At 34.7% G+C, this 111,569-nt stretch overlaps 10 protein-coding genes across 13 annotated transcripts; 5 read left to right on the top strand and 5 right to left on the bottom strand.

Annotated features, from left to right (window-relative positions):
- Positions 1-8,209: 8,209 nt before the first annotated feature.
- LOC120326821 (syntaxin-18-like) lies at positions 8,210-10,204 on the top strand. The gene has a single exon (XM_039393168.2). The coding sequence runs from the start codon at positions 8,454-8,456 to the stop codon at positions 9,402-9,404; it is 951 nt and encodes a 316-aa protein (XP_039249102.2). The 5' UTR covers positions 8,210-8,453; the 3' UTR covers positions 9,405-10,204.
- A 4,634-nt stretch (positions 10,205-14,838) lies between these two features.
- LOC120326853 (b(0,+)-type amino acid transporter 1-like) lies at positions 14,839-23,260 on the bottom strand. Its single transcript, XM_039393208.2, has 11 exons — positions 23,105-23,260; positions 22,560-22,603; positions 22,027-22,169; positions 21,232-21,457; positions 20,540-20,716; positions 18,653-18,786; positions 18,031-18,165; positions 17,226-17,426; positions 16,689-16,838; positions 16,184-16,352; positions 14,839-15,808 (listed from the first exon to the last, which is right to left on the bottom strand). Exons 1-11 carry the CDS (start codon positions 23,179-23,181, stop codon positions 15,756-15,758), a joined length of 1,509 nt encoding a protein of 502 aa, XP_039249142.2. The 5' UTR covers positions 23,182-23,260; the 3' UTR covers positions 14,839-15,755.
- Positions 23,261-31,009: 7,749 nt separating this feature from the next.
- LOC120327135 (intraflagellar transport protein 57 homolog) lies at positions 31,010-38,115 on the top strand. The gene is made up of 11 exons (XM_039393537.2): positions 31,010-31,338; positions 33,188-33,296; positions 33,596-33,758; positions 33,859-33,977; positions 34,055-34,223; positions 34,410-34,497; positions 34,876-34,970; positions 35,399-35,530; positions 37,174-37,303; positions 37,753-37,850; positions 37,939-38,115. The coding sequence occupies exons 1-11, from the start codon at positions 31,290-31,292 to the stop codon at positions 38,026-38,028; spliced, it is 1,242 nt and encodes a 413-aa protein (XP_039249471.2). The 5' UTR covers positions 31,010-31,289; the 3' UTR covers positions 38,029-38,115.
- LOC120327136 (neuferricin-like) lies at positions 38,043-40,093 on the bottom strand. Its single transcript, XM_039393539.2, has 4 exons — positions 39,626-40,093; positions 39,130-39,270; positions 38,718-38,904; positions 38,043-38,612 (listed from the first exon to the last, which is right to left on the bottom strand). Exons 1-4 carry the CDS (start codon positions 39,987-39,989, stop codon positions 38,408-38,410), a joined length of 897 nt encoding a protein of 298 aa, XP_039249473.1. The 5' UTR covers positions 39,990-40,093; the 3' UTR covers positions 38,043-38,407.
- A 1,191-nt stretch (positions 40,094-41,284) lies between these two features.
- On the top strand, positions 41,285-51,811 carry LOC120327134 (V-type proton ATPase catalytic subunit A-like). Its single transcript, XM_039393536.2, has 14 exons — positions 41,285-41,488; positions 41,703-41,831; positions 42,181-42,255; positions 43,430-43,569; positions 44,236-44,373; positions 44,759-44,910; positions 45,328-45,490; positions 45,925-46,033; positions 46,269-46,338; positions 46,810-46,977; positions 47,295-47,444; positions 48,097-48,214; positions 48,659-48,753; positions 50,023-51,811. The coding sequence occupies exons 1-14, from the start codon at positions 41,407-41,409 to the stop codon at positions 50,285-50,287; spliced, it is 1,854 nt and encodes a 617-aa protein (XP_039249470.1). The 5' UTR covers positions 41,285-41,406; the 3' UTR covers positions 50,288-51,811.
- Positions 51,812-52,962: 1,151 nt separating this feature from the next.
- LOC120327137 (uncharacterized) lies at positions 52,963-54,587 on the bottom strand. Its single transcript, XM_039393540.2, has 4 exons — positions 54,289-54,587; positions 53,793-53,936; positions 53,441-53,594; positions 52,963-53,217 (listed from the first exon to the last, which is right to left on the bottom strand). The coding sequence occupies exons 1-4, from the start codon at positions 54,552-54,554 to the stop codon at positions 53,074-53,076; spliced, it is 708 nt and encodes a 235-aa protein (XP_039249474.1). The 5' UTR covers positions 54,555-54,587; the 3' UTR covers positions 52,963-53,073.
- An 8,899-nt stretch (positions 54,588-63,486) lies between these two features.
- LOC120326478 (uncharacterized) lies at positions 63,487-65,162 on the bottom strand. The gene is made up of 4 exons (XM_039392781.1): positions 64,833-65,162; positions 64,280-64,423; positions 63,915-64,068; positions 63,487-63,686 (listed from the first exon to the last, which is right to left on the bottom strand). Exons 1-4 carry the CDS (start codon positions 65,102-65,104, stop codon positions 63,591-63,593), a joined length of 666 nt encoding a protein of 221 aa, XP_039248715.1. The 5' UTR covers positions 65,105-65,162; the 3' UTR covers positions 63,487-63,590.
- A 17,238-nt stretch (positions 65,163-82,400) lies between these two features.
- LOC120326960 (gap junction delta-2 protein-like) lies at positions 82,401-95,029 on the top strand. Its single transcript, XM_039393321.2, has 6 exons — positions 82,401-82,638; positions 83,136-83,315; positions 91,122-91,219; positions 91,506-91,680; positions 92,028-92,210; positions 92,802-95,029. The coding sequence occupies exons 1-6, from the start codon at positions 82,468-82,470 to the stop codon at positions 93,240-93,242; spliced, it is 1,248 nt and encodes a 415-aa protein (XP_039249255.2). The 5' UTR covers positions 82,401-82,467; the 3' UTR covers positions 93,243-95,029.
- A 1,217-nt stretch (positions 95,030-96,246) lies between these two features.
- On the top strand, positions 96,247-104,772 carry LOC120326936 (tumor necrosis factor receptor superfamily member 11A-like). 4 transcript variants are annotated; one of them, XM_078112035.1, is made up of 9 exons: positions 96,247-96,472; positions 100,431-100,659; positions 101,027-101,199; positions 101,706-101,861; positions 102,200-102,256; positions 102,924-103,070; positions 103,831-104,013; positions 104,135-104,230; positions 104,539-104,766. In XM_078112035.1, exons 2-9 carry the CDS (start codon positions 100,493-100,495, stop codon positions 104,592-104,594), a joined length of 1,035 nt encoding a protein of 344 aa, XP_077968161.1. In that variant the 5' UTR covers positions 96,247-96,472; positions 100,431-100,492; the 3' UTR covers positions 104,595-104,766. The 4 variants fall into 4 exon arrangements, with proteins under 4 accessions (XP_077968161.1, XP_039249226.2, XP_077968160.1 ...); XM_039393292.2 differs by having other exon boundaries at positions 100,483-100,659; positions 102,152-102,256; positions 104,539-104,765; XM_078112034.1 differs by having other exon boundaries at positions 102,152-102,256; positions 104,539-104,764.
- Positions 104,773-105,424: 652 nt separating this feature from the next.
- Positions 105,425-108,009, bottom strand: LOC120326937 (transgelin-3-like). Its single transcript, XM_039393293.2, has 4 exons — positions 107,798-108,009; positions 107,238-107,348; positions 106,684-106,773; positions 105,425-105,944 (listed from the first exon to the last, which is right to left on the bottom strand). The coding sequence occupies exons 1-4, from the start codon at positions 107,939-107,941 to the stop codon at positions 105,831-105,833; spliced, it is 459 nt and encodes a 152-aa protein (XP_039249227.2). The 5' UTR covers positions 107,942-108,009; the 3' UTR covers positions 105,425-105,830.
- Positions 108,010-111,569: the final 3,560 nt, after the last annotated feature.

The following is a 111,569-nucleotide window of genomic DNA, read 5'->3' on the forward strand; positions in this document are numbered from 1 at the left end:
ATTAGATATTGCAGTTGATTTAATAAGTATCATTTATTTATTTTATTTTTTTTCGGACATTTGTTAGTGTCGTAGTCCTGTTTCTAGAAATAATATTACCTTTGTTTAAATACATAACCACATAAACTAAAAAAAGACTAGTTGTAATATTTCTGTTCACTATGTTATGTACATATTGTACATTAATTTAATTTTCTTGACTTTTCCGGTAAGTTTCTAAGTGAGAAATAACTGATTTATTTGTGTTTTAGTGCTCACGATGTTAATTTGTGACTTCATTGCTTAAAAATAAATACGTTTGATAGCTTCTATAAAATGGATGTAGCTTTTTACGCTGTTCTTGTTGTAAACTGCTTGTGGTTATAACATAAAATTTATTCGCTAATGTGAATCATCGTTGTTGGTGTCGCTGCTTGAAGACCTTTCGAGGTCACTCGCGACTCCTGCTACACAATTAAAGTATTTTTTTGTTGTTGGTTACATGTATGCCATATTTTTCGTAATCTACCTAATAAATTATGATTGAATGAGGAAGTCTGATTTTGGTCAGGCAAAACATTACAGGAATACATTTGTGTTAGTGTGCTGTAGGGCTCTCGAATTGCATAGTTCTTATGTATGTGTTGTAAACTTATGAGTATTGAATTTCCGGGAACCTCTTGTATTCAATTTCGCATCAGGATTGTAGAACAAGCTGTAATGCGTTCAGTATGTTCATTTTCACACAAAACTGAGGAATTTATTTAGTTACCAGATGTGCGCTACGAAACTCCATTTCTGGGCGTTTTCAAGGCTTCGTCTCACGGCCCATATCCGTGGTAAGGATCTACAAGTGTTTAATAACTTACTTATACTTTTTAACAACGTCTCAGCATAACTTAACTAATAATAACTAAACAGGACTATGGAAAGGCTGCCCAACTCAACGCAAGATCGAGCAGTATAACTAAGATTCATTCTCTGGCTAACAGCTGATTCGATTCAATTGTTACGTCTTGCAGAAGTCATTGTTCATTGCCGGAAATGTAGAGAATATAGGACAGATCGTAGCACATATTTCTTGTAGTAAAAGCGTCTTTTCCGTAAAACGTAAAACTTTTGGAAGTGGGAACAAGGCAATATTTGTTACCAAATTTTTAAGGAAAATTTTAAAATCATTTTCAGGTAGTTACCTGATGTGCGCTACGAAACTCACTTTCTAGGCGTTTTTCAGGGCCTCGGCTCGCGGCCTACAGGTTCAAAATTGGACAGATTTTTGGTTTTTATAGGCAATTTTTCATTAGGGTTCACCTAAATGTCTGTCAAACTATTCATAGCAAAGACGTAATTTTTGCATTAAATTGGTGCAGGAATGAATTATTCAGATTCCCAACGAGTGTTTTTTTAGTGACATTTGACCCCCAAATGCAAAAATTAGACTTAGATAGATAATTTTGACATTTACAGAAAGCTTCTGGCGTAAATATGACAAATATGTGTTTAGTTTAAAATTTCGTAGAAAATTCTCATAATTATAAGGGTTTAAAATTTCGAAAAATTTTTCGCTTTTCGTTATTAACTTTCGAACTACCCAACGAAACTTGAAAACTTTAGCTTCAGTGAATTTTTGAGATGATTCCGCCAATACCTAACCTGACCGCTAAAATATAGCACAACAAAAATCGCTCTATCACATTTGGCAAAACAATCCGGGCCTCGTGAATTAGCTTCACGGTGAGTCAATTTTTCAAACCATAGAAAAGCGATTTTTTAACTCCTCAATGTACAACAAATTTTACTGTTTTATTGAAAATAGTTAATGTTTCTGACTTCAACAGTATATCGAACAGCGGTTATGTGAACCACCCTACGGCAGCGACGGGCTTATTCAGTACAAAGTGACCTTGATTCAGTTGATGTATTGTTAGTTCTATGGACCTTTCCCCGACCTTTAACCCCCCGAAAATTCTTCCTATACTTTACCATTGCAAAATTTTCGGGGCTATTTTAGGAGTGCTTTTGCGAGTTGGCGCTTGTAAAATGGAGTATGTGTTTCAAACCATCATTATGATTCATCGCATAAAACAATCTGTTCTAAACTAATTTTTATTACTGCAATTTAATTAAAACTCCTAGGAAGACAGAGTGATCTTTAAATTATCTGATTTATATTTAAGTTTCCAAAACACAACTGAAAAATAACGAATAGAGTTCAAAAACGCGAAAACGAGGTATTTTACAACCACGCTTGAAAATCTGTCTGAGTGAGAAAAGTGTCTGAGCGAATGCGAAAAGGTGGCATTGTTACGTCACTTTTTGCATTTTGCTGATTGGCCAATGTCACAAAGTGAACAAGGAAGTCGATGCTCAGGGAAAGGTCCATTGGATAGGATTTACATATTTCTCCCGGGGGAGAGGAAAGCCGATAAGACGGCTTATCCATATGGCGAACCAAAGCCTCTCGTCCGGTTACCATTCCAAGTCGGGTATGGGATTAGTTATATCGTTTGTTTTTTTCGGAAGCATGGACTTGGTGGTGGAGGAAGCCGTAACCGACCAGCGGTTACGTGAACCACCCAACGACGGCGAGGAGTTCAGCAATCCTCTCGCACATAACCATCCATCCCTGCATGGGATTCGAACCTGCGAACCCACGCAGAGTAATTAGAGGTGCGGTGGCCCGTTGAGCCACACCGCCGCGCCATTGTGCGGTGTTTGTGGTGTTTGTTTTGGATAACATTGCTATGAAGCATTTTGTGTGCTTTGATCAGTGCTTACTGACTTGCTAATCAATAAGCTTTTTTGTGTTAAACTGGAATAATTAGACTAGTTCTAAAATTTTAAGCAAATTCAATCTCTACTACTAAGTCATATCCGATATTGTAGCTCAGTCTGGCTCCATGGTAATAAAAGATTTGTCTCGAAATTGCAAAGCATTTGTAATAATTTTTTAAGAATTGTCTTTAGGAAAGGTAAACGTGAAAGCGTAAATCATTTCTATAAATCGCTAAATATACTCAAGGTTGAAGACATAATGAAATTTGAAGTATTATCAATTGTTTATGATTTTCATGACAATTCATTGTCAAACTGCTTTGACGACATACTAACCAAAACCACCTCCAATCGAAGAAGTAATTCCAATTTATTTATACCGCTTATGAGTAAATCTGTGAGCCAGCATGCCCTATGCTATAATGGACCTAAGCTATGGAACTCTCTCCCCTTGAATTTGAAGTCATTAAAATCCAAAAAATCATTTCTGAAACAAGTTAAGTCGTACTTGGTATCCAAATATTAAAAGTTATTTTTCCATAACCACACTGATATATATACTCTTTCGTATGTAATTAGCTACAACGTTTTGATAGCTCGGACACAAAAAATATTTAACCTTCATGAATGACCATGATAGAAAGTTGGGACACTCTTCACTTGCACATACTTATTTTCATGAAAATATTAAACAGCTACAATATTGCTATTGCCCCTGCAGCTGCTGATTGTTGTTGAGCCGGCAGTTAATCTCTCTCCACCTGTTCTACATCTAATGTTGGTGTGTCGGGTTCTGTAGCATGCACAGCAAATTATTTTATTTGTTTATTTTTCAAATGGCTGTTTACACTCTGACATCTGCATGCGCATGTTCCCTTTTTGCTTAACGTTGGATTTTTGACATTACACATGCATGGTCTTTGTTTCTATATGGGTGGTGTGATACCTTATGAGGGTTGTAGACCGTATAGTTTAGCTCCTGTACCTATTATTGTAATTAGGTGACCAGTGGAGATATATTGGATTCTCCCCTTCATTTTAATTTGTTGTGGTATTCTATGATTTGTTTTGTGTGTATACAAAATTTTATCCTAGGTTGAGGTTCTGCTGTGAAGTTAATGTGAAGGCCAACATACGAATGGTTCAGTGTGGTTTGAGAGTTTCTGCATGGTTTGCGAGGAATTCACCCTGTGTCCCAACCATATTTCAACTCTGGTCTTTGAACTAGCGTTTTATAGATAGATAACTAATAATAAATATCTACTCGAAAGGTTGAGGTTCTGCTGTGAAGTTAATGTGAAGGCCAACATACGAATGGTCAGTGTGGTTTGAGAGTTTCTGCATGGTTTGCGAGGAATTCACCCTGTGTCCCAACCATATTTCAACTCTGGTCTTTGAACTAGCGTTTTATAGATAGATAACTAATAATCAATATCTACTCGAAATAATAATTAATTCTAAACAAAAGTGTAGGGTAGTGCTGTTTCCAAATATGTAACCCTTGAATATCCTACTCGCAGATTTATTTTCTGTTTTTCAGGTCGTTCTGTGATGATCAATACAATGGCTAGTTTATTGAATATAAATAGTGTCTACAACAACAAAATTTGCAAGCTGATGTCTCATCCACGACAAACTTGAATTGACATCTATTACGCCACAATAATTAAATGAAGAAATGATCCTGTGAAATAACAATACTAATTCCTTTATTCCTAATTCCTTTATCCTTGCAGAAGTCAATATCTAAGAATGAAAAAAAAAAAACCTTATAACCTTAGCAACCAACATATTCCTATACCCTGTCTTTCTACCTTAATTAATTATAATTACTCATACTTATAAAGTTACTGATAGATTTGAATACTTATTGCAATCTGGACTATAATTTGGCAATAATAGGCTCTAGTTTGGGCAATGAAGTGATCTAGCCCAGGGGTTCTCAAACTTTTGGTGTTGCGGAGCCCTTGGAAAGGTTGACTATTATTCACGGAGCCCCAAAATAAATGTTAAAGTTGTTACTTTCAGATTAATATTCCTGAGCAAGTTAAAAGTACTTTACTTAATTTAAATGCTGAACCTTAGGGTTAATACAAGTCATACATAAATCTAAATTTCAAACATAAATTATATATACACTAAAGCTGTAAATTTGACACTTGACAAACATGTTAATAAATAAGGGGTCGAAACTTTTCCCTTTTGACATTTTTGGAAGACTTAAAAGGCCGCTAATAACGTGCGCAATTGCATTTTGTTACAATCGCCGATTTTTTTCGTCAGCATGGCGTGTCTTTGAATCTTTTAACATCTTTACGCCGGTGTTTATTCTCCCTAAATCAAAAATTTCCCTCGGCATATATATACATGTATAGTTACACAATGACGACGTTATTCGCTTTTTTGTTCTCGTGGGGAATTATGAGTTCAATGTGAAAAACATGTTACCATATTATAGTCATCGTTACGAAATGCTAAAAATAATAATTAATAAAGAGATAAATCCGCAACTCAAATTTCTTGATTGAAAAGCGGCATTCTAAAATAATAAGACTAAAACTTAAAATGGAAGATCACAGGTTTGGTTTCAGCAGACTCACCTCAGATTGAAAACGTATTTATAGACATTGTAAATCACAAAAATTGGTGTTATGTTAGGTTTTCATCGTAGTAACTGCGAAATCGAAACAGAGTCAATGGTGCGCGCGATGTACCTTTTCCCCCATTATGAAACTACCGACGGAGCCGCACGCAATCAATTGTGCGCGCTCCGCGATGTACCTTTTTTTTCATTCTGAAACTACCGACGGAGCCGAATGCAATAAAATAAATTTCAATTGTTCGTTAAATGCTCGCATCGGTCATGGATTAAATATTTTACGCAATAGAAATCTCGTTATCCGTTTTTTTTAATCGCGAAGAATGTTGCGCGGAAATTTCCGATTCCAATTTTGAACCACCACCCTCTTAATAATCCTGGCTGCGCTCCTGCTTATAAATAATGTCATTTTTTAATTCCGCCTCTTTGCCATATTTCGAGGCTATTTTGTTGTCAGATTTTATCAAAGCTGTTATTGCTTCTTATTAGAACAGTTACAAAACTAGTCAGTATTTTGAAAAGTAATCCGATAGCTCGCGGAGCCCCTGGGTTTCTCTCGCGGAGCCCTGGGGCTCCGTACGGAGCACTTTGAGAACCTATGGTCTAGCCCAGTGGTTCCCAAACTTTTCTGACCATCGCCCCCCTAAAGTAGTTTATACAACTTCATCGCCCCCCAGCACTACAAAAAAAATGTAAAGTCAGAAACGAATATATTACAGACCAAATAAGAAGACAAATCATAGTTTATAGTGTTATTTAATGAGATGAATGAGCTCGGTGTTCTTCAGCAAATTTTTTATCATATCTGAAATTACCCAGTTTACTGATGGAAAGGCGATTTCGTTGTTTTGATGACAATAGTAGCACGGCTCAAAAACCCTTTTTCACCATATAATAGGTCGGAAATGAAAGAATCCAGGGTTCTACCTCCTCAAATACCACCGTGTACTCTTGCCTTATAGCATTTCACCCCCCGTAAATTCACCCCATTTCACATTAAATTAATGAAAGCAAAGTTAATTTTCCCAAAGTTATAATAATGATTTTCGTACATCTCATTCATTCCTACAGCCTGATGACCTGCACCAAAACACTTCGGTAAAATTCATCCCCGATTCCTTATCCTACCACGGCCTACAGCCCTATCACCAGTCCATAGAATTAATCAGCTATTTGTTTTTGGATTCATGGACTCGGATGTGAAAAAAAACTGTGACCGACTATCGACTACGGCCCAGGGGTCGGCAAATTTTATGTCGCTCGCGAACTCAACTCAGTCGTCTTATCAAAAAATTATTACAATGACATTTAATGTGACACTGTCATGTTGCTGCATCACGCTTGATAGCTTTACGACGCCAAGATTGGAACATTTTCCAAATGGGCATCACTAATCCCAGTTCTTCGCTTGTTCTTTGTAATGTCTCCATTTTCGAAAAAAATTGTTCGCACAAATATGTACTCCCAAACACTCTTAAAATAAGCACCGAGAATTTTAAAATGGTAAAGTATATAGGAAGAATTTTCCGCGGGCAAAGGTCGGGGATAGGTCTATTCAGTGAATCGTCCCGGTACAGATTTTTTTACTCCGGCCGTATTTTGCCGACCACTGGGATACGCCAACTACCGTACCTTACTGCGGAGACGAGTCCAGCAATCCTTTCGAGCGTGATAATCGACCACGTGATTCAAGCCTGCGAATGCACACAGAGTACAGAATTAAGTGCACGATGCGAAGAGCAAAAACGGATTTCGCGAAATCGCCCCCCTATCGCCCCCTTCGACTTTTTCGTCCCCCTCTGTATCGTTTTCGCCCACCGGGGGGCGATATCGCCCACTTTGGGAATCACTGGTCTAGCCCACCTCTTCATGTACCCAATTCTGGCAACTTTGGTTGGGCATTTTGGCATTTGACTCCATCTATAATCAGCTTGACAATATATTTTTTTATAAAAGTTTATCTTTACTGTTCACTCCCATTTATAAAATTGATCAATTTGGCAGTGGCAATCATGATAAATTTATTAATATGGTGTGGCAAGTAATTTTTATTTATTTATTTTTTATTAACTACCAGTATGTAATTTTTCATGTTCCCTTTACTTAATAACTTCTATATGGTTGTGTGTGAGCGTGTGTGAAATGTTTCAAATATTTTAGGTGAGTGAACACGTACCACATCTTCTTGGCAAAACCTTCCATCTTATATACATTCTGTACGTTTTAAACCTTATCTAAGGTTTTGTTCGCTCTCCTGATTTCATAATCAGTTTTTATTTATTTATTTTTACCATTCATTTTATTGTTTTGCTGATTATGGAGTCGAAATAAACTCATACTTATAAATTTTGGGGGAATGTACCGGTAATGCGTTGCCTAGATATAGAAAAAATATTTGTATGGTACATCAGAGCAAGTTAAGCTTAGCATCCTAAATATTAGAAAATTTTAGGGGTACCGGTACATGAGCGATCTATAAATTGTCTAACAGGAAGTTTTGCAAAACCTGCTTGAAATGGTACAGACTTTTTGAGACCACAAACTGACAAGACTGTTTGAGTTCTGGTTTTGTTCACTTTAGGAGTTGTTAATAAATACACAATGATATTTGGGAATTTATAGATTATTTTCAAACGCCACCTCGTAATCGGAAAGATATTAGGGGTGAAAAGTCTGTAAACCCATCAAAGCATAAATGTTGAATTGAAGAAAAATCAGATCTTTGAATCATTCATTCTAGCCTCAAATAGCTGTAGTCTATTCTACTACTACTATAGTGTTCAAGAAGTCACCTAGTGGCTTCAGCATTTTTCAATCTGAATGGTCCAATGAAGTTCATATCTTCAAGACGATCTGTTCTAGTTTGTCAATCTGATTATTTTTAAGTCATTTATTTGTGAAAAAGCATGTCAAAATAGGACTTTTTGTCACATTTTTGACGTTGTTTGTTTTGGCATAGTTTTCAGGATCGATCACATCTGGACTAGATAGGAAATATCAGCATATGTTTTATAGAAACCTCTGACATTTATTTAACTAATATGTATATCTTTAACCAAATTTTATAGAGTTTTAGTTGGACAATTAAACTTGGATCATAATGCATATAAACTTCATGGATCGTACGAATGATTTTAAGAAAGCAATTCGTGATATTAGAAAAGAAAATAGTATTCTAGATAATACCGTACTGAAGAAACCATCTCTGGATTTACATGCTTATAAAAGGAGAAAATCTGATTTTAATAAGAAGGCCAATGACATTGTCCAGTCTATATCAAAATTGCGGGATTTTTTACTGCAACACCGCATTGCGTATATAAATTCTCATCAAGCAGTAGGCCTTGCGTCACAGCCAATGAGTGATCATGAAAGAGACAAAATTGATGAGGAAGCTCAGAATATTATTAAGAAATGTAATGATGCCATTACAGTGATGCAGCAAAACGTCGAACAAGACAATATATCTGATCAACAATGCACCCATAGGCAACTTGTACTTGCTTCAATACAAAATCACCTAAAGTCTGTATGTAAAATCTACAGTGAACAAAGAGCAATCAGAGTTAAATTAGTGGTTGACAAAAAACGCATTTCACGTTTGCATAATCCGGAAACACATAAGAAAGCTTTGACACAGGATCCAGATCATTCAAACAATACAGAACGTCCAGCTATAAAATTTGAAAGCAAATTCAATTATGAAGAGAGTGATGAAGATGATTTTTCTGAGACTGAAGCTGCAGCATTGGAACAAGAAAATGTTCTGTTATTCAATGACATGAATAGCATGGTTGATGAAGTGCGTGCAATCGAGGGAAAGGTTGTTGAAATTACTCGGTTACAGGAAATTTTTAGTGAACAAGTTTTGCAACAGGAAGGAGACATTGAAATAATATCAGAAAAAGTTATTGAAAGTACTGAAAATATCAAAGGTGGTAATGAGGAACTGCGGGAGGCGATAAAAAACAATGCTGGGTTCAGAGTTTGGATATTGATATTTTTATTGATGTGCTCATTCTCTCTTTTATTTCTTGAGTGGTATAGCTGATAAGGTGCGATAAATATAACTATTACTGTTCTATATTGAAAGGGGTGGTGATAAAAGTATCATTTGGCACTAAAAGGGAATCAAATACTGGAAGAAGCTGAATACAAATGTTGGTATAGGTGTAATTTTTTTAAAGCTAAATCTGATATTGAATGAAAGCGGGGCTGTGAAATCGGAAGAAATATAAACCTGACTCTGAATGCCAATACATTCAACTCCGACTCCCAACTCTGGGCTAATGAAAATTCTGCTTTGTCTCTAGGTTGAGGTGAATTTTGATGTCAGCTGGGAATCCCAAGAAAATCAAACTTTGTTGTTTGCAAGCATTCTTAAGTTATCTAGCTGCTGTGAATGCTTAGTCAACCTGAAGCTTTTTGAGTTTTGTTAGAAATTTTAACTTTGATTGTCACCATTTAATTCTGAATTTTGATTCTGTGGGTGTGCAGTTTGAAAAATGGGTATCTCAGTCGGACTCCAACAATATTGATGGACATTTAATTCCATGTTCCAGTTGTAACAATTTCATTATAAAATCATTTTATGATCTGCAATTTACACTTGTCTTTATTCTCAGTATCTGATTTCAAGGCCACTATGTTTTTCTTAAAATTTGCTGCAATATTTACAGCTTTTGTCTATGGCTTTAATATATATAGATTATAACTTTGCTAGGTAGTGTGAATGCAACTGCATTATTATTAACCACAAGAGAATTGAAAGTATATGGTGTTATTTATCCACATTGTAAAAGTTTTTTAGAGAACACTTGCGAATAAAACTGCCCATAAGAAGATAATGAATCAGCATCTGATAGTGCCTGATTTAGGTTATATTTTTAAGGTGAAGCACTTTCAAGCAATCATTAAAATGTGTTATATGTATAAGTATAAAATCAAATTTAGTGATTTTATGATTTAGCTTAGCAAAGCTGAATATACCTTAAATTGCTGCAATGCCTGGAGGTATAATGAAATTTTAAGGTTTGTAAATTTGAACCAACCACACAAATTGTGAATCAGCATGCTATGGATTATCGCACTCAATTGTGGGTATTGCTGCTGTCTAGTAAATTTATGAACTAGTTTCAGTTTCTTTACGCAAGTTGCCCGAGAGAACCAGAATACATAAAATATAGTAAGAGGCTCAAGAGTTTTACTACAAACATGCGGAAATGTGTACGAAGTTGAGTACCTCCGACATCTTTCAGATTGCGCTCATTATGATTATGAGGTGCTATCCCTGTCCATACACTAATAACACACAACAATTTTTTCCACAATTGGTTCTTTGTGCCGTAAGTGGTCTGATTTTTGAAAAGCCGACAATGAACAATGAAATCTTTTTTTACTTTTGAATTTATAAAACGAGCACACCTACGACGCGCGTCGTTCAGGATCTGTTTTTTTTTTTGCACATGGTTTAGGCTCTTCTTCAAAATGGCCATGCGTAGGTTGGCAAACTCGAATCCCATGCAGGGATGGATGGTTATGTGCGAGAGGATTGCTGGACTCCTCGCCGCCGTTGGGTGGGTCACGTAACCGCTGGTTGGTTACGGCTTCCTTCCTCCATAACGAAACCAGTGTTCTTTTTTTTTTTTTTTTTTAATGTTTCCACAATGTGGATTAATCAATAATTAAAGAATAAATAAAATAATATAGGAATGTTCTATTTTTATCTGAATTTGAATGATCAATTTCTCCGTTTATTTTTGTAATGATGACCAATCAAATCTGCGTTGATTATTGAGTTACCAATAATGTGACGATTGCAATTTATCCAACCCCTCAAAAAGATATCCAAGCATCGTTGTAAAGATTACTTCGATTTCATTGTTTTGCATGTTACTTTCTTGCTGCCAACCCACGAAGGGTAATCAAAGGTGAAGTGGCAAGCGTATTCCCAAAGCTTATTTAGCATAATGTGCCACGTCTCCGAGACCATTCTTATGAACTACCAGGCGGACAACTGTTGTAAAAGATAACTTTGATATATATATATATATATATATATATGCAAAAATATCGCACGGCTGAACCTGTTTCATTTCATTACAGGTCGTCTTCCCACCTCGGCATACATCAGTGAAACTTGTTTAAAAAAAAACTCTGCGTTACCTTTTTCCATTATCCACATGCAGGTCAAGAGTAAGACCATACTTTTGTAGTCGATTGTGAAGAGCCTAATTCAGAGCGAAACATTGGATGAACACGGCCACGGATATTTGCACCAGCAGACGGTTGCACTCATGGTCATGTTCAACTACAAATATTTGTGTTTCAGGAAAAAGTTATTTCCGCATTTCAATAATTTTCCACTTGGGTCAGTTTAGACCAGACTTACGCATGCGCTCTTGAAATTGGAGGTGAAGATTTTGAGTAAGAGTAATATTCGAGTATTATATAATGGTTGATATAGATAGAACAGCGGAATGCCGTTTTTGACCGGTTGAGATGGTATTTTTCATGAACATAGTAATCGGATGACATCGCAAAGCCAAACGAGTCCGACGCCTAATCTATTTTATAATATTTATTTGAAAATGCGATAGTGGAGGCTTATTGCTGCTGGGGTGAGGAAGGTAAACACCGTAGCGACACATGAATATATATTTGGACAGCGTAGTATATCGCTGTTTACTTAAAAGATAATGTTATAAAAGGATCCTATTAGGAAATTGCACTAATTAAAGAAAATCTTTCTGAGGCGTTTAGAAAACTAGATGATATACCGGTATTATAGAACTAAAATCTATATGGTTGATACTTGATAGCTATCATAACATTTTGCTTTCGCGGGTGCGCGTGACTTCGAATAAATATGAGCCAAGGAGCGCTAGAAATAAGATGCGCTATAAAAAGGTTGTAAGAATGGAGGAACAGACATAGAAATTAGTCTCGTAACGACACATAATTATAAATAGGCGCCATTTATCTAAAATATGAAAGAGAATGGTGTGAACCAGGGGCGGGCCAGATTGGATCACCCAACGGGCCGCAGTAAACAAAGCTTCAATGTAACCTGCCCACCTCCGGGTGATGGACATCGGAATGTTATAAGTTATAGCTGAATGTTGAATGCAAACCTGTAGGTAATTAAATTAGATTTCCACACATCAATTTCGCTCAAGCGAAACAGGTGGAAAGCATGGTAGATACTGTTATGATGGAACAATGCAAAACAAGCGCATATGTCGTGAAACTATTATTCGCTGTCGCAGGACGATTTGCATGTTCGGTTAGTCAGTTGAATCTGACGAGATGCATGTGTTTTTGTCGCTAGTTTCAATACGATATACTGGCCAGCGAATATATACTAACCAAACCCCGCGGTAGAGGGAATGTAAGATTTTTTAGAACGTATGCGTTATTACGTGAGAAGAAAATTATGGTAACAAAGGCTGATGTGGGATAGGATTATAACATATAATAGCAATAAAAATGTGGCTACCGTAATCCAGATTATTCTTAGTATTTGTAAGCGATCGTGATTTTCAATTTATATATATTTAATAAAGAAATAAAGTTTTGTCAGAAACACAAATATTCGTTTGTTGAAAATGACTGTGGGAAAAAATGTACGGAGATGTTTATAACCACGAATGCAAATGTCCACAGTTGCGAATGTGCGACGGGTGCAAATGTGCAATCTATATACAAATGCTGAAATTTGTGTATGCAAATGTGCTGTCACCTACACAAGTGGGACCTCATTACCTAAGTTGCTTGCGGACCGCACGATGCAGTTTTGGGAGACCGTACATAAATATCCCAGCAAGGGTAGAGATGAAGAATCGACATTGCTGACTTTAGAAAATTAAAGACACCCAAAAGGTAGGGGGTGTATTGCTTTGACCTCTGCCTGCTTGAAGTTATAAATACTGACTTTTCAGACTAACTACGTCATATCCCATTTGACTCTCGACAATTTTTTCCTACAGACTACAGCAATCGAAACATACTCATGAATCAGACCTTGCCGCGTTCTAAATTCGTGGACCACAGTTGCTTGCCACTTTCCTGGAAACCTCGTCGGCGAAAGCTAGAATGACACTGCAGGTTGCTGTTGAAGGATATAGGTATGCCGTCTCCTAAAAACTTTTGTACGACAGATTTACTTTCAAATTCGATTTCTTCGGCCGCCAAAGTGGTATTCGGGCTAAACTCCAATTTCCCTTCATCTAACATGAAAATGGCATCACTGTTTAAAGGCACAGAACTTCCAGTGTCTGGCCGTTTAAATATACTCATATCTCAAATAATCATTTGATTCCGAAGCTTGCCGATAACCAACCCTTTTCGATTATAGGAGGTACTATCATATTATATGTGACGCATCCCAAGGGAACGTGGTGTTTGGGGAGAGAAGCCAATTTTTATTATGGCAATTCCGGTCGAAATACATACTATTTGGTTAAAGTAATCCCACTCCGAAAAGCAGTGGCAGGAACTAAAATGAACAAATTGGATGTAAATTTTACGCTGCAATGGTATTTGTAAAAGTATAATCTGATCTAATCGTTTTTGCTATTGACACGAAATCTAAATACTAGAGGAAGAAACATTTTTGTATATCACCATTGGTTTATGAGACTGTAATTAATTTTGCGCACCATATTTTCATAAAAATATATGTAAATAATAAATAGCATTTATTTAACTAATGAACATAGAAACTATGGTTAGCCAATGACTTGTTAAAAAATCATAGTGTGACTCAGCACCGCATTTGTCTACGCCAGCTGGTGCCTAAAAATTACAACGGTGAAAGAGTTTAGCACCATCAAATAAGCGCATGCATTTTTTTCATTTCACAATACACAAGCGAGATTTTTAATTAGGCATTGTTAACTATGCAAGTGCAATTATAGTACAAGAATAAATATTGCAAGATGGCATTTTTTCCGAACAGTGCCTTTATCCAGTATCCGCAGATATATAAAAAGTATATCATGGTTTGGAAGGTTAGGATATTTTGGTTTGACATATAAGGCACTTTGTGAAATGCAGGACTTCTGGTTTGAATCATAGATTTTCAATCTGCGACGTCAATGAAGTTTTATGTTATCCGTTCATGCAGCACATTATGTTTAACATGGATTTCGCTTCATATGTCATAAGCTACAAATCAATTTGCACCAACGCCTGGCGAGTTAGTGACCAGGGAGAGGATGAAAATATTTGTGAATGAATAAAAAAAGTAAATATCTGATTGTGAAGGCATAGTTAAATTACAGTTACTGAAAACTACAAGCCAAACCTGAATCAATGGTTCACTTATTAAGCTTTGTAATAATAATTTCAAACCCCAATCACCAGGCGTATACGGACACTGGCAAATACAAAGACTAAATATAAGAAAAAATCTGAAAGTTCAATAAATGGATTGAAAATATTCAAAAATTTCTAGCAAATACGTTACGACGAGGTTCAATGAAAATAAGACATATCACCAGGCGTATACGGAAACTGGAAAATACAAAGACTAAATACAAGGAAGAATCTGAACCGTCAATGAATGGATTGAAATTGTTTAAAATTTTCTAGCAAATACAACGAAGCTTAATAAAAATAAAACAAGATACTTCTGTACAAAACATGAATAATAAAAATAAATAAAAATGGACAGTACACAAACCCTCTAATTTTCATTCCATGAAATTTATCTAAAAAGTGCCCAAGCTAATATTTGGAGCTTTACTTAAATTTAGGATAAAATTGTCCATTCCATTTCCGCCCAAACAAAAAAGTAATTAATACAATAAAAATGAGACGCGTGCTATTAAATAACTATTTTGCTATTATATGGTCTCCTATTAATTACTGCCACAAATTTGTAAGTTTGAAACTTCTAATAGTAGAGGCTAGTATGTTACACAAAGTAAGTTTTTGTCCTCGATGCATTCAGATTGGTCTGTGCATGGACTAGTGGTAATCCATAACAAAGTCAAATTTCAAATTCGTTGAAATAAAAGTTGTAAATTATAACATTGAAATAAAGCTGTCAATTCATTTATATTACATTAGCTTAAAGGAGTTCAGTTGGATGACCCACGTTTTTTCGACATAAGAAAACATTAGCTATTGGAAAATTTCTAGTGATTTACGGAATATTTTTATACTCACTTTACAAATAATGCGGTACTTTATTAAAAAAAAAGTATTTAAATGGGTTCATTATCATTATTGTGTTCAATGACCCGACATTAGAAAAATATCATGTAATGAATCTTAGATGGTCTGCTACCCAGAGTCGACTGCCCAGTGTCGATAAAATTACGATTGAGTTTCAGTCAATCATTAATCTGGCATTTTATATCGGAATGACCGAGATAAAACACAGTGACACGGAGAACTAATCTTCTGTTGAAACTTGAAGTAATTTTTGCAATAGAATGTTGATTTTTCCTGTAATAAAAATACTAAATTTGAGATATTTAAATTTTTAATGGCTAAGCAAATTATAAAAGGAAGAATTAGTAAGTACGATTAATCACCAAACTCATTTGTTACTTTTGCGCAAGTCGTGAAATAAAACTAATGGCACACGTGGGAAGTCCTAGCAAGATCAGCATAGTATTTTTACTTTCAATCGATTTTTATCGAAATTTTCTACTTTAATTTACAAGAAAATTCAAATATATATGTTTAAGACAAAGCTATAATTATTTCCCCTTTGAGTACTTCAATAAAATTTAAAATATATGCTGTGTGATTTTCTAACTTTTAAAGGAGCTTTCAATTTTCTTTAATTCGGTACATTTACTAATAATATGAACTTACTAATTGTTTGACTTTTCTTCTTGAAATGTACGAATGGAATATAAAATACCAGTCCGAACAAAACATACAGAACAGCAAATAAATAATGTATCTTCGGTTCATCAATAATTGGAGCAAAGACAAGACATACAGCAGCTATGCAAACTATTATGGGAATTATAATCGGAACCTAAAAATGAAAATTTGTTGTTAAATTTCAATATACATATTGAAATGTAACTTGGGACAAGATGATATTTTCATACTGATTCAGGAACCATGGCTATTTTTCGGCCGAAGTCGAAAAAGCCAGCCAAGGATAAAGTACTCTTAAATGTATGGCGCAGGAAGCTGTTATCCTAATGGGTAATCTAGCACTCGGACCAGCATGATACGAAAATGAATGAGTTTTGGGTTCAATGGCGCAATCACCGAGCTCATAAAGTTTTGTGAATAGAATAACGATCTAAATATCGAAAATGTTGGATAACGATTTTACGTATTGTATGTCAGATTAATGAATTACTTTTACTGGTCTTTTGCGATTCGGTTGTGTGATTCGGAAGTATATCAAAGCAGCACAAGTTCCCCCGTGAAACATCCACATGCAAAAACTGAAGTAGTCTACAAGTGTATCAAAGTCGTTTGGTATTATCATGATGATCGCAAGTAGTCCCTGAAAAAAACATATTAATAAATCGTGCGAACGGATGAGTTATCTTAATCGTCATTTGTTTTATTAGAATAATCCAATTCGACCGATCATCCAGTATTAAAAATTGCATGTAGCAGAATCTGTTATTAATGCTTGGGCTCAACTATTTTTATAGAATAATTATTTATAGAATAACTATTATAGAATAATCTACTTCGACCGATCATCCAGTATTAAAAATTGCATGTAGCAGAATCTGTTATTAATGCTTAGGCTCAACTATTTTTGATATTTGCTTTGAGTTAAAGATGTTGAAGTCGAACTCGAATTCCCGCCTTTAATCTATGGAAGGGAAAATTCGAGAGAGTCCACTCTTTAGTATGTTATGTGTTAATATAGTAAACTTACATTGAGTAAAACTGCAGGTGCTGGAGTCAGACGTTTAATGTGAATCATTGATAAAACTTGATTGAAATGGCCTTCCCTTGATGCAGTGTAAGATATTCGTCCGGCTGCGAAACAAGAACCTAAACACGTACCAAAAACAGACCAAGTAACCGCCAATGGAATGATCCAAGACATCACACCCAAAACTTTGACGCCGAATACCTATAAACATTAAAGTATATTGCATTATGTAATATTTTATTCTCACATATAATTTATAAGGCCCTCAATTGTAAGGTATCGGCGCATATGATCTAAATTTTATCAGTCACATACCGGTAGATTATATACACCAACACATTGCAATGTTGAACGAAACACTAACGCATCATTAAGCATGCAATTAATTATACTTGCACGCTATTTTTTTTTAAGAAATCTCAATAATCTTTAAAAACTACAAGGTACATTTAAATGTATTTATGAGTAATTCAAATATATTTCGTGAAGATATTTGCCGCAATTAGCGCCTTTAAAGAAAGTTGTTAATTACATAACAAAAACAATGCCCCCGCAGGGCACGGCGTTTAGGTAGTGTGGTGGTACAGCTAGTTCCAATATCGAAAACGTCTTACTATGTCACACATTCTTCGATCCGAATGATATGAATATGCATCAAACCATTAGATCATATGTAGTCGCACATTGGGTGAATTCTAATATATTTAGTTATATTTAATATGAATCTTCAACTTCCCGTAATATTTTGCATTCAATTAAGTTCAAATAATTAATTGCACAAAGGACACATAATAATAGTATTTACCGTGCCCACAGCAGGCGAATTGAGCAGTTGAATTCTGGACATCGCAGTCATGTAAGCAACATTTGTCATCAGATATAATCCCGTAACTAAAATCATAGCCGTCACAATGGCCCTTGGTAAGTTTACATAAGGATTCTGAAGTATATGAATAAGTAGAAATATAACAATATGTGACGCAATTACGAATACATAAAGAATTTCAGATCCGGCAACGTCAAGAAGCGAAAATCATTGGCAGGGTTAGAGAATTTCCTTAATTATGAAGTGTGGGTGTGTTGTTGGTCATGAATAAACGTTACTTCAAATACGAAGAGTTGGGCGAAATGTATAAGTCCATGTAGAAATCTTAGCGTGATTGAAATACAAATATCTGCATAACGCTATAATTAAATAACGCAAAGACTCCATACGTGTATGATTGTTCACATATAGGAATGATCCGTTCTAAATATTCTGTCATGATCTACCTATAGTTGATGCAACTCAGTGTAATATAACTAAAACCAAATCCATCTTCTCTGTCTTTGGGGACTCACGTTAAAAACTGGTATGCTTAACATAGGTCCAACCTGCCAACGGAGCGGAATCTGCCAACGGAATATTACGTTATCATTAGTCTTACCTTCAATTCTTCAATGATGTAATTTAATTGGTTCCATCCATCATATGCCCAGAGACCTTGATAAAATGCGAGGGCGATTTCCCGAACTCCAGGCGTTTCCCCTTCAAATGAATTCTCCAAGTGTTTTGTGTGACCTGAAAATGAAATACAGTGGTATTCTAGGTCTAGGTCATCTCACAATTAAGTATTCTTTGACAAATGGTTGAGCTATCGCCTGCTTGGGAATTCACTTTTTTATAAATAAGATTCAAATCAGAGATGGCCAATACCGAATAGTTCACTATGTCGAATACTTTGGAAATTATTATTTTTGAACATGAAATTTCGAATACATTCGAAAATGAAATTAAATAAAAGAAGCTTATCTATAGTATATGAAGGAATTTGCATACAATGAACAATGGAATAACTGGCTATATTACCAGGCATTTCATGTTCGCAGATTACTGCGATATATATTTTAGAATATGGTATAACGCCTATACTTTTTTCTATGTTGACGCAACCATGAGTTACATTAACAGATTTAAATTAATACGGCAAGGCATTTTAAATAGTGGTATCGGTCATGGATTTGAATATTTTTCGCAACACAAAATCGTCCTAGTGAAAAGTCCATACTTTAAATGCCAACTATTCACCAAATTATTTGCCAAAAAAGCGGGATAAAGTTAAATTATTTTTCCGACTTGGGACAATTTTTTCGTGAGTCCGAAAATACGAATCAAAAATTAATTATTTTCGGGCACTTTACCACTCTTTTTAAGTCCGCAGTTCACAGTTGGATTTTGGAGTAATAATACTTATTATTTTGTAAATACGAATCAAAAATTAATTATATTCGAGCACTTTACCACATATTTTAAGTCCGCAGATCACCGTTGTCTTTTGGAGTAATAACACTTTTATTATTTTATAAATACGAATAAAAAATTATTTATATTCGAACGCTTTACCAAACATTTTAGGTCCCGAGATTGCCGTTGTATTTTGGAGTAATATTATTTTTTAAATATGCAAATACGAATCAGAAATTAATTATATTCGGGTACTTTACCACACATTTTAATTTCACAAATTCCCGTCGATTTTAGAGTATCAATACTTTTATTGTTTTGTAAATACGAAAAGAGGAATTGTAAATTAATAACAATCGGGCAGCTTACCACACATTTTATGTCCACAAATCCCCGTGATATTTTAGAGTGATAAAACTTTTATTCTTTTGTAAATATGAAACTAGAAATCAAAAATTAATAATATCGGGCAGTTTACCACACATTTTATGTCCACAGATTGTCGACGTTACGTCGATAAGTTACGTTGAAACAAATTAAATTAATAGGGCATAATAAGTTTATATGCTGGTATCGGTCATGTATATGAATATTTTGCGCAACAGAAAATCATCCCAGTAAAAAGTCGAAACTTTTAACTATCATCATCAAAATTATTTGCCAAAATGCGGGAAAAGTACGAATTAGTTTTCCTAATAAATCGACTTGTTTTTCCGACTTGCAAAGGTGTCGCAACGATATGCTACGCACGCTTGCACAGAATATAAACAATCAAAGTGCCGATTCTATTTTATCATCATTACAATACGTGACGAAGCGCAAAAAATCGTTTGAAGCTTCCCGCGAAAACGAAACGCCGTGTTTACGGCGAAAAGTGGCTATTGTGGTAACCTAAGTTCTGTTTGTTACTTCACAAACAAATCCATTCACAAATACCAGACTTTAATTAACTTAAACGTTAGCAGCACCAAAACAGTACACAGTGAAATTATAAAGCACCAACGAAACATCACTCGTATAAAACCAAGCCAAGTATGACTCAGCAAATAAATCGTTTTGGACAACCCTGATTCAAATATAAGTAACCTACCGTTTGCTAGCATCACGATTCCACCAATGATGATTATCAACAAGCTGATGATTTTCCCAACACTGAATACGGTTAAAAATCTAGTAGATAACTTTACACTGTAGCAGTTGATAAAGACAACTACTCCAACGACGACAGCAGCAACAAGTTTCATTGCCATCTCTGGTGTTTCGCAATCTAAAGATAATAAGAATATTTATAACATGCATTCAGGGAAAAACTTTTTCGCATGTGTACAACATTGGAGATTATACGTATAAATTTCATTCATAAAATCCATGTTTTCTTTATATGTAAAATAAGGGCATTTTAATTGCTGTCTGGCGATGACAATAAAACACTGTAAGTAATCTGTTCATTTTGTATCATGTTACACAATGTCTTTGTCCTTCACGTGTTGACAAGCTTTTCAGTGGAATTTGGAGATGTGATTAAATAACACTCTACGGTGCTTGCTGTCCACGGTGTCAGGCCATGCTCACTAGAAGTAAATAAATACAGAATGTCGAAAGACATAATCTTTGAGCATTTTTATGCGCATCCGATAATAAAAGGTTCGTTTGGCATCCGCTCAGGACTCTCATGAATTTATGTTGCCTGATATGCCGAATACGATTTTAACTATATTTTTCGTTACTTAACTGTGCCATACTGGGTTTGACATCATTTATAAATAATCTAACATGAATTACCTGGGAACATCGGTGAAAGTGCGTATTTAGAAAAGGTTAATCCCAAAATTGCAAGAGCTGAAGGTTTTAATATTGTTGTTGAAGTCCAAGCGAAAAGATACGCAGGAATTGGTCCAAAAGCTTCTAACAAAATGGGATACTCTCCGCCGGATTTTGGAATCATCGTTCCAACTTCAGCATAAGAAAGAGCACCAAATGTTGCTAAAACTCCACATGCCAGCCAAGTCTTAAATAGAATTAATTAATAATAAAGAGTTGATAAATTATATTGGCTGAATGTATGTAAACGAAGACCGCAACTATTTTGTATAGTATTTTTCGTTGGTATGTGAACATAAATAATAGCTTCCGGTGCCGAAACAAGAGCTTAAACCATTGAAAATTGCGTAAAAGTGTAATGTATAGCTCCAATTGACTACTATTGAGCGCCAAAATGGAGTATCATTGACATATTATGGTGAAATCAATCCATCCGAGCGCTTCAAATGGGTTCATACATATTCCAACCTTTTTATGTGAAATGTAATCATTTCAGCATAGAATTTTAACTAATGCATATTCTTCAATGTATTCGAAGTTAATTGTCATTTGAATAACGTCCTACTTATTTTACACTTTATTACGTGATTGAACTCTGCAACATGCAATATTGATTTGAGTTATATAACTGGCTAGGCACAGTGCCCACATTGAAAAGCATAGCTATTCCTCAAGTGGAAGCCAAAATAGGAGATTAGAATAGATTCGAATAGATAGATTTTTCATATAGGTTATGGTACATTCAGAGCGACTTACCAAAAGACCGCTACCAACTGATCCCATGAATCGAAAAACACCTTTTGGCGAGACGAATATTCCAGATCCGATCATTGATGAAACAATGAGACTCACACCACCGATGAATCCAACTTCTCTCTTTAATCTCAACGTTTCGAGTTCTGCAAAAACAAAATTCATGCTACTTTTTATATGTTACCTTTTTCAGCAACGGCTCATTTTGAATCATGGTTAAACGTAGATTTATGCCTAATTGTTCAAGATAATTCATTTTAATTTGCAAAATGGGTAACCGCTTTAGTATTTGTAATAATTATTTATGTCTCTGTCTGACAATTCAGCATTTTATAGATTGAAAGTAGCCCATCGATTTCAATTTTTTTTTTGTTGCCAAATTCTCAAAGGATGAGAAAATGAATCTGAAAAACCTGATTTTTGTTCATTTCAGGCTTCCATCATATTTTATCAATCGATTGTTTATTAATTATTCTTCCATATATTATGCTTACGAATCAAAGTGCTATTAATCTGTAATAAAAATTTCAAAAAACCTTCGGGTTCTGATGACTTCTCTTTTTCATTGTCCTTTTTAATTCTGGAAAGTAAAACATGATAAGTATTATACAATTTATTATACTGAAAATAATTATGCTATGTTTTATTTCACTATAAAATGTCAATGATTATGAAATCTATCTACCAAGTAGTGACGGGGAAATTATTTTAGTTTCTCTATTACAAAAAACATATATATATATATATGTATATATATAGTAAATTGGACTTCAGCGGATATTAATGGGATTACAGCATGAAGATCTGGCAATGTAGTTATAACAGCATCAGCTGGGTGGTTCATGGCTTTCTGCCAACATAAGTACAAAGTTGAACTAGAAAATCCTGACATATTTCATATCGCGTCCCATGCATATAGAAACACATTAATTATGATTGAGATTTTGGTGAGAATTTCGAACCAGTTAATATAGTTTATTAATGCACCGAGCAAGACAACTGATTTTTGATGAGCTGATCGTAGTATGTCACGCTGGAACACCATTTAATTTATATATCATATCAAAAGCTATATATCTACCTCAATCGATGTAAAAGACTCTTCTTACTTTCTGTAGTAGCATTTATAGAATCTGAAGATTCGTCACTTGCTTCCATAGTGTATATCAAGGTTATTTGTTCTGGTACTACAATTACTGTACGTTTCACTGCAAACAAAACCGTACGAATTGGGTTCATATAGGTTGGGGGTGAGATTCTTATGGTTCTTTAAGATAGTACGATGGAAAAAAAAATATAAACCCCAACCTTCTGACCTTACTGATATGACATCGTTTCCGGCTTACTGAGTGCTACATAACATACTTTTTTGAAAACCTTTCACAAAATTTTATCATTCGTGACATGGATTATTCAGATAACAGTCCATTTCGGGTACCGTAACAGCGAAACTTGAAAACAAAAACTGTCTAGCAGAGCGTTGCAACGTATATGCTAGTTTTATTCTTCGCTCTTTACTTCTGCAATAGTAACAGAACTACAACGATCATGATTTGAGCGTGTTTGTAACGACAAATACACAGGAAATTGGTAATTTGAAAGATGTGGAAGTGTCGGTTGTCAGTTAGTTTTATATTTGTATCGATTTTACATTCTCCCAAAACCGGATTAAAGCAAACTCATCAGGTCTTCCTGCTTTTCATAGTCCATACATGTATCCTTTCATTCAAATTTAAATCTTAAAACGCATGGGTATTCACTAAACAACCTTTTTTGTTTGGCCCTAAATTATTAAGAAAACTCTTGGTTCGAGTCAACACTGCATTCACTCTATACTCTTGCTATATATCTGAGCTAACAAAGGTTTAAAAGCCATGTCAAAATCATATAGAATTGCATTGGTCACCTTTTCGATGTATGATAACGTATACTTAACGCTTGAAGGTACCTCATAATTATAGATAGTTTCTCGCTAACTATGGGTTTTACGCGAAAAGAAAATTTAATGCAAACCGTACTGAAACAGATTTTGATAGTATTTGTGTATGAGTTGCGGATGCATTATATTTTACTTCTTATATAATCACTGGTATTGCTCATATATATACAACCATAGAAGTGAGATATCAATTTATGGCTTATATTCTGTCGACCTGCTCTTTTTATATATTTGTGTTATTCTGAAAATCATATATTCACTGACACTACAATTTTATGTTATAGTAATTCACTATGCGTACGACACGCGCGAGACATTGAACCGGCGTCGTTTTAGGTAAAGCGTAATAAGACGTTTCTATTCGATGACACGCCTCCCATTGACCTACACATTTTCTGTTTGTTGATTGCGTCAGATCATTTTCCTTAACGCGGCGTCTTTCGTTCATAATTCTAAAGTGAAACGGGATTTTTTTCGGCTGGCATGAAAGACTTATCGACCTGGCCACAAGATTCGGCGGTATCTGAAATGGAATAAATCTGGCTCTGTTTATTGTTGTTGTTTTTATGTACTTTAATTTATACTAAAAGATCACGACGGCGCGCACAATTGTTACCCTCTTCTTACGATATTGAAACAGGTTACAAATAAACCTAGCCGCACAAACATGAAAAACGTGACATAAAGATAAAGTTCTAATACTACTAACGTCACACACTTGCCGATCAAATACTGCACAAATCACTCATTGAAATAACTAGATTTATATATACTATAAAAGCCATCACGACTAAGATGTTATGTTTCCACAAAATACTATCAGAACTTGAAACGAGATATAGTGTACACGACGTTGCTTCGCTGCCTTGGGCAATTTATAACAAAGAAGACATTATACAACTACTACAGATTAAACGAAGCAAGGGTGGGCTTACTATAAATCAAAAATAACATCTCAAAGACGTTTGTCCGCGCTTTGTACTCGTCAACCCGTGTGAGTACAACGTCGAGTTGATGTAACGCTTCCTGCGCAAGAATGGCAGCGTTGTTTAATATTTATATGATGTTTATATTACCGACACAGAGCCAAAGCATTGAAGTAGTAGGCCAAAAAAGCGGTGTTTTAAATGCAGCCCGGCGTGGATTGTCTTTTAAATAGAGTAATCAATTTATAATACTCATATTATACGAACCTTTTCAAGAATAATATGATACAGATAAATGAATACGATTGCGAAACCTCAGCGCTCTCATGGTAGCGTATATATGAATAACACAATTAAATATGATAAGGAAGATATTTTATATTAAAATTTACAAAGATGAATTTAATTAAAATATCGTATCTTAAGTAGCAGAATTACAATGTACAAGGACGAGCTAAGAAATATATGAAATTTAGGGCGAATATTATATTTATTTAGGATCTGAACTGCAGTACATTATCAAATTAAATCGACTTACTATAGATGAGACACTGTTTATTCACCACATCCACAATAGCTAGTTATCTACATTTCTGATCATGGATCAAAACGTTGGATTAAACGTCAGATTCCTGTTACGCAAATCCTCCAAACTCGTTGCTGTTTAAATGGCCATATGTCGCTTGGTGTAATGTGAAGGCACATCACGTCTACACAATATTCAACTCGGCTTCCTTCGTTGACGCACTGACTTATGTTAATGCTCCTTTATTGAATCATTTTTTTCTTGCATACACTACTAACATTCAAGATTAAGAGATACTTGCTCTCCATTATTTTGTATTTTAAAATGCAATCAACAGGCTTATATAAAAACATTCTTCATAATATAAAGTTTTCCTATGTCTTCTCTATTCATTTCATCACGTTCCTCGTTCAACCAATGGAAAAAGGAATTCTTATCAATAAAGGCAGTATTTCGAAGCGCGTACTCGTTCCATAGCCCTGCAGTACATACTCCGACTGGGGAAACTATCCGAAAATTGATAACCGAGCGTGATATGTTCAATGCTCAACTTGAGTTCACCCACTAGGAGTAACGCGTTTTATTCTGGAAATATATCGATGACCGCAAATCGTAGTAACGCTGACTCAGCTATATTTTCGTTGAAAGTATAAAGCACAGGAGAAATATGCCAGCAATTATCATTTACTCAAGCTATTGTGATACCGAAGGCGGGACAAAAACGGGCAATACACTATTTTATATCTGTCTGCGACATTCTAATATCAGAATCCCAATGTCGCGTAAATCCGAACTATCATTTCTTTAGCACTAATACTAGGAATAAGCGAATTTGTGAAATATTTCATGAAATATACCTACGAAAAGATGCTCGGTCAAGTAATGTAACAGTCGGGTGATCATCCTCCCAGGTGTGGCTTATGTATCTATGGATAAATATATACGAGCACTATGAAAAAAAAAAATTATTGGGATTTCCTAGTAATTGCCTATATAAATAGTCAGTCAGTTGACGTTTTTCATATATTTGACCCCAAAAAACCTTTCTCGCCATAGCAAAATTTAAGATGATTTTTTCGCTCGTTCGCACATGCTCGCGACTAATATTTGACTACTGCAACTAAACTAAAACTACTCAAAAGACAAAATGACAAGCGAAGTATTTGATTTGATTTATACCCAAATTTTATAAACACTACTAAAAACTGACAACTAACGCAAAACAATGAAAACGGACCAGTGTTCACAACCATGTGGGAAAATCTGTCGGAGTAAAAAAAAAACATCATTAGATTTAGCGTTATTTTTGATGAATAAAATCTTGTCTCGCAGAACTGATATTAGAGTAAAAAATTCATCCGAAAACACATGCTTGATAATCGATATAGCAGTTGTGGCCGACCGTCGTAGATCATTAAAAAAAATATCAATATTGGACAAAGATTTAGCAGTTTTACACGAGCTATAAATTTATTTAAAAGATATAGATTTCCGAATATATTGGAAATATTTACAAAAGATGGCTCTTGTGGGAATTGCAGGAATACTTAGAAGGGTTCTTGAAACCTGTGGACGCGGTCCCAATTGTAAGAAAATGCACATCAGTTGAAAAATTGTGAATAACTTGAAAATAATAAGTGTTACGGTATTCACATTTATTCATTTTCATTATAATCCATTCATGCAACTTCTGTTTAATGTAAAAAATAAAATATGATTGGAGCGAATATATTGACCTTTTAGAATGCTAATACAAGTATAATGTTAAAAGGAGAATTAGAAAATTTCCTTTAGCATGAAGAAATGGGGAGAAATCGAGACAGCAATTTTGTTTTACCAATCCCGTGTATCTCCGGAAATTTGGTCCCGGTGTTGAATTCGCCGACACGCTTGACTTGGTGCTGACAGATTATTATTGCTTCGAAAATCATCGTGCGACTTCCTCCGTTTTTCTGTATTCTGACGGCGCTGTCTCACGTCAAGGTTAAGTGAGTGACTTATAAACATTCAAGTTAGTTGTGCACATGAAATATTACACGATATACTTGACTATAGAACTGATAGAATGCAGATTACAAAACAAAATAGAGGAACAATCAATTGAGTGGGAAGGCCCTAGGACCGGTTCAGCACTCGAAAGCACATTGGCAGTAAGATTTTAAATTCACTTTAAAGCTCCCATGAGTAGATGTAGTCTAGTAGAGAGCCGCTTCGTGCTACGATTGTTCAGCATAAAAAAAGAGTAAGTTGTAAATGTTCTTATAGGTACCCAGTAATGATTTGTCAAGGAATGTAAATTTTGATAAGAGATATGTGTATTTTCGGATCATAAAAAAGTTGCAGTGTGAGGATTTATGCTGTGTGATCAAAGCAGTGAACAAGAATATAAATTGACTGACTGATGGGTGATTGAAATTGTGACGTCTGTATGAAAAACATAAATTAAACACACATATTTTAACTTCAATTAATTAGTGTTTTATGATGGAGTTCTACTGATCTTGATAATTTTTTCCCAGACTCATTCTGTCATTGTATACGAAGTCACCAGCTGCATATTACAAGCTAAGAGGTGTTTTACGTTTGTCATGATAACCCATTTTGCTTGATTTCAGGCTGGTACTAATAACTTTTTTCACATAAATTGGATATCTATTATTGCTATTATCTAAACATGGCTTCAACATATATATATATATATATTTATAATTTTAGATGTGCCAAAAAGTTTTGAATTATTTTGTCGAGTGTTTTTGAATTATTGATTTGTGATCAATAGCAATAACTTTTTTGCTACTGCAAAATCCACCACATTCATTGAATGCATTAATATTTCTCCTGGAACCGTTACATTTTATTAATTCCAATTTGTTTTGTGGGGTATTCACATTTTTGTTTCAAATAATATTTTGTCAAAGTGGCTGTTATACTTATATATAAACACATACATGCTTAGATGGTAGACAAGGTTCGATCGTTGTGGGCAATTTATTCCAAAATATCGTAACTAAAATATAAGTTTTTGCAGACGTCTCGAAACTCACTTTTGAAGAATGATTTGCTGTAATCAGATGGGGTTTTGGCATGGAAACACATCTAGACGGAATTTATGAAGATATGTCTAAAAAAACATTTGAAACAGCCATGTAAACTAATAGACCAACATTTTTAACTCAATAGCTCGATAAAAATGTCTGTTAAATATTAAGCACAGGTATAGCACAAAGAATTGTTTTGGGTATTAATTCATTTGTATTATTCTATCTCCTATTGAGCAATTAAATACTTGTATCATGATTATTATTTCTGAAATTACCAACAGTATTCATGTCATTAATAACAGATGAACTGGGGAAATTTTTCTTTGTAGGTTTTTTCCTGCATCTGTTGCTAGGATTTCGGAGATGTCTGAATTTGAAGCAACGCCAAGTTTTGCAAATAGCAAAATATGCATTAGATCAGCTTAAATTTCATTAATTATTTTACACACTGAAAGTCTACAACAGGTGATTATCTCAAGGATTTTTTAACAAAATAAATGCTATACAGCTACATGCAACACATTCTGTAGTCATATTTAAAAAACAACAACATTTCATTGCTTCTCCAGCGTATGAAGGGCTCCAAATACTGGTACCTTCAACATGTGATATACCACATTGGACCAAACATCTGTCAGACCCCCTTTTAAGTGTAAGATAAAAGTCTTCTAAATCAGTGGTTCTCAACCGCCGGTCCGCGGCAACCTTGCTGCCGGTTCGCCAAATATTTTTTAACATTAATATATTATAAGCAAATTGCAAAAATATTTCCTAAAACAAAGATCTTCAAAATAAGGACAAATTCTAAAAATAAGGACGTTGTGGCAGCCCTGATTATAGGTCAAGTGGAGAAAAAACTACTGTGAAAGCTACAATACTTGAGATGGAGTGAGACCAAAATGCTGTGCTACCAAGCGTTTTTTTTATATAAAGTGCAAAGTATTCATTTTCGTCACTACTTTACCTACATCTGACTGACATTTTTTGCAATGCATCGCATTTTTGATGCCTTGCTTTCTTTCGACAAGGAAGTTGTCACATCATCCTGGTCATTTGCAAGACAGACTTTGTCTTCATTTTCACAATTATTTATTCATTTTTATCAAATTTCTTCGTCCTTCAGCAAATATTTCGATCAGTCATCAATGAACAGGGTAGTTTTTTTATGCAGGAGCGTCGTCGTCGTTAAGCATCTTGTCTGAACAAAACCAACCGTGACGCCCGCCACTTGGAGGTGCAACATCGCCTTTGTTTGTTTATTATAGGGCGAGCGGAGTTGGACATCTAGTAGTAGTATATATTTACGGTTTTACATAAGGACTTGAATTCACTGATGACTATGGTGAAATCTACATGGCGAATACAACAGTGGAACACTATGGATTGTTTGGAAATATTAGGTGAAACATTGGATAACTGAAATTGCCGTTGATGCATATTCTTGTTGGACACGTCAGTGTACATAACGATCGTTTCAATATTATGTTGTTGTTCTTGTTTTTCTTTCGTCGTGATAAAATCGCTTTTTTCTTCGAATACTGGACCTATTGCTTTGAAATTTTCAGTGATTAAAGATTGATTTTTTTCGCCAGAAGGCTATTACTTTTACTTATTTCAAAAATTTCTGTGGACTTCAAGAGATTCGTTTTTTATGCGTCAGAATAAAGAAATAGCGACACCTTTTGACGGGTCCATATATTTGAGCATAGCTCTCTTGTTTTTGTATGTAATTATGTGTGATGTTTATTTATCATTATTGTCTTTATTTTTTTTAATAAACGATTGAATCCTTAATCAGAAAAATAAAAAAATGAATGAATAACCAATCCGAATCTTGGGTCTCCTGATCTGATGAACCATAGTACAACAACTAAACTGTGATAATAGCGCGCAAAGAAAATGTGAGGGGCATGGAGGACGCTTGATTATATTTCAGTTATGTGACCACGTCCAAATTGATTGAACCATGATTTATTATAATATTGATGGTAAAATGTACTGTGACAATAACTGTAGAAAGAAGTTTTAGTTTTGGCAGGTTGTATGCATGGTTAGGCCTACCATACGTCCCGCTTTAGGCGGGACGGTCTCGCTTTTCAGCGTTTTGTCCCGCCGTCCCGACAGGTCAGCCAAAAGTCCCGCTTTTGCGTCCAGCATGTTACACGAACATGTTCTTGTTACCGTTGTTGCTGTGTAGCGAGGCGCTAGCCTACTTACTGAAGGTGAATGCGTTTGTTTCCCGCTGATTCCCATTGGTAGCAGACGTATCGCATGTAAAACCAATACTAATTACTTAGTCCAAATTCGAATTATTTGGACAGCGAATATGCGCATGAAATTTCGATAACAATATGTTCAATAAAGCCAGCCGGGACAGCTTTGAAAGTAGGAATGTTTAGGCCTATGTAGTAAAATCGAAAAATGTAAAGTTACAAAATCACAGCTAGGGGGTCATTGTTTTTTGAGGCGTCCCGATTTGAAGTCACAAAAATATGGTAACCCTATGCATGATAAGGCGCTCAAATCTTTTCTCGGTTACGCCGAAATGTCCATTTAATATATAAAATTGACTGTCAATACTTTTACTGTCAATTAGTTAAATATTTTGAATTGAAATGGTGATTTTGAACTTGAATGAATTCTGAGGTTGAAGGTCAGAAAAACATTCACGGGCCATCTAACCGCTACATTTAGCATCAAAACTAACTAAGTGCCAAGTTTTTTCTGTCCAATACGGCTGCCAGAACGAAGTGGGCTTCTCGTACATTTCCTCGTCTTCGGTGATCAAATACCTCTCATATTCAAGGGCTGTTTGGGTACACTGTGGCAGTATAATGACGGATGACGTTAGAAGAGGCGGAGAAGATGAAGACCGTGGCCCAGGTACGGTACGGTACCGGTATGATTTGTGTGTTGTTTTCACTTGTCAGCTTGTCGTAGGTATGTTAAAAAAAATTTGAAGTCAATCGGATTTACCGTATTTCTCGGCGAATGAGTCTACCCGGTCAATAAGACGAGGACCGTTTTTAAGACTAAAAAAATGGGTTTTTACATATACCGGTACCGGTAACCTGCCAATAAGTCGGGGTTGTAAAATCGCATCAACATCGGAATCTCAAATTACCATGCAATGCCCTTTGAGCGGTCACCGCGTTTGCGCATTGGTTAAAATAGCCTACCGGTATAACGACGTTTTCTTGTAGCGTAATATTCAATCCATAATAACTACGGGAATTTAAACTCTTTAAATTTTCATCTAATTGTGTTCAACTCACGATTTTTTCCACCATAAAAGAACATTCCCTAATACATAATAAGGCGACACCAAACAAATTAAAATTATTATACTCGCCTAATAAGACGACCCCCCCCCCAAATCTGGCCGAAAATTTGGGTCTAGAAAAGCAACTTATTTGCCGAAAAATTCGGTAAATAATAACTGCGTCAGTGGATGGATCTAAGTCAAAATAAGAAAACAATACCAAGTTTGCGAAAAACGGTCAAGAATTAACGGAGATATCGGCATTTTAGTACCGCCCGATAGGCCAATTTTTCTCCATAAGGTTAGCATTACGCTGGCTCAAAAACTGTGACCGCAAGAATGTGAGACCGATAAATAACAATTTCTATCTTCGCTATTTTGGAAGGTAATCAAATGAAATTTGGAACGAAAAGATAACGTGAAAATATAAACCAAATAAAACAACTTTACAAATTCTTTTCAATGAAATAACAGTCTTTTTTAATTAATTATGTACAAGAAAATGTCTTAATTTCTCGAAGTCAATAAACTGATTTAAAGCTTCCATATCTGACTGTATTCACTGAACAATTTAAAATCTACCTGCACGTAAGATATTTACTGTGTTTACGAAAACTCAGAACGAGAAAATTCAGCGCCCGAGATGATGTCGACAATTCGGTCGATAACTATCTGCGAGTTGACAGACTCACGCTAAGATAGTATTAAACGTGTCTTGAAATATTTCGTAGCGTTTTCGAAAAACGCTTGCAAATTCTGTTTTTTTTAGAGAATTTTATTTATTGTGGAAAACATTCTATATTAATCTCTAATCTCTCGATATGCGTCACATCTATGAAATATCAAGGCTCTTTCATAATTTAATTCTGGCAACGGTCAATGAGGCCATCGGCGGATTGTCGCAAATTCAAAGTCGGAGGTGGGTATGTTAAATGAACAGTGGTTCGTTCCGGCTAATAATTAACGATGTTCGGATCGAGCAAACTTCACAAAAATTGGCAAGTTTCAAGTTAAGAAAGAGACACGCGTGTCATTATAGATTTTATAGGTGTCATTAGACGGGATCATTAATTTGTAGCACGTTTAAGTTGGAAGGTATTTTTAAAAGATTCGCATGATAGGAAATATTTGCGCTAATGGAAAAATTCAAAAACAAGGTCATAGTCGTGTTTTTTATCTAATTTATGTCAAAATTTCATGGAAACACTAACTATCGCTGGCAATCCGTAGCCGTTTTTATATGCGGTACTCAAGTATGGCGGTAACGGTACCTAGCAGAAGTGATGCGTACATTTTTTATTGCGAAAATGTGCGTTTTGTAACATTCCTACTTGTCGGTCTGTAGATGTGGGTAGTACGGTAACTTTACTTTATTAGTCATGTTGGGTATAAATTTTTGGTTAAGGGTCCATGTACAAAATCCTGAATTTGAATAATCTCGATTTTATCTAATTACATTCCAATTAACAGGTGCTTCATATCAAGTATTTGAAGTGATGTCAGATTTGCTGGATAAGCTGAAATTGTTAAATTTTGAGGAAAATTTCATGAGGCCAAACAACATGAAACCTCTAACAAGGTATTATCAGCTATGAAATGGGTGGGGACTTTCAGAAAATCTTTGGTCAATACTCAAAGGGTTTTTTGACGGTGAAAATAAAAGATTGTGATAATTGTAATCTCGTATTGCAATTTATAAAGTGGGTCAAAAATTTCAGTTTGTAATTTCGCTTCACACATACTTTTGTATAATATTTACAATGATGCTAACAGCAGTCACAAAAATGATTGTACATTTGCTGTTCGAACCATATTTCAGTTTTTGAATACAAGCCATCTGTCTCTTTTTATTTATGACATCTTTTGGTTTGCTCACAGACATTATTTTGCGGTCCCTACAAATCCTGGTGAACAGTTTCATGCATTCACTTCAATTTCTGCCTGGCTTCTTAACATCATTGGTCGTCCATTTGACATGCCACAAGAATTTGATGATCCCAATGCTACTATATCAAGTATATTGGAAGAAGTAAAACGAATGGTATGTATAACAATTTTTTAAATCATAATTAAACATTTTCAATCGTGGAGAGACTAAATATTGTATTTGTGATTTTTTATTCTTTCTTGAAAATTTTCAGGGAGTCGCGATTGATTTTCCACCATCCAAGTTGAAGCAAGGATGTGGAGAATATGTTTGTTATATCCTTGATCGTTTGACTGAAGAAGCATTGAGGTCAAGTAATTTCCAGTGGGGAAGGTAAATATTGTCATCTAGATAATTTCCATTTATTCAGGTGTATCCTATCATAGGTAAACCATTCTCATTTTATACAGCCCATCTTACCCAGAGGAAGCTCAGGAAGAAGAAGTTATACAAGAAGAGGATGCTGCTGAATTGAAATTGGATAAACTAGAAGATGAAATGGCTACAATGGGTGGTGATGATGCATCAGATGAAGAAGAAGACACGCACTTTATGGACTTAAAAGTTGCCAACAAGAATGTATGACATTGAATTTGTATATGAATGGAATTCTGAATTTATAAGCAGATAATCCGATCATCAATTACTTCTTCATCAATGAATTCTTAAATCATGATAATATATGTATTTTGCTGCATATTTAATTTTATGGTATATTTTGCAGAGTCATTTTAAGTTTTTTTTGAATCATGATAATCATTTTAGGATAACAAACAAGTGGATATCTTACAATCTACCACAAATGCAGATGAGTGGAAACTGGAAGTGGAAAGGGTTACACCTTCTTTAAAAGGTGTTGTCAGAATTTTATAAACCTATGATTTGCCACCAAGAAGATATTGGTACTGAATGTCTGATTAGAGTTGGCAAACTGCAACATTTATATTGGAACCCAACATGCATTTTTTCAACTTAGTATATAACTCAATAAGCTGTTGGGTCAAACACATATTTTGAGACAATGATGATTTTTTCAATAAGATTTTCTATATTATTGCTTGAGTAAAAATGAGACTATGTCAACTAATTTTGAATGTATCCAAATATTCGATTCATTAACAACTTTTTTTCACTATGAAGACTGATGCCAATATCCTTTAAAGTTAAATAATATAGTCAGAAAGTTTCAACAATTATTGTGTAATTTACATTTGTGTTTCTGCACACCCAGTAACAATCAGAACAGACAACAAGGATTGGAGAACTCACGTTGATCAAATGCATCATCATAAAGTTGGGATTGAATCATCTTTAATAGAGACAAAGGTGCAGTATATTATATAAAGTGATGGAAGATTTCTTCTAATTTGGGGATGTTAAGAATCATTTGAATTAATTCCCATTATTAAATATTCAAAACAACATCAAAAGTTGAGCATGTCCAATTTTAGAGTAGAACGAACCAGTTATTGAATTTGCGTAAAAAAGATCATGTACTTGGTTTATATAAAAAAGCATCTTCTCTATGCTTATTGCAGTTGAAGAAATGTGGTAATCACATGGATTCATTGACTAAGTAATCGCAATTTCAAATACTCTGTGTATGTTACATCACTGCATTATTTCTTTAAAATGGTATATTTGCTACAGGGCTGAAATAATTCTTAGTTTGTTCTTTGTAAATCATGTTGTGTTTGTGTCCGTGATATTAATATTAAATTCGTTTGTGACTATAAACTTTATAATTTTTGCAGTCTCATCTTGACAAGCTTCACGATGAAATTGGAAGAACACTCGAAAAAATTTCAAGCCGTGAAAAATATATTAACAATCAACTGGAACATCTAGTCCAACAATACAGGACCGCACAGGATCAACTTGCTCAGGTTAATATTCTATCTCAGGGCTACTCAACTATTAAAATTACGACGGTCCGGCCATTCCAAAATATATATTTTAACTATGCAAACACAATCTGAAATGCATAGTTTGACAAAATACAAGAGCAATGATTCGGTGCCGACATGACAAAGCTTCAGTTGTGTAACTCAGCGCCGACTTTGCTGAAAATATTTTAAATATTCGCTCCCATAGCACCCGTAATAATATGTATATTTAAAAGTCTCCCAGTGACTTGAATTATTTTTGAGACTAAAAATTAGGGATATATTAGTTGTGGAGAAGAACGATATTTCCAAATAATATTATGAAATACCACAACGTCTATAGGAATTTTAGCAAAACGATTCACTAGGCGACTTTGTGTTCAATAGCAAAGTTATTTGTTAATCGTTAGGCTGAGAAATTACATTTCTTTGTTGTTGCCAGGCAATAATTCCAATCTTGGTTCTATCAAGTGAGAGTATACTATTTTGCAAAATCGGGTTATTTTTCTATTTTAAAATTTCAAAAATACAACTAAAAACTGACAAATAGCATGTGAAGACACAAAAACAATGTATATTCGGTGGAAAATCAGCTCTCACACTCGTACTATATCCGGAGTCGCGTCTGCGGTTTGATGTTTAAATCCACCATTAGGAGAGTTACAATGTCCCAGCAAACGGACAACAGCCGTGTAGAGCGACGCACGCTATGGGGTGAAATTGGTTTTGGTGGGTTGAAACTAAAATTTCACCAATCCAGTTTTTTCTTTTTTTAGTTTATCCTTTCCAACACGACAAACCATCGTCTGACATTCTTTAGCGTCAGTCCACTGTAAAATATTCATAACATTGGCGAGTGGATGTGCCTTCATAATCTCGCCGTGGAACAGTCTGAGAATATTCAGGTTCAGTGGGGCATGCCCTACTGGGCACAATTCGACAGTGTTTAATACAATAAATGCTTAGAGGCCTATACATGCGTTATATATTTTTTCTAATATTATCATTCGACCCATGGTACAATATGTAATATATTCGAGAATCAAAAAATTGCCAGATTTGGAGTCGAAAAAGAAAATAATTTAATTTGTATACGGATTTTTTTTTAACAATATCTGAAATATTTTGGTTGAACATTGATTCTGTTCTTTAGATGAGAATGCTGATTAATTGTTTATTTTTAAATGCATACTTCGTTGAATTTTGACAAAATGCCCCATTGTGCCCCACGAGTGGAGTACAGTGGGACACTGGACAAATGTTTCTCAAAGCAATCTGGTGGTAAGATGTGTGTCGCAAGAAGATTTGAATAAAAATTACATTTATAAGCCCCCCCCCCCCCCGAAATGTGAAATGATTGTGCAAAATAATTGAAATGAAAAAACTATTGCACAGGGGTTCCTAGAGCCACTGGAATCTTTCATTGGGGTTCTTTACACCAAAAAGGTTAAAAATTACCAGACATAGCTAATATTGCATATGAGCATAATATCCTGTCACTTCATCTAATCTTGTCCTTTGAATGTTTTTTCATATTTTCCACATAACAAGTTTAAACCACAGTCGTCATCAGGAAATTGTGGGCAATGGGTCACACTGATTTGAAAAATAATGCAGTAAGCTGATCTCATTTTTTTAAACAGACGAAAGAGAAATACAGACAAGGGAGTGGAGGAGTGACTCAACATTCCAGAACATTAGCGGAAGTTACAGAGGAGTTGGAAAAAGTTAAACATGAGATGGAAGATAGAGGAAGCAGCATGACCGATGGAGGTATGACATTTGAAATCAATTTTCTATCTTGACATGGAAGCTCGAAATGAGTCCACAATACCGAACTTTAGGCCAGGGCTACTCAACCATTTTTCACCAAAGATCTGTGTACAAAACCCAAAATTATTGGGTTATGGTCTTTTCAGAAAATATATTTCACAATACGCCTAAATTTATTTCAGTGCTTACAGTATTTAGGTTATTAATAAAAAAGCGATCCACCAAGACGTTTATTAATTCGCCAAAGTTCTTTTCGAATAGAGTGATCCAAATATTTAAAACTAATAAAACAACCTCTGAAACTATAAATCAAAATAAGAGGAAACATTCACGAGCCTAATGTAACAAAATAAATTAAATGCGGTTCAAGATCAGGCCCGGTCAGTCAGTTGAAGGCTGTACCGAGTATAGTAGCCTAACATAAGTTTGAAACACTGTATTGCATTTAGCTCCACTTGTCCGTATCAAGCAATCACTCAATAGATTGAAAACGGAATCTACACAAATGGATATAAGAATCGGAGTAATTGAACATATTTTAATGCAGGTATGTCTCCATTCATATGTGTACAAACAACCTGGTTATCTATTTTTAGACCACCTAAACCAAAAACAACTCATAATTGTAATTCCAGGCTCGGATGAGAGACAAAACTATAATGCACAGCAACATGAATCAACCAGATGGTTCTGCAGAGTATAATTCATTCGGAAAAATGTATTAAATGCTGCTACAACATTGTATATTATTATTTATTTCATTGCATGATTTATTTTTCTAGAAATAAGTAATAAAAGTGTATATAACAGTACTGTGTAAAAGTGCAATAATCGAAACAAGCTTCAATATGAGACAGGACAAGTTAATTACTCTTGGGTGTCAGGTAAAAAAAGTCCTGTAGTGAGACATATTGCAATAGAAAATCCTAGGGCCAAGGCACTTCTGTAATATTCAGTCTCGTTAACTATAAATAACATGTTGTTGCTGAGTGTAGTGAAAGCCTGTAACAAACAAATATTGTAGTACCGTATAACATATTGCAACAGAATTAGAAAACATACTATGCTACTTGCAACTATGAAAAAAAACAATTGATACATTATTCAAATTTTGCATGAAAATGATTTTGGATCACAGCCTTTGATTTCTTGTAGGTATGGATAATCTAAGTTTCCTCTATTGTCATCAACTTCTGTGTGTCCCAATGAAGGTGGCCCGCTATCACGAATACATACACAGTACGCATTCTTTACTCCAACCGGTTTGAGCATCCTTGGTACCCCAACCCAGTCCCTTTCTATCCCCCCACTGAAAAACAAAATATTTTAGTAGTATGAAATTGTTGAGCTTTTACAGTTTTCAAGTCACATTTTTAAACATTAGTTTTGTAATCTATTTTGAAACTTTTATTACCTTTTCGTTGAACACCATACTCTAGAACCCGTCTCTTGCGTCCATTCTGAGTTACACCTTGGAAACAACTTTTCATGCTCCTCTTCTTTTGCCTTTAATTTCCTGGCTTCCATCATTTTATTCTGCGCTTCTCTCAATGCTGCAGTAGGTTGTCCATTCGCATCATAAAAATTCCCAATTAGCTTTCCTAAATTGCATAAAATAGAAAAAATGGTCACATATTGGTTATACAAAGAAAAATGAAAGCAAGAGAATGTAAGTAAATACTGGTAATCTTGGGATATGATACTTGGCATTGTTAGCCCTATGAGCATTTTATTAGATTTAAATCAAAGCTTATAGAGCGGTTACCATTAGCTAAAAGTAGCATGTCATTATTCCAATATATTTAAAATAGGATTATGCAACTTACCAACATACGTGTAATCTTCTTCATAAAATGTAACCCAATTTTCATATTCCCCGAAATGTTCAGCGCCTACCCCAGTAAGGTCATCAGTGAGCCCCTTATCAGTGAAATCACCTGTACTATATGCTTTAGTTCCATCTCGACCTAAAAGCAAAAGAAGCAACATGTAGCAATAACTTGTTAATACAAATTGAATATCTACAACTGAGGTTGGATATACTGCTTGTCTAATATTCAAATTATCATCGCTTATATCATCAAAACAAAATTATGTTTTAGTCGACCTAATAACTGATCATGTGCAAGTTAGTTGCTGGACTCAGTGCCACTTCTGCACTTGGGATTGACGGTCAATTTCTACCTTCAAGTTTGACAATGAAATGATGTGATCAAAAGTTTTATTGTCTTTGCTTAGAATCCGTATGTTATTTTGAACAGTATACCAGTATGTACCTTAGAAATTGAAACGAATCATTAATTACTAAATTGAGGATCATACCAGCAAAGAAGTCATATCCTCCGCCAGGTTCATAGAACTTAGCCCCTTTTGAAACATCATAAACTTTTCCTAATATAGCGAGATACAATCCCTTGCTATCCTTTCCACCGCGGTAGTGGTTCCATAGCTCTTCTTTTGTAAACAGCCGATCATTGGTCTTTTCCGAAATTGACGACTTTTCAGAAGCCGGCGCACTTTTTTTGGCAGCAGGTTTATTTTGTTTTTGTTGGAAAGAATCCATGAATCTTGAGCCCGATTCGAAAACATAGGCCTTGGCGGCTTCAATTTCTGTTCCATAATCTCGAACAAAATACCCGATCGCAACACCTAAAACAAGCACGAAAATTCCAGACTTGAAACCCATTCTGCAAAGAGGTAGCCTAGACGTTACCGCAGTTGACTACTGAGACACCACATCACAAATTCAAGCTTCGTTGGCACGTCATGAACTTTGCATGCTCGAATAAACTTCGCTTATTCAAGCTAACATTTCTCTATAATTGATTTGTTGAGATCATGTAATACTTGCGAGAACAGGATTAACGCCAATAATATTGTGGTTTAGGCCTAGGGTACCGGTACCGTATGTGGTTTACATTTACGAGGGTGAAAAGGCAGCCGACCGATGTGCAAAATCATGTTTTTATGCAAGGGTCGATTTCAGTCACCCTATATCAGTTTATGGGAGAGGTGCTTGACGATGTAATAACAAAAACGTTCCCTAAGTTCCAGATGGATAGGGTGTAGAGCAGCTCGTCACGGCGGCTAACTCCCCGGTTAAAAATCTAAATACACTTATCGTGCAACAAAGTTACCGTACCGGTACCGGTACAGAAGCTGACGGTCGTACTTTTTGGTATCCACCTATTTAGTTTTATAAATCAATGGAACCATCGTTTAACGACTTGATATATGTGGGATCGTAACAAATTTTTCATTCTTGAAAAACCAATTGGTTGCACCACATTCATCTTTCGAAGGAAACATCTCTGGTTTATCAGCGGGAGGTCAAAACTCGTGACAGGCATGTGAGAAGCTAATGATGCGTGATCGATAAATCATTCTTATTTAATTTGTTCTTGTGGCGTTAGGGTTGCGAAGATCTGAAGATCAGTGCCGGACAGCCGGTGATTTGATTTTAAAAGCAATTCTAAGCAAAATGCACGAGTAAAACAGCTGGCTACGCACGTTATATAGAAAATAAAGATTGGGACTGCACTTGATGCTTGAGATGGTGCTGAAGTGAGAAATACCTACAATCCAAGTTTCGCACTGCCTTCGTTTATTTTTCAAAAATTATTCGTTAGTAATGTTTACGTGGACTACCGTAGGCTATATTACAATATTAGTGTACCGGTATGTTGGCTGGTTGACCTAGAGCTGTAGAGTAATGAATGTGGTTTGATTAAAATCTCTACCAAATACTGAAATAGATGAGAATTGGGGTTTTGAGGTTTAATATATTGAAATTGTAGTTATCTTTATTGTTCATTACTGCATTATGTTAACGCGAGCTTATTCCATGTGTGTTTAGGTGAGTGAACACGTACGGTTCTCTTCTTCTTGGCAAAATCTTCCATCTTATATTCTGAACTTTTTAAATCTTATGTAAGGTCTGAAGGTGTTGTTTGCTCTCCTGATTTCATAATCAGTTTTTATTCGTTTGCTTTTAATAGTCTTATTCTAATATCGATTGTTCGTAGGTTCTGACCATATAGTGTATTTAGCGGTGGACACTTTTTGTGCAAAGATTCAACTCTATTAATCTTTATTCGGAAATCATGGATTTTAACAAACTCCCCAAAATAAAAGATGTTGAAAAAGAAGGAATGCTCGGAAAAGTATTTGGGGTATCTGGTCCAGGTAAACCCCTCTAATACATTTTACTGTCTAGAATCAGTACATCTTCATCTCAACGCTTTAGAAAATAGTTTTGGGAAATCTGAACTGGAAATATTTAATACAACTTTAGTTTTGGCGAACTAGATGAGTTTCAATAATAAGTCTTACTCTCATTATGGCATATATATTTTCAATCTGTAACTACATTACTAATATTCTATACTTTATCTTACAGTTGTGATAGCTCAGCACATGTCTGGCTCTGCTATGTATGAACTTGTCAGAGTTGGTCGATCTGAGCTTGTTGGTGAAATTATCAGACTTGATGGCGACAGAGCAACAATTCAAGTATATGAAGATACGTGTAAGTGAAATATTTCAAATTGCATGAACAGGAATAACTTTTTATTTGGGTATTACAAATTTCATTTCATTGGTCGGTACTCCCATTGTATGTGTACCAGGTTAGGGTTAGGCCATAATTTTATTCAGATTTTCCTTATTTTAGTTCTATCACGAGTTCTGGGACTGTCTGCGTTAGCCATGTGAATATCCCCCTGCCCATAGGTTCCAGTCCCTTCACACAACTTGATGTAAAATGGGCAAACAAAATCCAAATTGGTACACATACTTATGTAGCGCCCATAAGTGAACAATTCTCCTGCACATTATCATCAAAAAAATTTATTGAAATATATACATTCATTTTTCAGCTGGGGTAACTGTTGGAGATCCTGTATTACGAACTGGGAAGCCACTGTCTGTTGAACTTGGTCCTGGAATATTAGGTTTGTTCATGAGTATGAGTGACTAGTCAGTTTTTTGTCTCTTTTGAGGTTTGAATGAGTCTATATTTTTGTATTTGTAAATTTGTGGTGCATCAACTTAGCAAAACGACAGAACATAGTACTATAATATAAAGCAGGGATGGCGAACCACTGACCCGCTGGTCACAAAGTGACTGACCCGCCAAGGCACGAATAAAAAAAAAGCTAACATATCAGGGATAAAAATTGATAAAACCGGCCTTAAATTAATCTAACAATAACTATTATAATGTACCATCAATTGGGCAAGGCCGCGATCGCTCATATTCAAATTGGTAATTTTCAGGTCGGTATGGTAATTTTAAAAACCACTAATCTTGACTGCATGTCTGCACCGATGTGAACCGTTATTCAGCTCTGACATAGTTTATGACATAACAATGCCATTGATCTGTTCATTTCTCGCAACGTCTTGCCTCTTTTGGAAGTGCAGCATCTGCAGACTGTTTCAGGGGTTATTTGAGAATTAGATGCTACTTTGAATTTTATTAGTTTTTCGCCTACAATGCCGTTGAAAAAACGAAATCTTTCAGATCTCAAATAAAAATCTAGATATTTAAATTAACAATCGGGCAGTGTAAAAGTGCCTTAATGTGGTTGAAAGCTGATTGAAAAATATAACACTATCAGAGTGTAATTACCTACAAATTCTTTGGAACCGCGAAATAGTTTGCCGCATCATCCTAAACGTTTTTGGTAATTCATATGCGTGTTTTCGTACTCGTAACATAGGTTTAATAGTTGTGACCCACTCCCTTCTGTTCCGCGATAAAAATATAATTTTTGACCCATTCATTGAAAACGGTTCGCCATCCCTGATATAAAGAATTACAGAAATAAAAAGATGATTTTTGATCTCAAAGGAAGGGCAAGTGTTCAAAGAGCTTATAGAAATGTCACACCTTTTTGATTACCTATATTATTCTTATTAACCAAGAATTTTCAAAAAGGCATTAGAAATTAGAGATGTATCGGTATTTGACATAGATATTGGCGTTATTTCACTAGTTTCAGATTGGAATTGGTGAGAAAAGTTGAATTGGTACATCACTATTAGAAATGGGGATGAAACATGAATGCTTGATATTTCTATTGAGGGATGTTCTGTGATTCTTCTTTTTTTATTGTTGTTCAGGAAATATTTATGATGGAATTCAACGACCTTTGCGAGATATTAAGGATTTAACAGATTCAATTTATATCCCAAGAGGTGTCAATGCAACTGCACTTGATCGTAAAGCAAGATGGGAATTTGTTCCTTTGAAAAATATCCAGGTAGATCAGATTTCGTTTTATTGAAATGAGCGTGGAAAATATGAAAAGAAATCTTTGCTTTTAATAGACTATTCACTCTGATATGCTCTTAGGCAGATCTATACAATTTCCGGTGCTCCCATAGTGTGTGAACCAAGATAGCGAACACCGGATTGTAGTATGTGTACCAGGTTAGGGTTGGGCCATAATTTTATTCCAATTTTCCTTATTTTAGTTCTATTACGGCTTTACGGGTTTGGGACTAAACAAGTGACTTCCGTAGTGTTTGTACCTGAAATTATGGCTAAACCCTAACCTGGTATGCATACTACGTTCTGGTGTCTGCCATCTTGGTTCACATACTACGGGAGTACCCAATTTTAATTTAAATACTTTAGTCAGTATATATTACAAAAGAAAATTATATCAATATGAATGTAAGTCACTACTATTATCATACTATTTGTATTATCTGAGAAGGAACTTCGATTTTCAAATATTACTGGGAAAGTAACTTATATGAAGGATGATGTATGATATATTTCGTCATGATTTGTAAAAGCAAAGGCTTGTGTGTTTGAGCTTGAAATTTTTATGCTTTAAATTTATTGACTGTGCGGAGGATCAATACAACACATTTTCAAAGTATTGACAACTTGATTGTTGATTCATTTCCTCATTTTGCAGGTCGGCAGTCATATAACAGGAGGTGATGTTTATGCAACTGTAGTAGAAAATTCACTCTTACAACAAAGATTGATGTTGCCTCCAAAATGTCATGGCAAAGTCACTTACATTGCAGAACCAGGGGAATATGATGTCACAGTATGTGGTTTTCAGTTGCATTTATTGATCTGTCGAATTGCATTAATGTGCTTTTAGTAAACCTGAAGATGAATTAAGTTTGTGCGGCTAATGAAATTTATCCTTGAATTAGAGGTATTTTTGTCATGGTCATGCTTAGATATCTCACTATATGTAAATGTCATAACAATTTATTAAATATATTATAGTCTATAGTTTTAATGGTAGTAATTAAATAAAAATACAATAAAATGTTTGAACTTGGAAAAAAATCAAATCAATACTTGTCACTATCTGTATGGTAACGTAATATTGATGTATAATATTACAAACCATCACAAATACTCACTGAAAAGCGAAGCTCCATAGTATTCATTGGTGCCACTCACACTTTTCGTATTGACAGGATGTCGTTCTTGAAGTTGATTTTGATGGGAAAACATCTCAATACCAAATGATGCAGGTATGGCCTGTACGTCAACCTCGACCAGTGTCTGAAAAACTTCCTGCTAATTATCCATTACTTACTGGACAGAGAGTTTTGGATGCTTTATTTCCGTAAGTCTAAATTAACTGGCAAGCAGCAAACGATGTGGCACAGACTACAGAACATTAATTACATATGTCTAAATACAGGCACACTTCATCAGGATGGTAAATAGAGATGTGAGGTTAACAAATATAAATATAAAAATAGACTGAAACTATATATATTCGATCTTGTTTTAGATAGATTTCATAAATGCATTCCAATTGGTGGCTTTTTCGAATATTGTTAGATTCTTATTAGTTGTACTTGTTTACTATAGATAAGCCATATCGAAATAGTTTATTATTCTAGAATTTTTGTTGTATTCAATTTTAATTACCAAGTATGCAAGAATTTAGGTTGACTGAAGCTTTAGTAAAAGCAACCAACCAACAAATCTAATGTTTTATTCTAATATTTGTTTTTCTTGTTTCTTTTCAATACAGGTGTGTTCAAGGAGGCACTACTGCAATTCCAGGTGCCTTTGGCTGCGGAAAAACTGTAATTTCACAATCTTTATCCAAATTTTCAAACAGTGATGTTATTATTTATGTTGGTTGCGGTGAGAGAGGAAACGAAATGTCTGAAGTATTGAGAGATTTCCCTGAAGTAATTTCTTCTTGTATTCATTTGTGGAAAGGAAAGACAATCAGATAAATTAATTATATGACCAAACATGGATTATACTATTCTAGCTATTCAGCTATCTTCCCAGACTCATGGACTTTGATTTTGTAAGAAGTCATACCTGACCATCTGTTACAGCGGTAATATTCAAACATATCTTCATCCTCGAAGGATTCGAACCTGCAAATCCAAGTAAAGAAAATAACAGTTTGATGACAAGTTTTATTCCTCGCATAGCATGATGGGCCACTGCTAATCATCGAAACTGTTTGACAGACAAATCTGAGAACATTTGTATTTTTTAATATAATTTAATATAGTGTTTCTGAAGTCTATTTCTATAAAAGAGTATTAATTCCATTCCTGCAAATTATCTTTCATTTCTGCTTATTTTTATATTATTTTTTATTTTTCAGCTCACGGTTGAAGTTGATGGAAAAACTGAGTCTATCATGAAACGAACTACACTTGTTGCTAACACATCAAACATGCCTGTTGCCGCTAGAGAATCATCTATATATACTGGTCAGTATTTAATTTAAGGTACTCCTGTGGTATGTGCACCAAGATGGTAGAGTCATTCGACTAGTCCTCAAACTCGTAATAGAACTAAAATTAGGAAAATTGGAATAAAATTATGGCCTAACCCTAACCGGGTACACATATCACGATCCGGGTCCGCCATCTTGGTCCACATACTACAGGAGTGCCTAATTTAGTGCTGGAAACAGTCAAGTTTGAGACAATTTTTTTATCACAGGTATCACACTGTCTGAATATTTCAGAGATATGGGATATAATGTTGCTATGATGGCCGACTCCACATCTAGGTATGTTTTTTATTTTGTGATATTGTACATTTCTCTTTATTTTCATCCTCCATAATTATGAATATATGAGGAAAAAAATCACCAGTTATTGCGATTGATAGTAGATCTAACTTATTGACTAAAAGTCTATTCTAAATGCATCCTTCGGTTCTTAGCTCATGACTCGTGAGACCTATTCAGCCAAGAAAAGCATTAATATTCCTTGTTGTCGAAAGTGGTCTCGCATCAACTGCTGGATTGACCACGGATCGAACCTGCAATGCCAACATGGCTTGTTCAAATTGATAATGATAACTACTATATTTACCTATTAATCAGCTAACAATTGAATAGGATATTAGCTGTGGAAAATTTGTAGAGAAAAGAGTAATACTGTGATTGGGTAATTTTCATTATTTAAAAAACCATATATCAAAAGGTATTCACTTGTAACAACATTGATTAATTTTCATTTTATTTGGTGCATAAAAGGTGGGCCGAAGCTCTCAGAGAAATATCTGGTAGACTGGCAGAAATGCCTGCAGATTCTGGCTATCCTGCTTATCTCGGTGCTAGACTTGCTTCCTTTTATGAAAGAGCTGGTCGAGTTAAATGCATTGGAAATCCTGGTCGAGAAGGAAGTGTATCTATTGTGGGAGCGTAAGTACCTCATACTAGTTTTCAAAGTTGATCAAAATAGCAGCTCATTTATTACAAATGACATGATTCAAATGGTCTAGATGGCGAATAGCAGACAGCAGTTTGGTGTATGTTTAAAACATCTTATTGGCTTTTTTTCTATATATATATGAGATATGATCATATCTATAAGCTGCATTTCAATCTACTTTAGGAAGCATCTTTAGTTGCTAGTTTCGTTGCTTTAGTTTTCAATATTCGAAAAAAAGGCAAAATGTCTTTACAGCAGCTGTTTTTATGATTTACTGTATATGAGTTTTCAATTTCCTTTTTTGCAGTGTTTCTCCTCCTGGTGGCGATTTCTCAGATCCCGTAACATCCGCCACACTTGGTATTGTTCAAGTATTTTGGGGTCTTGATAAAAAGCTGGCACAAAGAAAACATTTTCCGTCAGTGAATTGGCTGATTAGTTACTCCAAATATATCAGGTAATCTCATGAATGTTAATTCGATTGTTGTTTTATTTGTTCATTTTGCCTAGTTTTATGCTTTTTGAAGGACCTACAGTTTATATCCACTTAGTTAGAAACATGCCTATGCCTGCACCACTAGTCACACTTCGTGGTTTTGCAGGTTTAAATCCTACAGGGGATAATTATGTACAAGTTGATTGCTGGATACCTGCTGCCTCACGGTTGTTCACCTAACTGTGGGTCAGTTATTAAGATCAGAGATCATCATTTCTTATGATTGATCTTTCATCTCCCTTAATGTGGATATGAATTTATTATCCTAAATTATGAACTTATGTTGATGATAAATTGATTTAAGGTACTCAAAGTGCCAAATTTGTGTAGAAAACATGTTTTAGTTTGTAGTTTAGCCAAGCACAGGTAATGGTTCATTTATTATACCAGACAAATTTTGCTACAATATCATATCATTAGTTGTTGGGGCATATTTGCATGGATTAAACTGAATCATCATAATGCTAAAGCAGGAAATTGCGGGATTGTAGTTTATATTTATCTGTTTTTACATTGTCTTTATATGTCTGCATAAGTAGAAGAGAAGGATTAATACCTCATTAGCGAACTATCAATTGATGTTTATTTTTAGAAATTGATTTCTTACTTACAGAGCTTTAGAAGAATTTTATGAAAAAAATTTTCCGGATTTTGTGCAACTTCGAATGAAGGCTAAAAAAATTTTACAAGAGGAAGAAGACTTGTCTGAAATCGTACAACTTGTAGGAAAGGTAAGTTATAGGTAGTCATATGGAAACTTTTAATATACCATGTTTTCACTTTGGTCAAGGATATTATACAAGCAGCAAATTATGTGTAAGTAGCTCCTATTTGGAAGAACTAGAATCATCTGGTTTGGCGTTGCATCCAAGGTGAAATACTGGGCATGTAGTTTTCAACTGAGATCTTCTATCTATGATGCATAAGAATTTTGTGTTTTCCATTTGTAAATATTCTGTTGAAGTGTAAAGGTTTGTGCTTCACGACACAAAAAGATGATTAGATGAAACAAGTTTCTTGAAACAATGTAGAAATAAAATAAGTTTTGAATTATTTAAGTTACCATACCGTATACTCTGCTATAAATTTTTAATAAAACTCGTTATAGCGCTTCATTCCATATATAAATATCGTTTTTGTTTATATTTCGTTGAATATGTCCTTACGTTCTACAGAGTTCATTAGCAGAGACTGATAAGATCACTCTTGAAGTTGCCAAACTGTTGAAAGATGATTTTTTGCAACAAAATGGATTTTCTGCTTATGACAGGTGGGTGTCATTGATATCTAAATTCAATCGTGTAGGGCAAAATTTTTCCAAACTTATTGGGCCGTGGACCCCTATTTGAGAATCTTAGTTTTGATAGACCCCCATACTGAGCCGTATCAATGTCTGTGCCTAACCAACGAGGAAGGATGATGTTTCATTTACAAAACAACAACATAAACGACATTAATGTGATTGATGAGGTTGCTTTTTACTGCACTATTTATCAATTCTGGCTGACATTCTTTTCATGTCGTTGCGGAACCCCTGTGCAGTCATCACGGACCCACAGAGGTCCGCGGACCCCAGTTGGAAAACCCTGGTGTCGGGAATGAGGTCATATGCGAAATATATTATCTCCTCGAGTCCTTGTTATCTCTGGGTGCTTCACGTAATCTAAGTTCTTTTATCACATCTATTGCCTGATAGCAGACTTGGACTGATTACCAGATGAGAAGCCGTAGTCTGCTCCATTGTTTTTTCCCTTTGGGATGAATTAGTCCTAATTCTACAACACTGTGTTGTCTGTGTATCACAACCACTTACAATCAATTCCTGGTGTAGACAACTATGTACCAGAAGTGTTTGTGAGATCAATATTTTAATACCATTCCATGAAGAAAACATTTTTTTCCTTCATTTATTATTGAGTGATTTGTCAAAGATGCCCTAAAAAAGATGACAATTGTCCACAAACAATTGCGTAAACAGTCTAATATCGTTACCAATTTGCTCATACCAGCCCATCTTATATTTATCATCGAGCACTAAAAAATCATTGAAAAATACTTGAAGTTTGGTCTTATTACATTCTCGATTATAATCAAATTTGGCAAAAAGTGAAGGATTTTCTCTGACAGCTGGATGTTGCTATTTGGTCCGCTTATAATCAAGAGTCAAATTATCAAGCAGCTAGACATTCTGCACTAGCTCAATCGAGTTTTAAACAGAAACATGAGATTTGTTGTTTAATTACAATTGCCAAAGTGGAAGTATTTACCAAGTTTTTCTGATGACATTCTTTTCATCATTGATTATTATTTATTGTTTTACATTTCCCTGTAGTCCCAATGAGATGCAATAAATTGTCTAAACATACCTTATTTGTCACTGAAATAAAAAGATCTGTATCAACTCGAGTATGTGACATTTATCGAGTGATACAAACCTCTGTAGAAATATCAAATTTGAAATTGAATTCAGTGTAGTATTTTATTCATCTAAAAAACAGAAAGTGACAGTACTTTAATTACACGTCCTATATTTTTTCAGATATTGTCCATTCTACAAAACTGTTGGTATTATGCGCAATATTATCGCATTTTACGAAATGGCTCGTCACAGTGTTGAATCGACGGCACAGTCAGACAACAAGATCACTTGGACTGTAATTCGCGAGAGCCTAGGTGATGTTATGTATCGACTATCGTCAATGAAATTCAAAGATCCGGTCAAGGATGGTGAAGGGAACATAAAAAAGGATTATGAGCAATTACACGATGATATGCAGACTGCTTTCAGGAACTTAGAAGATTGATCTTTGTATAATATTTCCTACATTCTAAATAATCAGTTGTCCATCGTAAAGTAACTATAGTGCTGAAAAAACCTGGGACGTTCTTTTGTTAAAATGTTGCACTCAAAATAGAACCACAGATTTTTTGTGCATTTCTCTTCATGCAAATTTTTTTCTTTTACTTTTCACTGCATTCAAAAGCAGGGTTCAATTAATTATTTCCGGACTGAGTGAAGTTAGGTCTACCACCTTCATCTGTGAAAATAATCATATTTGATATTAACACACTTTATTCATAACGAAGGAAATTTGGTTGAGGGAATTTAAATATGTGTCATCATTCGAAATTTGTTCAATATGGGATTTCTGGGTCTCTTAAATATTAGCATTAGCCTTCTAAATTATATTCTCACTTCGAATTTTTTCAAGTTGTGTTCAAAAATTCTTCAATGTTGAATATGAATTATGTGAATTAGAGATGTCGTTACATCATGTCACCAGAATTAAACAAATCAGCTGATGCTGTTATATGGGTATATCTCATTATGCGAGAGGCCATTTATGACAAGATTGAGAAATTACAATTTTGAGAAATTACAATGTTGGTGATAACATTGTCAAAGTTCAAATCTGCTATCATTTTTCTTATTGAAGTTCATATAATAGTAAAATTCTTCAAAGTCATATTCGGAACAAGTTCACCAAGTAGGGTATTTTGTTCACAAATATAATTATCGATAATAGTTCAAGGCAATGCTCTGTTAATATTATCATGAACCACATTTGTCTATACGTGCATACATACTTGATTGCAAGAATATTATTTAAATTACAGTACGAGCAGTGGTAGATTTTAATAAAGACTGTTAGATTTCGTTAAAATCACTTGTGTTCTATATTTTGGAATCCAATTGGAAAAAGAATTTGTCAAGTCTATTTTATTGGCCACTAAGCTTTTTCATTAATATTCATTGGTCTGTTTCTTGGGATTTTTCGTTAATGAACTCTTCTTAATGAAACAACTTTGAATTGTTTTTTATTTGATGGTTTGTATATTTAGTCCAAAATTATAAAATACCTGATATATCTGAATCGTTTGATGTTAATTTTTTTTTGTACTGTGCAATATTTATTATAAGTAATGTACAAGTTCATTTATTCCAATTGATCGTCTGTGTTTCTAAACATTTATTGTATTGGATTTAAAATTGAATTATACTATTCACTTGGTCATATTAAGTTGGCCTTCCATTTATCAAAATAGGAACACTTGGTAATAAAGTTTTAGTAAGTGAAGGCTTTTTTCATCTTGCTGTCTGCTTGGCCGCATTTCGTTTGGTATTTCCTTCGAAAAACTATTATATAAGCAATGATTTTTTTTTGTAGGTCGATTTTCATTCCCGCATATTTTTTATGTAAAATATCCGAGTATTTTGCATAGTTCTGTTACTCGATATTGTCATCATTGGTTACATTATGTCTCATCGTCCTGATTTTTCTTTATATCTTAGTCGTGTTGATAAAATATATTACTGTATTGCAGAATCGAGAGAAGTTTGTTGGGATAAATATTCGAAGTTCCACCAGTTTCGATATTTTTTGAATAGTGTGCAAGTGATAACAAGGCTACCAGAGAATGCGCATGTTTAGTAACTGGTTAGTAATAACGTGATATCGTTTAATTTTACAGCCGCTATTCACGATGCTACAAGTTTTGTTCAATCCTTGGGTCGTATGTTCCATCGTATGATTTATCAACCATTGTTTAACTTACCCACTGAAGCCCCAAAACTGTTTTCAACTCAACGTTCTTATGAGCAGCCTTAAAAATTGATGGGCAATTCACTTCAAAATTGTGTGCGAATGAAATCCAATAAATCTCAATGAAATGTCAGTGAAGTGTGTAAACTGTAATGTAAATATCTGGCAAGTCTTACTTAAGCATACATCACAGTTTAACAAAGCTGAAATAAGATCCAAGTTAGACATACAACCAAAACGACAAGAGTTAAGTTACGGTACCCCATCACGCACTCGTTCAGCCTACAGCGGGTTAACCAGCTATTGCCGTTCTGGCAATGTTATACGGTGAGTCAATGCGCTCTAAAGGTCCACGAACTCCTAAATTACATAAGATAAATCCATGTCTAAATAAATCAGCACCAGGACCCAATCCATGAGAGTCTGGCAGTTGATAGCAGAAATCGGGAAATATTACCTGCAGTAATCGCTACTTTGCAGTTTAATTTTAAAATATTATATCACGGTATATTGTTATTATTTTTTGATATTGTTGAAATTAGTCATAAAACACTATTATCGGGAAATATTAGCTACATTGAACATCGCAATGCTCTAGTTTAGTTTTAAAATTGAAATACCCCAATCACGAGAACCAATTGCGCAATAATACAAAATGCCACAAACCGTCGATAAAGAGCAATAAATAAAATGAAGGCTCAGCCATCATTTACAATATATGTTTTCCTTAGTTAAAAGAACACTGGAATCGAACGTAGTCATGTCTGATTTTACAACGCTTACTCGATAAAACTGGGTACAAACAAATATCACTTTGTTGAATTGCTTTCGCGAATGATCGATTTCCAAAAACCACCTATTCTCAATTAAATTTCTAAACAACAACTGTTCGTAAATTTACAAACTTCGATGAAGATTCAACAAAAACACAACTATTATGCTTGACAAATTTATTAAATTCCGATTCCAGACACATTCCTTGAAAAAGAGTGCAAGATATATATCTCATTTTCTTTCATCTTGACGTGGTACCGACATTCCGATGACTAGAACGGCGGCCCCGGCCAGCCGTCTCTGCCATCAAATATTGGCGGGGGATTGCCAGTGTACACCGGGCGCGGACGTGGATAAAAGGTGGTTATAATAGGTACTTTGGTCTTGGATCCTTGGCAATGGCATCCATACGGAATCTATAAAATAATAAGTAATTTAGCGCTGGATTTCCACATTTAAATAATTATAATTAGCGTAAAATATCAATGGCAAACGGCATTATTATAGCCGTATAGTATTTGGTAATTTTACAATGTAAAATTGAATCTAAATACTGCAGATATTTACTTAGGGACACAAGAAATTTGAACACCAGTATATTAGATCAGATGTAATCATAAAATGATTCAATCAACTCACCCTAATGTGAACGTATCTCAGATAGTATCTTCTTTGTCCACAAGCATCCTGATAAAACCATCGTCTTCTTTTTACCCATCTCCAATACGTCCTACAGTAACAATTATACCGATATCCACCATAAACGCCATTCTTGCATCGTGAGCCTTGTGTCCTGCAATATTCAAATATATTAACTTACGGATTCCACTCATATATGGAACAGGTTGTTTGTCATTTTTCGGCGGCTCGCAATAGATTGATAATGTTGCAATTTGCAACGCACAAAGTGGTAATAAAAAATCATACGTTGGACATCTATTTTGACAAAACAAAATACAAATAAATAATAATAATGATAAGATGTACTAACTGGCACGGATATCCCCAGAAATAAAGTGGTCTATAAAGGTTAAAATAAAATCCCCTATAGTAAGCACACGAGGCCTTGAACAGACATGATTGCCAACGACACTTTGGGTTTGGTACAGGACAGAACGATTGCCATTTCACGTATCTGTAAAAAAAAACAATATTCGAGTTATAATTCAATTATTTTGTTACTGGAATACAATACGTGCTAAAAACATTATACAGATGTATATATAAATACTTTCTGAAAGAAAAAATGTGTCATAAATATATCTATGCAGTTTATAAAATTAATTTGTAGAGATAAGTGAGTGTGAGACAAATGCGAATGGTATTTCTGCTTATTGAATCGATTTCGAATAATGCATAATGCGATATTTTACTGTCTGCGATTAGCTCTGTCAATAGTTACATTAATGGTGACAACAAATTAATTTTGAAAGCTCACAGCATCGGCGGCAATAAGCATGATATCATTAATATTATGATAATATTACCTGTCATTCGGACAAATAGGGGGTCTTCTGCCTCGAAAACTTTTTGCGCCTGACGCACCTGCCACTGATAAGCCCTTGGGAGCCGACACACTCTTAGCAGATAAAGACTTTTGACCAGTGGAATCAGTATCTCCCTCTTCTCCTACGTCTGTGGCAGGATTATCTTCTCCCTCTTCTTCACTTTCAGGCGGACTATCCGGCCCAGGATCCGACGCCCTTGTTACAACCAACAGACCGAATATAATTGCCAACCATAGGATCTTCATTCTCAACTAGTATGTTCGTCATTCGCCAACAAGACGGCGATTTGATTTCGGACTTCTGTACGACGCCTTTTATGCGAATGACCGTCACATATTTTCTCTCGATTTTTTTTTCAGCTTCTTTCTTTTTTATGCGCAAATATTTGACGTGATTCATACAAACTTAAATAGAGCAAGCTATTGGTGTTTTATTTAACATTAAATCACACAATTTCTGCATATATTTTGCTTACAATATTTCAATTTTTGTAACTTCAAAATTGATATATTTCCAAATATTATTATACACTGTGTATCGTGTCATTTGTGATCAATATGACAACATAAATAAGCAACATAATATATTTAAGGCCTGTAACATGCCCCGGCGTTGTAAAATGTAAGGAGGTGTTAAGTAGAGGCGGATGGGACAATCTTTCGCTATGTATTTCAATATACAAGTTTTGCTTGTATAAATATCATAGACTGCTTTTTATGATAAATATGTAATATTCATTTTGTGAGAATATTTGAAATTTGTTCAATTACTGATAATATAAAACATGTGATAAATGAATTTTTTTTATGTTTTTCAAGATCGTGATTCAATTAATTCTATGAACCATATATATATTCATATTCTATCCTGCGGAATCAGTGGCCGAACTACGTAAAATAACTTCCATGGCAAAGTTTAAAAATGCGCCTCCATAAGAGCAAGAACAAAAACATAATAATAAAACGATCTATATAGACACTATGTGTCCAAAAATACCAGTTTCAAATATTTCCCATTTTGGAATCATTTTATTGAAACACTTGAAAACTTTTGATTTTTTGCGCCTTTGTTCAAACGTTGCCATGTCCGAGCCGTGGTTGCTGTGCGGAATTAAAAAGTTAATCCTGCCCTGCAGTCCGTTCATCTTGTTTTTCTTATAACATATTAAATATTATCACATTCTAGCGAACAGGTTTCACAAAACCAAAAGAAATTCACGTAACAATAAGGATTTTTCGATATTCTATTAAAAGATTGATCGTTTTTTTTGCATTCTTAGCATCATATTTTTGGGTTGTACGAACGAAACATACGGAAAAATTACTAATAAAAAAAAAATGGCATGATATCGAGATTGCATGTGAATGCGTGTCCGGACAGTATTTGCTTATCGTCAGTCTCATAACCAAATTGCGAAGTCACTTTTTGACGATTTTTAACTTTTCATTCAATAGTCAGTTATGTAATGCTGCGCACCAGTCTCTCAACTAAGATTTATCGAAACGCTCAAAATGGAGATACGTGACATGCGCATTGTTCCGTGAAAATGAATTATTAGTGTTACTGTTTACAATAAGTCTACTGTGACGTCACAAAAGCGAGAGAAAAACTCCGAAACTGAACGCTTATAAATTTGAATTTACGCTACATGGTAGAAAAGAGGACACTCGTGATATCCAACTTTTTTAGGACCAATTTATATTGGATGGTCGTTATATAAGGATGCATTGGTATTTTATTCTTTTTATATAATATTTATGGAAAATAATTATTTTCGCTGTATATGCAGGGTGCGTTGTATTAGAAAAATATGTATTTAAAAACATAAAAAATAGAATTATTGTATGAGATAATCTGTTTTGGGATTCGAAATTGTAGATACCGTAAATTACATACGTTTTTACATGACTGATGGGTGTAATCTCGTTGCAAATTTGCTTATGTTCTCAAGTCATCAACACATTTCTGCAAAAGTCACAGCGCGCCATTATAGCGTCACATGTCTTTGTCATACAAATAAATTTAAATTCTAAAGCGCTAAAAATCCTTATCTCAAAACTTAATAGTCTTCAATATGGCGCAATAATAAGGGGATGTAAACAGTAACTAGGTAAAGTTATAAAGACAGAGCAAACACAAAATGTCCGAGATTGTATAACTATAAATAGACTATTTGAGAGGTCTGCAAGGTCAAATTTAACTCATAGTTCATCACTTATCTTATGGATATGCTTAACATTATTGACATTGTCAGCCACGGCTCTGCTCATTCTTAGAAACGCGAAGAAAGTGAACATTCCTATATAAAAATATTTCCATATTTACCAGTGTTATCAAATTTATCATTTTTTGTCAGAGGTTATCTCGTCAAAATGAACCAGCTTTATTTACTTTTATTTACTTTTATTTGTCAAGTTCACAGTTTCGGTTCTATAAAATCCAAAATTTGGGTATATTTATTTTTTACGAAAACATATGTTGATGGGTCGCAGACAAAAACTGATGTCTATATCGAAAAATTCAAACCGCCCGATGAAGAAAGAGAAATCAGTAATGGTATGCCAACGAGTTTTAAATGTATAAGTTTTGAAAAGATATTTTTAGTGATGGAATTCAAAATTTTGAAAAAGGGGTTCTCTATTGCATCGGAATCATCGAAACAGGTTCCTCCATTTCAGGAAAGAAACCAATTTAAAAGGTAATTAAATCATATAGTTTACACATTTTAAACGAATGAATAATTTTGCTTGTGCTGGATGCATCCACTGAATGATGCAGTCAATTCGAACTTTCAATAACAGCTTTATTCATAAAAATTTAATGTACATAGTTACACTTGTAATAGACAAAATATTTGCCATGATAGAGTGAATATTGTGTTCGGCAACAACAAAAGCAGCTTGACCAGATTTTGTCTTTTAATAAAAGAGCAAATAAAAACGCTTTCCACGCAGTCCATGTGTAATGATATTTTGCACTTATGAGTCTTACGCAAGTTTGTTACCAGTCAATGGTGGCCAAACAATAACCATGCGGCTGCAAGCGTCCGCGTGTCGAAAACAATAGCAACATGAACACATCTTGCTGGTTTCGTCGAATGCGCTGTAATTCTAGAGAATATCACTAATATCAAATACATGGCTGTGCATCATGGCTGGATTCATCATCAAACAAAATAGGCACGTGCTTAGGGCACCAAGGAAAGGGGGCCATCATAGGAAATTTCATAACCAAATTTTCAATGATGCTTCAGTGTTTGATGAAACAATTCGAGTTGATCAACCGACTCATACCTGAATATTGGCCAGGTTGAATTGGATTTTTGCTTATTTTTAGTTCTCAAATATAAATATATATATATCTTTTTCTAACACTTTGTAAATGTTTGTAGATATGAAAACTATCCCCCAAAAATAAAGCCAGTTTCATTATCACTGTTTTTCGTACACAGGGAATCAAAGTGCTAAGTGCTCCTCTAAGACACATGGTTCGGCCCTGCTGTATATGCATGCAAAACGTTTATATATGCATATTGGGTTTGCTGCATATTGATATTTGATTGGCTGTATGTACATAGCACGTTACCATATATATAATTATAAATAGTCTCCAGAGTGATGTGTTGGTTAAAAAATCATATCTCGTCTGAACAGGCTATTTCCCATCTCGTAATAAAATACTTCTTACGAAAATAAATATGCTCTTCTAATCTTAATTAAAAGGTCGAAGGTACATACATGTCTTTTAATGACGATGTCATTTGTAATAATTCGAAGATTCCTTCTCAAATAACTACGTTCCTTATAAAAATAGCTATGCACTATGCACTTTTAAAAGTGCAAGTAATTCTCTGTCTAAAATAGTAATTTTTTCAAACGTTTTTCTCGAAACGTTGGTCCTATTCTGTTCCATTTTTCTTTATTTCTTGATTGTGGGATTCATGCACGCTTCTGAAAGTCAGGGCTATTTTTAATAGATTAGCCTGTGATAGGGCGAGCAACCTTTTTCGGTTCGCGTGTTAAAATCTGCTAAAGACATTTTTCCAATATTGACTAACTCAACTCGGAGATCAATAAATTTTTGCTCCCAAATTGGGCTACTCTAAAATTCAATCAACTGCATTCCAAATTCTAATCCAGATAAAATAAACACCAAGTTTCATCAGATAATACCGATATTAATTTTTTGTCTGACGGAATCTTGTTTCAGAACTCTCGCTCGCGTGCTGGAGAGCCCTGCTTGCCTGCTAAGTTTGGTACGTGTGGCAGCGATTACCCACTTTTGGCCTGTGGTGATTACTGTCCGTTTTGAGAAATACCCTTAACTTATGGCGTTTTTTCCCTTTGCTACTTTCATATACCCAACACATCGAAGTGAGAGCGCGCGGTCAGCGTCTCTTTTCAATTGTATAGAGCAGTGATTCTCAAACAACCCTTCCTGCGGCTCTAGTTAATGCTTCAAAAATTAATTACTCTCAAAGAAAATTTTACATTGAAAACTAATTATTGACCTGAAATTAAAATGCTGAAGTCTATTAGTTATTCGAATGGATTACCCCGTGTTTATTTGCGTAGCGTCGACTGATTTACATGATGAAATAGTGACGCAACAATAAGCGTTTTTGCAGCCACTCAGACACTTTTCACTCGGAAGGATTTTAGACATGGCTGTAATCACTGGCTAGCTTTCGTGTATTTTTCAGTTTTTGTCGTATTTCCGAATATTATGTATAAATCAAATAACTCAATGATCATTTTAATTTCTGGAGTGTTTTAATTTTGCTTCAGTAATCGAAAATAGTCCCGAAATATCTGCCGATCAACTGGCTATCATCTCAACCAGCTACTGCACCTTGCATTCTCCACGATTACGACCCGCTTAAATCAAAGCCAAATTAAATGGCTGTTAGTCTAGGGGGGGGGGGGGGGGATTGGATTGAATAATTCGAATATTTTTAATGAATACCGAATGGTCGAATAATGAATATTTTTTGTACACAACAGGGATCCAGAACGTCGGAGGTCGATACTTCCTTTGGAAATTAATAGAAACTTTGAAAAGTCTGCAATAAAGCGTAATTTTACTGGTTAATGGTTGATTTCATCATAATCGCTGATTGCCTTTGTCACCGCGATCGTTTCGGCGGCCATATCCTAAAGTTGTTAATCTATATTCCCGCTCTTTCTCGTTTTTTTGCAAATATAAGGGGTCGCTGGATATCGAAGTTTTATATTGATAGTATACCCACGAGTTCACATCAGCGACAGCTGTTGAAAACATTGAGGACTGATTTCAAACCCGAAATAATTTTATTCTGAGTTTAATCCTCTACCTTGGCTTTGATTGAGCTTTGATGCTTGTAAATTACCGTAAATTACCGTTTAAAGTGAATTGTAACCGAGATGCAGATATTTATTTAAACGATACTTGAGTTCTATGGTATCCGTGTTATTTAGGTTTTAGATAGATGAACCTCGCAAATCTGCGATTCCGTGAATCCAGAATCTTGATTTAAAATAGCATTAAATTGGTAATAAAGGCATTTCTAGGCCTTTGTGCCTAATAGAGGATCAGTCGAGTTCTCTGACGACCTAAAATTTAAAGCCTTTTTCGCAATGAAACGCCAAAAAGTCATTTTAACATTTAATTTTAATCAATTTCATTTTCGGCTCATGCAAAAAATGGCTAATGACATGGAGTTCAAAATCTGGGAAATTTATTAAAACGTCAAATAATAGAGTCCCATGGTAATGAAGAATAATTTTAGCCGAAGTCTGCGAGTCTCGGTTCTATTTTGTTTATTTGTTGAAAGTAGTTGCACTAGATTGAATAAATCCTTTAGCAGACTGCCAGTACTCATTTTTTGGGTTGGAAGGGTCACTTAAGAGGCAGGGTGAAGTGTGAGGGGAGAGGGGGGAGGATTTTTTCAATATAGTCTGTTGGGAATGTCAACGGGCGAAACTTGTGAATAATTATTTTTTGGTACCAAGTACCCTTTTACAACAAAGATCAAATGCACACTCATCGCCATATTTATAATGGTTTTCCTAGAAGTTAGGTCCGGCGTAAAATTTCATCTTACCCCGTCCAATTTTTTTTTTTCATATGCGTATAAAAAAAATACGCCAAAGGTTATGCCAAGAAATTACAAAATAAATACTTCTAGAGGTAGTCCGTGTAAAGAAGATATAAAACTTGCAGATAAAATTTTCGATTTTATAGCAGTTTCATTCTTAAAGTCACTCGACCAAACCTATTACAGCACTAGCGTAAGTAAATATCATTTATTCTAATTTTTATTTATTGTTCAATAATTAAAAAAAAAAATTCATGAAGTTTGATTGAAGTTGATTACGATCTTTTAACATTAAATTCATTTTATCGTCATGAAATTAATATGGAATTGGATAATCCGAACAATATGGTTCACTTAAAACATTTTGAATACTTGCGCTTTTGATGGTGATTAGCAAATAGGTAGAAGATGTATAAGGTACAGGAGCGGATATAATACAAGTAACGAACGACATTTTGCAATCGAGAACAAAGGTTACCTGTACAAATTAATGTTGTAGCCCACAAAAAACGAAACCCATACATTATGTTTCAAATGGCCTGAGTTTCATTTTTGGGTAACTCTATACTTTTATAACTGACGCCACCAAAGGCAAAAGGATCTTATTCAAAACATTATTATTTTACTTTTAAACGTATCCTGAAATCTAAAGTAGCCATGTGTACTTTTGCATCAATTGATTACTCGATAAAATTGGGTGCAAAGCTAAAAATTCTGTCAAATATCTCTTCTGTGGATGTTCGATTTCCGAAATACGCCCATTCCCAAATGTGTCCCAAAACAACACAAGTTCGTAAACTTACAAACTTCGATGAAGGTTTAAAAATTTATTAGAATGTGATTCTAAATCACATTTCTTAAACAAGAATGCAGGATATATCATTTTCCTTCACCTTGACGTACTGTCGACCTTGCGATTAATCCCATGGGGGCTCCTGGTATCGCTCCTGGTATCTCCGGAATCGCAAGGATCGCACGGATCGGGAGTATATATATGGTGGAGGACGATGTATGATTGTCGATATTATTATGCTTCTGGATCCTTGAGCCATAGCATCCCTACGGAACCTATTGTAAAATAAATAATTTGGCCTAAATTTGGACATTTGGCGTTTAAAGTTACTATATTTAATGTAATATATCAGGAACGAATAAAATTAAACCATCGTCTTCTTTTAACCCATCTCCAATACGTACTGCAGTAACAATCATACCGATATCCGGCATAATCGCCATCCTTGCATTTTAAGCTTTGTTTCCTGCAATATTCAGATATATTATTTCACACATATAGAATGAACAGATTATTTGTCATTTGTCAGCGGCTAACGATAGATTGATAATGTTGCAATTTACTACGAATACGATGGTAATGATAATTTATACATTATGCGTTATATCTATTTTAACAAAACGATATACAAACAATAATAATGATAAAATTGTACTAACTCGCACGTATATCCCCAGAAATAAAGAGGTCTCTAAATGTGAAAATAAAATCTTTTATAGTAAGCACACGCGGCCTTGTACAGACAAAATTGGTACAGACACTTTTTTGTGGTGCGGGACAAAACTGTTGCCATATCACGTATCTGTAAACAACAACGCTTTTGCGTCGCCCATAGGAGCCAACACTATCTCAGCAAATAAAGACGTTCTACCAGTAGAATCAGTATCTCCCCATATTCCATCGTCTTGACCAGCTTTATCTTCTCCATCTTCGCTGTCACCTTCTGGCGGATCATCCAGCCCAGAAGTATCTCCACCTATTCCATCATCTTGACCAGCTTTAAGCGCAAGTATTAACTTTCAAGTTTGTTATTTCAACGCATGGAAAAACTTTCTGGTGTATTCTGCAAATATTTTGCATACATTATCCAATTGTTTGTAACATTTAAAATTGATATCATTCCAAATATTATTGTACTCTGCCTATCGTGACATTTCTGATCAGTATGACAACACAAATAAGCACCATGTATGTATATAATAAAGCGCAACAAAAAGGCCTGTAGTATGATCTGATATATAAAATGTAAGAGGATGGTGGGTGCGACAATATTTTACTATGCATTTCAATTAAATGTTTTGCTTGTATAAATATCATAAACTGCATTTTTGATAAACATGAATATCGATTGTATTTGAAATTCAAAAGTTAATCAATTATCGATAACATAAAACATACATGAATTTTTTTTCAAGATCGTGATTCAAATAATTCAAATCCTGCGAAATCAGTGGCCGATCCACGTAAAATGGCATCCACGGCAAAGTTCTCAAATTCACCCCCTTGATCGTTGACGGGCAATTTCTTACGACTTTTATTAAATTGAAATACATATACGTTATTGAGTGATGCGCAAATATATGGACAAGAAGCTAAAAGGTACCACAAACTTCACGACCAACGCAAACGTAACTACCGTAAGTTGCGAAATTTTTAGTGACGTCATCGCTAATTGAAAAAGTATCCCATAAGGCCCACAATGATTTTTGAGAAAATAATAAAAGTAACAACCTTCTAGCGAAAAATGCAATCCGTAACCACTGAAAATTACAATTTTGGTATTCTTAGCATCATATTTTTTGGTCGTATGTATATACTAAAGAATTACCAATAAAAAAAAATGGCTTAATATCGAGATTGTATGTGAATGCGTGTCGGGGACAGTATTTCCTTATCGTCACTCTCATGACCAAATTTCATTGTCAAATTGCAAGTCACTTCTTGACGATTTTTAATTTTTATTCAATAGTTAGTAATGTAATGATGCGCACCATTTTGTTAACTGAGATTTTATCAGAACGCTCATAAATTCGAATTTACGCTCCATGGTACAAAAGAGGACACATGTGATATCCGACTTTTTGAGTCCAATTTATATTAAAGGGTCGTTATTTAAGGATGCATTGGTACTTTTTTCTTTTTATCTAATATTCATAAAAAATAATTATTTTTGCTATATGTGCAGGGTGCGTCGTATTCTTTCCTAAATGCTCGTTTTCCAAAATACACCCATTCCAGAATAAGTCTCTAAACAACACATGTTCGTAAATCTACAAACTTCGATGAGGATTCAATAAAAACACAAATATTATGCTTGACAAATTTATTAAATTGCGGTTCCAAATACATTTCTTAAACAAGAATGCAGGATATCTCATTTTCTTCCATCTTGCCGCACTGTCCAAGGTTCGATTACCAGGGTCCATCGTCGCGAGGCCCACCATGCCCAGGCTTGTATGGCGGAATGTAGTAGGATTTGGATCCTTGGCAATAGCATCCCCACGGAACCTATTAAAAAATAAGTAATTTGGCGCTAAATTTATGCATTTTGCATTTTGCGTAACTATATTTAATGTAATATATCAGAATCAAATAAAATTAATTATATCGGATAGTATTTGGTAATTTCATATGTAAAATTGAATACTACTACAGATATTCACTCTAGGACACAAGAATTTGGACACCGGTATATATTGTGTCAAGTGTACTCATAGAATGGTTTAATCAACTCACCCTGATGTAAACGTATTTCAGATAGTAGGTTGTTTTCCCACAAATATCCTGATAAAACCATCGTCTTCTTTCTACCCATTTCCAATACGTCCTACAGTAACAATTATACTGATATCCACCATAAACGTCATTCTTGCATGGTGAGCCTTGTCTCCTGCAATATTCAAATATATTAATCAGATATATTATTCTACGCATATAATTATTTCACACATACAATGAACAGATTGTTTGTCCTTTTTTCAGCGGCTCACGATAGATTGATAATGTTGCAATTTACGCATACGAAGGTAATAAACTTTTATAGGTCATGCTTCTATTTTAACAAAACAATATACGAATAATAATAATAAGATTGTACTAACTGGCACGGATATCCCCAGAAATAAAGTGGTCTATAAAGGTAAAAGTAAAATCCCTTATAGTAAGCACACTTGGCCTTGTACAGACAAAATCGGTAATAACACTTCTTTTCTGGTTTGGGACAAAACGGTTGCCATTTCACGTATCTGAAAAAAAAATATATTATAGTAATAATTCAATAATTTTGTTATTAGGATACAATATAGGGTAAAAACGATGAACAGATGTATATATAGATTTTTTCTGAAAGAAAAAATGTGTCATAAATATATCTATGCAACTTATAAAATTAATCTGTAGAGTTAAGTGAGTGTGAGACAAATGAGAATAGTATTTCTACTTATTGATTGGATTTCGAATAATACCTAATGCGATATTGTATTGTCTGCGATTATCTCTGTCAAAAGTTACTTTAATGGTGACAACAAAGAGCACATTGATTTGCTGCACATATATATATATATATATATATATATTTAAAAGCCCACAGCATCAGCAACAATATCAGCATAATATCAGTAATGGGAGCACCCAATAACGTTATGATAATATTACCTGTCATCAGGACACAAAGGTGGTCTTTTTCCTCTGACTCTGAAACTTTTTGCGCCTGGCGAATCCTTCGCTGCTTCGCCCCCGGAGGGAGCCTTCACACTAGAATAAACCGCTTGACCATTAGAATCAGTATCTCCCCCTTCTGCATCGTCTTGACCAGCATCATCTGCTCCACCATCCTCCCCTATTGCGGGCGGATTATCCGGCCCAGAATCAGACGCCTGCGTTACAGCCAACAATCCGAGGATGATTGTCAACCATAGGATCTTCATTCTCTACTAGTATGATTTTCCTTCGCCAACAAGTCGGCGATTTGATCTCAGACTTCTGTGCGACGCTTTTTATGCAAATGATCGTCACTTAATTTTACCACAATTTTTTCTTTAACGTCATTCTTTTATGCGCAAATATGTAATTTCTAGATTTTTATTTCATCGAATGGAAAAACTTTCTGGTGTATTATGCAAATATTTTGCATAAGTATTCATTCCAATGTTTTGTAACTTCAAAATTGTGATATTTCCAAATAACATTGCACACAGCCTATCGCGACACTTTTGATCAGTATGACAACACAAATAAGCACCATGTATAATATAAGGTAATAAAGGGCAAAAGAATGGTCTGTAACATGCTCCAACTTATAAAATGTAAGGGGATAGTAAGTGCTACAATATTTTACTATGTATTTCAAAATAAAAGTTTCGCTTGTATGAATATCATTGTATTGATTGCATGAGTATATTTGAAATTCGAAAGTTACCCATTCACTGATAATAAAAAACATACATAAATGAAAATATTTTTGGTGTTTTTCAAGATCGTGATTGAATTAGTAGTCCTTAATAATATTGTTTTCGGTTGGTGTACAGAGCGCGTCGTATTGATAAGATATGTATTTGGAAAAAAGGAAAAATTGTATTATTGAATAAATTAATATGTTTTAAAATTAGAAATTGTAGATACTGTAAATCAGTGGTCGGCAACCATCGGGCCGCGGCCCATCGCCGGTTCGCGGAAAGGTTACTATAGGTCCGCAGAGAGGTGACAAAACTAATTTGAAAACTAATGCTAAACTAACATTCTTATTTAAAATGCTACCAGTCTCATCTAATTTATCATGTTCTGGCATTATGTCTCGTCAATCAGAGCCTGCATTATCTACCTATATGTGTCAATTAACAGTTTCTGCCCCATGAGATCGAAAAAATGGGTATAAGTTTTTATTACAAAAACATATCTGGGATCGATGCGTCGCTGACAAAAACTGAAGCCTATAATCAAAAATGTAAACCGCTCGATGAAAAAAGAGAAACTAGTAATGGTATGCGCACGAGTTTAAAAAGTATAAATTTTAAAACGATATTTTTAGCGATGGGATTCACAACTTTAAGAACAACAAGTTCCTTTATTTTAGAAAAGAAGCTAAATAAATAATTAATTTAAATATATTATCGGTTTACACCAGTTATAGACGAGAAGTGATTTTTCATAAGACTGTGAATATTTTGCCGGGGAACTTGTTTAAACAAAAGTAACTTGACTATGTACGTTTTTTTTTGTTAAAGTTCAGATAAAAACGCTATCCATATATAGTTCACGTATAATAATACTTTGCACTAAACCGAATAATTATATATTATTCCGTGTCCGGACAAAAACCGGTACAACAGATCTTACACAAATCCTGCTAGAGTTTGTACTAATTTTAGAGCTCAAGTGGGTCAACTATTATGATAGTATGTTAACTATTCGTATTGATAACTCGAAACTCTAATTACTGCTTTATTTCCCGAACTTCATTAGATCCGATATTAATATATAATGAAATATGGGCGGGGTTGGAGGAAAATGTTTTATTAAAATCTAATAATATTTCTTTTGAAATTGAACAAGAAAATTTGGATGGATTCCCAGCAATTAGACAACAGAAATAAGTAACACTAATATTACACAGGAAAAAATGAAGGCTTGTGGTGCTTTTATGTGGCAATATGACAAAACAAATCAATTTGCAATATTACATTATATTTGTAATTTTTGCAACATTGGAAGTTATATTTCTATGTGTTCAAGCTGTGCTTGTATAATTACCATAGACTTCTTTTTGATCAAACATGCTGATGCTGATTGTATCTGTATATTTGTACTTTTAACAAACATGGTATAAAATATACAAAAAATAAAAATCGTGATTTAGTTGTTTTTTTGCGGAATTAAGAAGGTAATCATGCCCTGCAGTCTGTTAATCCCATTTTCTCCTAAAACGTATTAAATCTTATCAACGAGTATATTACCACATTCTAAACTAGCCGGTTTACATAACTAAAAAATCACGTAACAGAAAGACTTTTGCAACATTTTCACAACATCTTGATAGATTTTTGCATTTTTAATATCAATTTTTTTTCATCGTACGTGTGTATGCGAGAGGTACTATGAAAAATAGCTTAATAACGATTGCATGTCAATGAGTATAGTGGAAATGTATTAAGCTAGTTTACAAATTTTAATGCTATTTCATTGCTGTGTAATAACTAAGTGTATTCAATCTATTGGCGGAGACAGTATTTTCATATGTGTTTAAATTAAATAATATTCATTTAACTTGCTAACTTCCCTCCCAGTCGTTTGTTGTTTACAGCAGATAATTCTAAATTGTGATTTGCTGTCGATCAACCCTTGTCGGATAAAAATAAATTGAAAGAACTGTTTTTTTTTCATTTACTTGTTTTTTATCACCTTTTTTCCGATTGCAATTTGTCTTAGATAATTAACTTTGTTATAGTTTATGACTCATTTTCTAAATATGCTTATCAATGTTGAGATTGTCAACCACGGCCATTGTTACTTATTCTACAAAACGTAAAACAAAACTAATGCGAAGAAAACATTACTGTATAAAAATGTTCGACATTTACTAGTCTTGCCATGTTATTTATGTATGTGCTATCTCGTCAAATGGAACCAGAAATAATTAATATATGTAAAATTAACAGTTTTTGTCTTTTAAGATCATAGAATTGCTTATGAGTTATTTTTGAAAACACGTTTAAACAAACACATTTTAACAAAAACCGGCATCTGCAATCAGAAATAAAAAAATAAACCAAAGCAAGAAAAAGCAATTTGTAATAGAACATGGTCAGTGTATTGCCAACTAGTTTTCTTCAACATAATTATATGAAATTGGTCAAAAACCTATCTTTTTCGAATTTCTCGCACAAAGTTTAGGTTTTAAATCACATTCTATTTGGATTACTTTGTTGCAATTCCGAGCGACGTCAGCGCGCACGAGCACACGAACGAGTCACACGAACTGATTCAAATTGAAGCAACTTATGTTAAAACTCAGAAAAAACTGTCATTTTTTCTATTGACATATGATTTCATGTTAACTAAACCAGAAACAGCAATTAACTATTGAAAGAATGAAGTCGATTGTGAGTGAAAAGCAAATAATCACGATAATCCGGAATTTCGTTTGGTGAGTTTGGTTTCTGACTAAGAAGATTGGTTTATTTTCGATTTTTAGTATTAGTCGATAATCATGCCCTCCAGTCAGTTCATCTTGTTTGCTCATATCACTGATTAACTGTTATTGACTAAGTCGATTCGATAAATGTCAATAACAACGTTTGTGAGAAATTTTTTATCTTCGAAACTAACACAAATCTCACGCGATATAAACATTGCTCAATAAAAATCACCTCATGGTTTTTAAGTACTTGTCAATCAAAAAAGAGATTACGTTTTTCCTGCAGACGCACTGCACAAAATAATTACATTTTTCAAAGTTCAAGCGTGCAAGCGATATCTCAAAAAACACATGTCAGCAAGGAATACTTTTCATACTCAAGAAAATATTGTATTGGTAAATTGTAATGCGGGTGAGGTATGGCTGTGAAATTGATGCACATTTGAATAATGACCATGTAATATTTGTTCTCGTAATCTAGATACCGAACAGCATAATTTCCCATAAATCCCATAAAAATCACATGATCCTATGGTACTCGGGTATACAAACAGGTAGGGTAGGTAGTAACCCTTTGGACACTGTATATATAATTATATCCAGTAACTACAGCGTTGTTATGTGAAAAAAGTTAGTAATAGCTTTGTGAAGGACATAAATTTTTTCATATTATACACATAGCACAGATTTCGCGCTTATTTGGTCTCATTGATGCAACACTAGTTTGAATGTGCCCGTTTGGCCTCGACTAATTTGTAGAATAAATTTTTTTTTATGTTTGTATCAGGTTGAGTCACATGCACCGACAACAATAATAAGTTTCGTTCATGTACATCAGTTTCTCTTTGAGATTTACAAGTCCCAACGTGAACGTGATTAATGTATGCAACCGAATAGAATAATAAAAAACAAGTGCTTTCGATATTTGTTACATTTTTTATTTTTAGATCTCTACTGTGGCCTGCGGGGAGTAAACGTTTCAACGAAATACTTGATGTTGACGTGCAGAATACTGTGACCAATCACGTCGTAGGAAAATTTAACCTCAAAGTTTAGTTTTAAACACGTATTTATGAAATTTATTATTTTCAAAACAAAACGCACATCACGCTTTGTAAACGGTACTTTCTAAAATGAAAAAGGCTTGTCAGGAATTTCGTGTTTGCAATCAGTTAGATCAAGTTAACCCGCATATCACTGCATTAGTAAGACCGACTATTTTTCTATAACGCGGAGTTGAGAATTCTGAATAACAAATAAATTTTGCGAATACTGGATCAATCAGCTCAAATGGTGAAATACTAATTCGTGACTATGTTAGCAGTTTTCAACAAATTTTGCCATTCAAACAGCTTTACCCAAAGGTTCGCTTTCGGGTCTTTTCTTCGAGTGTGACCTAAGCTGAGATATATGAAGTAGATAACTCGCATATTATATATACCGTGTATATATGTGCATTGTTGAATATAAGACCATAGAAAATATGAAACACCTCATAGCACGACGCCGCAAGCATTTTTCGGAAGGTTGGGGTAAAGCTAAAAACTATACTATTCAATGAGAAATATGAAACGAGTAGGTAGCAAACCTATTACTACATAGAGCTTAATGTGCTGTAGGTAACTCGCTACATTTGTGAAATACAAGGTTGCCTATAACACACAAACTTAAAACACCAAAGAGCGAAATTATTCATGGTCACAGTTAGAGATTTTATTGAAAAAAAACATAATTTAAATCAAGATGTTACCATTCAAAACGCCACGGGTATTGATGACTTGCCCATATACGCCCTCCCAAGCTGTGGCACTATGCTCGCGTCAAACCATTGATGTAGTCATCAATGGTCAAACCACACCATCACGTGTTAGAGTTGTCACCGACCAGAATAGGGCGAGTTTTTCGGTTAAAATAGGCTCGTGTCGAACCCTGACGGCCAGTCGTTTCCAGAAGGGCGGTGACTGGTATTGTAACGAAGTATTTACTACCAAAAAAGTTGGATATGGCCTCTGGGGGAAAATTTCACCTGAAACCATGAAAAATAAAACTCACTGTTGCAGAGTTGTGTCCAAGTATTGCGACAAAAACATTGTTGAACTAGTACGTAGCCTACTAGATCGAAAGGGCATTTAAACCAATGTCAGCAATTTGTGTTTAATTTTCTATTTATCGATATATTCTGATGCTAAAATTTGATTGCCCTAGAAGACTAGGTATGAGGTATTGTAACAAATTACCCGATAACATTGAAAATATTGACTTCAACACTAAATTTAATTTTTGACGTCATAAAATATTAGTAAAACTAGAACATTCTAATATGATATTTCGACATAGCCGTATGCAAAGTGAATGAACCACAACCTTTCTGTTGGAGTCTAATATTTAACTACTAATAAAACTAGCTAAATATTAATATGATTCCAAAACAGAAAGGTTAATAGGTCAGCGTGTTCTATTTGAGATGTCTGTTAATTTGAGGAGCAAACAGCAAAGGATCCAAAGATTGTCTTTATAAGATTTTATTTCCTTCGATAATATATTACAATAAACTAAGTCAAATAAACCAACTCAAAATTCTAAGTTATTATTATTGACAGTTGAAATTCTAGCATAAAATAAGTGAACAATGTTTTCCGAGATTGCATTTTAAAAGGGTACACGTATTTTTCATATCACCCATTCAAATCGTATTCTTCTCTTTTATCTTAAGATCATTGGTCGATTATTCTCGACCCTTTTTATGACAGATATCCATGTAAAACAGGATAATTCGTCATCTCCCCTGAGGACTATTCACTTTGCATACGGCTATGTCGAAATATCACACTAGAATGTTCTAGAATTTCTAATATTTTATGACGTCAAAAATTATATTGATGTCAATATTTTCAAAGTTAAAAAGGACATACTAAATATGTGGCCCGCCGCTTCATAATCTGTGGCCCGCGTCGCATTTGCGCGAGGGTATGCAAAAAATCGCTGGTGTTGTTTGGTGTTGTTTCGTCATGACTAAATATTAATGTTATGGCCGAACAAAACAATTCCCGCCGGGTGGTTTTTTGTAACCAGCCTAAACAGTATTACAAACAATGCTGCGTATATGTCCGAAAATTTAGTAATTACCCTCCCTTACCCTTAATAATTATCTCAAATTTGGTAAAATTCGGTAATCAATCAATCTGCAGTTACTTGTAAGTTATTTTGTAAACATGAGTTTGAAAATAAAGCTGACCAATTCAAACATTTTTTGACTTGGTGTGGGAGGGAAAATACCACAATGCTTGCTTGATATGTCTGCAAGTTGTGTCGGTGACAATCTAATACGCCACTTTCTCCTTGTGACACTTTCTCCGTTATGAAAAGTTTGAAATCTTACAATAAATGTATATACAGATTTTTGCACGTTTTAGTGAGTTTTTTTTGTGGTTTTTGCATGCTTTAGCTTAAAAAATGTCAAATAATGATCAATGCATTTTACAATAAAAGTGTTTGTTTTGTATTGCACTGTATACATATTCTTGGCACCATTGTGGCCCGCGAACAATACAAAAATAATAGTGTGGCCCGCGAGGTTGACAACCTTGGACCACCCTGGGCTATATTCACTTGGCTAACACACACATAATTCCCGAACTCGTAATAGAACTAGAATAAGGAAAGTGGGAATTAGGTTATGGCCTAACCCCAATCTGGTACACAGACTACGAGAGTACCAACTAAACTGCGCTTCGCCCTCTGCCGAAGACTTAGGTGAAATCTTCCCCGTGGAGGTTATTGCATTTCTATGATATAAGGGAAAAAAAGAGTTTCCACCTATATCTATTGTAGAATCGCCTGAACAACCAAATTTTTTCAAGAACGTGATCCACATCAGGCTATAAATTTCCAACTCGAGTATGGTTCCATTACATTTGAACCCACGTACATTTGGACCCATGTCAATTGCACCTGTATGCTATTGCACCTATGGAAATTTTTTTGTTTCCCTCGAGTATAATTGTATTTGAATACGCACAAAAAGTCGCATATGGATCCATATGTGGCGCACTGGGTAGTAAAATAGACGAAAACTGGTCAAACCAGATGCAACACGAAGAAATTCTGGAAGCAATAACGCCAAAATGGCGGTGATCAAATTGTCCCGCGCTGCGACAACGCAAAACGAGAGAGAATATTGTTACATGTATTTCCAGTTCAGTGGTCTCAAACCAGTTTCGGCAGAATTTTGGAATATGCTTTTTGTGAAAACAACAAAGCCCAATACATTTACGGCATTCTGTAATGGGTTGTGCTCTTCGAAAACTTTTTATAACCGAGATTTTGTTCGGAGCGGTTTGATACCTTCCTTATCAAGTTCATAACACAATTTTGTCTTGGTATTATACCTTATAGTAACTAGTCAATAGTCAAAATTAAAAAAAAATGTTTACTCGAAGTAAAACTCGTAAAGCAGAACAATTAGGGGTAAATCATTATAAATTAACACATATTTCTCGAGAAATGTCATGTCAAAATGTCGTGATGTTGACGAAAACGATCTACGATTCGGACTCGAAAATTTGGATATTTCTGAAGCTAATTTAATTGAAAACGAAATAGATAATGGGCATTGGCAAAGTTCGTCACCAAAAGTGGTCAAACCAGATTTTGACATGGAAATTACGCAGTGTGGCAATTTAGATAGTGAAATAGGTCAAGGAATGAATTTTTAATTACCGTCAAGTGGGAAAATAAATGACCAAACCAATCCATTCTTTGGGAAGAAAAAGAAAGTCGAAGAATTTGGACCTAACACGCTTAACTATGGAATGAATTCCAGAATATCTCAGATTACTGAACCTAAAGCAATATTGTATGAAAAGCATAGGATTCCTACGAGAGCTTTATGGGAAAATAATGTACAATATTGGATATTTTTAACGGAAAGGGAATTTACTGAAAATCTAAAGAGCTTTAAAAACCTGAAGTTTTACCAGGAATTATATATCACTGATAATGCAAAGAGCTATAAAATAGTTGTCATATATAAAGATTCGTTTTGGAAATTATTCATTAATGCCTAAATTGATATTATCGTACATTGAATAAATTCAACTCACAAACAAATTTAAAATCATGTGAGTGGGAGGAAGGTCCTTTGCTGTTATTTCAAATTAACAGACATCTCAAATAGAACACGCTAACCTGTTAACCTTTCTGTTTTGGAGTCAGATTAATATCTTGTTCAATTATTAGTTAGAACTTAAGACGCTTCAGTATATAATACTGCAATATTTCTTCAGCGGTTAGCTCGTTCGATAAAAGTAAGGAATACGCCTGCTATCGTGCGTTGATCAGTACTGGCAGGATTTGTTCAAAATGATTCGTTTTAAAACAATTGTTTCAAATTATGCTTCTCAACATCTTTGTTTAAAATAACTGCTTTATTTGCTTCTTTTGTATAGGTTCAGACAAGAAAAATGATGTAAAAACTTCCCTAATCGATTTTTATTCAATATTCCCCACGAAACGCCCCAGATGTAGATATCTTGTCCATACACGCCCACTCAAGCTGCAGTAAATGCTCAACACACATGTTTGGTGGATGAAACTGTAATCGATAAGCGGTTACGTGAACCACCCTGCGACGGTAAGGGGGCCAGCAAACCTCTCACACATGGTCACATTACTCATGTGATTCAAGCCTACCTAGGTAACCAACTTAGGTTGCCGCTAGTTCAAGAATATTCCCCGTTATCCTATTAACCTTTAGCAGTTCGGTAATATGCGGCCTCGGATCCATCTGTTTTACAATGTGGTTAGCAAGCCCGTGAGCTATGTTCCGTGATTTTTTTCCCTATGTACACAAAACGACTATCTGATATCTCGAATAAACGTTGATGTTATCTTTTTTTATGACTTTGGTGTAGTCTGTACTACTCTGTAGGCACAAATCTGGCACTGAAGCGAGGATGAAAGTCAATGCGAAAATTGGTTCTTACATTTTTGAAAGTATTATCTTGGCACCGTGTGTAGTGGCCAAAACGCATCATTTTGCGGTAGTTTCATAGCGACGAAAGAAGGAAATCAATAAAATAAAATAGGTTTAAAAAAGACCCCTGGGCCTTGTTTCAAAACAGGCTATTTTTAAATTGAAAAAAAAAACTACTAGTCACATGTATCGGTTTAAATCTACTTATACAATATTACGCTAGAGGGCGGTAATAATACGCCAGAATGCTAGTCGATAAAATCAGGGTTGGCAAATTAGCCTTTTTACCGCCAGATTTGACAATTTTGGCTTTTTTAGAAAACGCTTGGCGTCATAATTTCCGTTTGGCTTTTTCATGTCTATTCTAGTGTCTATCATTCAAATCATATGGAATACAATATTAAGTGTGCAACAATAGCCTATTGCTTGGCTACTTAACATTTGGATTTCCCCGACCATCGATTTCCTTGTTTATTACGTTAATCATAACCAATCAGAAATAAGCCAACAATGACGTAACAATTGCAGTTTCCACAGCCGCCCAGACAGTGTTCACGTAGGGTTTTGCTTGGTGATAATTTCTATTGTTTCTGTGCACTAGTTTTTCCAAGAAAAATTTTCCATGAGATATTGTGCAAAATTTTTACTAAACCAACAGGAAACCTATAGAAATATAAATATGAAATATATACTCATACGGTATTTTATTATTAGTGCGTTCCATGCGTCCACGTGTAAATTATTATACACGAGGTATCAAATATTTAACATTGACTAATTGATATTCTTGTATTCGGCTCTGAAATAATGATATTTCTCTGCAATTATGTACAATTTCTATGATCGTTTAATTTTTCGAACGAAAATTAGAATAAAATATATTGCCTATTTCTTTCAATTTATTCCTTCATATTCTATAATTATACGAGTATTTCATACTTACATATACATTCGCGTATTCAAATCGTTGTTCTTGGCAGAAATAAATCAATCTGTTATCTAGTTTGCACGTCACCAATCCACTTTTGAAAAAATTGACAAATACCTTCAATTATTCGTACATCGGAGAAACACAAGAGAGAAGCTGTAAGGTCGAAAATTATCTGCTCATATATATGTAATTAGTATTTTTATATTGTTGGATTCTTATGGCTCTCAGATAAAAGTATTTTATAGTACATGAACCTCACATATCAAATAAACGAAATTTTTATAATGAATAGCAATTGCACTTTCTTAATTACTTATTGTTTCAGCAATTTTTCTTAATATTTTCCACTGTTCATCATCATCGGCCTTTACCAATCGCCAATGCGCGCGATATCAATATTTGATGGGTAATTCTTCGTCTGTGGGCGCAGAAACGTCTGTGCCTTAATTGTAAAACATTATTTCACAGAGAAGCATATTATGTTTCAGCAAAATTTCACGCTTAGAATGCTGATGCATAACAAAAACAGCAATAGTTCCTCCGTACGAACTGAAGCAAACCGCAAATGTATGAAAAACAAAGAGTTTTTTAATTATTAAATTCATTCAATGGCATTAAATATGTTTAATCATTTAATCATTGGACGAGTTTGATCACTGCACCTTGCATTACACTGCACTATTGTAACGAAAGCATACAATTCAATGCTACTTTAGCGATGGTACAACTTAAATATTTTTAAGTAATCGAGAAAAATTTTATTGAGGGTGGGTACACATGTTTTAATATTTCATGCCCTCGTTTTCGTTTTTTATTTATCTTTTAATTCTATTTTGAGTCATATTGTTTGAAGTTGAAATACACTTTTTATTATTCTTAATTAGAATGTGCTAAAACTATGAGGCAGACATAAAATTTCAAACAAGAGAACTGTTTTGGTTAGTACAAGAACAGGCCGGGATACGAATTTATTTATTTCTGATAACGGCGTCCGTGTTGCACTGACGGCCAGCCAGATAATAAAGAAGTTGAAACATTCACCAGACATCTCGTTGATCACTGATACTACATAGTGACCCACAATGTTGACTTCCAGGGAATTGTCAATTATATCACTTGTGGGATGTTTGAAACCAAAACGATCGTCTCTGGCCTTGACTCAATGAATAGTCTGACCATTATCTATCATTCCGAAGCACGAGAGCAACAGTTCGTAAGATAAGAGGTGTCGCCGTACAACGCGTTTGTCGAAGTAACGTTTTCCCAGATAATTTAATGGTAACCGCGGTCCAGAAATGACTAGCAGAATAACATTTTCACAGCAAAGAGAATACGATGCTTTATAAATATTTTGGTTTTGTTTGAATGAAAAGAAGATAGTTTGTAAGTCGTATAAACTTGTCAGTGTCAACGAATCATTAACTCAAACTCAAATTGTACATTATGAATCTCGCCGAGTATTGAATCTTATTTTCAAATGCTAATTTGTAAAGAAACAATACATATATACGAACAGCATGAATTCTAAAACTCTCCAGGTACACGGACGAAAACAGTTACAATATGCTTGAGCAAAGAGAATTATCCTATGTTGATATAGCGAAGACCTGTACGTAACAGATTCGAAAGGCGTTGATTATAAGCAAATTATTCTGTTGAAGCCATTGTGCAAGTGTTGGAGAGTTGTTTTTTGCCATGTTTTGCCACATAATGCCTGAAAAATAACTGAGAAATAGTTTAAACAATAGTATGTAAGTTTGCAAAACATGATTTGACGAGTAGAGAAATATTGACAGTGACAGTGGGCTAGTTTAACTGCCGAACTTTGAACCAGACATTTTACGAATATCAGATTTTGAATTAATCTAGCCTCTAGCGGCATTCTTATTCGGCATAATTTGTATACGTTATTCATAACATATGGGCACGTGGATAAGCATGATGTACCACGAGACTGGCCATTGTGATGTCTTTCAAAATCAATTCAACTTCGATCAAAATGAAGTGAGTACATATGGCCAAACAATACATAAGCTATCAGCCCTAGAAAAACCATGTTGAGGCATTGAAAACGTGGTCAATTTGTGTGAATTTCTGATTCAATATCGAAGAACTGCCCATTGCTACACTGCGTTCGTTCAATCAGTTACAATCAATAAAGTTTTCAATGCCGCGCATTATCGTTTTTAATAAACATATAAGCCCCGCCGACAAATGATCAAACTTTATAATTTAGTAAATGTATGCCGTCTTTAAATGTTGCAATGTTTATCGATTCACCGTAAGCGTTGGAGGACGATTTCCAATACAAAGTATTTTAAGTTAGTTCAGTGCACGGGGGAAGCGAACGCTAAGATACCACGTTTGACGTATTTCTTGAAACTTCAAAAATAAAACGTGATTAATTAAACGTTTCAGTGTGCAATATGAATAACATAAAAATAAAGTGTTTAAGAATTTCAGGGGCAGGAGTGACAGCACTGATATATTTTCAAAAAGAAATTAGACAACCTCTAAATGAAATGAAACATAAAATCATGAGATGCCATTGTCGGTATTTTAGTAAAAACAAATAGAAACAATCATTATGTTTATTTTCAGAATTCAATTTAAAAAACGTTGCAATTAGCAACAAAAAAAATTTGTATATTACGTAATATATTTGATTTACAGTGAGTTCGTCAATTGATACTTTGTATTATACTTGCAATATGCATTATGTTTGTTACTATGTTAATAAAGATTATAATTATAGGTAATTAAAGCAGGTGGGCACTAAACTTCTAATAGCGACTGAAACTATATGTACCGGTATATATTTATATATATATATTTATGATGGAGCAGTATTCTCTAACAGTCTAAACATAGTATGTGCGATCCGGAACCGAATTTTTACCGCACAGTTTTCTAGTCTATTTAAAAATAGGCATACATGTTGCTCAATTGTAAATATGTATAGAGTTATACATAAAAGTAATATTTTTGTAATATTAAGTTAAAAAATTTCTGACAAATGCTATGATCCAAAATATAAACCACAGTGGCCAAGGCGCCTTTGGAGTTTGGAGAGTGCAGTTGCAGTTATTAGGGTCTACCCGCTATCAAATTATAGAAACATAGTCGTCTTATCCGAAAAAGTAGACTGAAATGGCGGAATGACGTAACCTCATCTAATTTTGTAATATGACATGAAGATTTATTTTGTGTCTCATAGAAACCTTTAAAAACAAAAGCTTCGTTTCTGATAACACAATCGTGGGAAAAATATAATCTTTTTATTGGAGAGATTGTAAAATCCCGTCTTATTCATTCTCACGGCCTCTCTTTGATGCTAAAATTATTCCCATCAATATATTGCAATCTGTTGGTTTAACTAAGCGACCACGCCGTGGACAGTGATGTCAACGTTCGAATCGATATTAATCGTGTTTTCTATACTGCTTCCCTCTTTCCGTGATTGCTTTTGCAACACTTCTTCGATCTTCAGAATGAAATTTTAAAAAGTAGTAAAACTGTAAATTTGCTGAAATTTCTTAGTTTCAAACTTTCAGTGAAAAACTTACATCATCTGTATAAATATTGAAAATCATGAGTGAACTGAAACCTAAAATTTAACGCAGAAATAAATTCTGATTTAGCTCTATCTAATTTGCTAGAAAAGGGCATATGCTCCAAAATACCTGTTATATATTTTCATTTCTTTGACAATAACGGGTTAATCTGACAACAAACCAACAATGGGTATTTTCCATTTAATTATTATCTGCCCTTCTCGACTTTATCACCTGGCAACTCCTTTGGCATAGTATTTTGTGTGTGGCAACGTGCATAAGTAGAGGTCTGTGAGGGGGCATTTTATTTTACTCGAATCAAAAATAATATCTGCTAAATGGATTACCTGTTTTCATTCAATTTTTTATCTTGTTGTTTATTTATATATAAGTTGGCATAAACAAACTAAATTTGTACACTTGCTTGAATTCAGTCATAGAGTTAATAAAAAAATGTTTAGAATGTATGTAATATAAAAAGAATGATGGAATATGATTTCTTGACGACCCCGAAGACAATAAGGCGTAACTCGTTTAATGCCGAACACTGCACAATCAGAGAACTTGTTTTTGTGGTGAAGCATTGAGCAAGACGGAATGCTCGGATAACGCAATCAAAGGAGGTGCAGTAAGTGCGGCGTGTATAACTAACTATCCGTTTGACAAATAACGTTGGTATGGGGACACAAATCAAACTTAACTTTTTAAAATTGAACTTAAACCTGCCCGAAAAGTACGGTCGACATAAAATTCCGCACCAAGCACATATTCCCATGAACTCAAATTCATACAAAACGTAAGACATGATCTTACATGCCATAATTAATATTTAGCAAAATATATCAGTATCTCTCACGAATTAACAAATTTTTGTATGTATTCAAATACACACACGGCAGATTGTATCAATCGGTGCCAATCTACAACTTATAAGAAGGGTTCAATGGAAAATCTATAATAATCAGAGTACTTCAATCGATTGCTCCACCTGATCGCAATTTACAGGCTTGTACAAATTATTATCTGCATGTGGACTGGGATTTTGCGACGATTTAAGCGTTCTCAGGAGACCCTAAATCGGTGCGCTACATGGGTCATTTTGTGCTCGTAATAGTGTAAATTTGAGAATCGTCCCGAACGTCTGGGAGCAATAGAATGCCGTATGGTTTTAAAGTTGCCAGGAATGTTACTATTCGAAATTTTCACATTAACCGTTATATAGATTGAAGTATAGTGTCATAAATCGGTTACAATTTACCAGTAATTTGTGGCCTTAAAATTTTCGACGGTCCGCATCAATAATTTAGGTTCTGTCATATGTTAGCGCTTTGTGTTCGAACGATATTTGAACGTCAACGAATGGATAGCCCTCTCAAAAAGAGCCTGAGTGCGTCTGTGACAATGAAGGTATTAGTCTTATATGAAAAGGATAAACGAAAGATATAAATTATCGTTGATAGAAGTTGCTAAGTTGTTGTTGGTAAGGGTTGACATTGACAGTAATTTAACCTATGATATGGTAATAAATTTACGTTGTCCTTTTGTACCAATAATCGCTGGAATTCGACTAATGCTATATAAGATGTAGTGTTGCATCTTAATCGAATTTCAAGTCAGCGAATTATATTTGAGGGATGTTAATATAGTTGGAGAGAAGGCATTACTTTAGAGTCCAGACTGTAGTTACCCTGCTACGCAAATAATTACGTGCACCTATCAACAACGCCAGCTTAGAGACAAAAAGCATAAAGATATACTAATACTCCTTCTGTAGTTATTGAGTTATTAAATTATAAAACTAACGATAGACAAGCCATATAGTCACTGGCTTCATCTGCAAAGCAATAAAAACCAGCTTATGGTAAAAACGCGAGTACAGTTGGACAATTAATTTCATCTGTTAAAAGGGTGCTTTATGAATAAGAATTAAAAAGTCTTATTTGAAAAAAAAATTTACTCTCTGTAAAAATTCAGGATTTTTCGTATAAAGGTAACATTTTGATCCGTAACTCTATCCATAGTAATAACCTGATTATCGGATAGTTTACGCGGCTCAACACATTCATGCAACCTTTCACAGAATAAATAATGCACGAACAAATTCAACAGAAACCGATTGATTGTGAAGCTGTCATCAAATTTTTATTTGTTCGGTGGTGAAGAGCATTTGATGAACTTTTTAAGAACAAAGCCAGTATATGCCCTCTATGAAAACTATTTGTAAATATTCCTAATTTGAGAGTGTTATCCTTTTTATACCTTTTCTACCACGTTTGACTCACGTGGTAGGTTGGTCACAATTATAGTGTGTGTTAATAGCAACTTGAACGTTTATAGTCTCATCTACTGTGACAATTTTGAAACATGAATTGCATTTGCAAGGCATTCGGCATATTTAACTAAGTTATGAAAACTCTCGGGTCTGGGAAGCCTTGAGGCTTGGTCATTAGAGATAGTACAAAATTTCCTATTTTTCGTGCATAATTTTTGACTACTTGCCAGAAGCACTTCCATGCTACGGAGTAATGTCACCTATAGAAAGTGTGTGTACTGCATGATTTTATACAACTTTGCTTATTATTACATTCAATTACGCTTTTGTTATCAAAATAAATTGCATCTGTACTTGATTTGCGCATATATCATAGTTTTCAGAATTTCAGAGTGCAATTGTGCTGTTGCTATATGACTTATCTGTCAAAACTTTAAGACGAAATTCCCGTCTAGAAACATGAACGCTTGTACCGTGCGTTCCTCATTCCCATATATTTTCTGTTAGTAAATTAGTTAAGTTAAATAATATTTGCATTCAGTAGAGAAGATTACACACATATATATATATAAATATTAATATTCTCATCTGCCATTTTGAATTTCAATTAGCTTGTTAGACGCCGAACCATGGATTGAATTTCATCATTATTTTTGTTAATATGTCTATTATCATTCTATTCCATACTCTTACTGATATATTATTCAAATTGGAACAACTTATGGGTTAAAATTGTAAATTAGTAATAGAATTCTGAGTATGTACAAAAATAGAAACAAAATGAATAATGAGCTAGAATACATAATTAATATTATTCGACAGAAAAAATTGAGTTCCATTTTTCAATAAACTATTCAGATTTTTGTTTCAGTTATTAGAAGTCGAGACGCTTATAGTAAATAAATATAAAAAGAGTAAACATAATATTAAACTTTTTGTTCACGGAACATTATTCGTTTTACAACCATTTTCCAAAATGAATTCTCGCGTTTATACCTGTATTTATTGTTACAACATGGCAATGAATTGATTGATACAATCCAGCAATCATCTTGTTTATTTTCTAGATTGCCAATCTCCGTCACCTCTATGCATAATGCATTATTTAGCGACTGACCTAGGTATAGACAACAAAAGATAATACGACAAAAATTGAACTGATAAAAAGAGAGTGAAAACTTGCTTTACAAAAAAATGTATAAAAATGGCAAATTTGCCTGTTATCTATATAAAATAAACAGTGAATTTTCATATGATAACGATTTCCATCATCGATATAAAAACTATTTCCAAAATGTTACAAAATAATAAACCTAACATCAAATGAAAGGAATACAATTGATTATTCATTCATTTTTGGTTTGCAGTTATAATTAGCCTATTAGCTTATTTTATATAACTACGGACAATTTCACTGTAAACTGAAATGTCTTGGCATTTCGTTGAAAGATGGCTCCAAAAGGTCAACCAGCATTCCACACTCATAGGCAAATTTTGGATCACTTTTCTGATCGTATTCAGGATAGTCGTGGTTTCAAGCATCGGTGACAGGGTATATTCAGATGAACAGTCTGAATTCAAATGTAATACTATGCAGGTAAGACAATCGGATGTAATTCAATATAGAATAGAGTAATATTTCAAATTTTGGAAAACTATAAAATTTTAAGCAGTTGCAATGTTGTAGTTTTACGATGTATCACTTTTGAAATATCATATTTTAACCTTGTAATATATGGAGTACATTTACCGAAAACCGGCGCGGCAAAAAGACATTTTGTTGGATTTAAAAAAAACAAAAAAAACATTATGACTGCGATTCATCGTTATTTCCGCCATTTTGTTTATTTGTCAACGACAAAGATTTGTCTGGACAGATTTAATTTGTAAGAAATTGGTACGAAAAACCGAATAGTAAATTGAATTCTAGATTGATGAATTACATTTTCAGATAAGAATCTATATTTTAAGAAGCATTTATAAGCAGCAAGCAAAATATTCGTGTAATTATTTGGGTATCAGTTGTGCCTCGAATGGATTGCCAACTGAACAATGTTAATGACAATAATTTTATTCTAACCTATACTCTTTCAGGTCGGGTGTCCTAATATTTGCTTCAATAAATTTTCTCCAATATCACACATTCGCTTTTGGAGCTTCCAAATTATAATGGTAACCACGCCTTCTATCGTTTTCATGGTTTACTCTGCGCACAAAATAAAAAAGAAAACCGCAAAAGAAAAAACTTCGAGCAACAACTCTCCAGTATCTCCGGTAGGTTCATTTATTCTTTATTAAGTACTCCTGAAGTATGCGCACCAAGATGTCGCACAACTTGAACCCTAACCTGGTACACAACCTGAGTTCAAGTTGTGCGCCATCTTGGTGCGCATACTTCAGTAGGTCCCTTTATTAAGTTTACCTCACTGTTTGTTTTTCATATATTTTGTGATATTTAATTATGGTATTATCATTCGACTCGGTGAACGAAATTCAGTAGCATGGTCGTTTGAACGCGAAAGCCTATTTTAAAATATTTTCCATATTAATGCAAAGGTACGCTAGTTCCGAATCACTAATAAAAAAACGTAATGAAACACTGTATATATCTAATGTCCTCGCCATAACCGCCAGTGGTTAATAAAACAAAATTCAAATATTGGAACCTGATTGGTATTGCCAATTTCTATTGTCTAAATTAAAATTTACAACTTATCTTACATCAATCGGTATAATTACAAAGTATAGTTAGTGAGTGTCACAGGACAAAGATTTGAAGAGCCGCAAGGCATTTGTCATTGCCAATCTGTAATCAAATGAAATGCGTTAGGGGAAATCGAGCTGTCGATGTTATTACCTCCTACTGGACAAACATTTTTTGATGCTTTGGTCGTGCTAAAAGGGGTTGCACAACTTGAATCGTAAAAGAATATAAATTTTTCGAAGGATGATTTTTCCTCAAGTAACTTCAGGAATATTTCATTTGGACTTGGCCTGAGTTCTTTCAGCAAATTGGCTCGACCCAAACTCGGGAGTTTATGACCTGATCCCAAATTGGGTTAAATAGAGTTTGTACCACACGACGATCTTCGCCTTATTCCAAAATCTATTTCCGAGCCACCATATAGCCAAATAACATAAACAGGGGCAGCATGCGTCTAACCAAACTGACTTGGGTGTTTGGGGAAATCAGAGCATCAGTATTCACCATTCTAGCGATATAAATTTGTTATCGGCATCCGATGATTCAGTTTCTCACGTTACTGGATCAAGGTTCGCTTATCTCAACTATGATTCATTTAAAATCTTGTTATGCAGGATGCAACCATTCTGGCACAAATTTAGTAACCCATATGTCTGGCATTTGTTTTCAACTGTGTCATTCAATATGAAAATATGAATCGATGAGATATCATATTGCGGATCTCCAAATGATTTCCTGCAAGCTATTATACCAGCTATACCGTCGCGTGGTATTTGTGTCTTTATTTCGCAAACCAACATATTTTACTACCCGCATTCATATTTAATCCCGAATACTAATCTGTCGATATGCAAAACCACAAGGTAGAATGTAAAGTTTGGAAAAGCAAGACTCGGTGAAGTAGTGCTGATGTTTTGAAGACATTTTGGATATATTTGCTCATCATGTAAACGCAGATTAAGATTACATCATGTTAAATTTTATTTCAAATTTAAATAAAAACTGTCCGGGATTATTTTAACAATAGATTTCTCGTCGATGTGTCCAAAAAGCTATAAAGTTTTGCCCACCCGCAATAAATATTGGACTATGTAGTCAAAATTACATGAATATTTGATGACGGGGCGTACCAGAGTACGTTTCCAGGTTCAATTCAATAAGCCTTTTGTGATGTTGTAATTCCCGTCTCAGGTAGTGGAATTGTTCCCGTCATTCTTATCTATCGATTAACGCGAACTCGACTGAAAAGTGTTGTTTCCACTATGGCGATACTAGGTTACAGGTAGATATAAGCAAAAACTAACATGCTGAGCTTGAACTTCTGTTTTTAAACAATCTATTGAATGTTGTGCATCTTTTCTTTTACATCAAATGTGTTTACTTGTCATAGAAACGCTGAATTTCCTTTCATTTGAATATTATCTAATACCGAGGTGTTGGTCTGATACATGGTCCAGATTTGATGAAATGTGTCGTTGACACCGATACATTATAAGAAGGTGATACGTTTTAATGTAAATTAGGCTTTTGTTCACTGACACTCTACATTTAATTGAATAATCATTGGAATTGATGCATTTCAATGCCTCTAATTAGAGAAAATATAATAGTTGGGTTCATATTTATTCCAGTTATGAGAATGTAGGTATAAGCCCTAATCATATAGCGAACCACGTCTCTTGTTCGGTTGCCGACTCTACGATTATGGGAATGCACGCAATTTACATGTATTATATACAATATGCGTGATGGGAAATTCAAGCAATTCTATTTATGTTATTTTATTTCTCCATTGTTCAACCGTAACACGTTTTTATCAATAGAATACACCAATCTAAAATTATCAAATTGCGGTTGAATTCGTAACCCATAAAGAAGCAGAAGAAGTGAGCACAGACATAATATCCTAAAAATTATAGTTCTATTTTAAAAATTATATATTTAGATCAGCTGAAATGTTATTTTTAGATTAATATTACAGTTGTCATTCTGTGTTGTCAAAACTGTGGATTAATGTACAAAAGAGTTAAACATGAGATTAAAAACTACATCCGAGCCAATTACAATGTTAATACCAAGGCAACCTTCATTAATAAAAGTTACTATGGAGACAGCCAATTTGATTCTTTATAAATAGTTAGCGTGGGAAACATCCAACTATACAATAAGATTGGAATTTGACCTTTTCTATTGTGTGTGCGTCTCAAGTGATATAAAAAGGTTAAAAAAACTAGAAAATAACATTCATGAAAAACTGAAAGTATATATACTGAATCTATCTAAAATAGAAAAAATAAGCTCCTTACAAAATGTCTAAAATAGATATACGCTTAGGATACATAGGATATCTCATGTTTTGCATACACCGAACATAGGATAGTTATCTTCAGAAAATTCAAGTCGTGTCCGGTTGTTAAATACAATGTGTTAAAACATGTTTTATATTTTATAATTCAAAGATGTAATTACATATGAGGATATACTTGATAAAATTATGTCGCGACCAATGTACGCATACAGCCCAATAGAATTGGTTGATTTTGCGCAGTCTAGAAAATTATATTACGCGATAATTTACGCACAAACGAGCACAACCATTAACAGATGCCGCATGACGAGTAGTTGAAAGCATTTATGGTTTGAATATAATGGGTATTTGTCATATTATGGCACATATGCCTCACTTACAACAACTGTAAAGAATGGTGGTTATTTTTTTACCCGACCCAGGCACAACAATGACTATTTGTGGGTTGAATTACGTTCCCCTGCATGCTCAAAATATCGAGGGGGCGAATATGTACGATGCTATACCATCCCACGCAACAAGTGACACCATAATGCCTTTTATAGGGATGTGTGTGTCCGTATCAGTAAATTTTCAAGAGAGTGACTGATAATGATGTATCTATCTATTGCTGAATAATTATTTCTATATATACTTTTCATTTAGACCCTTTCAAATACACCGCTCTGAGGGCCATAGCCTGAGGCATTCATAATTCCGTGCCTGTATGGAATAAAATTTAGATCCAAATCGAAATACTTATCACGCTACTAATATGGCGCGGAGATTTGCTAAACTAACACAGCAAATTGACACTTCTGAAATCATACCAGCGCGGCGCAGAGAAGAATTTGCCAAACCCTGACATGCACGAATTTCAAGCGATTACTGGTCCAAAAAGAGCGATTAGGGTGGGCAGACACATGGGACTCTCATATTAATCTATTTCGCTTGCGTAAACATTAGATGAAGCGCACTTTTTGATTTTGAATTATCCCATGCACGTTTGTCGTGTATTTTATCGTAAAACGTTTACATCGTGTAAATTCTCGTGTAAAATATAACGTAGGGATATTGGTCATGCCGTCAGAAATGCGATGTCAAAATTAGCGCACAATGTGTCGGAAAAATCGATATAAAATTCCAAAAACTTACCATTAAATTGTTTCGGCGAACCGTCAGGACGTTTAGGAAACGCTTTTATATCGATTGGCGGTCGACTTTAATCTGGAGGGACAGATTAAACACGACTTGCAACATTTGGAGTGATGTTTTCTGTCTCAACTAATGACGATATAAAATGGGATTTAATCAAAAAACGGGTATGACATGCGCGCTTCGATTTGTTGTAAGGTGGCTAAAATGAGTCAAGATCGGACATGGGCAAAGTACGGCCCGCGGGCCAAATCCGGCCCGTTGGGTGATTCAATCTGGCCCGTCTGGTGCTGCCACGACCAAGCTGACACCAAATTTTGATGTTTTAGCTGAAAATAGCTCAAAGAATTTGTTGAGATCGCGATTAAATTCAGTTTTCGCACGAGGTCTATTGTTTTCCACGATTGCTTTTGTAACACTGTAAATATTGTTCATAAAATGAAACTTTTTACAACACACTCACATGGCTCGCCAGTCTAGGTGTGCAAAATTTTTGGCCCCTGGTTCAAAAACTTCTAGATGAAGAATACACGATTTTGGTGATTCGTTGCTTCGTCACATATTCTTATGTGGTTTCCAACCTTTTTTTCAAACGATTAAATTTTTTTGAAAAGTAAACTTTGTTAAGTCTCGCGACCCAAGACGATGCTCTAATAGGAAACGAAACGAAGATCTTTTATGGTCGCAAAATTAAATAACGAATATATATATAAAACAATCATTGTACAGTTATTTCCCCAAGAATCACTCCAAAGAGAAAAGGCTGAGCTTGATTGGTGGCATCAGTTTAGTTGTGCGCCCTCTTGGTGCACATACTTTTGGAGCTGATGCCGGCCCGAACTCCATCTGGTTTATGTGTGTAAATTGACGGTCTCAGACGCAGAATTGAATATTTTTGAATATGAAATGAAAGTTTGAATATATGATTCGAATGACGAATCAAAGTGTCGGCCCTATTTGTGACTTTACTCCATTTACTGGCAAAACACGCACTGGGCCTAATACAAAAAAAATATTGGAAACAAAAGCTAATAAGGGTGAATCCAGGTCACAGAGATACATTATTCCACGTTATGCAAACTGAATCTCGTGGGAGATAAATCATTATAAGAATTTTGTACTGTAATTACAAGTAATTAAAATCCTTATTTTGTAATGTAAAACACGTTCAGCATACAGATTAGTTTGGATTTACTTTTTATTATTCGCAATTTGCATTGTAAGAGTAAAAGTAATCTCAAGTGTCTCGAGTACCAAATTACTTATTGATTATCTCACATAGGCATTCGAATTTTTAATTGCTCGAGATAATGTAAATCCGACAAAATATACATTTCGTCGATTTTGCCACGATGTTCCAGGACAAAAATGAAAACTAATTTAGAATCAGCGACCTAGCTCCAAGTAAATATCAATTATTTGCTTTTATCAATCAATTATTTGCAATTATTACTTCTGGTAAACACATTTTTGCACCAAATCGGGTAATCAGACTTGTGGACTTGAAGGTTGGGCCGTGATGAATACCTAAAGGGCCTGCGGCAAAAGAAATATCACGTCGACAAAGTAGTCGTAGTCATCATTATCAGTTCTTCAGTGAGAAACTTTGACGCTACATAATAAAAATATTCAAGTAAAATTCAAATATTGAAAAAGTGAATATATTACAAAAATTTTCAAAAGTGTATAAAAGTATACTTTGATTTTCATAGCATAATAGCGTGAGAGTAATCATTTATGCATTGCAAAGTCGAAATGAGAAGCATTTTGAGCTCGGTAAAGCCAAAATAATTAACCCAGCAGATTAATGCACTTCTGAGTGCTAAAACCCTTATTGTCTATATTGCAGTAAAGATGAAAATTAGTGTAGACGTCAAAATTGTGTTTTGCTGACAAAGTTTCCATACAACTTTCATTCAAAATTCAGATGTTATTTCCCCAAAATATAAACAAGGATTTTAGAATATTAAATAAAATTCAAAGATAAAACCACCTGCCGCCTAAAAATCCATAGATCGTGATCTATGTTCTCAAGAAGTAAATTAAAAACGCGTATCTATTTCTGTCTCAAATACAAATATATTACGCGTTTAAAATTTTCAAAACGAATGACGTTTTTCCCATCCTTGTGTTTCTCACCAAATATGTTGGTATATAGTCAAGCATCGCACAATCGCAAGTGGCATGGTATCATTTTTTCAGGACTGCGGGTAATTTATGATCGACTCCTAACTTCAGGTTGAAATTTTTTTATTGACTTCGACTCTCAATAATAAAAATTTTGACTGCGACCCCTGCTTCGAAAAATCCGTATCGTTGTTGCATTATAACCTTACAAAAACTAGCATGCTAAGTTACTAAATTCGCTTCTAACAAGATTCAGGAAATTGTCGACATATGATAGGGATATTGTAAAGAATGGAATAGTATATCTGTTTTACATAGTCTGTAAAAATTCTTACTGTCTGGGTGAGGGGATGAATATGAGATGTGAACACGTGACCTGCGACACAAACACATTTGAATCCTATCAATGATGTTGACAGATGTGTCCTTATTGATGGGTTAAGTGTATGACGATCAGGAAAAACTATTAGAGAGATTAACTAATCTCTTAAAAGGTAAATCTCTTACGAAGTGATCCTTTTAATTTAGATAGATTAACATTATCCAACCAGGATTATATACCTGATCTTATTCCAATATCCTGCTATATCTGAACTCTTTTGAGTTATGTTTAGCCAAACGCGTTATTCACAATACGCCATAATAAACTTAGTTCACATTGTAAAATCTACCCTACAATTGAAGTTGTCGATAATTCCTGGGACTATGAGTTTTGAAAAGTAACAATTCATCGTAAAAATATTTACTATTAGTTAGGTGTAGGGATGGACATAGGCTCGCAGTTGGCATTGAAATGACCTCTCCCGTGGAGCGCATATTGGGCTTCCATGTAGACAAGTTTGCTTTCTAGGGCAACTCACAAGAAGTGTATTGTGTAAAACTTTGTTCAGGTAATGTTATCAAATGCACCAAGCCTAAATAAAGAATGGCCGTAGATGTGTCAAGAGCTAGATGAGGTTTTGTTATAAAAATTCTGAATACGTACATATTGAACAGTTTTTAAATTGTTGTTGCTGTTGTTTTGGGGTGATCATTGTTGTTGGTTTAATGCATGAAAATTCCCAATTGCGCGTTTGCACATTCTACCCAATCTGCAGATAATAATAGAAGCGGAACTTAGGGTTTGAACTTCTGCCAAAAGACAAGTCACCGCGACCACTTATTTAATTAGTCGAGATATGTATTACCTTCTTCTTCTTAAACGAGTTCAAATCGACCGATATAATTTCACCGTCACGACTAAAGTTTCATATCGATTTCAGTGTCGATACGGAAGATCTCAACATCTTTATACTTTTCTTCATCTTTCCTAAACGAGGATTTGGAACGATTAAGAAATCTGATTAAAGTCGAGTATAGAGAATACCCTATACTGCAATCTATTGAGATGCATACCAAGCAAGCCTCATACTTGAAAGTGCCAAGATTCCAGACATTTTCATGTTTGAATATACTTTATCCTCTCCTCAATCGATAGAATAAACAACGATATCGACCACGAGACCGCTTTGCCTAATGAGCAACGGCTTTAGCTTTTTGTCGATATTGAGAAACTTTTTATAATCGATCGACGTAATTTTTTTAAATTACAATTTGAATGTGCAGTCCTATTGTGACTTGTGCGTTTTGTATTCACAGTGTCTAATTTAAAATGTGAAATTTCTAGGAACACTCACACTTTGAGTTGTTTCGACTCAATTATCTTTTAAACAGTGGTATAAAAAATCAAAAGTAATACTATTTTACGTTGAAATGGCATTACTCAGGCACAATACAATCATACATTAACTACCTATTTCCACTTCAGGAGAAAACGCAAAAACCAGAATTGGCGCTCGCAGCTACACAATGGAAAAACTGCCCAAGCGATGAAGATAATAACAAAAAGAAGAACAGAAGAAGAAAGTAAGCATTCTATATGTTCATGCTATTTTAGAAACACGACAAAACCTTTTAAAAGTTTGTTATTCGTAAAAATATAAATATAAGTAAAATGGGAACTATAATGCTACCTTAAATTACATCTGAAGACTTTATTTATTAAAATAAAACACATATATACTGTAAAACATATTCTACAATTTACTTGTAAATTAATATATGTTTGTGCACACTCGACGATTTATGATACATATATATTCATTTACATCTTTTATTTGTTGACTTCCACTTCATTCATTCAAAAATACAGATCACAGTTTAATGAAGCAGGACTAAGCGCAGTAGAACAACCTTCAGTATCTCGAAGAGCAAAGAAAAAAGAAATGACAGAGGAAGAAAAAACTGGATTTTCGCAGCATTATGCTTTGTATACAACATCGGTTCTTTTGAGGACGTTTGTTGAAGTTTTCTTCATTTTATTACAGGTATATAAATATTGTATACAGCCTTCAATTTGTAAATAATTATCACTCACGTTACTCGATGATTCACTACTACATTGCAATGTGACGTAGGCCTACTGCCAGAGTTAGCTGACATCATAATAATTAAAATAGCAGTACCCCCACAGCACTCATATCTTCGAAGTATATGTGAGTATGGTAGCCTAAAGGCTAGCTCATTGACCATGCGAAGAGCGTTTGTCTGTCACATTATTAACATTCCTTGAAATGTAAAAATATAGCTATACAAAGCTGACGAATACACTCTCACTGTTTACTATTATGTGAATTATATCAAAGTATATGAAAGCTTTACTTTACACTTTTAGTACAAACTGTTCGGCTTCCAAATTCCCGAGCTTTATAGATGTAGTGGATTTCCTTGTCCAAACGACGTCGACTGTTTTGTGTCAAGGCCGATGGAAAAGACGATTTTTTTATGGTTTATGTTCATAATTGCCATCATCAGTTTCACCTTGAACGTAGCCGAAATATATTATCTTTTTTGGCAGGTAAGATTCTACAATACATTTCGTTTCACATGATAATTTTCCTCTGAATAAAATAATTTCTCTCAAGATTTTCCTTTGAATATGACCTATTTTATTAGGTAATATACAATTTTAAAAATCTTATTGTAACGAATGGTTAATTGCTGAAACTTATGGGCCGCTTCCAATAAAAATTGGTATGTAACAGTAGTCTGTAGAAACAAGACTTCTCGTCAAGATTGCACACAGAGATCGCATCGAGAAAACAATAAAAGATGTGCTCTGTCGAAATGCATAGATAATAAAAGATAATCAAAAATATATATACAATGTTAGGCGTCCCGTTTGTGTTCGCCATTTATTTAGGGTTGATTTATCTTCTTACGCGAGCGAGACCCCGGTGACGAGAAGGTTTCATTTTGATATTTGTTTTTGAGGTATGCATCCCGAAGCTTTTCGATATGAAAGATTTATCTCTCGTATAGTGATCGTTATACCAACAGTACTTCAAGTTTACATTAAAATTCTTTAGTGATATGCACGTTTGACTCCGGATTTCAGAACCTAATTGAAAATTCAAAATAGAATGACTAATGTAATGTTATGTTTTAGTACGGACTACGAAAAACAAGGCAACAAAAGCAACGTAGAAAGTTGAAGGTTTCAATGATAGACCAAATGCATGATATTACGATACATGATGCCGAAATTGTGGATGGTGGAATCGTTGCACCTCGCACTGCACCACCTGATTATCGAGGTTTAACTGATGAAGATTACGAACACGGTGACATCATTAGAGAAATCGAGTTTGTTCGCGAACAACCACCAATGGCTATGAGCGTTAGCTTGGACGATGCCATGATCACGGAGCACTTGCAAACTGCAATACCAAATACAAAACTCGTGGCGGCAACCGCCCCTTCACGGTACCGAGTACCCGAAATAGTCACTTCCGTAACTTCAATAGACCAACCATATGCTAATTTGAAACCCGATAAGAAAGTTGGTAGAACTGGAAAGAAGGGTAACGATTATTATGATTATGTATGATGAACAAGAAAAAGGAAATGCAACGAGCCACAGCAGGTTTGTGCATAGCGCCACCATGCGACTACATGTTTCGCCGAAGCCCCTTCCGCGAACCCCATTTATAATATAAGATTTCATTTGAAATTTATCGATGAGAATAGTCAATTTAATATAAGACAGTAGTCAAAAGATAACATCATATGCATTGAACTCCGAAAGAAATTGGAATTGCATTTATTCGTCCAACAATATCACACACATCTGCTCCGCATTTATACATCATTCATCTGAATTTACAAATTCTTGTATGCTAGAAAATATATACGTACCATTAAAAATAATGTTTTAGCCTACTTTAGTAACAAGCAAAATATGAATATATTATTTTAAAATATGTTCAACTCAAAGACATAATTTGCTAAGTGATATGCTAGTTTTATGAATCAGACTGAGTTTGTCTGCACTTTTTATTAATTTACTTCTTTTTTAAAATTTTTAAAATGTAATTGGTTGACGTCTATAATCAAATGTTTTTGTTTTGTTAAACATCCCATAAGCAGATAGGGTCAAAGAATGGTGGAAATAATTAAGTTTCTAAGTGGCTATTACCGGCAAATTGCTACTCTTGCTATTAGTTGCTTGAGATTCTAGTATTAGCGGTCTATCCACTTTTATTTGAGGCCTCGCAAACTCCTAAAATACTATGTCACGCTTTCATTATTGGGTAGAAAAAATATATTCACCAGAAGCTTCGATATCGTGAATCAACTCATTAAAAGGATAATTTCTAAACTACTTAACTAAATGACACCTCGTTTATTTCAACTTCACTGTGTATTAACGTTATATTCCTATTATGAAGGCAAATATTGTTGTTGTTATCTGCTGTTTTTGTTGATGATTATGTAATGATCTTCTCTTCAGTTCCCGTTTTATTTACAAAGATTTTCATTGTTTGTCATCAGTTTTTATATTCGAATTGTTTTCCGAATCTATCTCGCCACACCAACTGGAAATGTTGACTTCAATCAATATTATGATGGCATAATACAATCAGGCTGAAGCAGAATGAATTCGACTTGCTAAACTAAATTTAAATAACGTAGAAATAACTTTGTAACCACGAATTTACCAAAGGAAATTGTTAACAGTCTTTGCAAAGCAAAATTTTATGTTCCAGTTAAGTAACGTAACTGATTCGTCAGCCAGCGCAGGAAATAGATATTGCATGATATATTATTTCACTCTAATTTATAAAGTTCCATAATAATTTATGTAAGTTGAAATATGCGCATACAATGTTTATATTTAAATTTCGATTTGTATCTGTGAAACTGTGAAAGTTTATAACTCAATTCACTGCCTTTTCGAATAATTTTTATTCCAGTTTCTCTTCTTACTTTCCATAACGAATGAACAGTCGAGTATTTAATGCAACCACAATTGCATTTAAAGTCGATCAAACCGTGTCTATATAATGCGCAATACAGCGCATTGCAAAATATAAATCAAATTATGACACCGAATGCTGTAAACACACTTCAATCATTTAGGGTTCCATCTCCAGATAATTTATATTATCCGATGATCGTATCTTGACGAACTGCTCAACTCCGGGAAATTGTACAAACTATATTAAAAGTTTGTCGAGGTATCAGTAACCTGAACTAAAACAAATGTATATACTGCATATAGGCTAGTTATAATTTATTTTCTTTTTATTTGTTTTTTATCACTGTTTTTTTCTTCACTGGTTGTGACGAAGCATCATTATACTATAATGGCTAAATATTAAAGATAGACTTCAATTTCAATACTATTTGCTTTTCTACATCAAAAAGTATTCATAGAACAGGGGGAGAAGATGAGGGCCGTGAACAACACATCAAACCGCGGTCTCTCGTCTGCTGGTGGTATCAGAATAGCTAACTACTTTAACGTTCCAGAGGCACGTATTTTGTTACATTAGGCCTTCAGTTCGTTCAACACTGAAGCATAGCGAGTATGTAGAAACTTGAGCCCGGGGTAAACAAATGATTGCGTTGCTTCTGGTATTATTTCATTGAATACTTTCCCGACCAACATATTTCGTTTAATCCCATGAAACTGAAAGGCACTAAAGCGCGGGGGAATAAGTGACTATTACGTCACAGTAAAGATGGGCAATGTAAAATCATAAAGCGTGAATAATTAATGGTGCTTAAAATGAGGGACTTAAGGTTCCATAAAATGCATGCAAACATTTCTTACACATGCTTCGGAATCCGGCGGCGCTCTGAGGTGGGTGGTACTGTTCACGATAACAGCAGTTGCTGAATGAACACCTTGTACTGACATTTAATTGCGGTAACAATAATTTCAAACAATGAGCTCCGCTTATCCATTCGAAATCGGTAGCAGGATACAAAGTTTGATATCCACCGCCTGGGATCGACGGTGAGGAAATGGACTGAGCTGCTTAGTGTCATATCAGTAGGAGAACAGACACCCTGGGCTGTTTATTAAATATTGGCTCTAATTATTTTCATAATATTAACAATGGGATGATTATTTATTTGCTATGGCAGCGGCTCCCAAATATTTTGTTTGTGCGGTGCCACATCATCAGGAAAAAAACTCACGGCGCTCTCACACGAAAATAAATTGTTGTCTTGAAATTGAGTATAACTCAATTTTGTGACCGTTTATGTGTATCTCATTCTTTTTAAAATTGTAAAACGCGTGGGCCTAAAGAATAAAGGCAATACAAACTCTTTTTCCTCATCTCTGCTTGATATTCCTTTGAAATACTAAAAATCCCTCATGTTCGCCTAACTCGGTCCAGCAGATAAAGAAACTGCAGAAAGTATCGCGAATTAAAGTGTCCGCGTTTATATTGTGTGTGTGTGTATATATATATATATATATATATATTTTTTTTTTATGTTTATAAACAGTTATGTTGACCCTTGTTTAATGCCGGTTTGTCGGATCTGGACCACTCACTAAACGTGAGAGAAAAACTGTCTTTCGATCTCTTTCTTCTCCGGTCGCTGCGCTGGCGGCCGGTCGTGTTTTTAGTTCTCTAGTGATGCTTTGTTTAATCTGTTTGGCTGTTATATGCTTTGGAGTTGCCGTACAATAAACAACCGATCCGGAATCCTTGAGTCTTCTGATCTACATCCACAGTAGCAATATCTTCGTCCGTGACAACGGCGAGCACGCCAGGATTTGATCAACAAAATCAGACGGTTTGGTTATTCAACCCGCAGGTTAATATAGACATAGCTGATATACATATGTAATTTTTTATATTTCCGCGTGGCTCATATTTTACATTATTGTTTCATACTGCTATTTATTCAAGTAGCGTGTTGCATCATTGTGTTCGGCTTAAGTGGACCTGTTTTTGTCTAGAAAATTATTTTCAGTCTGGCGCACATAATCCTGGTAATTAAAAGGTAATTAGTCAGACTGTGGCAATGGCGAGCAGGCCATCATTTGGTCATAATGTTACTGTGACAATGGCGAGCACGCAGCGGATTTGGACAGTTTTGTTGACGGTTATTTCGAAGAACAGAAAAGGAAGCGAATTTCAGCATAGAAGAATCGTGTACAGGGAAACGACAACTCCAGATTTTCGGAGAGGAACAGCGAAATGTCTGGGCAAGTTTGCGAGAAATTGAGCAGACCGGTCTTCATCCGGCGGAGGCAGTGGATCCTGGCCAGAAGTGGACATGATGTCGAAGTGGACATGATGTCGACTTTCGGGTTGGTTTTTTCGTTCAATGTGTTTTTATTTTTGCAATGATCGACTGTGGAAATGAGGAGCCGGTGGTAATGGCTGACGGGAATATTTCATAGGCTGTTTTGGGCATGGACTTTTTTGTTGAGCACGACTGTACACCCATGTTCTGTGCAAGTGAACTCGATAAGGCGGACGAAAATGTCTAGTGGTGGAAAGACACAGTGTTCCAAGTTGCAGCAGAAATGGAAAATGAAATTGTCCTCCCTTGGTGTAGAACAATGTTTTTTTTTTAGGGAACTTTCGAGTAATGATGGTGGCTCGATAATCAGGCGGTGGTTGAGGTTGGCTGGATTTTTGTGACCGGTTTTTAGAAATGGGATTGAGTGTATTGACTTCAGTAGTGGAGCCCTGAAGTGTTAGAATCCCATTGTGTGTGGTCAATATGAGCCAGCAACCGTTGCATATCGGAGCGGGAGCCCTGCGCGGAGGGGTAATTCCAGAAGGGAACATTTTCTCTTAATTGCTGAAATGACGAACGTGTAGATACAGAATGAAAATTATCTGAGGTATATTTTTGCTGGCTGCGTTTGAAGGCGACTTAACAAACTCGGAGAGATTGCGACTAATTGAATTTTTTGTGTTGAAGGGTTTGTCCCATTTCATTCGTGATAACTTTGATTTTCTTTCATTTATGCTGCCATGTTAGAACTTCTCTGGTGAATATTCCTCTAGTTTGAAGGGGGGTAGGGTACACAAATATTTGGTAATTTAATTAGTGAAGTTTCCTATTTAGAGCAGGAAGTTTTTTTTTAAATAAAACTTGTTGAGTTTCATTCTGAACAAGGAAGGGGCTCTGTCGCGGACTGAAGTGTCCGCGTTTATATTGTGTGTGTATATATATTTTCATGTTTATAAATAGTTATGTTTACCCTTGTTTGAGGATGTCGGATCTGGACTCCGACCACCTACTACACGTGAGAGAAAAACTGTCTTTCGATCTGTCTTTTCGCCGGCCGACGGGCTGGAGGTCGGCCGTGTTTTCAGTCTTAGTGATGTAGTCATGACCTTGCAATACATGTGCTCCATTTATAACATCATAAAGATGCATTCTGGTGGCAATTTCACCGACGCGATCAATGCTACCCAACTTACCAGATCTTCATTGCAAGTTTCTAGTCTATTAGACTACGAAATTTAGTGAGTTCGCCATCGCGAAATACATAGGCTTGATACTGTTTAGTATCATTTGTTATAGCATGTAGATAAACACTCTTCTTATCTAACAACTAATTATTGTGCCAATTTTCGCAGCCACTAATTGCAAGACGCAATCGGGCTTGTGCGTGACAGTGTGATGTCGCTTACCCTAACATTTGAGCGTAGATAGCAATTCTTCTTGAGATAGATTTTCGCCCCATCAAAACGCCATCTTGTAATCTCTGAGTTCGTCGCTATGTGATACTATCATCCAAACTGGCAATTAATTGTTATGCAGATCTTTGCTAACATCACAAACATATTTTTATTTGTCATGTTTGCTGCGTAAATCGTTATTCTCCGCTATATGCAATTAACAACCGAAGTCGACTGGGTAATTTCACACGTGCAATAATTATTCACAATAAATTCAATTACCCAAACCCTCGAGGCTATTTTGAACAGCACTTTGAAGATTTATTGCTTTCTGCATTTCACAGTTCGTAATATACCGCTTTGATGGAAAACTGGTCACATTTGATGAAAGACTCTCGAGTTACTGCAAGTGTACCTAATACGTGTGAAATGTTGCGTGATTAATCTTGCAAAGCAGAAGCGAAAGAGAGTTTTGGTATGAGTCTGAGACGTGGGAGCGAGCGGTAACATGATAAAGTATACTTGTATTTTGGGACTTAAAATAATAGATGAACATGTACGAATCCTACCTACGGAAGGTTGCTTAAAGTGCAAAGAGTGTTGGTGAAGAATAGAGCAGTTTATTCTTGCTACAATGCTGACCTAATATAAATAAAACAAGCTTAGTGGAAAACAAACAAATTTGTCGAAAAGAGAGACTTCGCAAGACTGATTTGAATCCGTTTGTATTTATTGAAACAGGTCAGGGAGATCAAGCCTAGCGAATGCATTGCCATTGTTTATTGTAGGGGTTCGCAACCTTTAATACAGGAGGGCCAGATACAAATGATTGGGTAAAACCGCGGGCCGCACCTTTATTTATACCATAGGCTTTCTAGTAGTTGCAGGCATAAAAATTTAAATTATTTATCTTCTTTATTGATCTTATGGCATTATTTAAGATCCTCGCAGAAATAATTAGTTAAGACACATAAACTTCTGAAAAACTGCTATTCAAATTTATTGTCACACCAACTTTAAACGAATTCAGTGAGAAATTTGCAGCTGACTTCTTTTACCGACTACTTTTTCCAAATTTGCTCGAATGGAAGTGCTAGCTATTTGAAAGCTATTTTCGAAAAGTTCGTCTGTCAGAACCAATCGATAACGAGATTTCATGACGCTCATTTTAGAAAACAATTGTTCGCACAAATATGTTGAGCAAATAAGTGTAATATTTGAAGCCATGATTTTATTCAAATGTAGAAACTTATGCTTTCGGTAAAAATCGCCAAGATTCATTTCCAAACACTTTGCTGTCAAATCTGACATATACATATTCTAGACTAGATTTAGAATCTGTATCTACTAATGGTAAAATTCTTCAAACTTCTTCCTAATTGCCTAACCTTCAATCGCCCCTTCTTACTAATTTATTAGCGTAGGCTCCGCACTTTATTCAAATTGCTTGCTGCTCAGCAAGTGGCATTTGTGAATTGCGTTGTTCGCTTTGCGTAAGATAGCCGTCGGGGTAAGGTAAAATCATTGGCATAGATAATAAATTGGAACCAGGTATAGGCTTTTCGGTGCAAAGGGTTTGGAATTGTTCGCACGAACCAGATTGAACTGAATTAAAAACTCGTTTTGCGGGCCGCACACCATTCAAAATTGGCACTTCTTTTTGGGCCGCACAATTTTTCCTTGTGGGCCACATTCGGCCCGCGGGTCGATCGCCTTTTTCATTTTTCGTTATATAATAGGCATGATGTTGTCACAGTACACAAACCAACATTTCTCATTGACCATTTTGCTCATATAAATTCACGTTGCCTATAATGGTATATATATTCTTACTATTTTAAAGGCGTTTGTATTGGCATTGGATGGTAGATAAGACGTCTTTATCATATGACACATATGTCGAACTAGTCACCATAGCCCAGGCTAAGCATGAGGATATACAGCCAGTTAATCGTTCCAGATGCACGGACCTTGATTATATAAACCACATTGCCAGAATTTCATCTAAAGATATTTACTAACACTAGACACGTGGAAGTTAAATGACAGAATCTAAATTAACTAATCACTTGATCTAATAATCAAACCACCATACAATGAAAATATTCACCAATTACCTCTTTTTAAAGCACTCTTCCACCACAAGATAAAATGAATTTTTCCAACGCCTCATTTTTGAAGTGACGATACGATGAAGAATAGTTATCAATATATACACGATATTAATGGAAAAGTGCGGCGATGCAGCATGTGCGCACCCGGCACAAAAGTCTTCCAAGTTTGCACTGAAGAAAGTGATACGCTGTGTCAGCCGTGTCCCGAAAATCAATTCATAGCATCATTCAACAATGTGACGAGGTAAGCTGATTGGGGACTATTGTGTTGGACGAGTGTGAATATTGGATGAAAATGTAGATGAGTGAGCTAACATAGCTAATAAGAGTGAAAAATTAACTAGCTAGTTAGAATGTAATTACAACAACTAAAACGATTATGTTTGAAGTTTCATATATCTATAATCTGCTATCTACCCATCCTATATTTGGAAATTGTCACAAAAAAGTTAAATAAAATTGTACACCTCAACAAATGGTAATAATCAGTCGTTTCTCTAAGACAAAAATCCAGGAGAAATCACCGACTTCCGTATAACCTGAATTTCAAATGGGTGTATCAGTAATAGTCTTTGGAGAACTTGAAAGTTTCGCAATTTCTTAAATTTTAGATGTAATCCGTGTAGGCGGCCTTGCTCCCGATCTCTCAGATTTGAAACGGAGATGGACTGTGCTCCAAACCATGATAGAAGTTGCCGATGCATAAAAGGATTTCATGACCTTGAAAGCAGATTTTGTATTCGACACAGCAAATGCAAACCTGGATTTGGGGTTGAAACTTTGGGTAAGTTTTGCGTTAGCGATAACTCAATAATTCTTTCAACTATTGGCCCACTATATTTCAAATTGTAAATAGATGAAAGAGTCTTAGACTAATTTTACAAATTTCAGTTTTTATTTTCTAGAATGAGTTGTTTTTTCCGACATCTGTTATAATTTCTAAAAATTTACGCCTAATACTCCACTACTTTTTCCACGATCGATTTTACTGAGCTAGTGCTCAACGAATGGCTTTTCAATGGTAACAGTATATTCATACCAGGGCTGTGGATTTGGAGTTTGACATTCTATTGAATGATGATTGCATACAGTAAACACCAATGATTTTATCGTCAAGATTTAATTTTCCTTAATTGAGTCCGGAGCTGGAGTCAGAGCCCAAACTGTTATGACTCGGAGTCGATTGTAAATTTTCCCGTCTTCACAGCCCTGGTTCATGCAGACATATTTGTGTCTTTGATTTTGTATCGAAAGGGATTAGTAATCCTAAGTTTTTCCTTCTATAACAAGGCAATGCGGCAATAGACACAGTATGCCATGCGTGCACAAGTGGCCGATTTTCGTCATTATTTTCTTCGTTCGAAAGGTGTCGTCCGAGAGTAGATTGTGCCAACGCCGGAAGAGCACTGAAGCAACGTGGAAGCAGTACACGCGATAATATTTGTGGTGAGCGGTATCAATAGAACTATTAAAAAGAAATTGTCAATATCTGGTACCATCTCAATTAATCATCTGTTACCTTGTTCTGCATTGTGAGGCTTCCATGTAAATATTACTTTTGGTCAAGTATTACCAATTCAAAGACACATATCTTTTAATATATATCCCATTAGGCTTTTCTGTTCATAGGCTAGTAAATTCTTTGAATGTCAAGTACAAGAGCTACGTAAATCCAAAATTACAATCCCCAGTCGGAAATTTCACGATTCAAATCAGTTACTTTAATTTTATTCTAGGTTTGGCAAAATCTAATATCTCAAGCATATTACCAACTTTTATATCAGCGTCAACTTCGACTGTTGGAAGTACAATAATTTCAAGCAACCCGAACACTCACCACGGTAATATTTATATAATAACATAGCAGGTAAAAGACAAAAATTAACTTCTTGAAGACGGTGAAGCGAATGTGGAACGTAACTATGGATTTTAATGTTATTTAACTCCTTTGTGTTAATAGTAGGTGAATTAAATGAGTAGGTCAGTGCCCTGTTTTCCCTGATTATGATTTATCCCGGCAAGTCCTAGCAATGCTTCTTTGTTATCACCGTTCTTTGTATTAAAATTGTGACGTGTTTCCGGCTTCCATTCGAGAGTTGAGTTTTGTTTTGTGTTGCTAACTGATTTGGATATTTCAATATATATTGGATGCGATTCGATCGTGCAACTTTACAATATACGAACATTTGGTATTACAATACTTTGTGTGCTTAATGACCTCTGAGGAGTCAGTTGGGGTTTTACTCCGCTAACTTGTGTATAATATTACGGGACACGCAGATAGGGATACTAACGTTCCCTATAATACCGGTTTATATTTTGCTGTTGAGAAATTGATTATGCGAAAAAGTATTACAATGACATATTTTGCAACACTTTTATTTGTTTTCTTCGTTTTTTTTTATTATTAACTAACCCCATATTAAAATACTATACATGTTCCCCCTAGCTATACGTCATTCATTTTTGATATATACTAACTGACAAATATCTTTTAAATATCTGCAGCTGAAGTAACTCATTCATGGTTATGGATTTCTCTATTTGTTGTTGCTCTGGCAATTATGCTATCAATCATCATTGCAATCTGTATCTGCAAGTTTGGACAATGCAGTCCAATAAAAATGCTTCGAGCTCAACAGAGAGGAATTCTTGGTAATATTTTTTGCGATATATAAATGTTTGAATATGTATTTTTCCGTAGCGTAAATCTATCAACTTGGGAGGTACAAGAAAGCGATGCTGAAATATATGGACACGAAATAGTACAAATATGCAGTCAGTCACATCAGTAGCCTACCGGTACCACAGTGTACACGACTTCGGATCACAAGATCTCTAACACGAAGGCGTCATCGCACACAAAAACCGTATTCCTTACGCAAAGCCCACAGACGTTTCCGAAATATATAAAAGTAATAGCCTTCTAGCAAAAAATACAATATTTAAGCACCGAAAATGTCAAAGAAATTGGTTGAGTAATTAAAGAGAAAAGCGATTTTTTTCATACGGTAACAACAAGAAGAAAATGCTTGCAAAATTATCAACAACATAATAACAAAACTATCCATATGTTCACTTCAGGTCCAATTACCCCGAGCTTCAAAAACGACTCTAATGAATATATTAATAATAAGGTGTTATTTATATAATCAGTTTGTGATTAGAAACTCAACGTAGAAATTTTATAGAGTGCATTGGAAAAAGAAGTAATTACAAAGCTCTAATTTTGCTACTTCAAAATCTCTTCAAACGAACTTTCTTTTGAAGAGTTTTGATATCAAGCAAACCTTCTTCTTCTCTTGTACAAAGTTAAATATGTGTTGATTGATCCTCAGATAGTTCAATCACTTCTAACAATTACAGTGAAACAGATAATCATGATTAGATTTTTAACTTTTTATTTATTTATTAGAGTTGGGCGAAATACCGCCTATTGCAGAAGAACTAAGCACCGACTGTACACAACGATCAAATCTGTCGGAATCAACTTTGCATTTAACCCTACAGGAAGACGTTCCACATGACAATGGAACAGCATGTACAATTCGCTCATCAGCAAGTTTGCCTCGTACAACATCACAAGAAACAAACGAAGGTAATTGTTACATGAATCAAGTGCATGAGAGACTTTATTTCATCGTGATTATGAGTGACTGTTTTGTGACTTTGTTTCATCTTATTTTCTCATATGTTCTTATATTTTTTTTAAATTTCAGGAATAAATGACATGTTGCCATCACCAACTGTATCATATCATATCATGCAAAGGTTTGAAAACGACCTTCAGAAATTGATTAACGGCACCAACTCGGGTACACCACTATTTTTACCATTATGATAAAGGATCTGCAAGATTTTTGACAATTAATTATATTTTGACGTAATTGGATTTAAACAAATCTAAAAAACAGTGTACAAACTCGAGTTCCAAGAATATTATTCTAATAAGTATACATACCCATTTAGGGGGTCAATGTATAGAAAAACAAATTAGACATAAACCAAGGTGGATTGTAGTAACTCGATGATGCAATTTACCTCAAGTTTCGAAATTACTGATAAATGATACAATTTTGATGAGATTAATTAATATTTTAATTATTACATTTAATATTTACAGTCTCAGACTCTGTCGAATCTCTGCCCAGTTTTAACTTTTCTGCCGAACGACATTGATTACACTGAAGTAATGGTTGAGGTAATGGACTATAAATTCACGGACGAAGAATTCAATTTATTTTGCAATTTATCATGATTTTGAACGATTCGTATTAATTTTCACATCCACTAGGTTAATAAATACCTCTTATAATTTATCTTTGTGTTGCAGACTCAGTGTGCAAATTTTCTTATTAAATGGTGTAATATTATGCTAAAGCAGTGGTATTGAACCTTTTTTTAAGTAGTGGGCAGTTAAAATTTCATAGCTAATTTTGCGGGCTGGTGAACCTTCAAAATCAACCCAAAATGTCAAAATCACAAAACATAATTGAACGAATGTAATTACGACGAAAGTATGCAATTCTAAAGCACACAACTTAATGAAAAATTTGTTTCTGTCTTTTTGATATTATTCGTGTTAAACGCGGCACTAATTAACAAGATTTCTCTGTTTGGTCACGATGAGAGATAACGATGAAAAGCTTTTCTCACGCATGTAAGTTGTACAAAATATTTGCAGTAATTTAATGGCTTGGCCCCTGAGCTCGGGATATTCTTTTTCGAGTGATATCCGAAGTGTGACAATGGCATCCAGCTCTTCAGTGCTCGAAATGGGTGTAGGGCCTCTGACCAAGTTTGGCCTACTTATCAATAGAATTCGAAACTCGAAAAATAAATGGTCAGGTTGGAACCATCGTGATAAAAGACCTACTCGAATAATGTAAATTGCATATACATAAACCATAACCACGTGCATTTGCTCATAGTCTTATAAATAATCTTTTATAAATTAGGGTCAACCAAAATGCGCTATTGTAATTGCTTCTCATTTCATATTTTCGACGATATTGGTTTAGGCACGCGACTTCTTTATATTGCTATTTTTTTACAAAATATGTCAACAATACAGACAGACCTTACCTAGAATCAAAAAGGTCAAAGATCAAAGAAGTCGATACATTGTAAAATGAATTGCGCTGATGAAATCCGAACCTCCGCGACCTCCTTATATTTCTATTCTTCTTCAAACTATGTCAACATATTCAAAAAATATAATGCAATACATACCCTATCTAGAATCAAATAGGTCAAAGATCAAAGAGGTCGATATACTGTAAAATGAATCGCGCTGATAAAGTCAAAACGAGTTTCAAAATCAATAACAACAAATACAAATGGTTACTTTATGAAAGTATTTTATTATACACACAAGATGCAGTATTGAAAGATTTTACTTGAGCGTTTACTTCATTACATCATCGCAATCATTGGCCCAGACACTCCTCTACTGTATGCCAATCTGCCAAGAATTAGCAAAGTTCTGAGAACCTGTGCCATATTGCTGTTGTCTCGTATGTTGGAGGTCTGTACAAAAAGTGATAGTATTATTGATCTTAGGTAGTCTTTCTTTTGCTTTGTTTTAAGTACATTCCACCTCCATCCAATTCGCTGCTAAGTACAGGACGACCCATAAAAAAACGGCACCCTCAAATTTGTTAATAACTCTAACGAAAATGTCTGCTTGTGCATGGTTGTACTCAAAAGTTTCAGTAATCTAAAACGCTTTTCACAAAAGTTAGGTTCCTTCTAGAATATGTCTCAAATCACCTCCCATGGACATAGGAGACAGACTTACATCCGTTACGCAAAATCCTCGAATCACTCACACACACTTCTCCATGGGAATTTTTTGATTTTTGTTGCAATTGCAATTTTGAGTTCACTAATTGCTTGAGGAATATTATGATACACATTGTACTTCAAATACTCTCACAGATAAAAATCTGAGGCGTTCAATGAATGAGGTGCCCACTCGTCACACTTCTTGCTTGTCAACATTTTCTGAAATAGCCCTCACAGCCAGTGAAAGGCGTGATTTGATATGACGCCCCGTAGGCCCGTATTACTGGAACAACTCACAAAAGCGAACGAAATCTCTCCATATACACAAGTTTAGATCAAATCATATTATCATGAATCATTCAGATGAATATATGATCAAATGTGGAACAGAATTGCATAATTCGGCCTATTCAGTTGAAATTGACTTGAACATGAACGATGTGCTTTTGTTCGTGTATAGCAAAACACTCCTAAATCGTACCTGAAACAAATCGTCTTGTCTAACCCCGAAGTTTTTTGCAGCAGTCAGGAACATTCCAATGTTCTCTTCTTCTTTCATGTCTCTCATAGCCTGTCAAAATTTTTTAGTATTCCGTAAGATTTTTAAGATTCCACAGGGGTGATAAAATTTACTTAGACATTTAGTTGATAAAATGTTACAGACGTGATGGTAATTTATTCTTCAGACATGAACTTGCCTTGAATGACCAGCGTCTGAGTTGTCAAGTTATCCCCAAACGTCACCAATGCTTCATTCAATATTATACTAAAAATGACACATTTAATTTGAGTATGTCAACTTGATAACCACATCAGCGTTTTACAAAAAAGTAGTGGCTGGTACAAGAATACAAAATGTAAGATTTAAAGTCAACCAAATATGAATACAGTCAAAAAAATAAATTTGCAGAATACAAATTTGATTTTTGTTTCCAACTACGCACGAACATAAAAAAATAATATCAATTTGAAACTATCTAGAAAGCCAAATAATTCAGGAACATTTTTGCGCTAGCTGTTTACTAACAAACCCACCAGCAACTCGATGCCACTCGTATCATTTGGTTCGCAAGATATTCCAGGCACTTGAAACGAATTGATGAGAGCGCATAATACTGAGCCATTCAAAAGAAATTCTCTGAAATCCTAGAATAAGTCAGTTTTAAAGAGTTTTTATTTTTGTAATACACCGCTATAAAATAAGAAAGCATTTTGCCATATGCAGCGGAATCTGGCGCACTTGTTCAGCTTGTTGAGACAACTGCAGATCTGTGGCACAATTGTATATTCGGTGTACAATTTTCATTTCTGTACAATACTCGCAATACAATTATTTCTTGTTACAATGACCCATAAATGGCTCATGTAAGTCAGGCAGAAAATCTTCTCGTTATGTGAAAAGAGACAATTTCAAAATTTGTTATGACACATTCTTGACAGACTAGAGAAGATAGATGTATCCTCATCCAGATAATAAATATCTAAACCAATAATTGGAACAAAATTGCAATCTCTCGATTGCCATAAGATCGTGTTCTGTCCAAGTGTAAAGTATTTATGCATCATTGACAGCATACCATGGAGGTAATATTTACATCCTGTCCTCTTCCCGTGAATTCATGACCGGTTCTATTTTTAATCCATTCAGCTACTTCACTTTCTTGATCCTCAGAATATTTTGCTTTCGTCTTGTCGTCAAGCTCAGCAGTCAATCCGAATCCGTCTGGCCTAATTGACATATTTCGAGTTTGATTTATGTACAATTTACTACTGAACAATATTAACCCAAGACGTTAGACTATGGTTATCTGAAACATATAAATTTTGTGTGATACCAAATGTCAAAATTTTGAGGAAACTTGGAATTTTTTCCGAAAATTTTATTGAATCGGTTTACAGCTGCCTTGGTTACTGCAAAGTAGTAACTCAAACTTTCCGATTCCGTATAAAAACACAACTCAAACTTTGGAAAAACCGTCATCGAATGCACTCAAAACTTACAGATGACCTAATCCAGTGTTGCCTTCTGATATATACATTATGAATGCAGTGCGTTAACGCTACCAAACATAATATGTCAACGCGACAAAATAGCTTTTATATCCAATGATAACTATATAAAAAATTAGTGAATATATTTTTTCCTCGAAACGAAATCTTTGCCGCTATCTGAATATAACTCGCTCGGTCAGGGCAACTAAAAATTAATCTCAAAAAAAAAAATGTCAACAATACAAAGCGTGCCATATTTTCGGTGTTATAGATTAGGTAATATCACGCATTGATTTTAGGTATCATTTCATATGTAAACCTATTTGACTTACACACGTTTATAAATTATATTTAACAAATTAAAAATAGTGATGAATGATGCTGCTTTTAATTAATATTAAGAGAAATTGTCAATGTCTGGTACCATACCAAATATTCATCAATTACATGTTCTGTATTATAAGGCTTATACTAAAAATAATTTGGTCAATTTTGCGGTCATTTTAGGAGTAAAAAATGGTCGGAAAAGTGATTCACCGACAAATGTCGTTAATATTCGCCGACATTGGAGGCATGGCATTAGTTAATGTTGCGCGCGCGCACTGGTAAGGGAGAGCAGCCAATCAGACGCTATATTTCAAACATTTTTTTGTTGTTGCTGTACTCCCTAATTTGTCCGTTTGATTGACGAATATCAGACTTTTGTACTTCGATATTTCTGAACGTAGGTCGGGCGACAGTTATATCTTGGTTTCTTTTGTTATTACTGCAGTACTTGCTGCGTTGTCAGTATTTCTGTATAGTAATGTATCTCGGATTCAATAATGTCAGTGTAGGTGTTTTGTTGTTTAGTGCTGAATATCAATGTATTGTTCAGTGTGATTATAAGGCACTAGGGTAAGATCTATATATATATACTGATATAACAGTACAACAGTATCCTGGTGTATAAGGTTGGTTGGACTAGCGTACGTCAGTACATCCATGCTACGTCTGTAGATACTTAACATAGCCAAAGCTTGATGCGTATTTCCAAATCTGAAAAATACAACTCAAACTTCTGAAAAATCGTCATCGAATGCACTCAAAACTTACAGATGACCTAATCCAGTGTTGCCTTCTGATGTATACATTATGAATTCAGTGCGTTAACGCTACCAAACATATGTGAACGCGACAAAATAGCTTTTATATCCAATGTAATACCTATATAAGAAATTAGTGAATATATTTTTTCCTCAAAACAAAATCATTGCCGTCATCTGAATATAGCTCGCTCGGTCAGGGCAACTAAAAATTAATCTCAAAAACAAAAAATGTCAACAATACAAAGCGTGCCACATTTTCGGTGGTATAGATTAGGTAATATCACGTATTGATTTTAGGTATCATTTCATATGTAAACCTATTTGACTTACACACGTTTATAAATTATATTTAACAAATTAAAAATAGTGATGAATGATGCTGCTTTTAATTAATATTAAGAGAAATTGTCAACGTCTGGTACCATACCAAATAATCATCAATTACATGTTCTGTATTATAAGGCTTATACTAAAAATTATTTCGGTCAATTTTGCCGTCATTTTAGGAGCAAAAAATGGTCGGTAAACTGATTCACCGAAAAATGTCGTTAATATTTACTGACATTGGAGGCGTGGCATTAGTCAATGTTGCGCGCGCACACTGGTAAGGGAGAGCAGCCAATCAGACGCTATATTTCAACCGCTTTTTTGTTGATGCTGTACTCCCTAATTCGTCCGTTTGATTGACGAATTCCAGACTTTTGGACTTCGATATTTCTGTATGTAGATCGGGCGACAGTTATATCTTGGTTGCTTTTGTCATTACTGCAGTACTTGCTGCGTAGGCTGTATTTCTGTATGGTATTGCATCTTGGATTCAAAAATGTCAGTGTAGGTGTTTTGTTGTTTAGTGCTGATTATCAATGTATTGCTCAGTGTGATTATAAGACAATAGGGTAAGATATATATATACTGATATAACAGTACATCAGTATTCTGGTATAAGGTTGGTTGGACTAGCGTACGTCAGTACATCCATGCTACGTCTGTAGATACTCAACATAGCCAGAGCTTGATGCGTATTTCCAAATCTGAATTTTTTTGTCAGTAAACTGGCAAATCTGCAAGTGCAGAAATGGCAATAGAATATCTGAAAATACCCTCTTTCTGTCTTTACAACTCCAAGCTTTGAAATGTTAGTAAAGTAAGACAGTAGTATCTAATTACTGAATCTGTGAATCAAGATCAACCGTTTTATGATGATTGAAGACCCAGACTACATGCTGACATGGAACACAGGAAAGATGAAGGGGTGATGTTGCTCTACAATACACAGTAACTTGAAGAATATGGCATTAGAATATACAGGTATCAATTAATTATATATCTTCATATTTATATACTGATTGGAAATGATCTGCAGATTTATATTTGATTATGATATTTTAATTCTTGACTCTAGGACTAATTCAGAACAGTTTCATTTGAAAATGAGCAATTTTAGGCAATATACATTTAACTGTCATACAAAAACTAGATTTCCTTTCAACTTATGAAACTATAGATAGAAAATTAATCAAGACAACATTTATCAAACTATTCTGCATATTTACCAAAACCATTTCTATAAATTATTTTTAATTTTTTTGTTGAATAGGATCGAATTTGAACATATTACATATAATCCTTTTTAACAGTGTATTCTCGAACTAGTTCTTCGAACAGTAAATGTTTGAAAGAGAGGTTTTGTTGTTGATCTCGGACAGAACTAACATTCTATTGAATAGCTTCGATATCGAGCATATTTGACATATTTGTTTATATTTAGTTCAAAATTTCAGGGAGAAATGACATGTTGCCAGCATCAACCGAATTCTATCAAACCATTCTAAGGATTGAAAACTACCTTCAGCATTTTATTAACGGTATCAGCTCAGATGAGCACATAGCAAGTATTTTTACCATTGTGATAAGATAAAATGATTTGCAATATTTTTCCGACTTCAGTTACAAGTTGAATAAAACAAATCGTACGTTAACCAAGTGTGGTTTGTAGTAATTCGATAGTTCAATTAGACTCAAATCCCAAACTTATACTTCCTATATAACTTTGATATTATGTATCTTTAAGCCTTGTTTTGTAGACTCAAAAAAATGAATTTGCAGAATTTCAATCACCGAACGAAGTATGCACCCTATTCAATGCTCTTTGTGTTCAATGTTGCAATTCTCCTAATTAAATTGTGAAGAATTATGATAAATGGCCTACTCGAATAATGTAGATTGCATATACATAAACCACAACCCCGTGCATTTGCTCAAGGTATTATAAATTGCGCTATTGTAA

Source organism: Styela clava, chromosome 4 (assembly GCF_964204865.1).
Source record: "Styela clava chromosome 4, kaStyClav1.hap1.2, whole genome shotgun sequence".
Taxonomy (NCBI): Eukaryota; Metazoa; Chordata; class Ascidiacea; order Stolidobranchia; family Styelidae; genus Styela; species Styela clava.

Excerpts from the sequence above, each read along its gene's own strand:
- LOC120326960 (XM_039393321.2), top strand. The coding sequence starts at position 82,468 with ATGTCTTGGCATTTCGTTGAAAGATGGCTCCAAAAGGTCAACCAGCAT. Across the intron at positions 82,639-83,135 it reads TCAAATGTAATACTATGCAG|GTCGGGTGTCCTAATATTTG; the intron begins GTAAGACAATCG and ends ATACTCTTTCAG. Across the intron at positions 83,316-91,121 it reads ACAACTCTCCAGTATCTCCG|GAGAAAACGCAAAAACCAGA; the intron begins GTAGGTTCATTT and ends TTTCCACTTCAG.
- LOC120327134 (XM_039393536.2), top strand. The coding sequence starts at position 41,407 with ATGGATTTTAACAAACTCCCCAAAATAAAAGATGTTGAAAAAGAAGGA. Across the intron at positions 41,832-42,180 it reads TCAAGTATATGAAGATACGT|CTGGGGTAACTGTTGGAGAT; the intron begins GTAAGTGAAATA and ends TTCATTTTTCAG. Across the intron at positions 46,339-46,809 it reads ATGGCCGACTCCACATCTAG|GTGGGCCGAAGCTCTCAGAG; the intron begins GTATGTTTTTTA and ends GGTGCATAAAAG.
- LOC120326478 (XM_039392781.1), bottom strand. The coding sequence starts at position 65,104 with ATGAAGATCCTATGGTTGACAATCATCCTCGGATTGTTGGCTGTAACG. Across the intron at positions 64,424-64,832 it reads CCTTTGTGTCCTGATGACAG|ATACGTGAAATGGCAACCGT; the intron begins GTAATATTATCA and ends TTTTTTTTTCAG. Across the intron at positions 63,687-63,914 it reads TGAAATACGTTTACATCAGG|GTTCCGTGGGGATGCTATTG; the intron begins GTGAGTTGATTA and ends ATTTTTTAATAG.
- LOC120326937 (XM_039393293.2), bottom strand. The coding sequence starts at position 107,941 with ATGTCAATTAGGCCAGACGGATTCGGATTGACTGCTGAGCTTGACGAC. Across the intron at positions 107,349-107,797 it reads TCACGGGAAGAGGACAGGAT|GATTTCAGAGAATTTCTTTT; the intron begins GTAAATATTACC and ends GACTTATTCTAG. Across the intron at positions 106,774-107,237 it reads CGAGTGGCATCGAGTTGCTG|GCTATGAGAGACATGAAAGA; the intron begins GTGGGTTTGTTA and ends AAATTTTGACAG.
- LOC120326936 (XM_039393292.2), top strand. The coding sequence starts at position 100,493 with ATGAAGAATAGTTATCAATATATACACGATATTAATGGAAAAGTGCGG. Across the intron at positions 102,257-102,923 it reads CAACCCGAACACTCACCACG|CTGAAGTAACTCATTCATGG; the intron begins GTAATATTTATA and ends AAATATCTGCAG. Across the intron at positions 104,231-104,538 it reads GATTAACGGCACCAACTCGG|TCTCAGACTCTGTCGAATCT; the intron begins GTACACCACTAT and ends TAATATTTACAG.
- LOC120326821 (XM_039393168.2), top strand. The coding sequence starts at position 8,454 with ATGCATATAAACTTCATGGATCGTACGAATGATTTTAAGAAAGCAATT.
- LOC120327135 (XM_039393537.2), top strand. The coding sequence starts at position 31,290 with ATGACGGATGACGTTAGAAGAGGCGGAGAAGATGAAGACCGTGGCCCA. Across the intron at positions 31,339-33,187 it reads AGATGAAGACCGTGGCCCAG|GTGCTTCATATCAAGTATTT; the intron begins GTACGGTACGGT and ends TCCAATTAACAG. Across the intron at positions 33,297-33,595 it reads AACATGAAACCTCTAACAAG|ACATTATTTTGCGGTCCCTA; the intron begins GTATTATCAGCT and ends GTTTGCTCACAG.
- LOC120326853 (XM_039393208.2), bottom strand. The coding sequence starts at position 23,181 with ATGGAAGCAAGTGACGAATCTTCAGATTCTATAAATGCTACTACAGAA. Across the intron at positions 21,458-22,026 it reads CAGTTGGTAGCGGTCTTTTG|ACTTGGCTGGCATGTGGAGT; the intron begins GTAAGTCGCTCT and ends ATTCTATTTAAG. Across the intron at positions 16,839-17,225 it reads CACCTGCAGTTTTACTCAAT|GGACTACTTGCGATCATCAT; the intron begins GTAAGTTTACTA and ends TGTTTTTTTCAG.
- LOC120327136 (XM_039393539.2), bottom strand. The coding sequence starts at position 39,989 with ATGGGTTTCAAGTCTGGAATTTTCGTGCTTGTTTTAGGTGTTGCGATC. Across the intron at positions 39,271-39,625 it reads AGGATATGACTTCTTTGCTG|GTCGAGATGGAACTAAAGCA; the intron begins GTATGATCCTCA and ends TTTTGCTTTTAG. Across the intron at positions 38,905-39,129 it reads AGAAGATTACACGTATGTTG|GAAAGCTAATTGGGAATTTT; the intron begins GTAAGTTGCATA and ends TATGCAATTTAG.
- LOC120327137 (XM_039393540.2), bottom strand. The coding sequence starts at position 54,554 with ATGAAGATCCTATGGTTGGCAATTATATTCGGTCTGTTGGTTGTAACA. Across the intron at positions 53,937-54,288 it reads CCTATTTGTCCGAATGACAG|ATACGTGAAATGGCAATCGT; the intron begins GTAATATTATCA and ends TTTTTTTTACAG. Across the intron at positions 53,595-53,792 it reads TTCTGGGGATATCCGTGCCA|GACACAAGGCTCACGATGCA; the intron begins GTTAGTACATCT and ends TGAATATTGCAG.